Genomic DNA, 144,179 nt, shown 5'->3' with positions numbered 1-144,179 from the left:
ATGATAAGTTCCAAATAAAATATCTGCGTTCCTCTCCCCCACTTTCCAACACCATTCTTGTCATCTCTAACCACGTGCTGATGTAACCTAAGCACCAGGCCACTTTATCATGGAAGGAAGTCTTCCTAAAATTCAGTCTGCCAAAAATCAATGTAACTTCTCTGGCCAGGCTCTCCATTCAGGCTCCGAGATTATGGTCTATTAACTGATTACTTCAAGTTCAGGTCTGTTCTAATCCATTGAGATTTGAGAGTGGTTTCTTCAGCCATCCAGGTGAGATGAAGGAAGCAGAAAATTCTACTCATCTCTCATTAGCCAAACTAAGGCACGTGGAGAGTCTCAACCGCAAAGGAGTCAGGGAAAGCAAGATTTTCGGTGGAAGAAAGTCAAAGTAGAAGCAGACTAGAAGTAGTATTGAGTGAGCCCCTCCAGCGGATTTCAACATCAAGGTCCTACCTCCTCTTGTCTTATTCTCCTGACTGCGTTCCTTCTTAGCCAGATCAACAACTGAAGCCAAGAGCTGCTTCTGACTCAGTTGAAAAAAAAAGAGCCCTTTTGTTATTCTGCCCTCAAGGACATAACATCTAAAAAGTACTACTTCCTTCCCCTGTGAAGATTTACCACTTCCTTGAGTTTCTCCTGTTCTTTATCATGCTAAAAAAAAAAAAAAAAAAAAAAAAGTGACTGTTTTCTCTCTAGCCTGAAGCCACAAGCCACTTTCCATCTCTTTAGTTTCACAAATGTCAAACTCTGTAACAGGAAGAAACAGTGGGAAGTAGAATGACCCTTCCCATGCTTGGGTTTTCACATAATCATCCCAACAGATTTAACACTATAAACCTTAGTTCTTTAATCTTATCCTTCTGTAAGTACTGCTTTCTCCCCCATAAATGCTTTCCTTATTTGTGTTTCCTATTTTTATTACTGGCACTATTCAACCACCAGGCCCCAAGTCTCAGAGTCATCTTGACAATTTCTCCATCCACATCCTTCCCTCCAGCCAGCAGGCTCACAAGTTCAGCTGCTTCTTCTTTTCTAAAGTCACTTTTATCTGTTCTTTGATTCCCTTTGCTACCACTCAAATTCAGATTATTGAAATAAACTCCTTTCTGGTTTTCCTACCTTTCTTTCAACCCAATGCATTTGGATCACTTTCTAAAACATCAAAAAAGCCCCCATGCATCCAGAATAGACTGCACCCCAAACCAACTAGTTAGTGTGGAATAATTTTTAAAATACACATATACCACAATAGGAAAATTAATTAATTAAGGGTTGGAGTGTAGCTCAGTAGTAAGAGCACATGCCTAGCATGTGCAAGGCCTTGAGTTCCATACCCAGTACAACTAACTAACTAAATAAAAACACATATACCCACATATCTTTTTTAACTGTCAAAAATATAAAACATAAAACATTCATTTGACACACTTAAGAAGGTCCAAGACGACTTTTATTTTACTTTGTTTAGTGCTACTAGGGATGAACCCAGGGGCACTCCACCTCTGAGCTACAACCCACCCCTTATTATTTTTGTTTTGAGACAATGCTTCACTAAGTTGTCCATGCTGGACTTGAACTTGTGATCTTCCTGTCTTAGTTTCCCAAATTGCTGGGATTACAGGCATGTGCCACTGTGCCCAGCATAGTTTTCTGTATCTTCATCGTGGTAGTGGTTACGCTAATCTATGTGTGTGTTAAAATTCATAGAATTGAGCTGGGCATGGTGGCACACACCTGTAATCTCAGTGAGGCTGAAGCAGGAGTATCACAAGTTCAAAGCCAGCCTCAGCAACTAAATGAGACCCTAACTCAAAATTTTAAAAAAGGGCCAAGAATGTAATTCAGTGGTCAAATGCCCCTGGGCTTAATCCCAGTACAAAAAAAAAAAAAAAAATCATAGAATTGTATACCAGAAAGTTGATTTCAACACATAATTATTTAAAAAGACTGAAAAGAAAAAACCTACTTATAATAACAAGTGCTCTTAGCACAACAATTCAACTGATAGAAGTAGAAGACAGCTAGAAAATAGTGAACTAGCCATCAGCAATTTTCATGATTGCACACCATGGACCTGTCAGAATTTTTGTGAGAATGGAAAGGGCTGGATAGTCTTGAGATTTGGTTACAGGTCTGTTAGACAGCCTCTGCAAGTGTCCTTCCACAATTTCACTTAACTCCTTTCTTTAAAATGCACTCTAATTGAATTCTCTAGACTAAAAATCTCCACATAAATATCCTCCATTTCCCTTTTGACCACTGAAAATCAATAATGCTGTCAACACAGAACTCCCAGAAGTACTTCCCACAAGAGGTTTCAAATTCTTTCCTCGTTCACAGTTCTCAGTTCCTTCTCACTGCTGTCATTAAAGATGATGACCTCTGTCACCTTCCTGTGGCAGCCTAGCATGGATGGTATGCCTATGACCAAGGTCACTAAGGATCATGCTCTTCTCTACAAATAGGAAGCAGCCTGCCAACCCTGACCATCACTCTAAAGGCCTCACTGATTTCACAAGAGGAACAATTCAGGGTAGGGTAGAAGTAGCTCCATATGAATGTTTATATAGACTTGGAAAATAATTTTGAATGCAGGTTTTACTGAGGCCAGACAGTGAGAACATTTCTTTTGAGACAGTTTAGACTAAGAGATAACTCTTGTAGAAATTCTGCCTAATTCTCCATCTCAACTTTCCCTTTGTCTATCATCTTTTCTTTCTCTAAAAGAAAGAAATGTAGATCCTTCTTAAAGGTTAACAATCCTTCCATGTTTGAATTTCATTACCTTCTGGCAGTCAAAATCTCCTCTCTCAAATCTCCTTTAGGCCAATGAAAAACGTTTTCTTTTCTTTTTCTTTCTTTTTTTTTTCTTTTTCTTTTTCTTTTTCTTTCTTTCTTTCTTTTTTTTTTTTTTTTTTTTTTTTGGTACCAGGTATTGAACCCAGGAGAGTGCTTAACCATTAAGTCACATCCTCAGACCATTTTTTGTTTTGTTTTGTTTTGTTTTGAGACAGTTCTAGCTAAGTTGCATAGCCTTGCTAAGTTGCTGAGGCTGGCCTTGAACTTGCAATCCTCCAGCCTCATCCTCCTAAGCCCCTGGGATTACAAGTATACAATACCACACCCTGCTGAAACACATTTTCTTACGCTCCAAATCCATTTATCCTTGTATACTCATTTGTGTCAACATTCAGTTGATCTTACTAGGGGTGGAAAAGTAATGGGGACATATCTATGGGGTTGTTCATAGACATTTACTAACTCACTTTAGCTGTTTCTTTCTGAATAAAAATAATTTTACTTTTTCTAAATAAATTTATTTTCTATTCCATTATTATTATTATTATTGTTGGTTTGTTCAAAATCTTTCTAATTAATATAGAGAAAAATTCCATCTAGATTTATTATCTGTTAAGAGCGTTGTTGTCAGGCTAGGGATGTGGCTCAGTGGTTTAGTGTTTACCTGACATGTATGAGGCTGGGTTCAATCCCCAATGCACACGTACACACACACACACACACACACACACACACACACACAAATTACCTCTGTAACTGAATGAGACTGTGTCTCAAAATAAAAAATAAAAAGGGCTAGGGATCTAGTTCAGTCACAGAGCATCTGTAGGTTCAATCCCTAGTACTATAAAACAAAAACTGCCTCCATTTTGCATCTGTCTTCCTTGTTCTGAGTCACCTTGGATTCCAGTAACAACAGATCTTTCAGATAAAACCTTTCAATGAATAGACATTACTCTACAGGCAGCAGCATCTTTCTTGTAGCTGAGATAAGGTCCTCTTGACCAACCCTGGGATAATGATCAACAGGACCAGTATTTAGCGCCAAAGTGCTTGAATATGTCTACTTTTGGTTTCTTTGTCTATAATCTGGGAACTCAGACCCCAAAGACAGAACTCAGACCCATGATTTCACTCCTCTTCCCAACATGGCTGTATTGATTGCTTAAAGTTCCTTTCCTGCTTTTCACTGTGACGTTTTCCTTCTGGTTTTGGGGGCAAGTGGCTGGACCTGATTTGTGAGGGACCCTAGAGTCAGGCCTCTAGCCTAGGACTCTGGTAACATACGGGCACTTAAACAGCACAGGGTTGAGGAAAGATCACTTCTGTGATCATGACTGTGGCATTTTCTTTGGTTCCTCAAGAACTCTTAGAGATTGAGAGTTTCACATGAATGTGATGAGGCTGCAAAAACAAGTTTGGGGCTGGGGAAATTATCTCCATCTATCTGAAGCCTGAACTATTATTAATCAGTTAAGAGAGAAGGGACCTGTCTGGCCAGGAATAGGCACTATGAGGCCACTGGAAGCTGTTGCACCTATCATCTCCCACACTGGACACCCACTCATGAGCACTTCTTGGCCATCAGGGCTTTGAGCTCATGCAATTCAAGTCTAGGCTTATGTAGAAAATATACTAATACCCAGCATGGACTTTAGGTGAAAGAATGGGGATAAGAAGGAGAACTGATTTGAATGCTGTGGGCTACTTTATAAATTAAGCATTTTGCATGGAGACATTTGAAAGTCAGTACTAACTGTGACAGAGTAGCTTTCTCAAAAATGAAGAAGTAATTTCACTTTTGAATTGAGATCTTGATTATTTACTAGGTAGTATACCTTCCTACTCTCTTGAGAAGAAAAACAGTTCCTCAACCTTGTCTTCTTTATGTTTGCTTTTTTCTTTTGTGGTGCTAGGCCCTCAGGCATGCTGGATAAGTGCTCTGCCACTGAGCTACACCCTCAGCCCGCCAGATCCTTCCTTCATGAAGCTTACCCCAGAATAGTGTTTTTCTACCTTTTTTTTCTTTTTATTACTACCTTCTAAAAACATTTTTAGACATTTTTTCCCTAAATGCTTCTTGAAATTTTAGTATCACAGATAAAGTTTACCTTTTATGCACTGTGTCTTTATGCTTTACATAAAGAAAGATAAATTTTTTTCCTCCCAAGAACCAGTTTTCTTGTGTTGGAGATGATATCATCCTTGCTAAAAATGCATGCTATAAAGACAGATAATAAGCAAATAAATAAGAAAAATAACTATGATAACTAAATGAAAGAAATAAAAGGGGCTAAACATGGGGAGGTATTTAGAGAGTTATCAAGTTGTTTTCACTGACTTTAGGACAAACAAACAGTTAATCTGTAGCTTCTTCTTATCTCCACTTCTTTGGTATCTTGCTTGGCCTGTTTCATTACTCCTATGCAATGAAGCCTGAAGGTAAGCCCCTGGAAACAACGATGCCTAGAGCTTCCTGGTCCTGTTTTTCCTGGAGCCCCATCATGTAAATTCCATTCTGCCTCTGAGACCTGAAAAGAAAGTAAAAATGTAATCCATGGTGTACAGATAATTTCTCTCTTCCTGTTTTTCAAAGAAACTCATGTCAAGCCCTGCTCCTCCCTCAAATAAGCTCTATGTCCCTAACAACAGAGTTGCCAAAAGTTGGACATTTAAGGAATACAGTCTGGTTGGTCATTTATTTCTGTGCAACTTTGAATGGGTTATTGTTCCCTAGAAGGGTATGAGGCTATCAAAGATAAATTTAACTTGTTATGGTTGTGGTGGAACAAAGCATATATATTTGTATAAGGATTTATCCACATACGTGTGTGCCAGCAGAATAATGAAGCCAATATAATTGAATGCTGATAAGCAACACTATGGCATATAATGAACTGGTTAAGAACATAGGCTTTGGAGTCCAGACTACTTGCACAAGTGAGCAGGTTACTTAATCACTCCAAGACTCAACTTATCCTTATGTAAAAATAGGAATGATAATGCTCTCATATTAGACAATATAAAGAACAATGAAAGTGATAGAATAATAATTTGGATTAGAGTAAGCTCTATATAGTCATCGTTATAATTGTTACTATAGACCAATCATGTTTATTAATCTTTTCTAGTATTGCTAGTTTCTAGAGTAAAAATGTTAAAATTAAAGCAGGAACTCTGATATTTAATCATAAATGTCATTTTTGCCTACTATGTATTTTAATTTTATTTGCCCTTCAGTTATATTTGTTGATATTTTTCAAAATCAATCTGCTATTTTATTTTACCCACTCTGACCAATAAATTAAATTTTATAAGTGTAATTTTTACTACTCTTCATCCAGCACTATGAGACGGTGAATTAACACTTAAAGATCTGCTAACTTTTGTCCTTATAGAGGCCTACGTAATTTGAATCCCAGAATGTTCAGAAAGAATCTCTAGCTCTCCCTCAGGCCTGCGTCTGCTCTGAGATCTCTGTGCTGGTTATTGGCACCATCATCCTGGTAACTGTCCATGGTAATCCTCAAGGTCCTTTTTTCAGATATGATTCAGTTTTCCATGTCTACACAATATTTCTGTTATGTGTTCCTGCTTCTCCAATCCTTTTTTAACCTATCCAACTATGTTTCCTCAAGACCAGTGCTATTCCCAAATGTGAAACAGGTTGAAGCACAGTATAAGGGACATTCATCAAATTTAGGGACACCCAGCATGTTTAAACACCTTCCCTATGTTTGAGAAATCTCCATTCTGAGTGCTGGCTGGAGGTAGAAGTCAGGGCTGGCAGTCAGTTTACTCAGGGATTCAGCCAGGGGAGATCCTGCATTTGTGGGGCTTGAACCTCATTTCATACCACTGGGGGTCCTTTTTTATTAAAAAAAAAAAGAAGCAATAAAACTATTAATTCACAATTATGTTAAAAATACTCATTATGAATGAAAAACTAAAAATTACAAATTTAAAATCATAAACATCACAGATCCTGAAAAGCAATGTCATTTTTAAATTAATTTGCTTAATGTTTATCTTTAATTTTTTTTTAGAACTTGATTGCTTCTTCACTTGTAAATGTTTTGTTTTGTTTTGTTTTGTTTTGTGGTGCTGGTAATTAAACCCAGAGGCTCATATATGCTGGGCAAGTGCTCTACCAACTGAGCTACATCCCCAGGCACTGAATGTTGTCTTGCTTCTGGGTTGTTTTAATTTGTTTTGGTACCAGGGATTGAATTCAAGTGCACTTAACCGCTGAGCCATATCCCCAGTCCTTTTTGTTTTTCATTCAGAGACAGGATCTCTGTGTAGCTAAGTTGTTGAGGCTGGCCTTGAACTCATGATCCCCCTTGTCTCAGCTTCCCCTGCCCCTGGGATTACAGGAATACACCACCACTCCCAGCCCCTGAATATTTTTAATATATATATATATATATATATATATATATATATATATATTTTAAATTTAGTCTTCAGTATGATTGGTCAATTTTTTTATTATTATCAATCATTTAGAAAAGTTTCTTTAAGTCCACAAATCATGGTTGGTAATACTATATTATGTACATTTAGTAAGAGTAGGAAAGGCAGAGTTGCAATTAGAGTGTTTACTTTGATGTTGTTCTTTTAAGGTAGAGTCCCACTAAATTGGTCAGGCTGGCCTCAAACTTTCAATCCTCCTACTTCCTGAGTAGATGGAATTACAGGCTTGGACCACCACACCTGGTTCCCACGGAGTATCTTTATTTTGCAAATTTTACAAAATATATGACATATCTAGTGTTATTCCAGGACCTCGGAGGGATTCTGTGTAAGAGCCATTCCCTGAAGAATCATTAACTTCATAGTACACTGGGTGCTGCTTACTCTTAGTTCCACCAATCAGTTATAACCATAGATTTCCCTCCAGAAGCAAATCCTAATAGGAACCCTTCCAATCTAACATTTCACAAGAATGACAACAGAAGGCATTAGTCCTTCCACAACATCCTTGGTGGAATTTCTTGTGTTGAGTCTCCAGAGCCACTGGCAGGGGGCTGTGATGTCTGTGTCAAGCGGCTACCATAGGGTCCTCTCTCCTCAAGCAGCCCTCAGAGTACATGTGGGCATGGATCCTGGCTGAGGAGCCTCTGCACCTTACTTTCCAACCTTCTTGAAGATTTCAGGAGATATCAAGAATTCTTGTTAAATTAACATTATTTTTCTTCTTAAACTAGCTAAAGTAATTTCTGCCTGCAACCACAAATCCTGGCTGATTTCTGGTTGCAGGAGTGCATTCTACAGGGAGAAGGCTGGGGCTAAGGCAAATGCCATAATTTCATTCTTCTTTATGGCTGAGCAAAATTCCATTGTGCATATGTACCCTAATTTCTTAATTCATTCGTCTATCGATGGGCATCTGGGCTGATTCCATAATTTGGCTATTGTGAATTGTGCTATTATAAACATTAAAGTGGCTGTATTGTTATAGTAGACTGATTTTAATATTGTTGGATAAATAGGCAGGAGTGGGATAGTAGGGTCATATGAGGGCTCCATTTCTGGTTTTCTGAGAATTCTCCATACTGTTTTGCAGAGTGGTTGTACTAGTCTGCAGTCCCACCACCAATGTACACGTGTACCTTTTCCCCCACATCCTTGCCAGCATTTATTATTATTTGTATTCCTGATAACTGCCATTGTGACTGAGATGAATATGTGACATATCTAGGGTTCTTCCTAGATCTTGATGTAAATTTGATTTGCTTTTCCTGATTGCTAGAGATATTGAACATTTTTTCATATATTTGTTGGACATGTTTGTTTCTTCTTTTGAAAAATGTCTGTTTAATTCTTGTGCCCATTTATTGATTTAGTTATTTGTTTTCTTGGTGTTAAGCTTTTTGAATTCTTCATATATTCTGGATATTAATCCTCTGTCAGAGGAGGAGCTGATCATTGCCTTATTATTTATTTATTTATTGGTACTGGGGATTGAACCCAGGGGCACTTAATCACTGTCTCATCTTCAGCCCTTTTTATTTTTTATTTTTAACACAGGGTCTTGTTAAGTTGTCTGAAGCCTCGCTAAGTTGCTGAGGCTTGAACTTACAATCCTCCTGCTTCAGCCTCCTGAGTTGCTGGGATTGCAGGAGTGCTCCACAGCACCCCATATTGCTCTCTCTCTCTTTTTTTTTTCTGTTTGAAACTGATATTGTTTTTACTTTTTTAAAAAAAGTTATTCTAATTCATTACATATGACAGCAGAATGCATTACAATTCATATTACACATATAAAGCACAATTTTTCATAACTCTGGTTGCATACAAAGTATATTAACACCATTTGTGTCTTCATACATGTACTTAGGATAATGATATCCATCTCATTCCACCATCTTTTTTACTCCCTTGCCCCCTCCCTTTCCTTCCCTCCCCTCTCCTTTGTCCTATCTAGAGTTTGTCTAATCTCCCCATGCTTCCCCTCCCAACCCCACTATGAATCAACCTCTTTGTATCAGAGAAAATATTTGGCATTTGGTTTTTGAGACTGGCTAACTTCACTTAGCATTTTCTTCCCTAACTCCATTCATTTATCTGCAAATGCCATGATTTTATTCTCTTTTATTGCTGAGTAATATTTCATTGTGTATATATATCACATTTTCTTTATCCATTCATCTACTGAAAGGCATCTAGGTTGGTTCCATAATTTAGCTATTGTGAATTGTGCTGCTACAAACATTGATGTAGCTGTGTCCCTGTAGTATGCTGTTTTTAAGTCCTTTGGATATAGACTGAAGAGTGGGATAGCTGGGTCAAATGGTGGTTCCATTCCCAGTTTTCCAAGGAATCTCCATACTGTTTTCCATATTGGCTGCATCATTTTGCAGTCCCATCAGCAATGTATGAGTGTGCCTTTTCCCCCATATCCTCACCAACACTTATTGTTGTTTGTGTTCTTAATAGCTGCCATTCTGACTAGGATGAGATGAAATCTTAGAGTAGTTTTGATTTGCAGTTCTCTAATTGCTAGAGATATTGAACATTTTTTAAAAATTCATTGTGGCTCTGCATTGCCTATGCAACATTATAGAACTCATTAACCTGTCATTTCTGACTCTGTTGTCTAGGTCAAGCGAACTTATTTCTCATTTTCAACTTACTCATCATTAATCTTCTCATACTTTATGCCAGAGCTACACCAAGCTTCTTGGTATTTCCTAGACTTGCCTTTCATTTTCCCATGCGTGTACTACCTCTGCCTGGAATGACCTTCCTATCACTTCTCAGCACATCTGAATAGTTGTTTTCCAAAGCCCAGTTCAAATGTCTGCTTTCTCCCTCAGTGGCAATATTTCCTTCCCTGAAGCACATTTACTACTTCCCATGTTTCTTTTTGCTTTCCATTTTGCATTATACTTATTCAGGAATGTATTTTTATTTTATCTAAGAACGAGGAAGCTCACTTTGGTCAGAATTCTTGGCACAGTGCCTTGTATTCTATAGGTCTCCCAAATAGTGTTGAGCAAAGGATTGAATGAGGCAACTCACACCTAATTTCCTGTAGAATCTAAAGCAGGTGAAGTTGGCCAAAGGTGTGGCAGGAAAAGTGCAGATATGAGATTTGATAAGCAGGAGTTGGAGTCATAACTCTGTTACTGAATAATAACCTTTGGACATGCTGCCTAATCACACAGAGCCATAGAGATAACAATACATACAGCATAGGGTTATTTTCAGAATTAAGTAAAGTTCTAGAAGTTACCTTATATAATTCCTGACACAAAAGAGATAATAACTGAATGTTAGTGATTCTTTTCCTTCTTGGCTTTTCTTCTTGAGCCTTTGCATCTCCAGTTTCCTTCATGTTGTTTCTTAGTAGAGAATATTATGAAATATTGTGCATTGTGAGAATATGTCTCCTCATGAATATAATTTTGTTAACAATACCCCACATGTACCTGACTGGTTCACAGAACACTGAGAATATTACTTGATCCCATCTCTATAAAACACTTCCATTTTTGTAATATAACAGAGTCATTCAATACTTTGACTCATCTTGAGTTGGTGATTAACTAAAATATTCAGATTGTTTTAGACCAATCTACCTCTAGATCACGTGTCCATCTCATACTTGAACTTAAATACAAACAACTTCAGTTATCTCTGTTAAGTTTCAATTGATTTCCTGAAGCTCAGAATTTTACTTTACCAAAAATCAGTTTCAGCCTTGAGTTTAATAATCTTTAAAAAGTTATGGGGAAAGGATAGTGGGAGGGGCACTAGATAATAACTTAAGATATTCTCCTTACTCTTATTTAATTGCAAAACAAACACCTCCCACAGTGATCTGTCATGCAGGCCAGCATTTGTGTCAATATGAAAGAAAAATGATGGCTTCGACACTTTGTTTCTGCAAATTATAGCCACACAAGTAATTAAACTTCAACATACTTAGTAACTGAATAATAGAAATATATTTTTTAAAGATCACCTTAAGGGAAAATTAAAAAGTGGAAAATGATATTCCTAAAGGAATTTCATTTTCCAAACAGAATTCTCTTGTTTTAAATATTGCATTATCCCAACACTGCTGAAAACTTTATTTGTAACTGGTGCTCTTGCTTTGTTGAAAAAATTGAAGAAATTTAAGCTTAGAATTTTGCATGTTTGAAAACATTCAAAAAAGCAAGGGGTCTTCTGAAAAACTTCTTAATATTGGAGCCATAAATGATGTTTTTCTTGTTAGAAATTTGTAGAAATATTTTTGAGAGTCTCCTATTTTCCCTTATGAAAAAGACTGTATGTTTTCCCAAAAAATTTATATGTTGAAACATTAATCCCAGTGTGATGGTACTTGGAGGTGGGCCTCTGAGAGGTGATTAGTTCATAAAGGAACAGCCCTGACAAATGGGATTAGTGCTATTATAAGAAGAGGCCAGAAAGCTATGGCAGACCTCTCTGTCTACCATGCAAAGATACAGCAAGAAAGAATATGGTCCTCTGCAAACCAGGAAGATAGTACTCCTAAAGAACATGATCAAAACAGCACCCTGATCTTGGACTTCTAGCCTCCAGAACTGTGAGAAATAAATGTTTATTATTGATCCAGTTAATGTATAGCAGTCTTAACTAACACAAATTATCAATATAAAATCTACATATATAATGCAACTTTAAAGGGAGGAATATGAAGTAAACTTCTGAAACACAAAATTTCTTTTTTCTTTATTTCTTTTATTTATTTTTGGTACCAGGCATTCAACCCAGGAGTGCTTAATCACTGGACTACATCCCCAGCCCTTTTTATTTTGAGACAGGGTCTGTTAAGTTGCTGAGGGCCTCGCTATATTGCTGAGGCTGGCTTTGAACCTGCAATCCTCCTGCCTTAGCCTCCCAAGGCACTAGGATTACAAATATGCGACACTGTACCCAGCCTGAAACACAAAATTTCTGATAAAGACAATTTTAGTAGGATAAGGAAGAATTTCTCATTTAAAAATTACCTCTTTAAATCTCTTCCCATAAATTTAGGAGAAAGAAAATAAGACTAAAGCCTAAATAGAAAACAAGGAGTTTGTGAGATTTACCTAGTATGGGGCAAATTATTTTCTTCTATTAAGTCCTATAAGGGTCATTTAATAAATTTCTTGCCAAGAATTGTGGTAAATGTGTATAAACCAAGTTACTCGGCATTTGTTTTTTTTTTTTTGTTTTGTTTTGTTTTTTTTTTTAAGAGAGAGGAGGGGGGGAGAGAGAGAGAGAGAAAGAGATTATTTATTTATTTATTTATTTATTTTAGTTCTTGGCGGACACAACATCTTTGTTTGTATGTGGTGCTGAGGATCAAACCTGGCCGCATGCATGCCAGGCAAGTGCGCTACCACTTGAGCCACATCCCCAGCCCTCGGCATTTGGTTTTTGAAATTGGCTAACTTCACTTAGCATTAGGCAGCAGGATCTCAGTTTGAGGCCAGCTTGGCAACTTAGCGAGACCATGTCTCTCAAGACTATACTTTCAGGGATCATTTTATAGTTTGTTACTGGAGAAGTTTCTCTGATCAACTCAAAATAAAAAGTAAAAAGGACTGAAGATATAGCTCAGTGGTAGACTGTGTGCCTAGCATGTGCAAGGCCCTGGGTTCAATCTCCAGGCCTACAAAAAAGAAAAAAGAAAAAAAAAGAAAACACATGTTTCTTTAAAAAAAAAAAAAGAAAGAAATCTAACTTGAGGTTCAAACAAAACAAATAATCCTTCAAATAAGCTTTGGGATTCCAGTTCCCATAAAACATTTTTGTTTTTGTTTTTGATACCAGGGATTGAACCCAGAGACACTTAACCACCGAGCCACATCCCCAGCCCTTTTATTTTTTATTTTGCAACAGGCTCTTCCTTAGTTGCTTAGGGCCTTGATAAATTGTTGAGGCTGGTTTCGAATTTGCAGTCTTCTTGCCTCAGCCTCCTAGTCACTGGGATTATAGGCGTTTACCACCTCACCCAAATTAGTTCCTATAAAATTAGATGATAAGAATCATTGGGATTGGGAGAAAGATCATTTTGTTTACTAAATATTTATGTAAAATTCAGAAAATCTTATTGCTCATTTATAGTTGGAGATTTCCTTTGTACAAATAGGAAAAGTTATTAACTAACACTAAAAGACAAATGCCACATTTTTATTAGTTGTTTGAGTACTTTTGGATTTCTATATATTTCACTGATATAGAAAGTAGTCCAGGGGCTAGAATTGTAGCTCAGTGATAGAGCCCTTGCTTAGCACATGTGAGGCACTGGGTTCCATCCTCAGCACCACATAAAAATAAATAAATAAAGTGGAGACATTGTGTCCATATATAACTAAAAAAAAAAAAAAATAGTCTACGTGCCAGGTACAGTGATGCATGCCTGTAATCTCAGTGGTTTGGGAGGCTGAGGCAGGAGGATCTCAAGTTCAAAGCCAGCCTTTGCAATCTAGGGAGACTCTAAGCAACTCACGGAGCCTTGTCCCTAAATTCATTACAAAAATTGCTGGGGATATAGCTCAGTGGTTAAATGCCCTTGTGTTCAACCCCCAGTACAAAAAAGAAAACAGTCTATGTGAAATATAAATGAGCTTTTTCTGTATCAGTTAAGATTGCCATTGTCATAATTAATATCATATCATAAGTGAAGTCTATATGGGTCATGGTACTGTAAGTGAATTTATATTCTGAGATATCTTTTCTTTCATAAATCCTTTATATTTGCTGCATTGTTTTAGTGTTTTTGTTTGTTTGGTTTTGCATGGTGGGGATTAAAACTTTGTGTTAGAACATACTAGGTAAGTTCCCAGTTCTGCTACTTTGTGTTAGAACCAATACCCTTAAGGCCTATCAAGAAGTATCTTTAGATTGAATAATGAATTTGCCAATTTTTAATCATTTTAACCTATAAAACATCAATTCTTCCTGGTTAATCTGGCAATCAAAGAATGAGTTAAAAGCTAAAGAGCTGTTCTGTCAACTCTCTTGAGCAGTGCCAATAGACATAGAACACTTACCATATTCACTATGATGCATACAGAATGTACCTAGCCATCTTTCCTTTCCCCACATGAAGCCAATGACTTTTTCCTTCATTCAGCTAACTGGCGTTTAAGCTCTTGTCTCCAATGCCACTATGAAGAGATAATAGAGCTGTGCTTAATAGGATGTCATCCTGCCCTGCTGGCTTCTCTGGCAATATAACATTTTGATTGCCCATTTCTGGTCTTCCTATTGTTTTGTATTGAGTTACTTTTAGTACATTAAGAGAAAAATAAATGTGATTTATTTGGAACTTAAGCATTTTAGAGCTAGAAACCATCTTATCACTCACTTAGCCCAACTCTCATGTAGTGGACATTGTTGGTTGCTTATTCCGTCTGTCCGTCCAATTTTTACCCAGTCTTCCACTCTCCCCAATAGTGCCTATGGATTTGGGGGGATGAGTCTGACTTACTAGTGGGGATGATCTCATTAATTCAGGAATCTGGGACAAAACTAATCAACATAACTAGGTCTCTGTCATTAAAATGACATGGGCTGAATTGTATCCTTCCAAAATTCATATGTTGACACCCTAAACCCTAATTCCTCAGGGCATGACCTTATTTGGAGCAAGGATTTTTTTTTTAAAACTTTTTTGTTTGTTTTCTAAACATACATGACAGTAGAATGTATTTTGACATATTATACATACATGGAGTATAACTGCCCGTTGTTGTGGTTGTAAACGATGAGGAGTTACACTGGTTGTATATTCATATAGGAACATAGAAAATTTATGACTGATTTGTTCTACTTTCTTTCTTATTCCCATACCCCCTCCCTTCCCTTCATTCCTCTTTGTATAATCCAATGAACTTCAGAGAGAACATTCGGCCTTTGGTTTTTTGGGATTGGCTTATTTCACTTAGCATAGTAGTCTGCAGTTCTATCCATTTACCGGCAAATGACATAATTTCATTATTCTTTAGGGCCGAGTATATATACCACATTTTCTTTACCCATTCATCTGTTGAAGGGCACCTATGTTGGTTCCATAGCTTAGCTAGTGTGAATTGAGCTTGGAGCAAGGATCTTTAAAGAGGTAATTAAGTAAAAATGAGATAATTCAGATAGGCCCTAAATCCAATGTGACTGATGTCCTTATGAAAAGAGGAGTTTAGGGCACAGATACACATGGAGGGAGGCCATGTGAAGACATAGAGAAGAGAAGGTGCCATTTATAAGGAAGAAGAAGCTCAGAGGACAACCCTGTTCACACCCTGATCTCAGTCTTCCAGCGTCCAGAACTATGAGAAAATAAACATCCATTGTTTCAGCTACCTGTTTGTGACACTCCACTATGGCAGCCTTAGCAAACCAATTCCATAGAGTTAGGTCTTTGAATGAGACTTAATTTGGACCAAAAAGGAGGAAAGTTTTCCAAAAACCTCTAGGCAAGAATATACTACGTTTACTTTTTAAAATATCTATTTATTTATTTTAGTTTTCGGCGGACACGACATCTTTGTTTGTATGTGGTGCTGAGGATCGAACCCGGGCCGCACGCATGCCAGGAGAGCACGCTACCGCTTGAGCCACATCCCCAGCAATATACTATGTTTAAAAGCACCAAAAGAGCTACTCTTTTTTCTTGATTTTATAAGGCAAGATGCAAAGATTTTTAAGTTCTGAAGTCATTTGGTCATTAAGGCGGATGCCACACTGAAGATGAACAAATATGTAAAGGTGGGCATAATCAGGGGAATTATAAAAACAGGAGCTAGAATTATTTGAGTAAACCAGTCTCAAAATGCTCAATCTCAGGACTTCCAGTTATATGAGCCAATAATTCTCCTGAGTTGTTTAAGTCAACTGGAACCAAGTTATCTGTTATTCACAGTCTTATTGTCCTTGATGTGACCCACCCTCTCATTTCACAGAGACATGGTGAGCCCTCCTTTGAATGACTTGTCTGAACTATTAGAATATAGATTAAATAATTTGGAAAAACTCTCTTTTCTCAAAGATTGAGGGTGTGTACACGACTGGTAGGAACATTGAGAAGCATACAAGTAAAGCGGTTCATAATTAGGAAAGAGAAAACAAACAAAAAAAATCTTATCTGATCAGTCAGGAAGGTCAAAGTGACTAGTTTCAGAAGAATTGGTACAGGAGAAAGAAGATCTAAAAGTAGCTTTTAGTGTTAAGTCTGTTTTAGAATCCTGCCTTCTAGCCTGTCTTCAATCTCTTTAGCAGAGACCCTGCCCTATGCTACATTTATTCATTCTGTTTCTTTTCATTGCCTTCTTGCTTATGGATCTCAAGATTCCTGGGATGCTCCACATATTCTTGTACCTGGGAATGGCGTGTATGTACCTCTATTTCCTCTTTAAATGCCTCAGCTTTGATATTTAGTTTCTCTTCCATGGCAATTAATCTACAATTGCATTTTCAAAGCAGCTTCCACATTTTTAAAGTGCTTACAATACATGTTTTATGAGAACATAGACAGCATTGCTCCCATACTGAGAAAATTTGTATTCACCATTTGGGGAAGTGGGAATTTTACCATGATTGGCCACTTTAAATTTCTGGGCAGTTTCAAACCACAGATATCACATTTACATTAACATTTTTTTTGTTCTGGAAAATGGAAAAGGTCACTTTGGAAGATTCTTACCTTGTAGCTGTAGGGCCTGAATCTTTGAAAAACTAAATTATAAAAAAGGCCTTATCAATCAAGTTTAAATTCTGTTTTTAAAAAATATGCTATCACTATAAGGGGAGCAGAAAAACTCTCCCCAGAGATTTTTGCTTAGAATATAGTACACATCAAATTAAAATTCAATGAATATATGTTGAATGAACAATTTAGAATTTTGTGATATATTATTTATATGTTGTAAGTTGTTGAACACTCTTATTGAGTTTGGTTGATTTTTTTTTTTGGGGGGGGGTACTAGGGATTAAACCCAGGGGCACTAAACCCAGGGGCACTTAACTACTGAGTTGCATCCCCAGCCCTTTTTATTTTTTTATTTTGAGACAGTCTTGCTAAGTTTCTTTCTTTTTTTTTTTTAAAGAGAGAGTGAGGGGAGAGAGAGAGAGAGAGAGAGAGAGAGAGAGAGAGAGAGAGAATTTTTAATATTTATATTAAATACCTATAAAGACCTATAGAGTTTTATGCTAGAAAAAAAAAATCTAAGAACTTTTTTTTTACATAAATTAAACATAGTCATGTTCTTCTCAGGACTTGGTTCTTTCTGTTGCTGGAATGCTTTTTTTTTTTTTTTCCAGTGCTGGGGACTGAATATTATAGAGCCTGGTACACAGTAGGCAAGTCATCCCCAGACTGGTTTTATATTTTAATAGAACTTTATGTCTTCTTTCATTATGACACAAATAAAAGAACTTCTTCTCCTCCTCCTCCCCCTCCTCCTCCTCCTCCTCCTCCTCCTTCTTCCTCCTCCTTCTCCTCCTTCTTCTTCTTTCCTCTTCTTCTTCAAAAAAAAAAAAAAGTTGACTACGTGATCAAAACTGCAAAAAAAATATTGTCAAGTTCTCTTCAATGTCCATGCTTCACAGTCCCAGTTTATTCTTCTTTCTCTAATTGTATGTATCCAGTGCCACTTTTTCACAAAGATTTGAAGACAAACCTGATTGAAAAGGAATTTTTTTCTGTTTGTCAATTATAGCTAGCAATGATTAAAAAGTGTACCACTTGACAGCCAATCAATTATAACTTTTTTTCTTTACCTTTGTGTTCCCCTAACAAGGTAAATTTAATCTCACAGTTTTACTAACTGCAAATCTGGGAGACAAAGCTCTTTCTAATTTTTATATTCTAAGAACTTATTCACTGAACCATTTCCATATTAAATCAAGAGGTAAGCAAGGCATTTTAAGTTTTAGGCTCCTAAGGAGACTTAAACAAATGGCTACAGATTCCCATTATTTCCTTGGGGTAATGGGTTTCTGGTTAAACCCCTATTGTTACTTCCAACCATGGAGTTCTAAGAAGTTTAATGTGACCACCCAAAAAGAAGCCATTAGAAATCCTCAAAAGTGGGATTGAGGATAATTGATCTGAATAATTGATCTAACAATTTTGTTTTTGAAAGGGGAACAGAAGGGCTGGAGGTATATGGAGGTAAAGCACAGTAGTAGTAGAGTGCTTTCCTGGAATGCACAAGACCCTGGATTTAATCCCTACCACTATAAAAATAAATAAATAAATAAACAAACAAACAAATAAATAAATAAATAAAAATAAATTTAAAAAATAAAGAAAAAGAAAAAAAGGACAACACAAGAGATTTATTTTTTATTTTATAACTTTGTATACTGCTTTCATTTTTCTACATTTTTATTTTTTAAATGTAATTTGAAAAGCATTTATCCTCAGTGTGTCCCTTCCCAGTCACTCCACACTCATTAGTGTTATTGTTCTTCTAGGTATTCAAAATAGCCAGTATCAGAACAGAAATTAACCTATAGCTTTAAAAGGATTAAAATGGTATAATAAACACTTAAGATAAAAATGAATTTGAAAATATAGTTCTGCCAGTCTATGAATTTAGGCAAGTTTTATAACTTCTTTAGATAGTTAGATTCATAAATGTGAAATGGGGATTTTAATAATATACGTGTGTGTGTGTGTGTGTGTGTGTGTGTGTGTGTGTGTACGTGCATTCATGCATGCTAGGGATTGATTGCAGGGCCTCAAGTGTGCTATCCAAGGGTTCTACCACTGAGCTACCTCCCCATCCAATAATATACTCACTTATTGAGGTTGAGAGAAAATTAATTATATAATTGATGCAGTTTTTACATAGCAGGTATTCAATAATAACTTTTTAAATCATATATCCTAACCCCAACTTCCATCCTCCCAATAAGAGATCATTTACAGTACATCGAATTCATTCATTCATATTATCTTTTCATGAAAATCTGTGGTTCTTTCATTTACAAATGTGGAAATCATGAACCTTACCTGAATAGAGTATAACCAGACTGAACCCAAAGGCAAATGAGAGTTATTATACATAGTTCTTTCTAGTTAGCAAATGTTCCCTCATCTTTTTTGCTTGTTTTTCTTATCCACCTGCTATTTGGATACCTCTCTTTATTCATTGTGCTTGTTTATCTGTAACCACAGCTTTCATAGTGTCACAAAATCAAATAATGTTTCAGTGGGTGGCATGTTTTTAGGTAGGAGGCAGGTGGATTTGGAGTAATAATGAGTCTTTGTTGTTGTTAATCATACCTGCCAGGTACATACACGGTCCAGGGTCTAAAATGAAACAAGGAAACAGTTTATATTAACATGATATATGGCATATGTTTAGTACTTTATAATTTTCCCATGAACTTTGACTCATTGGAAAAAGTTCATAATGTCATTTTGCATTCTCCTTCCAACTTTGGAAAGGATCTGGATTTTATCATGGGCAGCTGTGGCATATGTACCTAGAAGCACCTTGAAGCTTTGTTTTTTTCAGAAAACTAGAGTCTCAGCTGTCCTCAACTGATAATTAGAATCTGTACTTTAACATTCCAGGTGGTTTGAGTGCCCTAGGTCAGAACCTATAACCTAGGCAACAGTTAAGTCTTAAACTCACTGGATGCCTGGGATTACTGTCTTTTTTCTTTTTCTTGTTTCAGTGTTGGGATTGGAACCCAGGGCCTTGTGCGTGACAGGCAAGCATTCTACCACTGAGCTACATCCCCAGTCTGTTTGAGATGCTTTTCATTTAATTGTGATTGTATTCAACTACCACATTCTGCATCTCCATGGTGCACAATGTTAACTACCTTTAGGTGATTTTGGAAACACGGCATTTACTGGAATGGTAGTAGACAGAGTATCATTTTTCTCCACACCATATTTCAAGATGTGTAGAAGGCTTTAATACTCTGAGAACCTCTCAATCCTATGCAGAACTATGTAAATTTCCCATCTGGTAATATGGGAGATCAATATGTTAAAGGGAGTAATGGGATCAGTTTTTGCTCCCATTTCTTTTTATTTTCCACATTTTTTATTGCTGCATTATAGTAGTTCATACTTATGGGATTTGTTGTTACATATTCATACATACACACAATAAATAATATAACAATATAATTTGGCCAATATCACTCCCCAGCACTTCCTCCCACCCTCCTCCCACCTCTGGTCCCTTTCCTCTACTTGCTCCCATTTCTTAAAAAGTTTATAGGACTGTGGTTAAAGGGGCTCAGATGAACTTCTTCATTATTCTCCCTCTAGGTTTATCACTCAGGTGAGACCTCCCAGCCACTGTATTCTATCATATAAAGATTGTATTATTTTTAAGTTCCTAAAACAGTTTAGGCAATCATATTATTGAGGGAAGAGTTGAAGGTCCAAAATTACCGGATATTTGGAATTTGGTAGAGTTCCTCCAATCTTCCAAATTCTCTTTCTTCTCAGATACCCAGGGTCTTCTTGCCATCTCCACTCTACTCCCTGATCCCACAAAATCTGCTGTTAAGGAATCTACTGAAAAATTGACACCTGAATAAGACTGAAGGATTTAATATTTTTTGACGTTTTGTTTTGTGGTATTGGAGATTGAAATCAAGGCCTTGTGCATGCTAAACAAGCACTGTTTAGCATTTTGAGACAGTGTCTTGGCAAGTTGCCCAGGCTGGTCTCAAATTTGCAATCCTCTTGCTTCAGCCCACCAAGTAACTGGGATTATAGTTGAGTGCCAGCCAGGTAGGCTCATCGTTTTTTTATCTGCTTTTTAAAATTAATGTTTTTATTTATATATAATAGCAGAAGGCATTACAATTCATATTACACATATAGAGCACAATTTTCATATCTCTGGTTGTATACAAAGTATATTCACACCAATTCATGTTTTCAAACATGTACTTTGGATATTAATGTCCATTACATTCCACCATCATTTCTAACCCCATGCCCTCTCCCTTTCCCTCCCTCCCACACCTCTGCCCTATCTAGAGTTCCTCTGTTCCTCCCATGCTCCCCCTCCCTACCCCACTATGAATCAGCCTCCTTGTATCAGAGAAAGCATTAGGCATTTGGTTTTGGGGGATTGGCTAACTTCACTTAGCATTATCTTCTCTAACTCCATCCATTTATCTGCAAATGTCATGATTTTATTCTCTTTTATAGCTGAGTAATATTCCATTGTGAATATATGCCACATTTTTAAAAAATCCATCATCTATTGAAGGGCATCTACGTTGGTTCCACAGTTCAGCTATTGTGAATTGTGCTGTTATAAACATTGATGTGGCTGTGTCCCTGTGGTATGCTGTTTTAAGTCTTTTGGGTATAGACTAAGGAGAGACAGCTGGGTCAAATGGTGGTTGCATTCCCAGTTTTCCAAGAAATCCCCATATTGCTTTCCATATCGGCTGCAATTTGCAGTCCCACCAGCAGTGTATGAGTGTACCTTTTCCCCCATATCCTCGCCAACACTTACTGTTGTTTATATTCATAATAGCTGCCATTCTGACTGGAGTAAGATGAAATCTTAGAGTAGTTTTGATTTGCATTTCTCTAATTGCTATCGATGATGAACATTTTTTCATATACATGTTGATTGACTGTATATCATCTTCTGAGCTGTATCTGTTCAGGTCCTTGGCCCATTTATTGATTGGGTTTTTTTTTTTTTTTGATGCTTAGCTTTTTGAGTTCTTTTTCTCTGATTTATGAGGGGTAAAGATTTGTTCCCAAGATGTAGGCTCTCTATTCACCTAACAGATTATTTCTTTTGCTGAGAAGAAACTTTTTAGTTTGAATCCATCCCATTTATTGATTCTTGATTTTAATTCTAGTGCCCCACAGGAGTCTCTCTAAGAAAGTTGGGGTCTAATCCCATATGATAGAAATTAGGGCCTCAGGTAGGCTCATTTTAAGGAGGAAAAACTTTAGATACTTTAAAAGTCTGAGTATTAGAATTGGAAATGCATTTTGGCAGGCTGGGAATATTTGATGCTTCCTTTGAAAAAAATCCATGTGTTTCACTTATTTGTAAATCCTTCTGGCTTCAAGTATTTCCAAATTGAGAAGATTCTTAAGCATAGTATCAATATCAGTATGGAAGGAGGTCATGTGATACAGAGCTCTTTGTCTTTGACCTTACTAGAAAAAAATTTCCGGACGACAGAGGGTGTTTTAGCTGAAGGTGTAAGTTGAATGGTAGTGAAATTGTAAAGCAAAGGAAAAGGATCACAACAGTTGTGTTTCACATTTAACAAAGACAAAGTAAATCACATTTGGAATCCCAAATTCCACCACACTACAGGAAAGGATGAGTGAAATGTAGTTACCAGGAGTGTTTGTTGCTGCTTCACTTAGATAGGGTATAGAGTAGAAGGTCTAGAATGGTGAGCAGCATCTCTTTCTTCTACATTGGATTGTGTATCTGATATATTTTAAAGGCTTATTGAGAAACCTGGAATGGTAAAGTTTCTTAAATCGTGTCAACTGGAAAGGGTTGAAGGACCTAAAGGCTTCAACCCTTAAGACTTAAAAAATATCAACTCATTTGATCCTCAAAAGACTACTTTAAATATACAATATTATTATGACCTTGTTTTAGGAAATCAAGGAACAGGGAGGTCAAGTAACTTGCCCAGTGTCACATAGGCAGTAAGTCACTCCCCATGGTCTCAATATCCTATGTTTTGGTGCTGATAACCCAAACCAGTTCTCAAATCCTCTCTGAGAAACTCCTTTATGACTTCCCTAACTTGCAGTGCCACATGCTTCAAAAGTAATTTTATTTTCCCTCTATTTAATTTAAGTTCATATTCTCTAGTGCATTTGTTTCAGCAGTTATTAGGAAAAATAGAAATTTGATATAAACTAATTCATACCAAGGGAGATTAACTCATAGATTCTGGCTCAACATATCTGGCTCAATCATTATTGCACAGGTTTTCATATTTTAAAGAACACTTTTTATTTTAAAGGAATTCATCTCAATTGTAATGGTTTTCAAGTATTAGGAGGGTCAACTTCCAGGTTACAGCAGGAGAGTTCTAGATTTCAAAAAGCTAGCTTCAAACATAAAAAATATCTCCTTTTAGGTCTGGTGGTGTGATTCAGTGAAGAACTTTTGCCTGGCACACACGAAGCCCTGGGTTCAATCCTCAATGCCACCAAAAAGCTCTGCATATAACTCAGCGGTAGAGCCTGTGCTTTGCACACAGGGTCCCCAGCACTGCAAGCAAATAAATAAATAAATAAAATAAAAAAGAAAAGCCCTCTTACTTTCCATGTGCAAATTGTGCCTATAATTTCATTTGGAAGATAGAGGCAATCCACTGTTAAAAGAAATAATAATAAATTGGACTACAGTCGTACTCTGTCAGACCTACTTAACTTCCTGACTCTTTCCTCTTCTGCTCAAAGTATTTCAAGAGAAAGTTCAGAAAGAAATTTGAGCAGATGCTTTGAAACCCATCAGCTGTGTGAAATCATACTACAGAGGAGAACAAAGTGACAGGATGATTCTGTGTGATTCTTGGTGCCATCAGCCTGTTTTCCTAGCATCTTGGCCTCAAAAAGGGACTTTAATGGCAAAGCAAAACATTCATACTGGGCACCACAGGAACAGGAAAATCACCAGCTACCAGCATTCCTCCAACCGCTCTTAGGAAAGACTGAGTCATTTGAAGGCCTGGACTTTCTGCCTCAGGCAGGTGGCCTTTCTGGTTCCAGCTGTTCTTCCCAGTAAAATGTGAACTGGTATCTGACAGTGTCTGCAACTTTGTTCTTCGCTTGAGTCAGGTTTCTGGTCATGGGTCAAATCACTACTGTGAAGTTGTTTCTTCCTCCACACCCAGTAAATTCTTCAGGGAACCATGAGGGCATACACAGATCTCTACAGGTAGTGTTGGTATCACTGAGAGCAGCTGATTGTCTTCCTGGTTTTAGTCAATGAATAACTTTTGCAGGTAACTCCTCCACAGAGAGAGTGTGTGTGTGTGTAAGACAGAGAGGATCAGTTTTCAATGTTTCCACATGATTACACAACCCTTTTCCTGATCACTCAATGGCCCAATCACAAAGCACTGTGATTATCATTGAGTCTGTAGTAAAGAATAAAATCCTACCCTCGCATGAAGTTTTCAATTGACATTTAAGAGAAAGCATCAGGTGCTGGGGATGTGGCTCAAGCGGTACCGCGCTCGCCTGGCATGCGTGCGGCCCGGGTTCGATCCTCAGCACCACATACAGACAAAGATGCTGTGTCCGCCAAATACTGAAAAAAATAAATATTAAAGTTCTCTCTCTCTCTCCCTCTTTCTCACTCTTTTTTTAAAAAAGAAAAAAAAGAAAGAAAAAAAAAAGAGAGAAAGCATCAGATGTTTGCCAAGATGCTGTGCTGTGGTCACCTAGGGCTGAATAAACTGTTTTTCACTTATTCATTTAGCCTAAGGGAGTCCAGAGAGCAATTCAGTGACATAGGCCCAGGGCTCAACAACCCAGTTGCAATAGAGCTGTATTTCAAACATTTCTCAGTGAGAAAGCCTCAGGTTACCATTTCTACTCATTTCCTACTGAGAGGTTTCACTTTTTACTACCAAGAGGGAAATATCAGTGTGCACTTTGGCCTGTGATGAAGCAGATTTAGTGAAATCCAAATAATAAAGGTTTTATATGTATTTGATGATTATTAAGTGTGCCCAGCAGCTTTACCCTTGCCCTGCCTCTTTAAATTTCAGTTCCTCATTTCAACTGAAGGCTCAGGCTTTGCTCTTTAAAAGACCTTTCCAACTATCAACCCAAACTGCATGAATCAACTCATTATCTTCCCCAGCCAAAAATGACTTCCTCTGAATTCCCCATTTCTGTACCCATTTCTTTAAATAAATCCTTTTCCTAGACTCTCTGACTCAGCACTATATTTAATTTACTATTATCCATAGTTCAATAGGTTTGATTTTGAAAGACTATCCTACAGAACTGGTCCTTTTTGGCATCATGCCTGCAACTCCGCAAGTGTCAGCAATAGAATTGTGGTTCCCCGCTATGAGAATTCAGTCCATGGGATTAACCTTATCCACGTGAGGGATAATTGGAGATGAGGATATATTTATAGAAGTCAGACATTTGTGTATGTATTACTTAACAAGTCATATCTAAATGTGAGGACAGTGACAAACAGAACAAAATGCAAGGTGAAGAAAATAAATCATAGTAAAGATTATTTTTAATACATAAATGATGACAACAGTAATAATAAAACCAAATTCTGATAGTAATCAATTACTACTTCCCTAATCATGATCTTCCTCAGACCAAATAGAAAGCACATTTATTTCAATGAATATTACCCACCCACCCCCCACCCCCCATGCTGGGGATTAAATCCTGGGGTGTTCTATTCTTGAACTACATTCCCTACTCTTTTCAGTTTTTATTTTGAGGCAGGGTCTCACTAAGTGTGCAGGCTGGTCTCAAACTTGCAATCTTCCTACCTCAACTTCTTAAGTAACTTGGATTATAAGCATGCACCAATATACTTTTTTGCCCTATACAATAAAAAATTCTTTAGTTATGCAAGTTACCAATTTCAATAATTACAAAAGATATATAGTGAAAATAAAGTATCCCCCCATCCTACCCTCTAACCTCTCAGTATCCCTCCCCAGATACATCTACTATAAAAGTTTCCCCAGAAACATACCATGTATACTATGTATATTTACAATGTATATTTTTAACAAATCTTGTTTCATTTGCTTAATACCCATTTCAATCTCCTTGTTCATTTAAAAGTAAAAATAAGAAATCATAACCAGAGTTTCTGATATGATTAACTCAGATGCACTTTTATGACAACTTGATATTGAAACTGGGCTAAACAAAGAGAGAAAGGGGCATCATCAGTCATCCGTTTTGCTAGTATTAACCACAGCAGAGGCTACATGGTTTAGCAGGATTGTACTCTATCTCTGATTTGTCAGAAACAGCTTTTTGATAGTGGTAGAAGTGATATGGTTTTTCCAGACAACAGTTCTACCCACAGAGTCCAGATTCCATGGACACCTGATTATGGTAGCAATGTCAACTCTCTGGTTGCTTAGTTCTGCACTCTGAAAGTTAGCTAAGTCTACTTAGTTATTCACTCAGTAGTTCTGAAAACATTAAAATATATTACTTTCTGCTTAACCTAGAACAGATTCTGTTTTCTATAACTAAATCTTGACTTATAAGAAGTATATAAATACATATGCTGTTTTAGGCTGAATAATGCCCTCTCCCCAAATATCCTAATTTCTGAAACCTGTGAATATGCTACATTACACAGCCAAAGGGAATTAGGATGGAATTAATGTTGCTAATTTACTGATTTTAAAATAGGGGAAGTGTCCTAGATTATTCAGGTGAGCCAGTATAATTATAAAGGTCTTTAAAAGAGGAAGGAAGAAGGCAGCCTAATGGAGTCAGAGGAAGATAGGACTACTGAGCATAATCAAAGAGATGCAAATTTGTTGGTTTTGAGAACAGAAAGAGGCAGTGAGCCAAGGAATGTGGATGGCCTGCAGAAGGTGGAAATTCAGTGAATTGTATCCAGATGAAAATAAATGTAGAGGAAGAGTCTGGGAAGAATTTTGTATCCCTTCTGTGCCAATAAAAGTGCACAGTGTTTATTTATTTTTGGCAATGCTGGGGATCAAACCCAGGGCCTTGCACTTGCTAGGCAAGTGTTCCACCACTGAGCTACAGCCCTGGCCTCATGAAGTTTTAAATAGCTATATAAGGAAGAAATGTAAAGATTGAGTTTTTTGTTTATTTGAATTTTTATGAAAGTGCTGGCAATGTTGACTTCACTAAGGAAAATAATGTTTATGAACTACATTGAATTTTTAGTTGTTTCTTTACAATGTAATAATGAATATATCAAGGTAAAGATGTTGTTTGGGAATTCTTTGTGTTATGTGATGACAAAGGAAAGGCAGGATATCAGTTCTACCATTTCAATATTTCATGTGAAGACAAGATTTGAAATCAGAAAAAATATCCATGTTAAATTATATTTATTAAGAGATTTTATAAAATCTTAGGATAAGTGGGGAAACGAGGAAAAGGTGAGAAGGGACGAACACATTTCCTCCTTAAAAAAAAAAAAAACAAAAACAATAAAACAAAACAAACAAATAAAACTCAAAATTTTAAAAAGTATTCCAGAAAGACAATTCTATATACTTTTGAATCTATGAGACATTTCCCTGGTCAGTTATCTCTGGAGAAAGAGGGATAGTTATACACTTGGTACTTGATGGCAATATTACTGACTAGTGTTAAAATGGGCATATATTTAGCATTATAAAGTATGCATACCAATGACCTCTGGAGCAATGGAGCAGGAAGAGAGCTGAGAAACTGTTCCTACTCTATAATGCTGAACTAAAAATACTGACTTCTAAAATTTTAAATAAGAAAATTGGAATAATAATTTTAATGACAAATTTACATTAATTCTTATATACCAGAGTTTCCATCTATGATAGTAATATTCAGCTATGATTATGAGTACTGATGAATATTGGTTTTAATATACAATCAGTTGGAATTTGGCCAAAATATAAGTTTGGTGTACTTTCAATAGTCAGCCAGGATTGGGAATCACTTATTTACTGAATGTTTACAAATGCCAGATCCTGGCTCAGCTGGCAGTCAAAAGGTAAACATCTGCACAGAGTTATACAGGACAATTTACTATCTCTATTACTTGGCCTGGAGATTGTTTTTGATTTTGGCTTGTTCTTTCTTTCAAGCGCAAGTCTCTTTTGTAATTCTAAACATTTAAAATAGTTTGTACTCTGAGCAATTGCAAGGAAGGGATGTTAAACAGAATTTTATTTTAAAATGTTACAAAATTGTGAAATACAAACAGGAATAGGTAAATCAGAGTCCAGAAACTAATCAATTCATGCAGATGTACATGATAAAGGTGGCATTTCAAGTAATAGCATAAAGGCAGATTATTTTTTTCAAATATTATAAATACCTAGTAATTGAGAGGAAAGTGTACTTGAATTACAATCTTACTTAATTCACCCTCAAGCAAAATACAGATATATCAAAATTTTACTCATAAAAAATCAGCCAGGGGTCGAGGTGCAATGACGTTTGTAATCCCAGCATCTCTAGAGGCTGAGACAGGAGGATTTCGAGTTCAAAGCCAGCCACTGAGCAACTCAGTGAAACCCTGTCTCTAAATAAAATACAAAATAGGGCTGGGGATGTGGTTCAGTGGCCAAGTGCCCCTGAATTCAATCCCTGAGAACAGTCCCCACCCCCCCACCCCCCAAAAAAATGAGCCAGGGTATAGTTTAGTGGTAGAGTGCTTCAATAAATAAAATGCTCAAGATTCTGGGTTCTATCCCTAGCACCTTAAAAAGAAAGAAAAAATACATAAAATATAAAAGCACAATATGACCAGAAGTTTCATAGTATGTGAAAATTCAGCAAGCTGTACATTTATGTATACTTTTGTCATTACATATTATAGAACTATAATTATAAAAATAAGTAAAATTTTTAAAATAAAAAAATTTAAAACTAGATAAAGTTATAGGCTGTTTATTTTTTATAATTTTGGAGCTGCAAAGGCCTTTCTTTTTTCTTTTTAAAGAGAGAGAAGAGAGAGAGAGAATTTTTTAATATTTATTTTTTAGTTTTCAGTGGACACAACATCTTTGTATGTGGTGCTGAGGATCGAACCCGGGCCGCACACATGCCAGGGAAAAATCATTAAAAAGATCTGGGGAAGTAGCTCAGTGATAGAAGCGCTGAAAATCCAAGAAAAGGCCATATAGTAAGTCCAATAGTAGGTAGCCTCTTCACCTCTACACTGGAAGAAAAAGAAAAATATGGTGTTCTCAGAGCCCAGGAGCCAGGGTCAGCTAGCTTAAGCCAACCTCACAGTCCCCTCTGATAGGAGTGGAAATCACAGGGGACATGCAGTGGATACCAGAGATGCAGCTTGAAGTAGGGGCTGGGGTGGGGAGGAATATCCTGGCTTCTCCTTTCTTCTAGTCCTCTGTATCAGTTTCCTATTGCTTCCACAATAAATTAAGTACCACATGCTGGGTGTTTTAAAAGAGCACAATTTTTTAATTTTACAAATTTCACAATTTTTTAATTTCTGGACACCAGAATTCTGATATAGGACTCATTGGGTTAGAAACAAGATGTTGACAGGGTTTCATTTCTTTCTGGAGGCTGTAGGGAGGTATCTGTTTCCTTGGGTTTTTGACCTTTTCCAGGTTGCCTTCTAAGGGTCATGGTTACTTCCTTTCTCTTCAAAGCCAGCAATGACCACTAGAGTCCTTAAAATTTGTCATCCTGAAACCAAGGGAAAGCCTGATTTAACGCTCTAGCTTCAACTTGCTCCTAGTTATTTGCTTTAATCACTGATTTTATTATTTTATTTTTTTGATACAAGGGATTGAACCCAGGGATGCTTAACCACTAAGTCACATCCCCAGCCCCCCCCCCTTTTTTAAAAGAGAGAGTGAGAGAGAGAGAGAGGGAGAGAGAGAGAATTTTAATATTTATTTTTTAGTTTTCGGCAGACACAACATCTTTGTTTTTTTGTATGTGGTGCTGAGGATCGAACCCTGGCCGCACGCATACCAGGAGAGCCCGCTACTGCTTGAGCCACATCCCCAGCCCTCCCCAGCCCTTTTTATTTTTTATTTTGAGACAGGATCTTCCTAAATTGCTTAGGGCCTCACTAAATTGCTGAGGTTGGCTTTGAACTTGCAATCCTCCTGCCTCAACCTCCAGAGCCGCTGCGAGTACAGGCGTGGGCCACCATGACCAGATCATCACTGATTTTAGAAGTCAGTTAATAATAAAACTTTAGACTTTACTAGCTTTGCTATAGATAATGCCTTTGAAGTGTGGGCACTATGGTAATAATTTTAACCTTAAATTATTTTTCAGGGTTATCTTATTTTAAGATGAGCTAATTTTTACAATCCAATTCGCATTAGCCATGTAATAGAATGTGTTCACTTGATGGGGGATTAGAAAGCAGGCATTTTAAGAGAAGCCATTATTCTGTCTTCCACACCCTCCAACCTTCCACCAGTGCCTCCCAATGTCCAGACTCAGCTGGAAGCCAACCTACTAGGAAAGCAGTCTGCAGGGGTCAACAATAAGTCCCCCTCGCTACCCCATACATACCCAGGAGAAAGAGGAATGGATCTAAGGGCAAATGGACATTTGGAAAAAATTGCTACCATCCCTAGAATAAAAGCATTCTTAGAAATCAATGATAAAATGGTAACAAAATACAAAAATTAGTCAAGGATCAGGGCTGGTAGGCTCAGCAATTGTTAAGCAAAAAATAAAATAAAAATAGCCAGTGTGTATATGTAAAGATTCTCAATCTCCCTCAATATACATTGAAACAGTGGAATATGATTTCTTTCCTACTCTATGGATGAAATTCAAGATTGTTAATATCCAGTTTTGGGGACAATGTAGTCTTTTGAAGAAGAGTAATTGGTGCAGTCTTTTTAGAAGGCAAAACCTAATTAAAATGTGAATGTATGCCTTTAGGTTTAGCGATTTCATTTTATTAAAAATCTCATAATCACAAGTGTGCAAAAAAATACATGTATAAACATATAGATGTTCACCAAGGAAGTGTTTATCATGCCAAAATAAATAACTAAATAAAATAACCTGGAAATATTTTAAATATTTATTTAATTAATCATTCATGGTTCAGTAAAACAATAAAATGCACCATTTCAAGAAATGACTGAAAATAGACCTAGATTGGACTGGAAATATGTGTATATTCTATAGACATAGAATGTACTAGAAAGGAGTGTATGTATATGTATGACTAAGTTGCAGAGCAATATGTATAGTATAATTACAAACTATTTACATGTTAGAACATGAATAAAAATTCTAGTAAATATAATCCAAACTGTTAATAGTGATCATTCGGAGATGTGAGATTCTTTGGGATTTTTATCTTATTTTGCCTGTACTGTTTGAATTTTGTTCAACAAACAATTTTTACATTATCAGAAAAAAGAATAAAATTATGGTCTTTAGTGTTGAAGCTGGAGCTCAGTGGTAAAGAACTTGCCTAGCATACTTGAACCCCTGGGTTTGATCCCTAGCATGGGAAAGCAAAATTGTGGACTGTAAATATTATGTGTGTGGAAGAGTAGGCCAGCTTTTGCTTATACTGGACAAAATTTATTTTAATTTATTACTTCATTTGAACAAAACAACCCTTCCATTAATGAACTAATGAATAAATAAATGTGATTTTCTCTATCACTAAATTTGTTTAAATTAGAGTTCCTCTTTTTCAAGGTTCTTCCCCTCCCCAAAATGAAACTGTCCCCTTGAGCTTTCAATTCCTATATCTTCAAAGTATCTGCCATAAAGTTCCTTTCCCTTTCATTTTGGTTTCAGAAATATCCACATAGACTTATTAACTAACAATTTCATTTGGGGGAGAGAGATCAGTAGGTGAGTTTTTATTAGAGGTGGTAGTTGTCTAAGGTTTTTTCTCTTGAAATAATGTGATTTTTCTGGGTGTTGGAAAACTGAAGATCTTTTAACAGAATTCTAAAGTGTAATGTTCATAATAGCTTCCCATTTTGTAAGTGTTTTAATTGGCTTCTGAAACATCCAGCATTATCTCTGAGCCGCAGGTTTTCCTTTTGTACCTGGTTTTAGATTTAGAAATTAGTCACTACCTACTGCACACAGGTAGGTAGTGACTAATTTCTAACAAACAGGTCATGACTCTTTAAGGTGTTTCTAGCACAACCTTATAGTGTTGTAATAGCCTGATTTCTTCATTCATTCCATACTCTTTTGGGGTAAGAGGTAAGGTTTGAAGAACAAGAGGGTGATTCCAGAGTGGAAGGAGAACTCATATATATGATATATATATATATATATATATATATATATATATATATATTATATATATATATGATATATATATATATATATATATAAGCATAAACACAAATATGTGCCTATGTGCAGAGAGGCCAGGCTTTATACTTGTAAATACAAGAATACAAGTAAAAAAGCCTGACTTCACCTGTCAGGGTGAAGTCAAATGCGTAGATAAGACTGTCTAGCATTTCTCTCATACTATTGGTATTTATTTCTTTTTTTTTTTTAAATATTTATTTTCTAGTTATTGGTGGACACAACATCTTTGTCTGTATGTGGTGCTGAGGATCGAGCCCCGGGCCACAAGCATGCCATGCAAGCGCGCTACCGCTTGAGCCACATCCCCAGCCCCAAGGTATTTATTTCTCTACCCCTTCTCAACCATAATTCTTAGAAAAACTTATGACCTTGTAACAACTAGAGCGTAACAGTTCTGAATACATTTCTTGAACTTTTTTGAGATGGTTCTTCGAATAGAATTCATAATGTAAAAATTAACTTGGAATTATCATTTAATTGTTTAGCAACGACTCTTACTAAAAAGATACTGGAATACTCAATTAAGCATGTGTCATAAGTATTCACATATTGGCCAATTATCTCCAGAAAGAGGTTGCTACCAAATGGAATATTATTCAATTTAAGAAGAGTGTCTTAGAATCACTTAAGTAAAATTCCTTTATTTGAAATCTTGGAGACACAGAGAACTAATTAGGCATTCTTCCTACTGTGGAATTTAGCATGTAATTTTTGGGTCAGGATGACATTGGGGATTGATCCTAGGGCTTGTGCATGCTCAAATTCTCTACCACTGAGCTACATCCATAGCCCCTTAGTGCATAATTACTGAGAACTTTCTGTGTCCAATAGCTGGCATGAATGTAAAAATGTGTGGGACAGTCTTCAGTCTTTGAGAATTTTATTCTTATAAAAGGAAACAAAAGTTGCATGAAAATAGCTATTTCACAGTAGAAAACGTACCAAATATCCTAGGAGAGGTAGAAATAACAAGTTTTATAAGGATGGAGAGAATAGATTCAAGAGAGGAGTCATGTCCAAGGGGCATGAGAGAAAAATCATACATGATTTATGCTGTGTTATCATGAAATTTGACTTCCCCTTTTAAAATCACGAGCTCCATGATCCTAAGAAGAACGTCTCCTTTATTCCTCTCTCTACCCATCTGCCCAAGAGGTCTTCAATGAAAGGGGGGAAAATAATTATTTCAGGCCATTTCATGGTTGATCTGTACAAAAAACAACTGGAGGAGGATTCCTTCAGTTTTCCCCTTCTCTTTCTCCTTCTTTTTAGGCAAAGGAAGAACTCCCAGTTCAAAGAGCAAGTGACCTAAGATAGGCTAGAGTCTCAGCTATGGAATTAGCCCTGAATGCAAGCATAGGCTCCGCCATTTCATACTTATGTGATCTCATACAAATTAAGTAACCATTTCAGTTTCCTACTCTTTGAAAGGGGGGTGACAGTACCACTATGCATTGCATTGTAATGGCAGTCATGTCTGATGAGGTATATGTGTTCAGGTCAGTGTCTGAGACTTAAATTGTCAGATGGTGTTAGTTGTTATTAATGTTGTTGAGAGTATTTTCAAACTAGAAATAGTCCTACTTTCTTTACTTCTGGATATTTAAGGAACACATTGAGATTGCATGTTGTTTTTTTTTTTTATTTTTTTTTAATATTTATTTCTTAGTTCTTGGCTGACACAACATTTTTGTTGGTATGTGGTGCTGAGAATCGAACCCGGGCCGCACGCATGCCAGACGAGCGCGCTACCGCCTGAGCCACATTCCCAGCCCTTGCATGTTGTTAATGTGTAGAAAGCTTTATTACCTTGTAATGGTCTTGGTAAGAATCAAGATTATTCTGTGAAAAAGTATTTGGTAGTGAGAGAGGTTTAGAAGATCAAAGAGGCTACCCACATAAGGTTTACTAAACCAGGCAAACTGGATCGATAATTAAGGACAGTGCTGAAGAGTTAGGAGAGATATGGTATAATATAGAGGAAAAGGGCAGGAAGGGAGGGAGAAAAAAAGAATGAGGAGGTAGCCTAGGAAATTGAAGAGGGAAAAAGAGAGTTCAAGTATAAATTAGGAGTCCAAATCAGAGACACAATTTTGATGGGGCAAAGGGAACAAGGTCCTTGTCAAAGAAGCAATTCTATAAAGAAGGTAGCACAGTATGCAGGGGGGCGGGCATTTAGAATGACTCATTTTCCCTGATTATAAAGGAAAGGTATTAACCTTGGGGACAAGGAAGTTAATAGTGTACTGTGCTGTACACAACATTAATTGAAGTATCCCTTCAATTAATAGATCTGAGAAAAGACAGATGCTGACTAAGAAAGTGTGGGCTGACAGGAGGTTGAGGAGAATTGCTTATGAGCCACATATAGAATGTGGTTTAGTCGTGGGAGTGGTGAGATGTGGCCTGGAAACTGGCAGAATGGAATGTGAATTCTCAGAAATAAGCAGAGAGCAATATCTTGGTTTATGAGCTTTTTTTTTTTTTTTTTTTTTTTTTTTAAGCTTTGGCAGGCATTTAACTCTGGGCATCAAAATAATGCCATTCAATCTCCAGCATTACAAAAGAAAAAAATTCTGAACAGTGAATTTAAAAGTTCCAACATTAGACAGGAAATAAATCTTATTATCATCTGTTAGTTAAGGGAGTTAAGTAGAGACCTGAAATAAAGTTCTTACTTCTTGTTTCGGAAACAGTTTATGGCTAGGTTGGCAGAACCATAGCAATGTAATAATTGGATGAATGCCATTTAGGGTCACGTGAGGCCTGATACACACAAATGCTTAGATGGTGTCTAAGAGATAATGATTATAGATGAAATCCTCTATTGAGAGTTCCCACGAGTTTCTACTTAAAAAAGAGAATTTGTCCTTTGTAATTTATAAAAGATCCTGAATAAATTAAATACAGATTACTAGTATTCCAGCTTTTTAAAAAGCTACCCTGTAGTAGTGTAACTTGTAATGTGTATAAAAATCACCTGATTGTTGAGCAACAGTCACTTGTATTTACTGTTTAAAATTTGCAGAGATTCAAATAGGAATATTGCAAATGCCTTACTAAGATGAAAATGTGTCCAGTTTATTTGTCTGAGATATGTCACTCTCAATGCAGTTTCTCTCCAATAGGGTGAATTTTTTTTTTTTTTTTTTTTTTTTTGGTACAGGGGATTAAACCCAGGGGTGCTTACTCACTGAGTTACATCCCCAGTCCTTTTTATTTATTTATAGTTTCTGAGACCGGACTTGAACTTGAGATCCTTCTGCCTCAGTCTCCCAAACTGCTGAGATATAGAAGTGCACCACCACACCTAGCTAATACAGTGAATTTTATTTAAATAACAGCAAGTTATTTAATATCAGTTAGCATTTCTTAGCCTTTTAAGCCAGAAATCACATTCCTTAAAGGGAGAGTGTGTATTGTATTACATCTCTCAGAGTTCCTCACATCTGTCATGCCCTATACATTACATTGGTTTAAATGTTATTTTATACTAGTAAAAATTTTTTTACTAGTTGATTAAGAGTAGTACATACTTAATCAATGCTTATTGAACCAAATTTTTGTACCTATTTTTTTGAGACATTAGCACTTTTTTCCCCTGTGATTGTAGATGTAGCTAAAAGAAAAATCAATTAACTACTTAACATCCTTCATTAACTTGTCTAGGATAACAGTGCAGATCATTCCCATGGCACAGAGGGCCTCCCTTGTTTGACTTTGATCCACTAAAGCCTGGCTCTCTAGGCTTTTGGCTGTCCACATGTCTTTGTCCTGGCTGGCTGATTACCCTTTCTCAACTTTGTCAGTCAACCCCAATGTTCCCCCAAGAGGATCCCCAATACTTCCTCTTTTAATGGCAGGGATCATATTTTCCAAGTAGCAGCTACTCATTTAAAATGAATGCTCAGTAAGTGTTGACTTGAATTAATGTGTTCATTACTTGAAATTCTTTATATAATATTATGTGCAAAATTTGGCTGATATTTGAAAAATGCAAATGCATTTGTCATTTGGGATTACTTAAAGTATCTGTCTCTTCATAAGGGGCCAGTTGTAACATTTTGGGAGAGTAATACTTTTTAAAAGAGACTCCTGTTGAGGACCTATGAAGCTCCTATGATTTCCCTATTATGATAGCCCAGTTCTTTGATATTGGCATATGATTATTAAAAAGGTCCTTGCAGTAGGCAAAGTGGTGATTCATTTTGATGGGGTCATCATATTTTTAGTTACACTTTTTCTGAAAATGCAATAATGATTTCTTTTTCTTTTTTCTTTGATGGTGAACCCAGGGCCTTGTGCATGCAAGGTAAGCACTCAACCAACTGAGCTATATCCCCAGCTCTGAAAATGCAATAATGAAAAGTGCTTATAGAGTTGTCTTATATGAGCATATCCCCCAAATTTCTAGTGAAATAATATTTTATCACAATCTGATGGGTCATCGGTTTGAGCAGGGAAATTTTCAACTTTTGTTTTGAGATGAGATCTCACTAAATTTCTGAAATTGGCTTTGAACTTGGAATCCTCTTACTTCAGCTTCCCAACTAGCTGGGATTATAGGCTGGTGGGCATCGTAGATTTTTAGCTTTAATGACCTCACAGTATAGGTATTGTAATTAAGATAATTAATTAAAGGAGCTCTATGAACAATTAATAACCAACATTTACATAGCACTTAAAGGTTTAGAAAATGTCTTTATGCACCATTTTGTAAGTTTAAAAATAAATTCCTGAATATAATTTTTTTGGTTTGGAAGATAGCACTAACTTTAGGATCATGGTTATTTATTTTTTTTCCAACTTACTCAACTCTTCTTATAGGTCCTATTCCCTCATCCTTCTAATTTTTGTATCCAACATTGGAACATTACCTCAGTGGGATAATGCCTTTTGAATTTGCTTATTTTAATTTTTAAACTCTAAACTACACTGCTTATTATGGGGATATTACAGATCCCGGGATTTCTAGGACAGAACTGATTGTAAATGTTTTGTCACACTGTCAAATCATGGAACCTGATCTCTGGTTAAGAAAATGTGGTCACCTTATCTATTTGATGAAGGTTAATATGAATTTTGTTACATATATTCTAAATATCTAGTTTTACATATTATATCCTATTATATATACACATATCCTGAAATAAGACTTTTTAATGTGACCTTATTGGCAAAACAATACTCCCCATTTGTTTTCCTTAACCTTTCTTCAGTTCTATTTATTGTCCTTTCTTCTTTAAATATCTAGGGTTCAAGAGACCTAGATATTTAGGTCTCTTCCAATGGATTTTTTTTTTTTCTGTCTCCTTCAATGAATTCTCTTCTGCCTCTCACCAGCCTCATTTTTCAAAATCTTAAAACTATCTACTAATTCTTTAAAAAGACAGGGTCTTGCTATTTTGCCCATGCTGGAAAAATAGCCTGGGCTCAAGTGATCCTCCTCCCTTGGTCTCTTGATGTACTACCTAGCCATGCTTGATCTACTTTCTTATGGGTTGCTTGAGCTGCACAGATTTTTCAAAAGCTCAGGAATATTCTGTTTGCACAACCACTTCCACTCTTTACTTCTAGGACATCTTCAGATGGAATTACTGCCTTCCTTCAAGCTTTAGTGCAATTCACACCTTCTCCCTATAGTTTGCCCTGCCTGTAGTAATTTATTTTCCTATAAAATCTCAAGCATTTGACTTTCACTACCTGTTTATTAGCCTCATGTATTCATGTCTCATGTCCTAGTTAGAATGCAGTCCTTGAGGATGAGGGCTGTATGTACTTCATCCTTTTTTTTTTTTTTTTTTTGATTTGTTCAGTAGGAGACAATGAACAAATATTACTCAACAAGTATTTGTTGATTAAAGAAAGCACAAGTTCCATGATTTCAATACCACACAGCCAACACCTTTTTAGGTATACATAGTAATTTTCTTTTCTTTTCTCCTTTTTGGCCTCTGCTTCTGAGTTTGACAATTCCTGTTTAGTATTACCGTAGGTAACTTTGGAAGCAATAAAAAAAATTAAAAGATGGTAAAAACAGGCATGTAAGAGATAGTGGGAACTGATATTTATAGTGTCGCTATTCTGTGTTTGACACCATAGTCTGCATTTTAAAGATTTCTTTCAACAAACTTAAAAACTGAAGTCCAGCCATGTTAATTTATCCAAAGCCGCCCACCCCCAATAAATGCCTGTGCTAAGTTTCAGAAACCAAGGTCTGCCTGATTTCAAAGGCAAGGCGGTTTTAGTGTTGTAAGACTTCGAGAATTAAATGGCATAATTTATTGAAAAAGCAGTAGGCACAATAGTTGGTGTTCAACAGATGTTTCTTCCACAATTTGCCCAGGAGTTGTGTCTACTTAAGCAGGAGAGGAGGAAAAAACAAAACAAAAAAAAACCTGGATGAATTAATTATACTTGTTTATAACTTTAAGAAAGTCCACATTTAATTATAATAATCCCATGCCCTCCTTCATATTGACTCTAGAAAAAAATGTCTGGCAATATTTCAAATCATGATGCCTATTTTTCTTCCATGGTTACGTAACAACTTATATTTTCAGAAGAGAACAGAAAGTTATCTTCGGCTGTCAAGAGACTAAAAGAATGTAATAAATTATTTCTGTGACACAGATTTATGTACTTAGTTTTTCATTTTTCTTTCTTCCCCCACGAATAGCAAATTACTCTGTTCTATAGGGACTTTGCAAGGTAAACTGCGGGGTTCCAACAGCTGCTGGGGTAACCCTCAACACCGAAATCAAGCGCGTCCTCAATTCTTCTCGCTGACTCCCATAAGCTGCTCCTCTGCAGAAAGTTTACCCCGCGTCGCCACCGCGGAAAGTGGGGCAACCCAAGCTTATTTTGCCTATCAGCAAAAACCTTTTGTATCCATTTCAGGCCACAGAACAGACAAAACGCCCTACCCAGCTGTTCTGAAGTTCTGCGGGGAGGAAGAAGCGTAGCTTCTTTATACTGCTCTCTCATCCGCTCAGGGTACCTGGACGCGGGTGGCGCGCGACCAGGGCCGTGACGTCCCCGCACCTGGCAACAGCCCTAGGACCCGTGCTGGGTAAAAACTCCAGCTCATCGGGGGCGGGGCCAAGAGAACGAGGACGTTCTCGCGAGATTTCCCTCATCCAGGCCCATTTCCCCGCACCTTCCCGGCTTCTGTCCGGCTCTTTACCTCAGTCTTTGGCGTCGCCTTGTAGGACGCCGGGCCCTGAGGGAGCAGCTAGGGGCGGGTTCTGAGGCTGGGCGGGCGCTCGGGGTTGGAGCTGGCGGCCTGAACGAACCAGCGGGTCCCAACTCCTGCGGAAGCGACAAGGGTGGGAGAGCCGCCGTCTGGGCGCGCGGGGGGAGGGCTCTCCCGCCGCCGTGGCTTCGGCGGAGGCCAGGCGTGAGGAGCTGCCATCGTCGCTGCCTCACGGGCCGCGCTGAACAGACTGGCCGGATACTGCCGCGGGCGGATGGAGGCGCCTGCACGCCCCACCTGAGCTTAGGAGGGGCCAGAGCCGAGCGCTGGGCCCGCCTCCTGTCTCAGGAGCGCCCGCGCGAGCCAGCGGAGGAGGAGAGCGGGTGCCGGGCTTCTTCCCGCAGGAGTCCCCAGCATGGGTAAGGTTGGGCGCTTCCCGCCGCCGGTCCAGGCCCTCTCGAGCCGGGGAGGCGGTTCCCTGGTCAGCCTCAGTGGGGACGCTACGGGGCTCAGCCCCCGCGCTGCAGCACCCTACTCCACCCTCGCTGGCGCCCCTCCTAGCCCTGCCTCCCACCTTGTTCTTCTCGCGGTGCTCTCGGGCGCTGTCCTCTCCGCCCCTTCTCCTGTTCACCTCAAGGTGTGGGAAGGGGGGCTGGGACGCCCGACCACCTCTCGGCGCCCACTGCCCTGCGCCGCCCTCTTCGGATGGGGGAGGGTGATCGGAAAAACTTGACAAAGTGGCACTTTGTCTTCTCTGAGGCTTTGTATAGATTGGACTTTTAGGGACATATAAGTACACATTTTGTCAAAGTTTTTTTTTTTTTTTTTTCCTTGCTGAAACTTGCAGCAAGAGATGACTCGAGAAAAGGAAATCTATAATATGTATTTTAGTCTGGATCTACCTAGGCAAATGTGCTGGTACTTAAACATTAAATCTCCTCCCCAACTGGGTTAGGGTTTGGTAGGATTCAGTATTGAACCCGGTGAGGAGTAGTTTCCTGTTTGGAGTTAGACTTCCTTGCTAGAGGAGAGAAAAGTACAAAGCCTTATACGTTGTTGCTGTGTGTTTTAAAAATTTTATTTGGAATTAGGGAATGTATTGCAGTTTGGTTTGGAAAGTTTTGTCAAGTGATGTAACGATTCTTTTGATTAAAAAGTTCAGTGTAGGCTAGGCACTAATTCCTATATTCTTTAAAATTTAAAAGCATTTTTTTTTAAAAGAATATTTTAAAAAATCAAATTTGGGCCACCATAAGGGAGAGAACGTTCTGTGAGAGTAAATCCAAGTTTAGTGGAGTAAATCAGGAGGACTCTATCACTGCTTCTAGTTGAGAGTTGGTGTCGCTTCATATCAACAAACCATTACCGAAATGAATAATTCATGAAACTAACAAATGATTTAGTAGCAGGACAAATAGAATACTGCTGATGTGGCACCCTCTGCCCACCCTTTGTTTTGTGCATGATGCTTTGAACAGTGCTTATAGGCACTTGCCTAGCTATTCTGTTTTCTTAGATTTTCTATTTTTATGTTCCCCTCACTTACCACCTGTTCTCAGGTACCTTTTATAAACAAAGTGCTCTTGAACTCAGAAACAGTAAAATAAAATATTTGCTATTTGGATCCTTCGAATGAATTCCTTTTTAATTGATTAGTTGAGCTTACAGGGTAATTGTGGGCTTATTCCTTTAAGCATCAAATTTTAAAATCACTAACTGCTTTGGATGAAAATTATACTAAAATTAAATGTATACCTCGATCTAAAATAGGATGTAGAATATAATTAAATTTATTTTGATGACGTAAAGTCATAATTTGTTACTTTTTTAGTTGCTGGTGTGCCTTGAGAATCTGTTGGATCATATATAGGACTTGATCCAAATGCTAAATAACATACTTCTTTGCATTTTTTCCATATTTTTTATTGGTGCATTATAGTTGATAGTGTTTGTTAACATTACTCCTTTCCATTTTGAAATTATTTAAATAGGTGCTTTCCCCTCTACTTTGCTTTTCTATGCTTGTAACTGTAATTAGTGTCCCCCTTCCTTCTCCGTTTTCTTTTTTTTGACTGTGTGGAAATCATGTGCAAATTTATGATTATACATGGGGGAAAACCAGTAGACCCTTACTGAACAGTGTGAGGTCCTCTGGTGGGAAAAGTGAATGAATACCAATACTTGGACATTATAATATCTATTTGGCCAGAGGTCTTTTTTTAGTGAGTTGTTATATTCTGGTTAAGTGAAGTTTGGTAAAGTTCCACGTTAGCATACTGTCAACTTGACTACTCAATTATGAACTTCTCTTAATTGGGGTATTTGTTGTTAAAATGAGAAATATTTGTGATACATTTTCATATGAATGTATACTTTAAATTTATTAGTCATGTAACCATATTAAAATCCTCAAGTTTATTTGAAGGAGTTTCCTCTTTAAGGTTCATTTGCTTGGTTTTTTCATCAGCGATCTTTTAAGATGTAGCCTAAAATATTTACATGGGATTTTATATAATTTGTCAAAAATGAAAGAAAAACTGAAAAAAAATTTTTTTTGAGAGATTAATGTGGATACCTACTGAGTGATGGTTTCTGCACTTTAGTGATACAGTTAAGAGAGTTAAGAGCAGGGGCCCTGGATAGGAATTTATTTCCTGAGGTCTCACCTATCTGAGTGACTGAGCAAATTACTTAACCTCTCTGTGCTTCAGTTTCTTGATCTAAAAATGGGATTCAAGTATGAATCTCATAGATGTTAGAATGCCTGAGTGAGTGAATACTTATAAAGTGCTTAGGAAGTTACCAGTGCTGCTGGATGTTTTCATTTTTAAATGATTTCCTTGATTCTTGTTGGGACCTTAAACAGAATACTGTCTTTCAAGGGCCAGTGAGAGGACATGAGTCTATACTAATGCAGAAATCAATAGAATTTTATGTAGTGTAATCTTTCAGAAATTATGTAGAAAGATACTATCTTTTTCAGTATTGGTTATACTCTGAGAAGCTCCATTATTAAAAATAAGCTTACTTAGAAAAAACTTTTAAGTGGGATGACTTATTACTAGAGACATTTGAATTTTCTATTAACCTGTTTTTATTTTTTATGTTTGTTAAATGTGGAAAATGTCTTTCAAGAAATATGAGGCTCTCATGTGAAATAATTAGGGAACATCTTTGGGAGATACAAAGCAATACTTTTAAAAAAATTTGTTCCAAAAATACATTTGTGCATTTTGAAGTGAAATATGAAAGTAAATGGCACAGTGTTGCTAAATTTGAATTTTTATTTTTGAAAGAGTAAGCATATTTTAAGGACTGAATTTTTGTTAATTTCAGATAGGGTTATGAACTTTTGAGTTTAAATTTATTCTAAAAACTTACATATAAAGCATGTCAGTCATGAAGTTTAAATGGAAACTTGCAGTGTGTTTAGATGATATATACCACACACACACACACACACACACACACTTCTATAATAGAATTTATTTATTTTACATTTACATTGTACTATTTAGAGAAAAACTTGATCCATACAGATACATTAGCTTACATACAATAGGGGATACTTGCTAATTCAGCCTCAGAATTGACTTCAGTTACACAGTCTAGAGCATAAAAAAGTAATAGGAAATTTTTCCCCCTCCCTGCCAATTTTTATACTTAATCCAAATCTGTGAAAACCCCTTTCTTTTAATGGAATATCTTTCCCTGTTGTTAAATGTGTTTTGAGTATGGTAAAAATGTTTCATTTTCTGATGTATATAAAGAAGTGGTATCATTGTGTCAAGGGCACAAAGATAGGCAGAGAAAGAGGTGTAATGATTCTTGATTTCACTGAGTATAGGGCAGACCTCTTTTCCTGGTAAATGGGTGAATAAGTTGTAGACCTCTTTTCTTGGTAAATGGATGAATAAGTTGTTAAAGATGTGAACATTTTCAGAATTTGTATTCAGAAAAGAAAGGGTGAATAAAACAATACTGAGTAATCGTTATAATGGAACTGTGACTTACTTGATTGTAGGAATTGATATCTACTATACAGATTTAACACCAGCAGGATTTAGGTGCTAAATAATAGTAGCAGCCAGGCTGTAAGTCTTTCTAGATGAGTTCCCAACACTAATTTGGGAAATCTGGATTGAAGTTCAGTTATAGTTATCGTCAGCATGTCAACATCAGGGATATGTGTAGCAAAATTTAGTGTGTAGACTGGTGGAGCCCGTCAGCTGGGTGTGGGAGTGAGATGCTGGTTGGTAGTAAGCCACCAGGTAGAGCTTCAGGATGGCATTGTGAAGGGAGAAGGGAGGAAACAGGGTCTGGAAATAGGCCTTGGAGACCTAGCTACAGGGAAATGAAACCAGACAGGGTCTAGATTTTTTTTTTTTTAATATTTATTTTAGTTGTAGTTGTACACAATTCCTTTAGTTTACTTATTTATTTATATGTGGTGCTGAGGATTGGCGAACACTCTACCGCTGAGCCACAACTCCAGCGCGCCCCCGCCACCGTCTAGTTTTTTTTTTAATCTTTTAAATTTTATTTTTACTTATTTTTTTTTTTTTTTTGAGAGAGAGAGAGAGAGAGAGAATTTTTCAATATTTATTCCTTAGTTATTGGCGGACACAATATCTTTGTTTGTATGTGGTGCTGAGGATCGAACCCAGGCGGCATGCATGCCAGGCAAGCTCGCTACCACTTGAGCCACATCCCCAGCCCCTAGTTTTTTTTTTTTTTTTTTTTTTAATGAGAAAAATACGAAATAGGTATTTGTTCTCCGGAATAAAAGTGAGTTTGGTTATTGGAACTGTTTAGGATAGTAATACTGATAAGATGTTGAGCTGCTCAGCTGTGGACCTGCTACTATATGTTATCTATCTTGAGACTATATCAGTAGTCAACATTAATAGCTGAATCTATAACTGAGATATAATTGGTTCCAAATAAATTTTAGATTCATGGCATCCTCTGCGTATCTAAAGGTTTGGGAATATTCATAGTCTGTAGCATCCCCTCTGTTTATTTGGTCCCAGGGATTTGATATGCCTGCTTTTTTCTTTGCTGTTTTTTTTTCACCTGTATTTTTTTCCTTTCAGATTGAAAGGAGAGCAGATCACAGAGTTGCAGCATGCTTTTATGTTTTAGAAACAAGTATGTAATTCCCAAGGATGTTAAATAGTTAAACTACAAACATAAGAATAAATGGGCAACTAAGGCATGAGAAATTTTAAAGTACTTTTAATTCGTGGTCTCTTGATTTCACTGAAGTGGTGTTAGGCTAGTTATTAGAAAGACCTTCGTTGTTTTCCTTTTGGATTGATTATTCCTTTCTAGTACTTCCTCATACTCCCCCTCAGCCTTCTTTTGGGTTTGTTTTAGATATTTAGACTATTTTACAGACTTTGTATCACTACAAAGCAGTTAGAATTCGATTCATAATCTTTCTAGGAATTCTCCCACCTGAGACCATTTTAGCACCAAGTGAGGTAGGCATTTTCTTTTGGGTATGTTATATATATATATTTTTTTTTTTTCTTTTTTTTGAGGGGGGTGTGTGGGGCGGGGGCGGTTCTTTTTTTTGTCTGGCTAAAGATGTTAATCTGGTATCAGACATGATAGTGTTATGGACTCTGTTTCCTAGAACCTAAATGTATCACATCAGTCCTTTCTAATAGCTCCAGTAGACTTATAATCTTCCAAATTTTGCGTACCCTAAACTTCCCATCATGATACTGTTCTTTTTTTATATTTATTTTTAAGTATTGTTTTAGTTTTAGGTGGATACAATATCTTTTATTTATGTGGTGCTGAGGATAGAATCCAGTGCCTCATGCATGCTAGGTGAGCACCCCACCACTGAGCCACAACCCCAGTGCCTACTGTTCTGTTTTTTTTTTAACTTACTTGCAAAACAGAGATAACTAACATGGGAATCTGAATCCAATATCTATTTTAATACTTCATCAGTATCACTTAGCTCAGGTTCTTTTTTTTTTTCTTTTGAGGAAAGAGTATCATCATGTTGCTCTGGCTGACCTTGAACTCCCGGGATCAAGTGATCTTCCTGCCTTATCCTCCAGATTAGCTGAGACTACAATCGTATACCACCACCACACTTTTGGTTTAGTTTAGGTTCTTTTTGATGATTGAATGTCTAGGTAATTCTAGGTTCCAAGGGAGTTACTATGTAACTTCTAATCACTAGGGGTTTCTAGTAGAACAGTACTTTTAAGTATTGTTATAGTAACAAACAGTTACTGTCAACATTAGATGAAAGCTGTTTGGGTTGATGATGCAGGTTAGTGGTAGAAGGCTTGCCTAGCATGCTTGAGGCCCTGAGTTTGATCTTTAGCAACACCCCCCCCTCAAAAAAAAAAAAAAAAGAAGTGTTAACAAAAAGGAGCTACAGATGAAAGATCAATCAAGAAGTATTTGTCTTAATTTCTTTAACTTCTCACAATATCTGGATTCTGATATTAATGATCTTGTCTCTTCCTCCTTCTGATTCTAAATCTATTAGAATGGTTTAGTAGTGTTGTGATAGGAATAAGGCTTAACATAATAGGAATAAAATTTAACATGTGACTTCATTAGGAGTCCAAACAAGAGAGGGAATGTAGTATTTTAACAGGAGATATTCCAGGATCAGAAATAATAAACTGTAATAGGAGAAGTGTAAAGAAGATCAGAATATGAATTCTTTGCATTGGAAGGCAAATAAGATTTAGTCATCTCTTAGTTTGATTAGTGATGATACATGAGTATCATCAGTTCTGTTGTGTTAGTGTTCTGGCATTGTGACAAAGTACCAGAGATAATCAACTTAAAAGGAGGAAAGATTTATTTTGGCTCACAGTTTTAGAACTTTTCGTTCACGGTCTCTTGGCTGGTCACAGAGTAGTATATCATGATGGAAGCACATGGCAGAGGAGTCCTATTCATTTGATGCCAGCTAGAAGCAAAACCAAACAAATAAATAAAATGGCAGGGGTCCCAATGTCCTTTAGAGTGTATACCTCCAGTGCCATAATTTCCTTCCAGTAGGCCCCACCTACTAAATATTCTACTACCTGCCAATAGCACCACAGGCTAGCCTTCAACACATAGGCCTTTGGGGGACATTCAAGATCCAAACTACAGCAGCAGTAGATAAAATATTTTTTCTTCTATTCCAGGTAATGAGTATTTACAGTGAAGCAAACTTTCTGAGGTGATCTCTATGATATACTTTTGTCCAAAATCCTGACTTCTCCCTTTTTTCTTTTTCTTTTTACTTATAGTGCTAGAGAGTAAACTCAGGTATATTTTACTATTGAGGTACCTGCCCAACTGTTTTTATTTTTTGAGACAGGACTTGATTAAATTGCCCAGGCTGTCCTCAAACTTGCAGTCCTGCCTCAGTCTCCTAAGTAGCTGGGATTACAGGTGTAATTGTTACTGTGATGGGTTACATATATATTCTTTTGAGCTATAATAAATAAAACAGAAAACCAAATAATGAAAATAAATAAATTGATAAATTATATAATTTTAAATTTTTTAGTAGTCATATTGCAAAAAAAGAATTGCTAACATTTTGACCATTTTTTCATTATGTTGGAGTAAAGAAAACACATTATTTCAACATAAATTAAGTATAAAAATGTTAATGAGGTAGTTGACTTATTTTTCTGTCTTTGAAATCTGATTTGTATTTTTACATTTATACAACATCTCAGTTGGACTAGCCCTGTGTTTTGTGCTCAGTCATTACCTGTGGCTTCTGGTTATCTACTGAATAGTACAGTTTTAGGATGTAAACCTTATAGGTTTGTTGAAAATCTAATAAGAATCTATCTGAAAATATTTTTTTTGTGATATTTTGCTATTTTGTTAGATATTTAATTAGTGATAACTTCTTATAATAACTTAACTATATTTTCTCATAGAAAAATGTTCATTTTAGTGAATTGTAATCACTAAAAGTGAACAAACAATTCTTTTATTAGAAGAATTTAATTTTACTTTTTGTATGTTTGTATTTTTCATGTATGCTTAGATACATGGAGAAACTCAAATGATTATTTCAAATATTTTTATGATTCTTAAGTGTGCCATTACAGGTTTTTCATTTGTCTTTGTAACTTATGTATTTCAAGTGTATTTTGAAATTAATTCTTCTATAGCAATTTCCCGTGTTTTGGTAAGTTTAAAATTTTCTTTTTAGCTGATACTTTGCTGAATATTAGTATTTAGAAAATGCTTATTATGCTAGGCATTGTATTGAGCATTTAATCCCCATAGGAGGTGTTATGACGTATATTATTGTTCCCATTTTTCAGAAACAGGGATCAAAGTTACAGAGATTGTTACTCTCCCAAGGTTGAATACAGGATATGGAGGTGGCAAGATCAGACTTGTGTTGGTTTGATTTTAAAGCATGTCATCTTAATTGTTTCTTAAAACATTTTGGGAAAGGGAAATAATGTAAGATAAGCAGAGCAAGTAATATGACTATCTTAGGGTGGTTTAAAAACAAATTAGCTGGGTGCAATGGTGAATGTACCTGCAGTCTTACTCACTCTGGAAGGTAAGGCTGGAAGATCACTTGTGCCTAGTAGTTTCAGACCAGCCTGGGCTATACACTGAGAATGATTCTCATCTCCTTCTCCCGCCCCCCAACAAACAAACAAACAAACAAACAAACAAAAATAACCCAAAGAAATTCAAATTTTATCACCTAAAAATTGTGGATTGGTATTAAACACTGTTCATGTGCTTGAGTAACTGTTTTGTCTTATGATATGTTAATAAATTTTAACTCTGTTGCACATTGGGTCTTTTTTATGTATCCAGTAGGTTTTCATAGCGTTTATTTAAGTGAGTTTTATAAAACTTCCAGATGAACATTCATATGGTACTTTTTGGTCTGACTTGCACCATGCTTAAAACTAATTTTTAGTGTTTTCTTCAAGTTAAGACTGGAAAATAAAATGAGGAATGAAGAATACTTAATTGAATACTCCAACTTGTTTGCTCTTCAAATGGATTTTTTATGTTTGTTATCTTAAGAATTTATTTTGGGAGGAGGCATTTATTACATGGGCATGGTAATTTCTTTTTTTTTAAGGAATTAGTTTTATGTCTTTAAATTTTTTTTTTTTTTTTTTTGTAGTTGCAAATGGGAAGTTTATTTTTACTTGGTGCTAAGGATTGAACCCAGTGCCCCATACATGCTAGGCACTCACTCTGCCACTGAGCTTCAGTCTCAGTTCAATTTCTTTGTTTTTAATCTTAAATTCTAAGTAATTTTGTGAGACTAAAATCACTATTATTTTTTTTTTTTTAATTTTTTTCTTTTCTTTCTTTTTTTTTTTTTTTTTTTTTTTTGTGATGCTGGGGATTGAACCCGGGGCCTCGTGTATGCTGGGCCTTGGGCCTCGTGTATGCGAACTGAGCTATATCCTCAGACCCGCTATTGTTTTTTAAACTTAGATTATGGTTATTTTTGCAGATGTTTTTCACTAATCTAATTTAGTTACATTTCCTTTATCAGATTTCCTTTTCTCTTGGATATGTGATGAGAGGATATGGTGCCATGCAAACTTTTACACACTATTTAAAATACAAAGGAGGGGGGCTGGGGTTGTGGTTCAGTGGCAGAACACTTTCCTAGCATGTGTGAGGCACTGGGTTGATTCTCAGCACTGCATATAAATAAAGAAAATAAAGGCCCATCAACAACTAAAAATAAATGAATAAATAAATAGAAAGTACAAAGGGGAGGGGAGGGGGTTGTGGTATTTGCTCTTGGTTTTAAGAATGCTAAATTTACTTATGTTGAAATCATATAAGAAATACTACTTATCAATTCTATATTTAACAAGCTTGAGAAAATAAATGGCAAGTTATAATATACCGATAAGAGCATTTTAGATGAAACTATTATATTACTACAATGACTTTAGGGATAATATTGTTCTTTTTTATTAGTATTTTGACTAATGAATCCAGTAGCAATAAAATTTAATGAAATGTTATGATGACATTAAGCAATGCTAATCAATTTTGTATTCTTCTACTTATATTAAATACTAAGTATTGAACTCTAGAAATTATTTAATAAATTAATAATTAAATAATTAAATAATTATTTAATTATTTGTTTTATGGTGAAAAGTAAATACTTAAGTTTTGGAAATTGAAAGTAAAAAAAATATATATTTAATAGGAAATAGTTGATAGAAATATTAAAGTATATGTATCATGGTATACTTCTTTGGCAGTAAAACTGATAATTGTTTAATTTTATGTAAAGCATAGTTTTGTGTATTTTTGTATAACTTTCTCTATTTTGTAGTTTGTAATAATAAAGATTAATGCTCAATAGTAAAACTGGTAATTTTACAGACCCAGACCCAAGTTGATGCTGTTGTAATATTTATCTCTATTGTGTTGACCAAAACTAAAAATAAATATTCCCTATTCAATGCCCATAAAATTTAAAACTGTTTAGAATTCTTGTGTAAATTGTCTATTTTTTATGAAGTGATTTTTTTTATTATAAAAAGTGCTTATTTGAGTAGAATAAAATCTCTTATAATATTGCCACTAGTATTTTTTTTTTTTTGGCATAGAAATTTCTGTTTATTTATTTATTAGTATTGGGATTAAACCCAGAGGCATTTTAACACTGAGCCATATCTCTAGCCCTTTTTATTTTTTATTTTGAGTTAGGGTCTCACTGAGTTGCTTAGGACCTTGCTAAAGTTGCTGAGGCTGGCTTTTGAGCTTGTGATCCACCTGTCTTTGTCTTCCAAGTTGCTAGATTATAAACATGTGCAACCTTGCTCAGCTCTGAAATTTTAAAAATTTCTAGACTTTTTTTTTTTCCTTCCTGGTGGTTGTTGTACTAGGGATCAAATCTAGGGCCTCATAAGTGCTAGGCAAGTGATCACCACTGAGTTACATTCCCAGCCCTTTTTATTTTTTGTTTTGATATGGGATCTCACCATGTGATTGCTGAGGCTGGCCTTGAATTTGGCAGTCCTCCTGCTTAAGCCTTCTGTGTAGCTGGCATTAGAAGTGTTCTCCATTGTATCCAGCAAGATTTTAAGATTTTAAGCTTTATTCCCAGACATTCTTTTTTTTTTTAATACTGTTGATTTAAAAAAAATCTGTTGAATAATTTTTTTTTTTTAAACAGAAAATTTCCACTCACTATTTAGGTTTGTAACTTTATAGTATGTCTAAGAACCAGCCTGGTCTAACTCTGTAGCATTTCTTCAGCATATTGTATTGACAAATTTCTTTGTGTAATCTCTTATGGCTCAGTTTATTTTTTATTGCTCATTCTGATAGGCTTTTTTGAGGTATTCAGTCTTTTGAGATGTTTGGAAGTGGGTTTCTTTGTTAAAATAAGGAGAATGAAATGTATAAAAGTCATTCTAATATTATTTTCCTGAAAGATGACAAAAATAAATTTGAAGAATAGTTTAACATAATTTTAAGTAGTTCGTTGTATTGAATTGACATTTTACTGCTGGAATATATATATATTTTTGCCATACCCCACATAACTCTATATAATCTTTTGAATAACATTACATATTATTTATATACATGAATATTATAAAGGATACTGGAGAACTTAATTCTCATTATCCGACGTAAATGTTATAATTTAAGTAGATTGCTAAGAATAAATAGCCCTATTAAATTGAGTATTCAGGAGTTTAATTACAGATAATATATCTAAGTCAGAATTTCTTGTTTTTTTATACTTATTGTATGGAATTTTTTTGTTTTTAAGATAGTAAAGTGATGTCAGAAGAGGGGGATAACTTTTTTTTTTTATTGAGTTTCGTATTAGTAATTCAATTACAAGAGAATTCCTAGAGAAGTTCTTAGAGAAGTGGGAAATAGTATTATAGCTTTTTTATGGTGTCTTCAGGGATGAAACAACCTATATTGCTCTTATTAGCTCTGCAGATGGGGAAAAAGTTCTATTGTATTTTTGGGACAGGGTATCTCAAACCTTTCGGTATCTCCTTAGAATGAAACCCTCATTGGAAGAGTGGCTAAAAAAGGAATACTGTTGCATAATTGGGCGTCTGCCATAGTAGCATTCTATAGGAACAGTACACATTTGGATATCTGTTTTTCTGATTATAAAACTATTCATCTTTGAAAGTTTAGAAAATACAGAAAAAAGGAAAAAATGAACTGACATACTCCCCAGAATGAACAGTTATTTTGATACATTGGTTGAAATCCTAAAATAAATAAATAAATAAACAAATAAATAAATAAACACATATATATATATATATTAATATTTTTCTAGTTGTTGAGAGACCTTTATTTTATTTATTTTTATGCAGTGCTTAGAATCAAACCCAGTGCCTCACAAATGCCAGGCAAGTGTGCTTCACGAAACCACAGCCCCAGCCCCCTAAAATATATTTTTACATATTTAGTTCATCCTTTATATTATTAATTTGGTCTCTTGCTTTATTTACTTGAAACTTTCTACATATATCCTTAAGTCATATTTGTTGCAATTAAGTTCTGTTCTTTTTTGTGGTTTAACCATTTTTAACTAGTTAAACTGTTTTTGAGATGTAGGTTGATTAATAATTTTGCATGTTAGTTTATTTATGATTAAATTTTGCTTTTGAAACTGCACATAATTTGTATTTTTTGGAGAAGAATAAGAAGAAATAAGGGCAATTGACAATCCCAGGTTTTATACTTACATGATTGGTTTGACAGAAGAGTAAGTCAGTAGAGAACCATTAGTGATAAATAAGTCTGTATATATCATGGATTGTTTTTTTTTTTTTTTTTTACCTTGTGAGGTGATTTTTTTTGGATGTATACATTTTTCTCCCCTTTTTTCTCTAGATGTTTTATTTAGTCAATGTTATTTGTTTACCTTAAGAAAACAATGAGTACAAACTTTGTTTAATCCATTAAACATAATGGTTATAGTGGAAAGGTTTTATTTAATTTTCCTAGGAGTTTACCAGTTTTCAATGAAATGATGAATTATGTGAGTTTCCCAAATATGGAGATTTCTGATTTTTGAAATGATAGCCTGCATGCTAGTTGTTCAGTAATGTAATTTCTACATACTGTCTGGTATGTATTAGTATTTTTAGTAACTTATTTTTATCTAATTAAGACTTAGTTATTGTAGAAAAATGCTGAGATGGGCGTTGTAGTTTTATAATACCGCCTATTACTTCTGACTCCAACGGTAGTTTGGTGGTTCCCCAAACAGCCTCCCTCATGTCAGATAATTTGCTAGAAGGACTCACAGAGCTCAGTGAATGCTTTTGGTTAGGGTTTATTAAAATGAAAGGATACGGATTAAAATCATCAAAGGAAAGAGAAGCATGGGACAGAGTCTCTGAAAGTTCCAAATGTGGAGCTTCTATCTAGTCATCCTCTCTGTGGAATTGTGGGAGTCTTAATTCCTCTCTGCAAAGATAGGTAGTACCACACGAAGAATATTGCTAACCAGGAAAGATCACCTGAGCCTTGGTGTTTAGAATTTTTGTTGATGAGATATGGTTGACTGCCTGTATGACTGACCTTTGGGTTTTAGCCCCTCTGAAGGTAGAACTGATAATGAATCCACCAAAGCTCCCAGCGTAATCACATTGGTAGACTCTTTGATATGATCTTTAGGTAAACAAAATTTCCCAGGGAACCATAAAGTTCCTAGTTAAAGGAGACATTCTTCCTAGCAAGCCCTCTCAGGAGATGAGGGTCTTTCCAGGTCTTTCTTTTGGGTAAGGTTAATTCTTTATTACACATAAAGTAAAAGTTGATAAAAAAAGCATCTCAAATTCTTCTATTAACATTTGACATGTAGCTCTTTAGACATTTTCCTGTGTATACTTCTATTTCTTTTACAAAAGTATGTTGTTACTATACATGTTTTGTAACCCTTTAAAACATTATAGGCCTAAATATATGTTTAAAAATTAGAATGTAACCTTATTGTATTATCTATATGGTATTTTTCCCTAAGAGAAATAAAATAGATTTTGATTTATTCAAATTCTTGTTATAATACATGAAATTATGTGTTATAAACACTTTTGCCATATTACTGAACAAGTCACTTTAGTATTTACTGTTTTTGTTTAGAAAAACCTTATCAAGAAAACATCTGTGTATAATTAATATCAAAAACATTCAAATGACTTATAATGAAAAATAGTAATTCCTTGATTCATTGATCTCTATTCTGCATTCTCCAAAGGGAAACAACTTTGAAATATATAAATTTTTTAGTATTTTGGCTCTCATATTCCTAATAAGTTTCTACTCTTAATTTTGATTTGATACTTTTACTTTTATAATAATCTTGTTAACATGATAGGTAAAGGTTTGGTTTACTTACCGTTTTAGTTAGCTTTTTTTTATCTATGTGAGCAAAAGACCTGACAAGAACAATATAGGGGAGGAAAGTTTATTTTGGCTCATGGTTTCAGAAGTTCAGTCTGTGGCTGGCCAACTTAATAGCTCTGGGCCCATTGTGAGGCAGAACATAAGGATGGAAGGGTATGACAAAGGAAAGCAGCTTAGGACAAGGCAATCAGGAAGCAAAGAGAGAGCTCCTCTCACCAGGAACAAAATATAAACCATAAAGGCACACCCCCAATGATCTACTTCTTCCAGCCACACCCTCCCTACCTACGTTTATTGCCCAGTTAACCCATATCAGTGTATCAATTCACTGACTAAGACTCTCAGTTATTTCACCTAAAGTATTCTTGCATTGTCTCACACATGAACTTTTAGAGGATGCCTCATTGTTAGACCCTAACGTTTATAGTCATATGTTTTCTCCTTGTATCTTATGACAGTTCCAGTTTCTTATTGGATACCTTACCAAAAGATACACTTTATTTCTTCTCCGGCAACTAATATATTTGTGGATTTAACACTTTTATTATGAAGATATTGATACCTCTATTCTTCTCTTTACCAACTTTGATCTTTCAGTCTCTTTAAAGGATTGTGTCCTTTTTAATATCTAGGATGTTAACATTTACATTTTTATCTGCAATTATAAGTTTATTTGTTTTGTTATAAAATAATTTGATTATCAACATTAAAATAATTAGTTTCTACATTATTAGGGCCATGTAGATATTTTTTACTCTGTAGCCAAGTAGTGTATGATGATTAATGTATTCAACATTGTATAACTTTTTGCCTTTCCAGAAAATTTCAGTAGGCTTTAGTGTTTATCTCCTATCTGACTTCTTTGTCTCTTTGAGTTTGTAAGATAGTACCGTTTCATAGTCTATCCTCCATTCCTCTTGACTTCCAGATTCTTCCTAGTACTTTCTGCCTTATTTCAGTCTAGGTGGATTTTTTTCTTAGTTTTGATGCACAGTTGCTGTTTAGCACTTATTTTCTTACTCTTTGGCTCCACTGTTTCTTGGATTTTGTGTCTTACTGTTTCTTTCATATTTTTATTTTCCTGGATAATATTTTGTAATTTCATATGTGGGAGTTAATTTTCTTTTTCTTTGCCTGTGTGAAAATGTTATATCCTATGCTTGCTTGCTAGTTTGGCAGAATAGGGAATGAATTTTTTTTTTCAGCACTTCAATTATTTTTTTCTAGAAATTTTTTATCTAGAAAACTTGCTAATGACGTTTTCCAACTTGATTCTCAGTTCTTTGTGGATGAACTTTTTATTTCCTCTTAGAGTTTTCTAGGATCTTTTTATTCTTATTGATTTTTACATACAGGCAAATCTTTATTTGTTCATTGTACTGAACTCTCACAGTCCTTTTTGAAGATTTGTTTCAGTTAGCTTTGTATTATTTTCTTATTTATTTTATGAATTCTCCAATTTCTTCTCTCCTTGAACTTTTAATTGGATGTTGGATTGATCACCTGAGTTTTTGTTTTCGTATTTTCTTTGTTTTTTGTTTTACCCTTTTGGGAATGTTTTTTTGGATTTGTCTCCTTTAAAATTTAATTTGAAAGATAATCAAATTAATAATTTAATTTGAAAGATAATTTTTATTGTTTTTTCATATAATTTTATTTCTTTTTTCATATCATTTCATTACTTTATATGCTTAAGTACATCAATTTAAAGATATAAATTAATTGCATATGTTTTGAATTTTTCAAATATTGAAATAATCACTGAGTTTTGGAAAAGTCAGATATATAGGATAAGGAGTTTTTTTTTCTGATATCTTTCACCTGAGTGCTTTACTGTGTATTCCTTACAAACCAGTACCTTCTTCCACATAATCACAACACAACCATAAGATTTAAGAAATTAAAGCTGGTCCGTGGTGGTACATGCTTGTAATTCCAACTACTCAGGAAGCTGAGACCAGGTGAATCACAAATTTAGGGTCAGCCTAGATAATTTAGTGACACCCTGTCTGGGGAAAAAAAAAAGAATAAAATGAAATAAAGTAAAATAAAAAGGTCTGGGGATATAGCTCAATGGTAGAGTACCCCTGGGTTGAATCCCCAGCACCATGAAAAAAAAATGTTGATTTATAATCTGTACAGGCTTATTTTATTGAGCAGGATGTATTCTGTTAATTTCATAATTTTGATGCTCAAACTGTTCTAATTTAAACAGGAGGCACCCTTTTGATATCACTTTTCTGTATCTGTGTGATAGCACTTCATTTGTTAGAGAACTTCCTTGCTTTTCTGGCACGACACAATGTTCCAGGCTTATCTTGTACTTTCCTGCCTACCTCTGGAATGGATCATTTTCCCCCAGATTCCTGATTGCTTTTTGTAGAAAGTGATATTTATTAAATCTTTGCATTAGGTTTGCTCATTGCCACTGGGGTGTCACTGATTTAAGGTCAATTTAATGGACAGAAGTAGTGTGTTTGTTCTGTGAAAGAATATGTGTGTGTATATGTGTATATATATGTATGTATGTGTGTGTGTGCATATATATATGTATAATATGTGTGTGTGTGTATATATATATATATATATATATAAACATACACATATATGCATATAGACGTTTATATCTGTGTATTGAAACTATAGATTCACACTGATAATTTCTTACAGTTCAATATCACAAGATTGAATCTGGCTTTTTCCTTTTATATGTTCATAACCCTCTTCTCTGTCTTAGAAAAGCTTGAAAAACATGGCTTCTACTGTCCTTACTGTGTTTATTCCATCAGTTTTCCTGGATATAACATAACACCCTCTTCATTTACTTTAGCTCTGACTCTTTATTCTAGGAGTTATTTTTTAGTTTTCATAGTCTTTCATGACAAACTATTGCCTGCTTATATTTGATAACAAATAACTAGTAAATAAAAAGCTATTGAGTCGTGTCCCTCCACCCTACTCCCCAAGTACTGTGACTTAGAGTATTATTTTGGAATTAGCAGGTCATAAACTGCCTGGTCCTGTGAGTAACTTATAAATTTCTCAGTAATTGTTCTACGAAACCAGCAATAATCTATAATACTGTTAGCTATATAAATTTCCTCAAACTGGTTTGTTTATTGTTTTGTAGTTTAGCTGTTAGGTTTTTGCTTCAAGAGAAAAATGCATAGCTTTTAAAACAGTTTGTCTTATTGAATTACTCTAGTTGATTATGGCTCTCAGCGCTTCTATATAGAGATTAATTCTCCTATTTTTAGCGCTGCATTATATATGAACCCTTTTGTAATCTGTTTTTGGTCTTTGGGGGTTATATAGAGCAATTTGATATCTTTCTTATGAAGGCTTCTGTCCTTATCAGCTATGCATCCATTTTCAGAAACTTGTTGAAATTCCTTCCTGGGTCCCTTACAGTATTAGGATGTTTTTAGCTGTAAATAGAAATTTTGTCTAAATTTTACTTAAAAGTTATGATAGAACTACTTCATGTAATAAATCCAAAGGTATGGTACCTTTACAACCTTATAGATCTAAATTTAGTTATTTAGGTATGGCTGATCTGCAGTTGAGCTAAATTTAGTAGTTTGAGAATTTAGCCATGATTTTCATCTTTGTTCACTTCCATCTGAATCATAACTGCTGTTTTTTTTTGTTTGTTTTTTTGTTCTGTTTTTTTCTCAAACAGCAGCTTAGGCACGACATATTAAAAGTTTAGTTAAGGAAGACATTCCTTCTTTTTCCTGGAATGAGAGTGGTGCTGGGAATTGAACCCAAGGCCTCACATTCTAATCACATCCTCTTAGTAGCTCTGCCACTGAGCTACACCTAGTCCTGTGTTTTTGTTTTAAAGATCAAATAAAACTTAGCAGGAAGGTAGGAATTCATTTATTCCATGTCTACTTGAAAACCGCTCACTGTGGGTATGTATGAATTGAAGTAACTGTAAATGGACCATCTCTAGACCTTTGCCTCTTTGAACAGCAGCATTAGATATTCCTGCCCTTACTTAATCAAAATCTACATTTAAACATGGTTCTCCAGATGACATGATTGTACTTCAGAGAAATGCTGGCTTAGGTTAGTTAAGATTTAACTTCCTGTGGCTTAGAGAAGTTTGACTTATAAAAGTACTGTGTTTCATAATATAAACGTAGTTTAGTTTCTGTGAGAACAAAAGGACAAAGGGACAGACAGTACAGGAATGATGGTCGGTTTGACAACTAATGTGTTTTTATACTTCCTTTCCTTAGTTTTTTGGTTATACCTGTATAAATATATATTATTGTTTTCTTATTTTTTTTAAAAATTTTTTTTATTGGTTCTTCAAAACATTACAAAGCTCATGATATATCATCTTTCATACATTTGACTCAATTGGGTTATGAACTCCCATTTTTACCCCAAATGCAAATTGCAGAATCACACCGGTTACACACTCACATTTTTACATAATGGCATATTAGTGACTGTTGTATTCTGTTACCTTTCCTATCCCCTATTATCCCCCCTGCCCCCCCCACCCATCATCCCTCTCTACCTCATCTGCTGTTGTTCAGTTCTCTCCCTTGTTCCCCCCCCTTCCCCTCACATCCTCTTCTATGTAATTTTGTGTAACATTGAGGGTCTCCTACCATTTCCATATGCTTTCCTTTCTCTCTCCCTTTCTCTCCCCCCACTCGTCTTTGTTTAATGTCAATCTTTTTCTCATGCTCTTCCTCCATGTTCTGTTCTTAGTTGCTCTCTTTATATCAAAGAAGACATTTGGTATTTGTTTTTTAAGGATTGGCTAGCTTCGCTTAGCATAATCTGCTCTAATGCCATCCATTTCCCTGCAAATTCTATGATTTTGTCATTTTTATTGCTGCGTAATACTCCATTGTGTATAGATGCCACATTTTTTTTATCCATTCATCTATTGAAGGGCATCTAGGTTGGATCCACAGTATAGCTATTGTGAATTGTGCCGCTATGATCATTGATGTGGCAGTATCTCTATAGTACGCTCTTTTAAGATCCTCAGGGAATAATCCGAGGAGGGCGATAGCTGGGTCAAATGGTGGATCCATTCCCAGCTTTCCCAGGTATCTCCATACTGCTTTCCAAATTGGCCAAAGTGTACCCTTTTCCCCATATCCTCGCCAACACTTATTGTTGTTTGACTTCATAATGGCTGCCAATCTTACTGGAGTGAGATGGTAGCTTAGGGTGGTTTTGATTTACATTTCTCTGACTGCTAGAGATGGTGAGCATTTTTTCATGTACTTGTTGATTAATTGTATGTCCTCCTCTGTGAACTGTCTGTTCAGGTCCTTGGCCCATTTGTTGATTGGGTTATTTGTTATCTTATTGTTTAATTCTTTGAGTTCTTTGTATATTCTGGATATTAGGGCTCTATCTGAAGTGTGAGGGGTAAAAATTTGTTCCCAGGATGTAGGCTTCCTATTCACCTCTCTTATTGTTTCTCTTGCTGAGAAAAAACGTTTTAGTTTGAGTAAGTCCCATTTATTTATTCTTGTTATTAACTCTTGGGCTGTGGGCGTCCTATTAAGGAATTTGGAGCCCGACCCCACAGTATGTAGATCGTAGCCAACTTTTTCTTCTATCAGACGCAGAGTCTCTGATTTGATACCTAGCTCCTTGATCCATTTTGAGTTAACTTTTGTGCATGGCGAGAGAAAGGGATTCAGTTTCATTTTGTTGCATATGGATTTCCAATTTTCCCAGCACCATTTGTTGAAGATGCTATCCTTCCTCCATTGCATGCTTTTAGCCCCTTTATCAAATATAAGAAAGTTGTAATTTTTTGGATTGGTTTCTGTGTCCTCTATTCTGTACCATTGGTCCACCTGCCTGTTTTGGTACCAGTACCACGCTGTTTTTGTTGCTATTGCTTTGTAGTACAGTTTGAAGTCTGGTATCACTATACCTCTAGATTCACACTTCCTGCTTAGAATTGCTTTTGCTATTCTGGGTCTTTTGTTTTTCCATATGAATTTCATGATTGCTTTATCTATTTCTACAAGAAATGCTGTTGGGATTTTAATTGGCATCGCATTAAACCTGTAGAGAACTTTGGGTAGTATCGCCATTTTGATGATGTTAGTTCTGCCTATCCATGAACAGGGTACGTTTTTCCATCTTCTAAGATCTTCTTCTATCTCTCTCTTTAGGGTTCTGTAGTTTTCATTGTATAAATCTTTCACCTCTTTTGTTAGGTTGATTCCCAAGTATTTTATTTTCTTTGAGGATATTGTGAATGGAGTGGTTTTCCTCATTTCCATTTCAGAAGTTTTGTTACTGATATACAGGAATGCCTTTGATTTATGCGTGTTGATTTATATCCTGCCACTTTGCTGAATTCCTTTATTAACTCTAGCAGTTTCTTTGTAGACCCTTTTGGGTCTGTTAAATATATTATCATGTCATCCGCAAATAGCGATAATTTAAGTTCTTCTTTTCCTATTTTTATGCCTTTAATTTCTTTTGTCTGTCTAATTGCTCTGGCTAGTGTTTCAAGAACTAAATTGAATAGAAGTGGTGATAGAGGGCATCCCTGTCTTGTACCAGATCTTAGAGGGAATGCCTTCAGTCATTTAGGATGATGCTAGCCTGAGGTTTAGCATATATAGCTTTTACAATGTTGAGGTAAGTTCCTGTTATCCCTGGTTTTTCTAGTGTTTTGAACAAAAAGGGATGCTGTACTTTGTCAAATGCTTTTTCTGCATCTATCGAGATGATCATATGGTTCTTGTCTTTAAGTCTATTGATGTGGTGAATAGTATTTATTGATTTCTGTATATTGAACCAGCCTTGCATCCCAGGGATGAATCCTACTTGATCATGGTGTACAATTTTTTTGATATGCTTTTGTATTCGATTCGCCAGGATTTTATTGAGAATCTTTGCATCCAAGTTCATTAGAGATATTGGTCTGTAGTTTTCTTTCTTTGAAGTGTCTTTGTCTGGTTTCGGGATCAGGGTGATGTTGGCCTCATAGAATGAATTTGGAAGAGCTCCTTCTTTTTCTATTTCTTGAAATAGCTTGAAAAGTATTGGTATTAATTCTTCTTTGAAGGTTTTGTAAAACTCTGCTGTATACCCATCCGGTCCAGTGCTTTTTTTGGTTGGTAGTCTTTTGATGGCTTCTTCAATTTCTTCTTTGTTATTGGCCAAAATTGTTTAAATTGTGTGTGTTTAAATTGTGTGTGTCTTCCTGACTCAATCTGGGCATATCGTATGACTTAAGAAATTTATTGATATCTTCACTATCTTCTATTTTATTGGAATATAGGGTTTCAAAATACTTTCTAATTATCTTCTGTATTTCTGTAGTGTCTGTTGTGATATTGCCTTTTTCATCCCGTATGTTAGTAATTTGAGTTCTCTCTCTTCTTCTCTTCGTTAGCATGGCTAAGGGCCTGTCGATCTTATTTATTTTTTCAAAGAACCAACTTTTAGTTTTTTCAATGTTTTTTTTTGTTTCAATTTCGTTGATTTCTGCTCTAATTTTAATTATTTCTTTTCTTCTACTACATTTGCTGTTGTTTTGCTCTTCCTTTTCTAGGTTTTTGAGGTGTAGTGTGAGTTCATTTATTTGTTGTTTTTTTTCTTTTTTTGAGGAAAGAACTCCAAGAAATGAGTTTCCCTCGTAAAACTGCTTTCATTGTGTCCCATAGATTCCAGTATATTGTGTCTGTATTGTCATTTGACTCTATGAATTTTTTTATCTCCTCCTTTATGTCTTCTGTAACCCATTGATCATTCAGTAACATATTCTTTATTTTCCATGTGATGTAGGATTTTTCCTTCCTTCTTTTATCATTGATTTCCAGTTTCATTCCATTATGATCAGATATGGTGCATGGTATTATCTCCACGCCTTTATATTTACTAAGAGTTGCCCTATGGCATAATATATGGTCTATCTTTGAGTAGGATCCATGTGCTGCTGAGAAGAACGTGTATCCACTTGATGATGGTTGATATATTCTATATATGTCGGTTAAGTCTAGGTTATTGATTGTGCTATTGAGTTCAATAGTTTCTTTATTCAGCTTTTGTCTAGAGGATCTGTCTAATGGTGAGAGCGGTGTGTTGAAGTCACCCATAATTATTGTGTTGTAGACTATTTGACTCTTGAACTTAAGGAGAGTTTGTTTTATGAATGTTGCAGCTCCATTGTTTGGTGCATACAAATTGATAATTATTATGTCTCGTTGGTGAATGTTTCCTTTTAACAGTATATAGTGTCCTTCTTCATCCCTTTTGATTAACTTAGGTTTGAAGTTGATTTTATTCGATATGAGTATGGCCACTCCTGCTTGCTTCCGAGGGCCATGTGAGTGATATGATTTTTCCAACTTTTACCTTCAGCCTGTGTATGTCTTTCCCTATCATATGAGTCTCCTGAAGGCAGCATATTGTTGGATTTGTTTTTTTGATCCAGGTTACTAGCCTATGTCTCTTGATTGGTGAGTTGAGGCCATTAACATTTAAGATTACAATTGAAATATGATTTGTACTTCGAGTCATGTTTATTTATTTATTTATTTTAGTTTGGCTAGTTTTTACTTTTTGGTTATTTTCCTCCCCCTTTACTGAGATACCTCCTGCTGTTAGTTTTGGGTACTATTTTTCAATTCCTCTTCTTGTAGTATTTTGCTCAAAATGCTTTGCAGTGCTGGTTTTCTGGCTGCGAATTCTTTTAACTTTTGTTTATTGTGAAAGATTTTAATTTCATTGTCAAATCTGAAGCTTAATTTTGCTGGATACAGTATTCTTGGTTGGAAACCATTATTTTTCAGCGTTTGAAATACATTGTTCTAGGATCTTCTCGCTTTTAAAGTCTGTGATGAAAAATCAGTTGTTAACCTAATTGGTTTATCCCTGAATGTAATCTGCCTCCTTTCTCTCGTAGCTTTTAATATTCTCTCCTTGTTGTGTATTTTGGCTATCTTCATAATTATATGTCTTGGAGTTGATCTATTACGATTTTGAATGTTTGGGGTTCTGTAGGCTTCCAGGATTTGGCAATCCATTCCATCTTTCATCTCTGGGAAGTTTTCTAGAATTATTTCATTTAATAGGTTGTCCATTCCTTTGGTTTGATTCTCTATGCCTTCTTCTATCCCGATGACTCTCAAATTTGGTTTTTTTATGACATCCCATATTTCTTGAATAGATTGTTCATGGGATTTAAGCATCTTTTCTGTGTTTACTATATTCTCTTCAAGTTGATAAACTTTGTCTTCATTATCTGATGTTCTGACTTCTACTTGATCTAGTCTATTTGTAATATTCTCATTTGAGTTCTTAATTTGGTTTATAGTTTCCTGCATTTCTAGGATTACTGTTTTTTTTTTTAAGATCTCTATCTCCTGGTAAAGCTCGTTCTTTGCCATTTGAATTTGTTGGTTTAATTCATTTTCAAAATATACTTTTATTGCTTGGACTTGCTGTCTCATGTCTTCTCTAATATTCCTTTCCTTCTGAGTTAGGTATGCCTTGAGTTCTTTCCCTATCCCTGTTTCTGATGCTTCTAGGTCCTCCTGTAGAATTAAGTTGTCCTGCATTGTTTGTACTCCTTTTTCCCTTGTTTTTTCATGATGTTCACGCTACTTTCCAGCTCTATTTGATTGCTGTGTTTCTGCTCTCTTCTATAAATTTGTTTTGGTTTTTTATATCTGTGTTGTCTCTCCTTTGTGTTGGTAGACTATGCTTGCTAAAGTGGATTCCTTTGGGAAGGAATTCCGAAGGTCGAGCTCCAGTGATGTCACCTCTCTGCTGTGGCGGGCCCCAGGCTCCTTACTGGGGTGTCCGAATGGAGCGGTGGGACTGGACTGTCTCTGGTTGGTTTCAGCTCCCGGACACCGGCGGCCGGGCGGTCTCCAGCTGCCCAGTTGTGCTGGCAGCCGGCAGGCGATTGGTCGCCTGCAGGCCTGCGGTCTCCAGCTGCCCAGTTGCAGCGGCAACGGGCTGCTGTCGCTGGTGGGTGGGCGATCTCTAGCCGCCTAGTCGTGCGGTTTGTCGCTGGCGGGCAGGCGGTCTCCAGCTGCCCAGTTGCATGGTCAGCCAGAGGGTGATCGGTCGCCCCAGGCATGTGGTCTCCAGCCGCTCAGTCCTAGGGGCAGTGGGCCGGCTGTCACTGGTGGGCAGGCGATCTCTAGCCGCCCAGTCGCAGGGGCAATGGCTGGCTGTTGCAGGCTGGCTTGCGGTCTCCAGCCACCCAGTCGCAGGGGCAATGGGCCGGCTGTTGCTGGTGGGTGGGCAATCTCTAGCTGCGGTAGGTCGCTGGCAGGGGGGGTGGACTCCAGCCGTGCAGTCGCAAGGAGTGGAGTTTCGCTGGTGGGCGTGCGTTCTCCAGCCGTGAGGGCCTGGCCTCTAGTCCCCTGGTTTCTCCTGCTAGACCAGATTTCCCCAGAGTTATGCCTCTTGGCAGTTCAAACTGTACTCTGGGCCTGGAGGGTAGCTATTGAGGACACCCCCCCCCCCCACACACACACACTCTATTGTTTTGATTTTTTCAGCTTGCCCCTCCCCAGGCGCTAGCAATACAGGTTTTGTTTTCCCCGCTGATGGGAGGGGGAGTTGAAGGTCCGGTGTCTTTATGCAGGCTTGCTCTGATAATCCCTCCCCCGAGAGCCTAGGAGAGATGTTATGCGAATTCCCCGCTGTATGGGAGATGAGCTGAGTAACACGCACCTGTTTTATTGTTGCAATCTGTGGAGAGTGGCGGTGGTTACTTCAGCTCTCCAAGATGGTGGCCGCTGGTTTCCTTGGTGGAGTTTCCGTTGTGGGGGATAGAACTGTCCCGTTTCCTTCCCCGTCTGAAATCCCGAACTCAGCCCGGGGCTCCGTGAGTGCTCAGGCGGCAGGATTCCACAGAATCTGCAGCAATCTCCCTGCTTGCTGGTTGCTTCTCGGCGGCTCCCCGCCGTCTGTTGGATCAATGCTTTTTCTTGAAGAACTTTTTGATGTTCCCACAATGACAAAATCACCTAATAATGCCTTCTTATTATTTTTGTAGGAAAAAATATTAATGGAGTATGGCTAATCTGCCATCTGGAATGGAAAATCTGTTATTCCCCTTTTAGAAAACATTGAGCTGTATAAAATATTAATGGTATATGTATATGATGTGTTATAATCCCAAATCTCATTCTTAAAGAATGAAAAATAGATAACTTATTAATCTTTGTTGTAGAGTATTTTCGTTTTCTTTTTTCTATAATGGTATCAGTACAAATTTAATAGTTCAGAACAATATATATTTATTGTTTCTGTGGTTTTTGAGTATGGGCTTGGTTAGTTGGACCTTTTATAAATCTGCACAGAAGGTATTGATTAGGGTTGGCTTCTCATCTGGGGCTCTAGTGGGGAAAGATCTGTTTCTAAGTTCATGTGATTGCTGACTTCCTCAGTTACTGTTCATTGTTGGACTGAGGGACTCAACCAGAGGCTTCCCCTCATTACTTGCTTGTGGCCTTCTCCATAGGCCAGTTTACAAACTGTAGCAGTGTATATTTTCAAAGCTAGAAGGGAAAGAGACCCCTAACAAGATGGGCATTACAATTTTTCTTAATCACATGTAGTCAGTCATTTTTGTCATATTCTATTGGATACAAGTCAGTCACAGGTCACATTCCCACTCAAGGAGAAGGAATTACAAAAATGATGTGAATATGGGATGGGGGTGGTAACCGGGGGACCACTGTAGAGTCTCTCTGCCACAAAGAGTATACATCTGATTTTAAGAATGTAATGGAATGAGTTACATGTTTTATTTCTTTTGAAGCTCTCACTTAAAAGCTGTATGTGTTCTGTACTAAGATAATAAATTTGTTGATATAGTAAGATATGGAAATCATTAAGACAGGTGATGATGATGTTTATGTTGTGTTAACCAGTATTGGTAATCAGACTTAAGTAGTTTTAATTTTTTAATATTATTTATAGTATTTTGTGAATTAGATTTTAGACATTTTTTTTTTCCCTCCCCTTTTTTTAGTTGACTATATTGTGGAGTATGATTATGATGCTGTGCATGATGATGAATTAACTATTCGAGTTGGGGAAATCATCAGAAATGTGAAAAAACTACAGGAGGAAGGATGGCTAGAAGGAGAACTAAATGGGAGAAGAGGAATGTTTCCTGATAATTTTGTTAAGGTAAGTATTTTCAGTTAAACTTCAAGCTGTTGCTTCATAGAATTTTATTTTCAATGTTAAATACTTAAAATAATACCTAAAATGAAAATGTTTTCAATCAATTTTTACTGTGGAATTTAAGAAAATAGAGGTTTAGATACTTCTATAATGGATTTTATTATTCCTTTAGTGACCTGCTGGATAATAACACTGTATATATGTTGTTTATGTGCTTCTATATGTTTGTAGGTTTGTGTATACCTGTGTTAGTCAGCTTTATTTCACTGTGACAAAATACCTGAGAAAATCAACTTAAAGGAGGAAAGATTTATTTTAGCTCATGGTTTGAGAGGTTTCAGTTTATGGTTGTTTGACTCCATTGCTTTTAGGTCTTTATTGAGGCAGAGCATCATGGTAGGCAGTATGCAGTGGAGCAAAGCTGCTCAGCTCATGGTGGCCAGGAAGCAGTCAGAAGAAGGAGTGGGGACAAACTATAACCCTTCAAGAGCATGCCCCCAATAACCTACTTTATTCAGCTAGTCCCCATCTCCTAAAGTTTCTGCCACCTCCCAATAGCCTATTAAAAAACTGTGAATTCATCAATGTATTAATTTATTGATGAGGTTAGAGTCTTTTTAATCTATTCATGTCCACAGGCCCCACCTGTGAACACTGCTGCATTGGGGAACCAAGCTTGGAGCACATGAGCTTTTGGAGAACATTTCAGATCCAAATTGTAACACTGTATTTTTAAAAAATAAATAATAATTTGTATCTGGGTGGCATTTTGTAATTTATTAAGTAGCTTTGCTATACACATTCTCATTTAGCCTATAATAATCTTGTGATGTAGGGAAGATAATAATCTCATTTTAAATATGGTTACATTCAGAATGAAAGTTAAATGATTTGTCTACTGTTGGATAGCTAATGACATCCAGCATCTTAACAACAGCAACAATACAACAACAACAACAACAAAATAAATAAGATTAAGGAGAAAGCTTTAAATTATAATTTACTACCCACTTTAAACTTTCCTAAATGCATGTGTTATTTTATAAATATATAATTGTGGAATGGACAGTAGAACTAGTCTCCCTATTATTATTTCAGGTAGTTTTACTGAAGAACAGTGATAGTCATATTTGGCTTAGAAGATGAATGGAAAGGTCAAATCATTTTTGTGGCCTATTGTGAAAAATTTTAAATACTATAAATTTGTTTTGTGCTGGGTGCAGTAGCATACAGCTGTAATCCCAGCAGCTTGGAGGGTAAGGCAGGAGGATCACAAGTACATAGCCAGCCTCAGCAATGGTGAAGTGCTGGGCAATTCAGTGAGACCCTGTCTCTAAATCAAATACAAAGTAGGGCTGGGGATGTGGCTCAGTTGTTTGAGTGCCCCTGAGTTCAATTCCCAGTACCCTTCATCCCCACCTCAAAATTTTGTTTTATGATGAACATGTCCAATTCACTGCCCTTTTGCAATGTTAGTTTTTCTTCTAATTTTAAAGGTATTTCACAATAAGTATAGGACAAGGATCCATGAACTTAATGTATGGAATATTATTATTTTTGTCATTTTTGCTTCAGTGTTACTTTGTAATAAAGAGAACATTACAGATAAAGTTGATTTCTCATTACTTTCCTCTTTAGAAACACCTGTATTCTGAAATTGTATTATATATCCATCCAGTTTATGGTTTTATACCTATTTGCCTGTGCACAAACAAGTAATATTTTATGTGATTTAGATATTTATGTAATTATTGTTGATGTGCAATTTTTTCTTAATATTTGTGGTTTTGATATGGATATGTAATGTAATTATTTCCGCTCCAATGGGTTTTATATCACTAGTTAGCTCATAGTGATTAGTAGAGCATGATAGGATAGGGAAAAGTGGCGTTAAAATAATTTCTAAGTAAGAAGAACAGTAATAAAGATTGTAGAATTCAGATTTTATCAAGAAAAGGCAAGATTCTCAGCTTGGGTGCTTGGAGTTCATTTAGCATAACCCACCCATCCAGTCTGTTTGTCTGCCTTTCTTATCATATCTTTGTAAGTGATCATTGTACCTGGGCATTTTCTTCAAAGTTACACAGACTTGGCATTGTGAAACTTTTAAATCTTGCCACTCACCTCTGTTCTTGTCTACATTGAGTGTTCACAAGCTAACCTTCCCACTTAATGGATTTTTATACATTTTTAATAGCTCCTGAATAATCCTTTATGTATGACTACTTGAGCAGTCTAAGTTATTGTCCATCTTCTGAGTTTCAATTATTGTTACTTATTACATTTTTAGTGCTGAGGTTCCAAAGTTCTATAATTTGCCCAAAGTCACACTGGTAAGGACTTAGTAGTAGTTAGCTTTATTATAGGCAAATGTCAGATTTTTTAAAAAATGAGAAATGTATTTTTGCTATTTGCTGGTTATTAGAGAAATATGATCAATTTGTAATATCCTTTATGCTTTTGCAGTTGTAAGGACAAAGTGATATGAAATTCTTCAGTAGCACCAATATAGTTGAAGAATATTAAAATTACAAAATTTAAATTTCTTTCAGAAAGGCACATGATGTAAGGAGATATCGAAGACTAAAGATGGAATAGAAATATGTGAAAAAAAGTCAAAATAATAATATAAGTAGAAAAAGAATCAGGGTTTGAACTGCATAGTTGTTTGTAGATAACTTTGCAGAATGTTTCATTTATGGCCTTCTACTATCCCCACTCCTAGAAATTCTCCTCAAAAACAAGTTTTTATTATACAAGTTGAGGAAATTAGAATCAGAATAGGTGAGTGTATATTGTGATACTAAAATTAGTACCACATGTGGAATAATAATATAAATGACAGTGGTGGAATAATAGAATTAGAGTATGATCTTTTCATGCTGTTTTTTATGATATAGCTAGCCAAAACTCTGGGCAGCTTTTCATGTGTTAGCACAACCTCCTGGAGCTACTTCAATCTTGTGGCAATTTCTTATCAAGTTGTACTTCTTTGATAAAGTAGGGCAAGATAGCATGAAGAATTAGATTCCAATTTTAAGTGCTTCCCTGTGGAAGTGGTATATTACTTTTCTTTGTATTTCATTGGCCGGAGCAATGGTATAGTCTTTGGTCTTGTGTTCCATCAAGAGGGGCAAGAAAATATGATCTTATTATGTGTCCAGAATGACAGTAGAATTAGAAACACTAGGTGAGCACTAGTAATGTCTACTGTACCAGATACATGCATTAATTGATATTCATGAAGTCTTCAACATTAGTGCTATGTTATGAAGTCGATGTTTTCTTTATTTTATTGCCTCAGGTTAAGAGAATATCTTAGAATGTTTAGAATAAGGTAGTGATATTGGAACAAAAAGTTTTTATATATAGAAAAGAGTGTTAATATAGAGAAGATACCAATACTCTGATTTAAAAAATAGACATTTCTCAAAAGAAGTCATAACAGATAGCCAGAGCTATTTGAAAAAAATGCTCAGTATCACTAATCAGCACAGATATACAAATCAAGGCTGTTATCAATAAGACCAAGATAACAAGTGATGGCAAGAATGTAGGTGGGAGTATAAATTTCTATAGCCAAACAATATGGAGATTACTCAAAAAGTTAAAAATAGAACTACTAGCAATCCCACCACTGTGTATGTATCCAGAAGAAGTAAAGTTAGTATGTTAAAGAGACATCCACATTCCCTTTCTCCCTCCCTCCCTCCCTCCCTCCCCCCCCCCCCTTTCTCTTTCTCTTTCTCTCTCTGTTCTTGAGATTGAATCCAGGGCCACTTAACTACTGAACCACATCCCTAGTTCTTTTTTATATAAAATTTTAGAGACAAGAGTCTCACTGAATTGCTTAGGTCCTCACTAAGATGCTGAGGATGACTTTGAACTTCTGCCTCATTCTCCTGAGCTGCTGAGGTTATAGGCCTGCGCCACTGTACCTGGCACATTCCCGTTTTCATTAGAGCATTTTTCAACATAGCCAAGAGATGGAGACAACCTTAGTATCCATCAACTGACAAATGAAGGAAGTGTGGTGTCTATGCTCAATGGATTATTATTTAGCCACAAAAAGGATGAAATGCTATCATTTGTGACAACATGGATAGAATTATAGATTACTATATAAATTGGAGTAAGCCAGGTACTTAATAAGTACTGTATGATCTCAGTCATATGTGAAATCTAAAAATGTTGATCTCATAGAAGTCGAGAATATAATAGCAGTTACCAGACGCAGGGAGATTAGAAAGTAGGGAGGAATGGGGAGGGTATCATCAGTGGATTTAAGTTTCAGTTAGGAACAGGAGATTTTGGTGTTCTATTATAGTAGACTATAGTTAATATGCATTTCAAAAAGCTGCCACGATTTTGAAAGTTTTTTCCATTAAACTTAATACATGTTTTAGGAGATATGTTTAATCTGATTTAAACATATAATGTATACACACATTGAAACATTACATATTACCTTGGTAATATGTCTAATTTTTATGTTTTTATGTATCTGCTAAAAGTTAATTTTTAAAGTTGGAAAACAGAATGGACAGTGAGGCTGTTTTTTCTTTTTCTTTTTAAAATTTTGTTATATATGATAGAATGCTTTACAATTCATATTACACATATAGAGCACAATTTTTTATATCTCTGGTTGTACATAAAATAGAGTCACACCATTCGTGTCTTCATACATGTACTTAAGGTAATGATATTCATCTCATTCCACTGTCTTTTCTACCCTCCATGCTCCCCTCCCTTCCCTTTCATCTAATCCTCCTATGCCCCCTCCCACCACCACATTATGAATCAACATTGTTAAATCAGAGAAAACATTCAGCATTTGTTTTTTTGTGATTGGCTAACTTAGCATTATTTTCTCCAACGCCATCCATTTACCTACAAATACTATGGTTTTATTTTCTTTTATTGCCAAATAATATTCTGTTTTGTATATATACCACATTTTCTTTATCTATTCGTCTACTGAAGGGCATCTAAGTTGGTGCCACAGTATAGCTATTGTGAATTGTGCTGCTATAAACATAGATGTGGCTGTGTTCCTGTAGTATGCTGTTTTGAATCCTTTGAGTATAGACCAAAAAGTAGGATAGCTGGGTTAAATGGTGGTTCCATTACCAGTTTTCCAAGGATTTTCCATACTGCTTTCCATATTGGCTGCACCAGTTTTGCAGTCCCTCCAGCAATGTAAGAGTGCGCCTTTCCCCCCTGACATCCTTGCCGACACTTATTGTTGTTTGTATTCTTAATAGTTGCCATTCTGACTGGAGTAAGATGAAATCTTAGAGTGGTTTTGATTTGCATTTCTCTAATTGCTAGCAATGTCAAACATTTTTTTTTTATATATATTTGTTGATTGACTGTATCTTCTTCTGAGAAGTATTTGTTCAGATCCTTGGCCCATTTATTGATTCGGTTGTTTCTTTGGTATTAACATTTTTGAGTTCCTTACATATCCTAGAGATTAGTGCTCTATCTGATATGCATGTTTCAAAAGTTTGTTCCCAAATTGTTGGCTCTCTATTATTTTTATGTGCAGACGAATTGAGATTTAAGGGGAAAGTCATGGACAATTAAGTGTTATTTCCCTGTGATTTTAAGTTTAGTACAGCACTTTGGTATGTTAATTCTGTTGTTTTTTTTTTTTTTTTTTGGTTTTGTTGTTTGTAGGGGGAAGGAGTTCCAGGGATTGAACCCAAGGGAGTTTAACCGAGACAGAACCCCAGCGTTTTTTTTTTTGTTTTGTTTTGTTTTTGTTTAATATTTTGAAATAGGGTCTTACTAAGTTGCTTAGGGCCTTGCTAAGTTGCTGAGGCTGACTTTGAACTTGCAGTCCTCCTGCCTTAGCCTCCCGAGCCACTGGGATTACAGGTGTGTGCCACTGCACCTGGATTTTACGGTGCCTTTTACATACATACAAATGGTCACCCTTGTGTTACAGTTGCCTAGAGTATTCAGTACAAACCTATACACAGAGAATAGTGGTTGATAACCTTGGATCTCAAAGGTTTATATTCCTAAAGGGGAAACTTGTGTTGAAAAAAAGTAAAATGAGTTGCCTCAAAGTTCAGTACCCAACTTTGTTTCTGTTGACAGTTATGTTGGACGACTCCTTACTTCTTCCAGGTGAGAAGCCTCCATTGCTTTGCCTGGCTAAAGGGACAGGTGTGCCATTATTTAATGTTTCTGGAGTGGCCACTACTGGTTGGGATGGATTGGAGGGCAGGAGAGAAGTTTTTTTTTTTTTTTTTTTTTCCTATCTTGTGTGCTGGAAAGTCCTGGCTGTCTATTTGGCCTTCTCTGACACCACCTTGGGGATATGGAGATATGGTGGTGGTCATGGTGTCTATTGCAGCCTGGTGAGGATGAAAGTCTACTCAATATTAGCTTGGGTAGGGATGGGGCTAGAATTTTGTTTTGTTTTTTCCCCTGTGCCATTTGACTGCAGTAGAATGGCTACTGTCTCAGAGCTTTCTGTCTTGCTAGGATACCTATTTTTCTGCTCCTTTGGCTAAGGTTAGCAATAGCAGAATTTTCTTGGAGCCATATTGTTATACCTCTTGGCATTTCCAGGTTGCTAACTTCTTTCATACCTGGTCTGCGGATATAGGCAAACTGTAAAATCAGTAAATTCACTTCTGTATTGTATAAAATCAGTAAATTCACTTCTGTATTGTTCCTCAAATTCTGGAACCTGGTTTTCTTGGCTATTCTACTTCCTATACTCTACATTTCAGAGTCTTTTCATATATTTATATTTTTAAGTTTTATATTTTTAATTTTAATTATTTTTAATGTCTAGAGTTTTTAACTATACTTAGTGGAAGGAATAGGGTAAAGTACATCTCTAGTTTTTCATAAGAGGAAATCTTTTTTCTTTTTTTGTACTAGGGAATGAACCTAGAGAATCTCATCTCCTTTTATTTTTCTATTTTGAGACAGGGTCTTACTAAGTTGCTGAGGCTGGCCTCCTGCCACTTGAGTTGCTAGGATTACAGGCAGGTGCCACCATGCCTGGCAACATAGAAGGTTTAATATAACCTAACCGAGCAATTGGCTGGTTGGAGGCATTTAATAAATGTTTGTGGATTCTGTTAACTGATGAGTTTCATAGAAAGGAGTACATAGTCATGTAAGGAGGTTGAGGAGGAACAATATTTTAAGGAGGTTGGGGAGGAACAATACTTTAGGAGGTGCATTTAGTAGTTACATTTACAATTATTGAAGCATAAAAATATATAGAGAAAGCAGAAAAATGTCAGTGAAATAAGATACTAAAAGAGAAGGTTAACAATATTTTTTTAAAAATAATTTTAGTTATACATGGACACAATAACTTTATTTTGTTTATTTATTTTATGTGGTGCTGAGGATTGAACCCAGTGTCACACATGTGCGAGGCAAGTGCTCTGCCACTGAGCCACAACCAATGGCAGCCCTAACAGAGTCATTATATACTTAAAGAATATTAAGAGAGTATTTGTGGATTTTTTTTTTTTTTGGTACCAGGGATTACAGGCATATGCCACTGTGCCCGGCAATATATGATTTTTTTTTTGCTTGGTTGGAAATTAATATATGACTTTTATATTTAAATTTTTTTATTTTATGAAAATAGTTCTTTTGAATACACATTAATTATATTTTTAAGTGTTAAAAGATGAGTGACTTTAATAGAACAATTCAGGAAAGTAGCTTCATAGCAGTTTAATTAGAGAACATTTGGCATTTATTTTACTTTTATTAATTGGTGACAGATTAATAGAGTAAAAACTCTGCAGATATCAGAGTATTAAATGGAAGATAACGTAGTATACTTACTAACTGGAAATTATAAAAAGCAGATATCAATTAGCTTGACTAAAGTAATCATTTCACTATGCATATATATATCAAAACATGTTGTATACTTTAAGTATAGTATATACAGTTCTTGTTTTAAAAGATGCTTGATTGCCATTCATGCAGAACATGTTACTTAAGTAGGAAACAAACATTTATTAAAAAAGCAAAAAATAAAATTGATAGATGGACTGCCAAAGTTGTATATAGTTATTTATGAAAAATCAGTTAAAGCATTAATTTTAATCACTGACTAAAAATAATTTGTTTCATGACTTAAGTTATTTTAGATGATATTCTAAATCCAAAATGAACTGTGTTCAGTGAATTAGAGAAATAATTTATACAGGTAATGCTTGAGAAAATGTATAAAGATTTAGATTTGGTAAGATCACACAATTAATACACGTTGAACCAAAATTTAAGTAAGCATAAAATTTTCCCAAGAAGTGCATTGCTTCTTCAAGACCCTCTACTAGCCTCCTTCCTCATTAGGAATTTGCATAGATCCCTATGCATGGTGGTACATTGTAATCCCAGTGACCTTGGTTGGAATTTGAGGCAGGAGGATTGCAAATTCAAGGACAGCTGAAGCAACTTAATAAAACCCTGTCTCAGAATTAAAAAGCAAAAAAATGGACTGGGTATATAGCTCTGTGGTAAAGTGAACTTTATTTCAGTCCCCAGTACCACAAAAAAGTGAAATGAAATTTGATAGCTAGCTTTAAAGACTGTTTTCTCTAGAAAATCTTTTAAAATCAATTATTTGTACCCTTCCTCTCCTTTACATACTATTTTTCCACACATTAAATAGAAATTCAACACATTTATGTATATAAGTCATGATAATGTTTGATTGGGATTTAATTTAGAAAGTTAAATTCAAACTTTTTCCCTTAAAAAGTTAGTAAATTTTGTTTCTGCTCAGTTATTTTAAATTGGTTACTATTGTATAATAATTTAACTAGGTTCCATCAGGAAAGCTTGAGTTTTAGAAGCTGGGCTTCTGAGATATCTCCTGCTCTTGCTTTTTGGACCAGCACTAATTGCCCACTTTTCACCGTTATGTATAATCTCAAGGAGAGTAGCATCTTTAAGAGAGGATCTATTGCAGTCTTGATGTCTTTTCAGTCAGAAGAAATTGTAAACACTCTCACCTTCATTCCCTGAAGTTCTTAGTAAAACCTCTTTATCCTAGGACTGAAATTGTGAATAACATTTTTTAAAATTAGCTAGTATGAAAAACGTGACTAGTGTAAAATAATGGAGTATTTTCAAACCATTGCAATCAGTGAAATATGCCTGAAAGAACATGGGTAGAAGAGTTCTTTATGTGTTTTTCCCTCTATATTTCATTTGGCTCTCATTAACATTCTTGAGATAGAAAAAGCGAAGGAGTAGGATGCCATTGACAATGAATTTATATAACTTTCTCCTCCCTCTTTCCCTACTTTTGCTTTTCCAAAAGGAGGAGGGGCAGTTTAAATAGGGAGTCCCTTTGTCCAAAGTGTAGAGACAACAATTATGCAGTAAAAAGCGTAGAGAAGTTTAGAAACTTTCAAAATAGCCCTTCCCTATTACATTTTCCATTGTTTTCCTTGCTGATTTATATGCAAGAAATCAATACATATAATATGAAGATACTTATGTTAAGGAACATCTTTTTCTGTTCATTTTATTTTGGACTTAAAGGATCCCCCCCCCCCTCCGTGTGTGACTATACTGTTTAATCATAGTAGGAAAATCAACTTTTGGATCATTCCTTAATATGTATAATCACTTACATGTCAAAACAACAACAAATGGTAATAATAACTTTAGGGATGGGGCAGACCATTTTGTTAAGCTAGAATCCTAAATCAGTCATTTCTAGACTAGTTTTTAAAAATGTATGCCTAAAGTTAATTCAGTCAAACTAAAACAGTAGGCATGCACCAAAAAACCATTTTTTTAAGAGAGAGAGAAAAAATTTTTTTTTAATATTTATTTTTTAGTTTTCGGTGGACACAACATCTTTATTTTTATATGGTGCTGAGGATTGAACCCAGCGCCCTGTGCATGACAGGTGAGCGTTTTACCACTTGAGCCACATCCCCAGCCCCCAAATAAACCTTTAATCCTACAATTTTTTCTTATTTCTTATTAAATTTTTCTTATTTAATATCATTTTTCATCTCTTCTAATTATGCTTCTGTAAAGTAGGAGGTACTAGTTCATATAACATTTCTGGAAATGCAAACTGTTAAGTTAAATGTAAGTATATTTTTAGATTTTTATTAGCTTAAGCAGAGCTATTACTCTGTTAGAAATGTGGTGATTAAATAACCTCTTTCATTTGAGAAATAAAAAGAAGTTCTTGTCTTTTCATCTAATTTTTAGTTTTTTGGGGGATTCTGTGGAATACAAGTTAATTTCTTTCTGTTTTCAAATCAAGATAATGTATTAGCCATGATCAGATAACCAAATTATTATGTAGATATATTATAATGTGAGTTTTGTTGACTATCTTTTTATCTGTTTTTGGTTAGTACAATCAAAGTTAAATATATTTGATTACCTTAATAGATGAAGAATAGCTGTATTGTACCTCCCTACCAATTTGCTTATATTTCTCATTCACCTCCAGGATGCTACTTCCTACTAGTCAACATAATACGTTTTTTTTTTTTTCTTTTTGATGGGGCTGAGGATTGAACCCAGGGCCTATGCATGCTAGGCAAGCACTTTACCAACTAATCTATATCTCCAGCCCAACATAATACTGCATAGAGATTATCTTTATCATATATTTTCTTGGCCACTTTTGTGTTGACATTACATGTTTTGCAGGAGGTTTTGGAGAATGAGATTCAGTGTTTTTCAGAATTTGTTTTGTCCATACATGATTGCTTTCTAAGAGAAGATACTTTTTTTTTTTTTTTTAAATTGGAATTTCTGGAACCATTTTTAAAGTTCAGAAAGAAAGTAAAGTTAGTAGCAAAAAAATACTTTATTGGTAGAATGTATTTTATGTATTGGCTGTTTAGATAAAAGGACAGAGGAAGCACAGTGGAAGTCTTTACTACTCTAGCACTTAGTAAAATTATTGTTGAAGATGATGGCCAGAGAGTCTGGGGATACTGCATGTCCATAAACTGGGGAGCAATGTAGGTTGGTAAGAATGTGTGTGTGTATATATATATATATATATATATATATATATATATATATATATATATATATATATCTAGCAGTGTAAAGAATGATATTGGGGAGGAGGCGTTCTGGAAGAGGAGGTGATGGACCCCAACACAAACCTTGCCCTGTTTATGATTTTGCTTAAAGTCTGAGGTCACTCGGTGCATATGATAGCATCTTAATTGGCATTATATATTTGCAAGGCTGTAAATCTGTTTTTTCTATTCAGTGTTCATTATATTATTAATTTGCTTCCCCCCTTGTCTTGTGTCTTTTGTCTTCAGAAGAATTATTATGTCTAGTATTCATGGATATGGTTGTCTCTGGAAATATTGAGGGTTCCTAGAATGGTTCTAGATCTTGAGCAAAGAATTAATATATTCACATGGTAAATTTTTATTAAAGATAACACAGATATCTAAGCTTATATAGCTAGTGAACAGAATAGAACCAAGATTTGTACCTAGGTTATCTGTCTTCAGAAACTATACTTTGTCTTGTTTGTTCAAAGTAGAGTTACTTTTCTAAAGGAAAAGAATTTGAACACCAAGCCAAGTGCTTCGTCTCCTGTACTGCAAAGCACCTATAGCTGTTAGAGATGTGACTTTATTAATTAAAATTTTAAAAAAATTTTCTTCCTTTTTTGCTGTACTGGGGATTGAACCCAGAGGTGCTTGGGTGCTTTATCATTGAGCAAAACCCCAGCTCCCTTTAAAAAAATACTTTGTTTTGAGACAAGGTCTCTCAGTGTTATTCAGGCTGGTCTTGAACTTAATCCTCCTGCCGTAGCTTCCTGAGAAGGTGGGATTATAGGCATCTGTCAACTTTATATTATTTTTAAAAATGTAGGTAGCTTATGAGACATATAGTAGAAGCCAAAATGAGCACTTTTTGGAATGTTGAGGTTCTAATTACCAGTCTTTATGTAGATTGTATGGTTTTTTTTTAGTTTGGAAAATACTTAGTGCAGTCTGAAAACCTTGAAGTTAACACATGTGATATATGACTTGCTTTTTTTGTTTTGTCTTACTTTGTTTTGTTTTGTTTTTCTGATACTGGGGATTGAACACAAGTCCTCACATGTTAACTGAACACTTTAAACTGTCATAAAGCCCTTTTTTTTTCAAAACCTTCACAGGTTTTGAACTTGGGATCCTCCTGCACCAGGAGGATCTTCCTGCACCAGCCTCCCATCTAGCTGGAATTACAGGCGAGTGCCACTGTGCCCAATTGTGTGTTACTCGCAAATCAGAGTACTTTTTCTTGAGTACACTACTAATCAGAATGTATCAGTGTACCTTGTGGAATACTGTGTGTATCTTCTATGGTTTGTACTTAGTTATTTTTTGCAATTCGCTATCCATTTAACTGTTAACTAAAAGAACTCTTTTTCTGATTAGAAAGTAATATGCATTATTTATAAGCATCAAACAGTTCTGAGCAATATAAAGTCAAAATCATTAGAAACCCTACAAGCTAGATAATGGAGAAATGTGTGAAACTGTACTACATTCATTGAAGAAATGTGCCGGTTTTTGCTGCTCATAGGCTGTTGGTATTCTGTCCTTACTTCCCATGGACAAGCAAAGTACAGGGTTGAGATAGGTATACAAAGAACTATACTAAATTTATTCAGTCTGAGAGACCAGAGGGCAAACATGAACATGTACAAACTTTTTTCTTTTGTCTTTATTCCCTAAGCAATAAAATACAACTACTTCCATGTCATATTGTTTTAGGTATTATAAATAATGTAGCACTCATTTAAAGTACATAGGAAGATGTGTGTAGGTTATGGGCAAATGTATCATTTTATGTAAGGGACTTGAGCATCTGCAGATTTCTGTGTGCTGGGAGGGGGCATGCTGGTTCTAGAACTAATCCTCCATAGATATCAAGGGATGATTGTATCATTAGTTTTTTTAAAGTAGTTTCCTATTAATAGCTCTTCAAGCTCTTAGTTTATTATAAACAATATGTTCTCAAACTCAATCCATATATACATATAATATTCATCTTAAGGTACTTGTCAGTTTATTTTTATAGGATCAATCCCTGGAAATAGATTTATTATTCCATACACATTACAGTTTTTGATTAGTTTTGCCTTTAAGCAGGTCTGACATTACTTTTAAAGTTTTTAATTTTGTAAAGATAAATACCATAAAAATTTTTATTATATTCTCAGTCTTCATTTATTTATTTCCATTTCCTTTTGGAATTATCTGTTCATGGAGTTTGCTCATAAAAAGATAATTTATTAATTTTATGGAGAATTTCTTGAAATAATAAACCCGTTGATACTTTTATATTGTGATTTTTTTCCAGCTTCTTTACTGTTTATCTTTGCCATCCAAATGTTTGATTCACCATTATGTCACTTAATGATGGTGACATTCTAAAACATTTGTCTTTTGGTTATTTTGTTGTTGTGAAAATATCATAAAAGTTTTACTCATATGAACCTTGATAGTATAGCTTATAACATATTAGGCTATATGGTATATGTTATTCCTAGGGCCATGACAAACAAAATAACATAATTAACATTTAATAATTAAGCATGAGAAAAAATGATGCTATTAGGTGACACTGTTTTGATGAGATGAGGTTGTTTCTTGTGTAACATGACATAGTTTTACAACAAATTTTTTTTGTCAGTAGGGGTACACAAAAATATTGATTAAAAACTAATGATAAAAGTATGATAAAATATAGTATGTTAAATGCATAATCAATTTACTAATGTAACCATTTATCATCATTATTGAGTATATGTACTATACTTAATTATGTACTATATATAATGTATACTGTATAGTGTATATATGTATACTGTATATAATTTTATGTGCTATACTTTTATAGGATTGGGAGTGCATTTGGTTTGTCACCACAAACACATGAGAAATGTGTTGTGATATCACGTTAACTGCAGTGTCACTAGGCAACAGAGATTTTTTAGCTCTGTTATATGGAAGCCATAATCTTATAGTGATCTTATGAAGACTACCATAATAGGTAGTCTGTCCTTGACAGAAATGTTATGCATCATTTATAACATGACATAGTTTTATAGCAAACTTTTTTTTACTTTCTAGTTAGAGCTGTCAAAATTTTCTTTCCTGTTTCTTGTTTTCTGTCATGCTTGTGAAGTCATAACATCAATTTTTTTGCTCCTAAGGTATGAAGAAATGGTCACTCATATTTTCTCTTAGTACTGTTATGTTATTTTTGTATAACTCTGTCTTTGGACTAGTTGGAATTTACTTTGGTATAAGAGATCCAGCTTAGTTTTTTCCATATATCTAGGTAGTGCTCCCAATATCATTTAATAAAGAATTTGTCTTTACTGATTTCAAATGGTTCCTTTATATAAAGAATTCTGTATTTGGTTGGGTCCATTTTTGAGTCAGTGTTATACAACTGTTCCATTGCTTTCTGATTTTACAATTTGTAAATAGTGGTTCATTTATTAACTCTTTCAGTGCTTATTAGAGACTTTATTCTAAGCACTGGAAATATAATAAAACAAAATCTCTTTTATCCTCGAACTCACATTTAGTGATGTATCTGTTGAATTTTTAACCACAAAAGGGGTCAGAAGTTTGGAGACAAAGTCTCTTAGAGACAGAAGTAAAGCTTGACTCCATTGGGTGTATGTGTGTGTGTGTTTGTGTGTGTGTTGACTGAAATAGATAATCAAGGAGGAAATATCACAGGAAATAGAAATAGAACAGGGATTCTTCATGTGCTTATGTGTAGATATGTGTCTATGAGGTTTACTGCCCATAATAGTATGTTCTGATAGAAACAAAATTAAAGCAAAAATTAAGTGTTTTGGTTTAAAATTTCTTGTTTTCTTCTTTCACATTTGTTCTACTTTCTTTTTGTATTCCTTTCCTTCTTTTTAATAGCCTCTATGTTTTAGGGTAGTTTTAGGTTACAGAAGAACTCAACAAAGAATTCTTATATGTTCCCTAACTCCACACATACGTGGGCCTCCCTAATTATTGCTTTTTTTTTTTTTTTTTTAACATACAGTAAAGCTACACTGACTCATTATTATCACCTGAAGTCCATAGTGGGGGTTCATTCTTCTTGTTATATTATAGTATAATGATATGTATCTACCATTGTAGAGTCATACAGAATAGTTTTCATTGCTCATAAAATCCCCTGTTCCTACTCATTCATTTCTGTTTCCCTCCAGTGGCAGCCATTGACTACACTTTTTAGAACATCAGATAGTTGGAATTTTACAGAATATGGTCTTCTCAGAATAGCTTCTTTCACATAGTAGTATGTGTTTAGGGTTTGTCCAAGTCTTTTCATGTCTGGGTAGCTCATTTCTTTATATCTCTGATTAATGTTCTATTGTCTGTATGTACCACTGTTTTTTTTTTTTTTTAAAGAGAGAGTGAGAGAGGGGGGAGAGAGAGAGAGAGAGAATTTTTAATATTTATTTTTTAGTTCTTGGCGGACACAACATCTTTGTTGGTATGTGGTGCTGAGGATCGAACCCGGGCCGCACGCATGCCAGGCGAGCGCACTACCGCATGAGCCACATCCCCAGCCCTGTACCACTGTTTTGTTTATTCATTCACTACTCAAGAACATCTTGTTTATTTCCAAATTTTGGCAGTTATGAACAAAGTTGCTAAAAACATCCTTAGTGTAGACCTGTTTTCAATTCATTTGGGTAAATAATGAAGAATGCAGTTGCTGTATTGCATAGTTAAGAGTATGTTTATTAGATGAGAAACTGTCAACTATCTTCCAAAGCAACTATACATTTTGATTTCCCAGCAGTGAATGAAAGTTTCTGTTACTTCCTATCCTTGCTGTCATTTGATGTCGTCAGTATATTGGATTTTGGCCATTCTTATAGGTGTGTATTGGCATCTCATTGTTTTGTTTGCAGTTTGCAAAAGGCATATGATGTTTAGCGTCTTTTCATATGCTTATTTATTTATTTATTTATTTATGTCTTTCATAGTTTTTTATGTCTTTTTATAGAGCCATTGGTTTGCATCTTGTATGCATTTTTTAATCAGGAATTTGTTGTTGAGTTGTTTGTATATTTTGGATAACAGTTCTTTATCAGATTTTTTTTTAAAGTGTTTTCTCTCAGTTTGTGGCTTATTTTTCTCATTTTCTTTTTTTTTTTATTTTAAAGAGAGAGTGAGAGAGGAGACAGAGAGAAAGAGAATTTTAATATTTATTTTTTAGTTATCGGTGGATACAACATCTTTGTTTTGTATGTGGTGCTGAGGATCGAACCCGGGCCGCACGCATGCCAGGCGAGCGTGCTACCACTTGAGCCACATCCCCAGCCCCTTTTCTCATTTTCTTGATACACTTTTTCTTAGTGAATGGTGACATATTTGAGCAGTTGCCCAAGTCAGGCACTGGGGTATCATCTTTTTTACTATTTTTCCATAGTTTACATCTGATTCATTTTGAAGATTATGCCTCTTGAATATGTTCTGAATCACGTTACTCAGCTTTTTGTCTGTGACAAAACCTCATAAGAACAATATGGAGGAGGAAAAGTTTATTCAGGTTCTTGGCATCAGAGGTATCAATCCATGGTCAGTTGATTCCATTTCTCAGGGTCTGAGGTGAGGCAGAACATCACAGAAGAAGTTCATGGCAGAGGGAAGCTGCTCAGCAAATGGCAATGCAAAGCTGGGGGTGGTGGGTGGTGGGGGTAAGAAGAAGAAAGGGAGCAGGAAGCAGAGAGCAAGAGGAACCAGGGATAAGATAGGAGCCAAGGCCACACCCTAATGACCTTCTTCCTCCATCCATGCCTTGCCTGCTTGCAGTTATCACCTGGTAATTCATTCAAATTATTGATCTATCAAATGGATTAATACACTGATGATGTTACAGTGCTCATAATCTTAATAATTTTATCACTGAACATTCCTGCATTGCCTAACACAAGAGCTTTTCAGGGGATACTTAATATCTAAACCATAACACAACTCTGGTAATACACACTTTTCACTTCTGAACCTTGATGTATTGCCTAACATGAACTCTCTGGGGAACTTTTAAAATCCAAACATGAATCTTTCAAATTTCTCTGTCACTGTCATAATTTGCTTCATATTCAGCTATCACCTGGTATAGTTGCTTTTAGAGTTGTCCCCGTGTAACTTATTCTTTCATGCTGCATAGAATAATCTTTTTTTTTTCCTTTTAAAATTCTGTGACAGTATTCCATCATTTTTATAGTTCCAGTTCCCTACCATGAGAGTCTTTATCTGTCTTCTTCTGGCTTTAGTATTCTTAACTTTTACATGCTTAATTTATTATAGCATGTGTACCTCCCTGAACTCTTGCCACCTTTCCCTTCCCTCCCCTCCCCTCCCCCTCCCCTCCCCCTCCCCTCCCCCTTCCCCTCCCCCTCCCCTCCCCCCCCTCCCCCTCCCCTTCCCCTTCCCCTTCCCCTTCCCCTCCCCCTCCCCTTCCCCTTCCCCTTCCCCTCCCCCTCCCCCTCCCCTCCCCTTCCCCTTCCCCTCCCCTTCCCCTCCTCTTCCCCTCCCCTTCCCCTTCCCCTTCCCCTTCCCCTTCCCCTCCCCCTCCCCTCCCCTTCCCCTTCCCCTCCCCTTCCCCTCCTCTTCCCCTCCCCTCCCTCTCCCCCTCCCTTCCCCTCCCCTTCCCCTCCTCTTCCCCTCCCCTCCCTCTCCCCCTCCCTTCCCCTCCCCCTCCCCCTCCCCCCTCCTCCTCCCCTTCCCCTCCCCCTCCCCCCTCCCCCTCCCCTCCCCTCCCCTTCCCCTTCCCCTTCCCCTTCCCCTCCCCTCCCCTCCCCTTCCCCTCCCCTCCCCTTCCCCTCCCCCTCCCCTCCCCTTGTTCAGCTGCTTGTACACTGTTCTTTCCTGTTAGGATACTCTTCCTTTCCTCTGCCCTCTGCCCGCTGCCCTATACCTTGTTCTCACTTATTCTTTCTGTCTCAGTAGAGATGTCAGCTTCTCTGTGAAGTAATCCTGATTTGTCTTAACCATCATTTGTAATAGTATGTCTGCTTTATGCCTCTACCACACTGTCTAATTTATTGTATCATAGCTTTGTTTTGTATTTTGGTTAAAAAGGATTCTCTAATTCTTTCCGGTATTTTGTTTATTATTGGCCTTTTGTTTTTGTGTTTAAATTTAGAGCCAGTTTATTAAATTGTTAAATATTTGATTATTTATTCGAGTTGCTTTGCATAGTTTTATCAATTTTAGGGGAGAATTGATGTCTTTTAAGATACTGAGCTTTTAGTCACTGAACATAGCATAACTTCTTTTTTTTTCTTTTTTGTTTTCTTTCATGTCTTCCAGTAAATTTTCATATTGCTTTCCATGACGGTTCACATATCTATATTGTACTTGTGACTTTAAACAGGAGCCATTAAAGTAAATCCCACAAGACAAAAATCTTCGTACCATCTGTTTTTATAAGGCCCATGATATAAGAATGCTAAGAATTTTATAATTGATTGGAAAAAATTAAAATGTATATGAAATGTAAAGAGTATATGAAAATTAATTTATGTGCATACATTTAGTTTTACTGGAATATTTCTGTGTTCATTTACCGCATTTGTAGTAATACATACAAAATTAATTATTCCCAGAGATTATATGACCTGCAAATCACAGGTGTTTTATAGAAAAAGATTGCTCATCCCTGACTTAGAGTTTTTGTTTGTCTTATTATTGATATATTTCAAGATTTCTTTCTGTTTTAGGATGAGGGTGGTGGTGGGTAGAGTTTTTTAGCTTCCTTTTCCTTTACTGGTATCTCTAATTTTGATAAGACAATTCACAATGAGTCTATTTTATAGTTTTTTTTTTTAATAGGTTTAATCGTACCTGAGCAGAGCAAAGGGTTGAAAACTATTGACATCTTCATTTATGTAGTGGTCGTTATAGATATGTTTTGCTATTTTTCTTTTGTGAGTTTAAATAAAATGTGTCTTAATTTCCTTTTTATGGATATCCCCTTTTGTAGGAAATTAAACGAGACACAGATTCCAAGGATGACAATTTACCCATCAAACGGGAAAGGCATGGAAATGTAGCAAGTCTTGTGCAACGAATAAGTACCTATGGACTTCCAGCCGGAGGAATTCAGCCACATCCACAAACCAAAAACATCAAGAAGAGTATGTAAATAATTCCTTTCTTGATTAATTACATCAAAAGAGGAGGATATTTCATAACCGTTGATAAATTCAGAAAAATTGGTTTAACCTTCTGCAGCCAACTAGAGTAACTTTTAACTTATTATCATGGATTTTTGTCCCTTTTTTTTTTTTCTTGGTATTGAAGATGGAACCCACGTGTACTTTACCACTGAGCTACATCCCTAGTCTTTTTTTATTGTTTATTTTGAGACAGGGTCTCCCTAAGTTGCTGAGATGCTAAGTTGCTAAGAGTCTCATTACCAAGTCTGACTTTGAACTTGTGATCCTCCTGCTTCACCTTCTGAGTCTCTGCGATTACATGTCTGCTGCAACCATACCTGGCAAAGTTTTTTCTTCTGGATGCTGATAATGATAATAAAGATTTTCTAAGATTCTAAGTGTCTAAATTAAGTAAAATATGTAGTATCTTCTTGAGCGGCTTTATTTATTTATTTATTTAGAGAGAGAGAAAGAATTTTAATATTTATTTTTTAGTTTTCGGCGGCCACAACATCTTTGTATGTGGTGCTGAGGATCGAACCCCGGCTGCACGCATGCCAGGCGAGGGCGCTACCGCTTGAGCCACATCCTCAGCCCCTCTTGAGCGGCTTTAAACTTTTATGGTCTAAGTATTTTAAAATTTTTATTCCAAAAGAAGCGAATTCTTGGGGCTGGGTTTGTGGCTCAGTGGTAGAGTGCTCGCCTAGCATGCATGAGGCACTGGGTTCGATCCTCAGCCCCACATAAATGTAAAATAAAGATAACGTGTCCACTTAAACCTAAAAAAAAAATAAAAAATAAAAATAAAAAAACAAATAAATAAACGTCTTTAAAAAAAAAAAGAGAATTCTTAAGGATTCAGCCATATGATAAGTGGCTGAATCACTGTTTCCTAATGTTTGATAATTTTCTTTGCTTACTGGAGAAGGAAATCTATTAAAAAGCTTTGACTGATTAAGTGAGTTTAAATGCTGGAATAAAACCTGAAGGTATATCTTCGAGGGCCGAATTGAACCAAAAAAGTGAGTCAGAAGTCCTTTTGCTCCTGTCTCTGAAGTTTTAGCATTCAGTCTTAGCTTCATTGTGGGATATGCTTTTTATTTTAGCATTTGATGGAAAGATTAAAAACAGTTTTCTTCAGTGAGATGTAGTTTCATAGTTGAAGACTTAATTATTTGAGTTATTAATATTTAGATATGTTTTAGAATTATTAATATTTAGGCCTGAAATACATAACCATTATTGATGCCATCTGTTTGAAAATTAAGGATTTTTTGTTTTTATAGAGAAAGAATAAAGAAAGTAAACATCCTTCAGAGTGAAGTTTCACACACTTGGTTTTTATTTATTTATTTTTAGTTATTGATGAACCTTTTTAAAATTTATTTTTATACATGTGGTGCTGAGAATTAAACCCAGTGCCTCACATGTGCTAGGCAAGCGCTGTTAACACTGAGCTACAACCCCAAACCCACACACATTTGGTTTTGTTTTTCAAAAATGACAAAAAACTTTTTAAAAAAGTATTATAAGAATTTTAAAAAGTGTTTTCTGAAACTTTTTGATTACTATGTACTATTCAGTACATAGTATGAATGCCTAAATATATGTGGGTATATTACCATGAGAAGTAGTGTTGTTCTAGGCAGTTAAATCTGCCAAATAAGGTGGGTATGGATCATGATTCAGAACTTAAAGTCTGTTAGGGGCAAACTTCAAGTTACTATAACATAGGGATGGTGGTAATAATTATCTCATAGAATTTTAATATTAACATGTTAAGTAATTATTATAAGTGCTTGGAATGTTTGTAATTATTGTTTTATGCTTTAAAGAACTATTAGAATTTTAGATTAGAATTTAACATGTAACATGCAGTGATCCATTGTTTGCTACATGCTGTAGTAGAAATAGAAATGGTTTAGAAGTGGGGATATCAGAAGTGAGTATTTTAGTTTTGCCTCATTTTAGCCCTATGGTGTTTGACAGATTATTTAACTTCTGAGTTTTTTTTTTTTTTTATTGGTTAAGTAATGAAAAGTTTTTATGTGTTGTTGTATGGGAGATGTTTTATGAAAGACTTTAAATAGTGCTGATACATACTATAAGGACATGAAATGTTTCTACCTTTGCTGTACCTCCTTTAACCTCATTTTAGTTAATATTAATAGCTTTACTTATAAAATATTGATTTAAAAATTCTTTTACCGGGCTGGGGGTGTGGCTCAAGCGGTAGCTCGCTCGCCTGGCATACGTGCGGCCCGGGTTCGATCCTCAGCACCACATACCAACAAAGATGTTGTGTCCGCCGAGAACTAAAAAAAATGAATAAATATTAAAAATTCTCTCTCTCTCTCTCTCTCTCTCTCTCTCTCTCTCTCTCTCTCTCTCTCTCCTCTCTGTGTCTTAAAAAAAAATACATATATAAAAAAATTCTTTTACCATTAATTTCTTTGTAGCTCTGAAAAGCTGTATGGATGTTTTTATGATAAGAAAATGGTTATTTTAAAAATTTGACTTAAGTTCATTCATCTTTTTTGACAATTTGCTTTTGTATTTGTTTTTTTCCCCTTTTGTGTTTATCACAGGTTCTGATCCATTTTAAAATTAATAATTGATCAATATATATGGGTAGACACTGTGCAATTTATAATCTGAAAAATCCAAAATTCCTTTAATTATCTGCCAATTAAATCAATGGTTGAATTCAGTATGCTGGCAACTCAAGAGTGAACCCATAATGCAAATATGAAATTATGTGAAAAAAACTTTAAACCGCTCACATTTAATAGTAATAATAGGAGCTATGTAGGTGTTTACTATTCATTGTGACATGTTTTCTTTGAAAAATGAAAAATTCCTTTGCAAATTATTCTATAAGCTAATCTAAAACTCATACCTAGTATGGAAGGAAAAATACAAGTCTTGTTTAAAATATGACTAGGTTCCAAGTTAATTGACACTCCTGGGGTTAATTTTTTTAGGAAGAAGGAAAAACTTGTGGAGTTTTAATTATTTAGAGACTCAATTCATTCTAGTTGATTGTCATGTCTGTTTTACATACGGTTGATTGTATGTAATGTTTCTTTTGAGGTGGGGGTTTGGTTAGACTTTTTTTTTTCCTTCTTGATAAATAATTTCATAGATCTATAGAATGTAAGAGAATGAAATAACTCTAATGGTTATCCAGTTCATCTCTCTTGTTCTCGTACCCTCTCTCCCTTTCTGTCTTTAAATGGGTTAGGAAACTGATTCTAAAGAATTTAGGTGAATTAAAAATATTATGTCAACTTTATCTTCTGATTTTCAAACCAATGATATTCTGTTGTAGGGTCACAGCCCCACCCCTCTCGCTCTCTATGTTTGTAGTACTGTGAATTGAATCCAGTGCCTTGTGCTTGCTGGACAAGCGCTCTATCATTTGAAATACATCCCAGCCACTCCTACCCCTCCCACCTCGCTTCTTTTTTTGAGACTGGGTCTCACTAATTTGCCCAGGCTAGTTTCCAACTTGTGATTTCTCTGCTTTAGACTCTTCCATATTTTCTCCAGGTCAGACCTGTTCATTCCTTTAGTTTTTGGAATTTTTTTTTTTTTAAAGAGAGAGAAGAGAGAGAGAGAGAGAATTTTTTAATATTTCTTTTTCAGTTTTCGGTGGACATAACATCTTTATTTTATTTTTATGTGGTGCTGAGGATCGAACCCAGTGCCCCCCACATGCCAGGCGAGCACATTACCGCTTGAGCCACATCCCCAGCCCAGGAATATTTGTTGTTTGCACTAAATATTTTACCATTTGCAAGTACATCACTAATTGTTGAGGTCTTTAAGTGTATATTTAAATTGTTAAGATAAATATTGTCAGAATTGTGGGTGATAGATTGCTGATGGAATGTAGTCACTTGGAATATTATTTATTTATTTATTTATTTATTTATTTTTAGTTGTAGTTGGACACAATACCTTTATTTCACTTACTTATTTTTATGTGGTGCTGAGGATCGAACCCAGGACCCTGCATGTGCGAGGCGAGCACTCTACTGCTGAGCTACAACCCCAGCCCCTAACACTTGGAATATTATTAATTGGCACTGATACCATATGGTTAGGTGCTTGTTGATTAATTCATTCAAAAAGATTTATTGGATACTACTCTGGGTTGAATGATAGTCCCCTCCAAAATTCAGGTTGAAACTTAATTTCTATTGTTGTGATTTTAAGAGGTGGGCCTTTTGGAAAATGATTAATTCATAAGGGGTCTGCCTTCATGAATTAATTAATGCTTTATAAAAGGTCCAGAGGGAAGTAGTTTTGGTCCTTTTATTGCCTTTCCATTTTTTGCAAAGTTGAGGATTGTGTAACAAGAGGGCCCTCATCAGACATGAAACTTTCTGGCACTTTGATTTTGGACTTCTGAGCCTCTAGAATTGTGAGAAAAAATTTCTACCCTTTATTTCACTGTTCTTAGGTATTTTGTAATAGTTATATTGTTAGGAGATGTCCATTACTAACAATGCCCATTACTCTTATTTAGCCTCTAGAGTAGAGGAGGATACTCAAAAGAAATAAGTTCAGTGTGATAGCCTGAAAAGAAAAAAGGTGAATTTTCAATCACAGGTAGGTTGCAGAATCCAATAGGATAAAGTACATGAAACTACAGAAGTGCAAAGAAGAGTACATAATTCATAAAGATGGGTGGAGGTTAGTGTTTCATAGCTGAGAACTGAAGATGAAGACAGAGTGAGGTTTATGGATGAAAATAATTGGTTCTTGGCAAGAAAAGTATTTAAATATTAGAAGGAATATGATATGCCATTTTCCAGAAATTAAGGATGAGCATGTTGGTCAGCTTTCTTGTTTCTGTGACCAAAAGACCAAACAAGAACAACTTAGAGGAGTAAAGATTTCTTTTGGCTCCTGGGTTCAGAGCTCTGGGCCTGAGATGAGGCATAGCATCAAGGCATGATAGAGGAAAGCTGCTCAGTTTATGGCATCCTCCAAAGAGAAAAAAAAAAAAAAGGAACATGGAACAAAATTAAGTTTCAAGGACATGATTTTAGTGACCTAATTCCTCCAATCATGCACCATTGATATTATTATCCATTAAATGGATTAATCCACTAAATGAATCTATTAAATGGATTAGCCCAGTAATGAGATTAGAGCATCATGATCTAATCATTTCCTTTAAAGCCTCAACTCTGGACATTGCTGCATTACCTTCATTACATGAGCTTTTAGAGAGGACATTTCAGATCTGTGTTGAAACAGTCAGGATAACTGGATCACTGAGTGGAAGACTAAGTGACTCAGTTAAAGTACTTATTTGAATTTATTCTTCTAGGGTTGCCATAACAAAATACCACAAACTAGCTGACTTGAATAGTAGAAATTTTGTAACATTTTTGAAGATTTGAAAGTCTTAAGATCAGAGTACCCCTGGGGTTGGTTTTTGGTGATTGTCTCTCCACCTGGCGTGTAGAGGTCACCTTCTTACTGTTTTTTCACATGAGTCCCTTTCTGCTGAGGGGTGGGCTGATGTCTGTTCTTCTTTTAAAAGAATACAAGTCCTTTCTGATACCAGTCCTTCCCAATTAGGGCTCCATCTGTATGGCTTATCTTAACCTTAATTACCTCTCAAAAGACCGTGTTCACCAAATGCACGTTGGGAGCTAGGACATCAATATATAAATTTTAAGGGAGACACAATTCAGTCCATAACATACGGCTCTGGAGTAGGTAATAACTATTGCTGATCTGAGGAACATATTTTGGATAGCAAGAATAATCACTTAATCAGTTACACCTGGTTGTCTACCCATACCTGCTTAACGATTCACTTTTTTAAAAAATTATTCTTAAGTTTTAAGTGGATACAAAATCTTTATTTTATATTTATGTGGTGCTGAGGATCGAACCCAGTGCCTCATGTATGCTAGGCAACCACTGTACCACTTAGCCAAACCCCAGCGCCACAATTCACCTTTAAAGATGAGAGTGAGTCTGAGTTTTCAATTCTTGGAGCTTGAAAGAAGCATATAAGTCTGGAACATTATAAATGATCATGTTTTGAATAAATGAAACTTGTAGAATTATTTTTGTCTTCACTTATGTGTTTAATTTTTATTTGTCAGAAAATAAGAGATATTGAAAAAGCTAAAACATTCTAGGTTTGTACATTTTGCCTCTTTTTACTGAAGACACTCTTCAAAGTAGCATATTTTAAATATTATTAGGCTTTGATCAGGAAGTAGTTTGAAAATCACTGGCCTGGAGGACTTATGATAAAATTTTTGGGTCAAAATGTCATTGTTTGTTTTTGTTGTCTTAAAATTAGATAATGGATGTTTTGCTTTTGTGTAATTAGTGGGATCAGATAATATAAATTAACACCATTGATGGCAACTTTGTACCTTATATATAGTTGAATCTATTTGGGAATGAATACATTATGTCATGGGGGCAGAGTTAAAAATGTCAACTAGGGCTGTTTTTGGTTAGCTTCTTAGAATACTCATATATTCTGTCTGATTCATCCTTATAGGTCCTCTGATGATAAACATTTAAACAAAGATACTGTTTTTAGAACTCATCTTTCTTAAACTAATTTTTTATTGTTACTTCCTGTAGAGACCAAGAAAAGGCAGTGTAAAGTTCTTTTTGAGTACATTCCACAAAATGAGGATGAACTGGAGCTGAAAGTGGGAGATATTATTGATATTAATGAAGAAGTAAGTATAACATATGTTAGCACCCTTAGCAGAATCTAAACATTTAAAACAATTATGAACCTGGCATGGTGGTACATGCCTATAATCCTAGCAACTTGGGGGGGTTGAGGCAAGAGAATCACAGGTTCAAAGCCAGCCTCAGTAACTTAATGAGACCCTGTCTCCAAAACAACAACAACAACAACAATAATGTATATGAAATATTTTATTAAATGGTTTTGTGGAAATTGAGTAACCTTGTTAACTACTGAGTGTAAATATTTTTCTAAAGAATTTGATTTATAAAGATTTCAGTTTGGAGGGGGTGTTTAGTAGGGTGATTATGAATATTTAAAAGTAAGTGATTATCATACTTTATGGTTAAGAATCATTGTTCAAGTATAGGGTTAGTATTTTTTTTGTTAGTAATCAAACTTTTTCTAAGTTAAAATTTTTCTAAATATCTTAAATAATGTATGTCATAATTATACACCAAGGCCCAGTAATTTTTAAAAGAATGACATTCTAAAAGAGACCTATGTACTTATTGCTATTGATACATAATACTTGATTATCTGATATTTTCATAAAAAATAATTTACTTCATAGGTTGTGATTGATTACATATTTGCATTGTAAATATTTTAAAGGACAATATTAGTTCCATATATCCATTTAGATTTAATATATTTTCCCCCTTTTATCTTAAAGGCTGTATTTTGTTTCATTAACTTTGTTCTTGTGTTTCGTAGCTTAGGTTTTCATAGGCTAAAAAGGTTTTTACTTAAAAGAAATTTTTATCATTTTTAAGTTGTGGACTCTTTCAGGTAGAAGAAGGTTGGTGGAGTGGAACCCTGAACAATAAGTTGGGACTGTTTCCCTCAAACTTTGTGAAAGAATTTGAAGTGACAGATGATGGTGAAACTCATGAAACTCAAGAGGATTCAGGTAGACTCTTTTTTAAAAAAATTGAATGAATTATTTATTTTGTAATTTTTCATCTGTATTCTGACTAATTTTTGAACTCTGAGTTAGATGTAGGTAATCTGCTTTTAATGAGAATAAAGGTGAACTAAATAGCTTACATCAAATAATTTTAATATTTAATTTCGTCTTTGATCTCTACTTCATGCCTTTGTTATACTAATGAAAAATGCTATTTATGTTATCTGTTCTTTCTACTTAAGATTTATTTATGTAAACTTTTAAACTGCTGAGTTTGGAAATGGCCTGTGTAATACTTGAGGTAATTTGGAAATTAAAAAATCTTACTTTCATTGTTTTCCATATTCACAAGATAGATTTTGTTTTTCTTGTGCAGTCAATTGTCATTTTATTATTATTTTTTAAATTTTTGTCATTTAGAGATGGATGCACACAGATTGAGAAAATTTTACTCCAAGCTAGATTTAAATTTTGTGATCTATAAAAGTGGTAATTCAGGAATATGTAGATCTTTTTCTTGATGTGGAAAGTTCATGTAGTGAGAATTATCAGGGATTTATGGTTGTACTAACTAGTGTTATGTGGCAATTTTATGATTACATAGATTCATAGATAGTAAGGGGTAGGCTACAGCCTTAAGGTTGTCAGGATCACTGATTCTTTTCAGAGCCAGTGTAATACCAAGGTATAAAAAGTACATATTAAAAACAATGAGATGATATGGTAAGATTGCTTAGACTTATGTAATGCACCTGACACTTTACATTGTATCGCATCAATACACTAGTATTATAAATCTCTGTATAGATCTACTAAGTTTTTGGGCTTCCATGATGGCACCTATTTCTTAGTTATCTTTGCTTAATTGAAATGTCTTTGTTTGCAAGACAGAAGTAACAGTTTTTTCCTGAAAGAGTTATTGTGTGGATTGACAAGATACTTTCCAAACATAATACTTTCTTTTGTCAGGACAACTTTCAATGTTTTATAAGTAGATGAGCAAACATTTTGAGATTAAGTAAGAAAATTTTATAGGGTTGTTTTTATAGAAAATGGATTTATAAATCTCAGTGGCAAGGGAATAAATTTTAGAGAAAAGAAACCCAAATCATAAGTTTACATTTAATAGATGATAGCATTAAACATAATTGATAAAAGGGATCTACAATTAATGGTTAAGATTACTTCAAAAATTAATAAATTAATGTGTTCTGTTTGTGTTCAGCCATTTTAGATCTTTTTTTGTTTTTGTTTTTTTTGGCAGTGATGGGGATTGAACTCAAGGCCTCACACATGCTAGGCAAGTGCTCTAGCTCTGAACTACACCCAGTTCTTTTTATTTTGAGACAGGTTCTCTCTCAGTTGCCAAGCCTGACCTCAAACTTGTAAACCTCTTCCCTCAGCCACCAGAATAGTTGGTATTACAGATGTGTACCACTGAGCCAGTATTTCAGCATGGTTTTATTGATGTTTTTTCTCCCTGATTGTTGAACAGTACCACACAGTTTATTTTTCATGTTTCTTTAACTAGACTAATTTCTTAGTTTTTTTCTGTTTTTCTTGACAGATTTTAGAGTTAAGGCAATTTATTTTGTAGAATGACTCCTACTTGGGATTTTCTTCTAATGCATCATTAGATTTAGATAGTATTTTATTGGCAGAACTACAGAGTTATGTTTCTTGACATTATATTGGAAGACAGTGATGTCTGACTTTTATAATTGATGGTGTTAAATTTTATTAAAATTTAATTGTGAATTTAGTTAAAACAGTGCTGCCAGTATAAATAAGTTTACTGTTTTTCTCCATATATTTAAGTGTTTTGTAGGAAAACACTTTGAATCTATACAACACTGTTTCTCATTAGACTTTTATCCAAAGTTACAGCATTATAAATAAATTTTGCCTGAATCAGTTATTATTCTCATGGTTATGACTCTGTCATCCCTTTGATTTTATTCTCTAGAGTTACTTTTCTTTGTCTTCAGCTTACTTATTTATCACTGTGGACTATTTAGTGAGTTCCATTTATTCACTCACCATCAATCTATAACTAGTATTTATTTTTTATATAGGGGATTGTACCACTGACCTATATTCCCAGGCCCCCTTTAAAGTTTTTTATTTTGAGACAGGGTCTTACTAAGTTGCTTAGTTCCTGAGGCTGGTCTTGAATTTGTTACTCTCCTGTTTTAGTCTCCAAAGTTGCTGGAATTATAGATAGGTATATGCCACTGTGCCTAGCCAGCAATATTTATTTTGACATCCCTCATATATGGCCATTGTGACCTTTTAACTTTCTTGGAGGTATAATTTACATAGAATATGTTTGTCCCTTTAAAATATACAGGTTGATGAGTTTGACAGATGTGAGATGTGTACATGCATAGAAAGCACCACCCCACAAAATAAATATACAGAACATTCTGTCACCTCCAAAATATCCCCCTGCTTCTTTGCAGTCTGTCTTTTTCTCTCCTTGTCTCTAGGCAATGATGGATCTGCTCTTTTTTGTTGTTGGTGTTATTGTAGTCATTTTAGTTTGCATTGCTATGTCCTTTTGACATTTCTCAATTATTTTTTGAAGATGTCCTTACTTTGCAATACGGGATCTTCCATACTAAGTTTGAACTTTACTTTTCCAATCCTTGAATCAATGATTTATCAAGGCAACCTTGGTTTCTTTTAGAGAGGAAGATCCAGGACAAGATCTAGGAGGTGGTGTGCTCATTTCTACTTGGAGTGATGTTACTTTGAGGCCATCTTAGTGGACTAAGCTGGGGAATGCCTACACACACAGACTTCTACCTCTCTATCTCTGTTAAATAAACAATTTAATAGCATATATTATGTTCTGATTTCTCTATAGATGTGTGAAATGAGTAATTGAGTTTGCTTTACTTTTAAAGGAATTTAGTTTTTCTTATGAGTTTTAGTTATCAATACTTTGCAAGTCACAATTATATTGCCTATGTCTGTTTACTTTTTGGCTTAAAGCTGTCATATATTAGGCTTGAAAGGATAAATGTTTAAAAGGCAATATTTTAATTTTTCTGTTATTTGATGTGTACAAAAAAACCAACATGAATTAATGTTATTGATTAGATATTATGTTCCCTAAAAGATCATACATGAGACAACACAAGGACATTTCAGAGGTGAAATGATAAGATTATGAGAGCCTTATTCCAGTCAGTGAATTAATTCCTGATGGGGATTAACTGATAACTGAAGGCAGGTAGGGTGTGGCTAGAGGAGATGGGCACAGGAGTGTGCCTTTGGGGTACATATTTTATATCTGGTAAGTATAGTCACTCTCTGTTTCCTAATGTGATATCTTGAGCTCCTTTCCTCCACTACAGTTTTCTTCCATGATGTTCAGCCTTACCTCAAGTCCCAAGTAATGGAGCTGGTTTTCTATGGACTGAGACCTCTGAAACTGTAAGCTCCCACATAAACTTCTCCTCTAAAATTTTTCTTGTCAAGTCTTTTAGTCATAGCAGTGGAAAAGTTGACTAAAACAATTCATTTTCTAAAATATTTAGAAGAGACCTCTTAGCATTTTAGAAAATGACAAAGAAAAAATGTTACTTAGTACTTTCATAAAATACTGTTGATTTGTTCTAGGAAATAGACAGTAAATAATAGATATTATAATAATAAAGAGTTAGGAATAATGGGCGTGGTGGCTCATGCCTGTAATCCCAATGGCCTGGGAGGCTGAGGCAGGATGACTTCGAGTTCAAAGCCAGCCTCAGTAACTTAGTGAGGCTCTAAGCAACTCAGTGACACTGTGCCTCTAAATAAAATACAAAAAAGAGCTGGAGATGTGCCCCAGGGGTTAAAAACCCCTTGGTTCAATTCCTGGTACCCCCTGCCCCCCCCCAAAAGAGGAATAATGAATGAGATCTTGAGAAAAAAATTGCCATTAAATTATAAATAATACCTGCTTTTCAGGAAAGGAGTTAATTGTAGTAATAATGAATAAGTAATAAAGTTAACATGTAAATTAGTTTGAATAGTTTTAAATACTGTGTTTTTTAGAATAGCACATATAACCTAAGAAAGAAGTGGAGGACATTTTAATCACGTGAATATTTCTTAAGCCTTTTGCAATCTAAGTTCTATGCTGGTTTTGTGAAGGGACAAATCTCTCTGTGATCCAGAGGTTTAAGCTCTACATTTCTGGTGGATAAGACTAATAGCAACTAAATAAACTTAGATAATAGGGTAAAATGATTTAATTTACCCTAAATAGGCATAGGGAATTTGTGGGGCAGATCTAAAAACTGTCAGTTTATTTTGCTTAATTTGCAGATTTTTTTTTTCATCTTAGAAATATCCCAGGAAACATTAGAAATCTAATCAATAGTGCTCACTCCAGCTATTTAAGCTTAGAGGTTATTTTCCAAAATCTTGTTTTTTCCCTCTTCTAATTGTTCTTTTCTTTATTTCTCTTATTATCCTCTGTGCAATCAGTCCCCCAAACCATTTCTAATCGTGATAAACAACAAAAATTTGTCATCTTAACAGTTTTTAAGTGTCAGTTCTAGCAATGTTAGGTATATTCACATTGTTTGCAACAGATCTAGAAATTTTCATTTTACAAAACTGTAAATTTATACATCAAGGAAAGGTAACTCACCATTTTTCCCTGTCCTGGACCTTATTAATCATCATTCTACTTTCTGTTTCTATGAAATTGATTACTTCAGATTTGTCATACAAGGAAATAATACAGTTTTTGTCTTTTTATTTCATGTAGTCTGATATTTTTCAGATAATCCATGTCGGAGTATTTGACAAGATTTCCTGTTTTTAAAAGGTTGAACAATATTCTGTTGTATATCCGTGTTACATTTAAATATATTCACTCATCTTTCAGTGGTATTTGAGTTGCTTCCTCCTCTTGGCAGTTATGAATAATGCTGAATGAACATGGGTGTGCAGAAGTCCTTTGAGACCCTGCTTTCAAGTGGAATATACCTAAAAGTGGGATTATTGGATTATTTGGTAGTTTGTGGTGTTAGACCAGGACGCAAGAAAAGACCACTGACTCCAATTAAAATCAAATTAAAGCAAGCTTATTATTTCGACCGGCCGGGCTGCCTCTCCCTCCCAAAACGGCGGGAACAAGACAGCCCTGAGGCTTCTTTGTGGCCCAGTTTTATAGCCCAAAAGTTACACAAAGGGGGGGTTACAGATAACAACACTCTGAGGAGCATAACACAAGTTTACATTTTTGCTGGCCCCGGCATCAGAATTTATGGAGATCTTAGAGACTCAGAGAGGGTCATTGTCCAGCCAGGGAAGGCCAGAATTTATGAGGCGTCACTAAGGTTTAGGAAAGGGTTGTTATCTGGTCAGGGAAAGCCGGACCTGGGTGAGTTCAGGGCACGGGCAGGCATTCCAAGTAGGTTCAGAATTTGCAGTAATTTATAGTAAAGCCGAAATTATCTTTTCATGGTTTTATGGCAAGATGCCCAATTTTAAGAAAGGTTGGGTCTATCAGTGGAACACCATGCTGTTATTCATACAAGTTGTATCGTGTATGTAGACCCACTTACAGTACATAAGGTTCTCCTTGCCTGCCAATACTTTTTTTTTTCTTCTGTATTACCCATTCTAGTATATTGGTGTAAAATGATACTTAATTGTGATTTTTTTTTGCATTTCTGTAATGATTAGTGTTTGAGTATGTTTTTACATGCCTGCTGGCCATTCGTATATTATTATCTTTGAAAAAAGTACTTAAATGCCGCAGTCTGGCTGGGCACAAATAACTGAGCCGCCACAAAGCCTTGTAGGTTCAAACAGCAACTCTTTATTCCCGAATTCTCACCAGCACTCTACACACACTTCCTAGGAACACACTCCCTCCACTGGGCTCCATTCGCCATTTCCTTTGGAACCCTGAGAGAACTCAAAAGTAGCAGGTGCCTGAGGCAGCCGCCCTATTCCCAGCAGGATCTACCCTAATCCCTGATTGGCCCTATTCTCCAGCAGGGTCACCTTTCAACCATTCCCTCTGGAAAAATGCCAAGCATCATTCGGACTAAACTGTGTCTCTCAACACTTAAAGTTTCTGCTATTTTTGAAGCAGGTATTTTTTTAAAATTGTTGTAGTTCTTTTTGTATTCTGGTTATTAACCACCTTATTAGATATATAATTTGCAAATATTTTCTTCTGCTGTGTCCTTTGGATAGAAGTTTTCCAAGTTTGATGTAGCCCCACAGGTTTATTTTTGCTTTTTTTTTTTTGTACCTTTAGTGTCATATCCTAGAAATCATTGCCAAATCCAATATCATGAACATTTTCTGCATGTTTTCTTCTAGAAATTCTTTAGTTTGGGGTATTATTATATTTAGGTATTTAACCCATTTTGAGTTAATTTTTAAATACAGTGTCAGATAAGGATCTACCTTTTTTCTTTTATGTAGGATATCCAGTTTTCTCTTGTAGAGACTGTCCTTTCCCCTTAAATGCTCTTGATGTTGTTGTTGAAGATGTTTTGACCACTCTTTGTAGGATTTTATTATGGCACTACACCTTTTTATATAGTCATATATCTTTCCCCTTCAGTGGAGTTGAAGCTAAATTTATGAGCAGCCTGTTCCTTACTTTGTTTTTCCAGTGTTTAGTATAAATCATAATTTGCTTCTTTTGTATCTCATAGTTTTATATATTTTCTTGTGTCATTTACATTATTTTTGATACTGCTGACACTTTGAGGGAAGAATATTATCAATAAAACTTCAAAATTTATGTATAGAACAAGTAGCTCCTAACTCCAGTTGTTTGTGTTGTGTCTTAGAGCACAAGACAGTATTACTCTTGATTCATAGAAGAAATAGATGAACTGTTAGCTTACTTGCATAAAGCACACCACTATGAGAGCCAAATCAATGTCTTGGTCACTTAATATTTGTGGGTGGTTATTATATTCCAAATCTGACATGTCATCTTAATTATATAGAGTATGAGAATATTGTTTTCTTAATTTTTCTTGCTTCATAAACACCTTTGAGAAGTAGATTAAAGCTCTGCATCTTTGGGAACTACATATAGGAATCAATTTAATGCCTCCCCCCATGTATGTCCTTTTATTCTGTACATCTCAAACTTAGAACATTAAAACACGTGCTTATGTATTAGAAGGATGGAGAAAGAGAAGCTGGAGCTGTGGAAGATTTAAAGTTTTGGAATGAGGGCCTCCAAATTTTATTTATCAATTAATGTGGTTCATAGTTCTTTTTTATATACTTGAGTTTCTTTTAATTAAATAGTATATCTTACAGTTTTTTAAAAATCAAAGGATATCACAATATTATCTCTATGCAAACCATTGCTTTCTCTTCTATAAGAAAGCATTTGTACTTTCTTGATCCCTCTACAGTGGTGTGTCTGTGTGTGTGTATGTATGTTTGTGTGTGTATATATATATTGTTTTTTAAACACAAAACATATGTAGGTTTCCCCTTGATTTGCAGGGGATTTCCAGGACACCCATGGGGATACCAGAATCCATGGATACTCAAGGGTTCCTTAAGTTTACCATTGGTATTCATGGCTTCTGTATCCTCAGGTGTGGAGAGTTGATTATATTTTCCCTTTCTTAAAAGTTAGTGTACTATGTTGTTTAAGTATGATCCAATTAAAATAACCGGGTGGCTTGCAACAGAATAATAGAGTCACTTAGAGATTTACGTTTATAAGGGTCCTTTTGGACATGTGTTTACAAAAGCAGGAAAAAAGGAGCATGGCTCCAATATCCATTGAATTAGGCAGTCAGAGCCATACCAAAGTGCAACAAGCTGGGGATATAGCTGACAAAGTAAAGCATGGTAGATAATAGTTCTTTTCCTACCACACGATGCCATCCTGACTCCTTTGCTGCTTTCTTTCCTTTAACTTCCATGCTTTTTATTTATAGTTAAGAACAATATTTTAAAAGTTCCCGTTAAACAGTAAATTTCAATATTTCTAAGTAGAGTAGGGTGGGGTAGGGGAATGCTGGATTTCAATTTGCTTTAATGCAGATGCTGATTCAGTTGAAAGGTACAAAAATTATTTGAGTTAGAAATAGAAGGAATCAAATCAATGAGATAGGAAAAAGTAGAGAAGTGATGATAAGTAATGATAGGTATCTTTTTACTATTTTATGTTACATTTGACAATATATAGTATCAGTTTTGAAGGCAGAACTAATGTTTAAGGATATATAAAAATCTCTAGAGAACAAATGTAAGTACCAAAAACATAGTGCTTTACTTAATACTTAGTAAGTATTAAGTTTGTTGGGTTACTTCTAATACAAAGTGATATTTCTTATGGTTCACAAGTATTGGATCTCCTGGTAATTATTTTTTACATTAAAATTTGGTATAAATTAAAGCTTATTAGTGAAGTTATCTTTATAATGCTATGTGAACTATGTAAAATTATGAATACTTTGAGCATTTTCTGACACTCTTCAGCTCTATTTGAATTTTAGTAACCTTGCAGAATTATATCTTTTTGCTTAACCCAGTTATAATAGCAGTACTGTCTAAGTGTAGAACTTTGTGATTATAGGGTAAGGAAGTCAGTTGTTGAAGTACACTATAATTTTTTTTCTAACTAATTTTTATGTAGGAAATTTTCACATATTGAAGTAATTGCCAGGAAATTAGAACTTTATAAGGAGTGATCACTTAGAATTTTAGTGATGGAAGTACATAGTTTTTTTTAAATTTTAAGTTAAGAGTTTGATCTTATATATTATGACCTGTACACTTTAAATAATTCTAGAGAGCTCATGATACCTAATACAGTGTGAATGCTATATAGTTTCATTGTTACACTGTATTAATCCTTTGTCCTAATGAAGTCTAATAGTCTCTGTCTGTAACTGGTTTTTGACAATCTTTGCAGTCAGTAAAATTATTATGTTTTCTGTAGGAAAAATAGTGAATTGTCTATTTTGTTACTTAGTGATTTTTTTTGTATGAAATTCTAAGATAATTTTTAATATTTAATCTAAGGAAAAGCATCACTTCTCTAGGAAGAGTTTCAATTTATTTCTTTACTTGGTATTGGGAATTGAATCCAGGGTAGCTTTGTCACTGAGCTACCTCAGTCCTTTTCTATTTTTTACTTTTGAGAGTGGGTTTTGCTAAGTTGCATACTCTACCCTTGAATTTATAATCTTCCTGCTTCAGTCTCTTTATTCACTGGGATTACAGTCATGTACCACTGAGACCAGCTTATTTCAGTGTTTGTAATGAAATGTGGTTTTATTTTGTCAAATATACTTAGTCTTTCTATAGTACCTTGTCAATGTTCAAATTCTACCAACTTGCTAAATAGAACTTTACTTTTAATTATTCCTCTTATTCTATAAAGCCAGTCACTATATCTACTTGTTTTCATTCTTTTATAAAAGTCCTCTCCTCATAATAGTCATATTTCAAAATCTCCATTTAGATTTCTAATAAGTGCCGCAGTCTGGCTGGGCACAAAATCACGAGCCACTCAAACAGGAACAAACTTTATTTTTGAAACTGCTGCCAATGCCCTGTACGCTCCCAGGAAATATGCCGACCTTGAACAGGAAGTCACTCCTCCGGAATTCCCTCCTACCACACTTCCCCAACCAATGGGAACTCTCCAGGAGTCCCATAGCAGGCCGAGGTGGACAGCAGAGGTCTAATATCCATATGAATGCAGATCTTAACATAATCATGTCATCTCAATGGCTTGCTGGCATCACCGTCACCTTTCAACCAAAAATGCCATGCATCATACTACTTGGCTATGGCTCTTAGCAAATAAGCATTTTTTTTTTTTTTTTTGAGTCAAGGTCTCATTATGTTGTTCAGGCTGGCTTTGAACTTGAGATCCTTCTGTCTCTGCCTCCTGAGTAGCTGGGATGATATGTGTATGCCACTGTGCTCATCTCTTAATAGTCATCTTACACTTTAAGTTGTTATCCATTACCTTGTTACTGAACGTTATTAAACAGGAGAAGAAGTCAGAGAGGTGATGGAAGGGACTTTGGGATGCCATTTTAAAAAACTTTAGCTTTTATTATTAAGTGAAATATGTAACTACAGGAGGGGGATTATTACTTGCTTGGCAGGAATTGAAAGAGTATTTCCCCACCCTTAAGAAGTCACAGATTGAGTTCTTCAAATAAGTAGGAAATTTTAAGCAAATTTGAAGTCGAGTGAAGAAAATGCATTGCATTTTCAGTGTCCTGGAAGACTTTCAATTCAGAGGGATAATAAAGTGTATAGTTGAATGTGGTATATGTTGATAGTGGAGAAATTATTGTGTCGGGCTTAAGAAGTCATTATAGAAAATGTTAATTCACAGAGAAGTATTAGAATGGAATGAAACATTCATTGTTTCTAAGATAGATTGGAGAAGAGTGATACTTGGATGGTAGGACCAGTTAAGAATGTTTTGGTAATTTAGGTAGAAATAGTATTTGCTTAAGGAGTTTTGCATTAAGGGAACTACATCAAAATTAGTAGGCTTAGTGGCAGGAGGAATGATAACATCTGATTTTTTTTCTATATAAAGTGTTAGATGTTAAGAATGAGGTGCAAAGTGGACAATTTTGAGGAAACTGAAAAGGTCCAAGCAGGAACCTAAATTCTTTGTGTCACTTATCCCTCTAGGTGTTACCGGGTAACTAAAAGGATACATGGCATAAAACATTTTTAAAGAGCTCCTGATAGTTTGTTTTTAGGAGTTTTTAGTCCTGTATGGGTAGAGAATTCCTTTTCTTAGAGGAGGAGTAGCTTAAGTTTTGATTATTACACACTAGAGAACAAGAAAGTGATAGTGCTAGTATAACATAAGATCCTGGAGAATGCTTATATATACTGGCTTTTCTAACCTGGTGGATAGAAATGTTGTGGTTTTCAGTCTTAGTCTGTAGGAGGTAAGGTTGTATATGATTTATTTTGGCATCTATAAAACCCACATTAGCATTCATACTGAACTTGTGGTAAGCAGCTTTGCAAGGTTTGCTTATAGTATGTTGTGAGTTTTTGTAAAATTGCTGTTATAACCAGACACCTTTTTAAGGATCCTTTGTAAGGAATTGGATTGATTTTTAGTTCAGGTGAATACCCACTCACTCACCCCCACACTTTTTCTTAGCAAGTGTACAGTCATCTTTAAAAAATCTTAGAATGATGTTGAACAATTACTTTAATGGTAAACATGGATTTCTTCCATTAAATGCTTTGTGGTTTTTGTTAGATTTTTATTCTTTTTTGTTTTTTTTCAACAAGTGATTATATTTTGAGCTTACTTTAAGTCACTTTATAAGGAGATACAAACCATCAAATAGAGATTCAATGAAGAGGGAGGGAAAGAGGAAGAATTTTAGATTATATAATGTTTTATGACTGACAGTGACATACATAAAATGCAGATATTTTCTGTCAGCTCTGCAATTCAGAGGCAATATGATGGAAAAAGCACTTAAATATTAAAAAATTAGATATACTGTAAAATATTACTGTTTTGCCTCATGAGTCCCTTTGGCTTCCCTTTCTCCTCCTCCTTCCTTCTCTTTCCTTGTTTCTTCTGTATTTTTTCTCTTGTGGTGGCTAAGAATCCCCCACCCCTTTTTATGTTTTCTCAGCTCTATCTGATCAGTAATCTCTTTTACTTGAATATTTCTCAATAATACATTATTTAAAAATACTAGCTACTGAATCAGAAATAAATTAACCATAATAGGAGTCTTAGGAAGTATCTCATTGTATAGGTGAAAACACTGGGAGCATAAAGTGGAGGAGCTGAATGTTAAATCAGGAGAGTTTGCTTCTAGAGTTCATATGCTTTACCACTAAAGTGGTGCCCTGTAACCACTGATTTAATAGTGAAATTTGATAATTTATCTATTAGTAGATTGGCTAACTTCACTTAGCATTATTTTCTCCAACACCATCCATTTACCAGCAAATGCCATGATTTTATTCTCTTTTATTGCTGAGTAATATTCCATTGTGTATATATGACACATTTTTTTAATCCATCTACTGAGGTGAATCAAGGTTGGTTCCACAATTTAGCTATTGTGAATTGTGCTGCCATAAACACTGATGTGGCTGTGTCCCTATAGTATGCTGTTTTTAAGTCCTTTGGGTATAGACCGAGGAGAGGGATAGCTGGGTCAAATGGTGGTTGCATTCCCAGTTTTCCAAGGATTCTCCGTATTGGTTTCTATATTGGCTGCACCAATTTGCAGTCCCATCAGCAATGTATGAGTGTGCCTTTTCCCCCCACATCCTTGCCAACACTTATTGTTGTTTGTCTTCATAATAGCCACTATTCTGACTGGAGTGAAATGATATCTTAGAGTAGTTTTGATTTGCAGTTCTCTAATTGCTAGAGATGATGAACATTTTTTCATATATTTGTTAATTGATTGTATATCCTTTTCTGAGAAGTGTTGGTTCAGGTCCTTGGCCCATTTATTGATTGGGTTATTTGTTTTTTTGGTGCTTAGCTTTTTGAGTTCTTTTATATACCATACAGATTAGTGCTGTATCTGATGTGTGAGGGGTAAAAATTGAAAGGGAGGGGGCAAGGGGTTAGCAATGATAGTGGAATGTGATAGACATCATTATCCAAAGTACATGTATGAAGACATGAATTGATGTGAACATACTTTATATACAGAGATATGAAAAATTGTGCTCTATATGTGTAATAAGAATTGTAATGCATTCCACTGTCATGTATTTAAAAAATTAAATCAATTAAATATTTAAAAAAAGAAAGAAAATATGTGCACACAATTTTCAGGGGCAGGGAGACAGTTTTTTCATGGACTCATTTGACCTATATGTAAGAACTCTTGTTACTGAGCAAACAAGTAAAATCTTTCTTAAACATATACTTTTAAGCTTTATTTAAAACTTTTTGTTTATTATAATTTTAAAGTTGGTGTTGGAATTTGCTTTAAAATAAGACTTAAGTTAATTCATCTGAGTTAAAATAACAGTTTTTGAATGAATTTCTGACTTCTCTATTCTTTTTTTTTTACTTTTTAAAATAAACACTCTTTTTTAAAAAATTAACACTCTTTTGACATTCCCATTTTTTATATTCAACAATCACCCTAACTTTAGTTCGATTTAGTCATGTTAACTTTTAAAAATGGTTATACTTTCCCATTTTAACGTTTCAGTCTTATGTTATATTTGGCCAAAACCTGTAAATTTGACATAATCTTGTTTCAATTTGTGTTTCTATAACAAAGTAGTTGAGACTAAAGCACTTTATAAAAAAAAAAAAAGTCACTTATTTAATACACAGTTCTGGAAGTTCAAGAGACTAGGGAGGGGTCAGGCTACTTCTGCTGGACCAGCCTGAATCTCTTTATGGGGACGGTCATGACCCAATCACCTCTCAGTATGTTTTACCTCTTAAAAGTCCTACAATCTATCAATACTATTTACATTGGGAAACAAACTTTAATCATAGAAATCTTTGGGGGGGGGGGTAAAGAGGGAAACACATGAAAATCATAGCATTTGGTTGAGGTCCTTTTGTGGTATGATTTCCTGAATTTCTTAATTAGTATTTTACTAGTTAAATTTGCCTAAAATTGTTATTGTTTTATACAACAAAAAATCCATATAAATAATTCATACTCTTGGATATTTTAGTACTTATATCATGAATTTTATTGTGTGTTTTCTGCCATTTTTTAAAAATTAGGTGGAGGTATAGCATATAGACATTATGAAAAGAGATTTGAAGTTTCTCCTGATTGTAGGTGTCATTCTTTGAAAATATTTTTTCAGAAACTGTTTTGCCTGGGCCTACCTCACCCTTACCCTCTCCAGGGAATGGGAATGAAACTGCATCTGGATCAATTGCTCAGCCAAAGAAAATTCGAGGAATTGGATTTGGAGATATTTTTAAAGAAGGCTCCGTGAAACTTAGGACAAGAATATCCAGTAGTGAAACAGAAGAGAAAAAAACAGAAAAGGTGGTAATGATGTATTTATTTTAGATTAACTTCACTCATTCTCACATTAAGCTTTTTTTTTTTTTTTTAATATAAAGAGCAGTTTGTAACTGTGCTATATTTTCCTTCTTTGAGATTGCTAATAATTTGGTTCTGAATGAGAAGTTCCTGAGAAACTTTTGTTTCCAAATTTGCATGGATTAATATTGTTTGAATCCTATAAAATTAGAATGCTATTTCAATGTTTAATGTTAAGTTAATGTTATTAATTTAACATTAACTTATTCTAAGTGGAAGTTTTAGGTTTTGTAGTTAGGTTTAGTATAAATCCAAAGGTGAACATTTTTTTCTGTATCATTTTAATTTTATACACACTAAAATGGGCTATTTTAAAATGAATTTAGAATGAGATATTAAATTAATCAGATACAATTTAATTTTTACTTTGGATTGTTAATAATGGTTAAATTTAATGATCTGCCCTCTGAGTTTTATTTTTCATTGGCATCATACTGGCATTTTCAAAAGAAATAAATAAAGTAAGTGAACTATTTTGGGAGAAAAATTGCTGGTCTTTAGAGTATTTTTAAAACATTTTTGTTCCTATTGTCAATATTTTTGAGAGTCAGAGTGAATACTTCAGGTAAGAGGCATTTCCTCTGACTTTTAGGGGCATGTTTTCCCTGTAGTTCTCAATTGGATCTCTTTATCTAACATTTAAGAGTTTAAATATTTTAATATTTATTTGCTAATTTTAACTACATATCATTTATTAAATTGTACTTGGTTAGTGAAAAACAGTTCTGTAATTTTCTCCCAGGGTGATTTGTCTCTACCCTTTTTTTCACTCTGAATTTTTCCATGTAATAGTGAGTTGAGTATAAGAAGACAACCTACCCTCCCTCCCCTCCCTCCTTCCCTTCCTCCGTCCTTCCTTTCTTCCTTTCTATTTTAGAACTTTAACTTTCTACAATGTTATTGTGTGGCATTAATATTATGGAGTCTAATTGGTGAAATTTTCAGTTTTTAAAATCATAATCTATTTTTTTAATTTTCGAAAAATCGTAATCTACAGTCATACAACAGAATATTGGGGAAGCAATTCTTGTGTTATAAGGGACATTACACTAGATGATCTGGGGTCCCTTGCAATTCTACAAGCTTATGATTATATTGAATAACCATTTGATTAATGATTATATTAGTAATCTTTCAGTCACCATTAACAAGTTCCACTACTCAGATGTTCATGAGAATAGACTCTTGAGTTACCACACAATTTGATAAATAGGGAGTACATTTGCTATGTTAGTAAGGGGACACCAGATTGGAAGATATGGTGGTTAGAATTGGGAGAAATTAAAATGAGTGTTTTGGAAGATAAATAGAAAACAAAGAGTGACAGCTAAGTGTGTTCAGATTTTTAACTAATGGAAACCCAAGGTCAAATGTACTGTTATTTCTAGAGAGAATTCTTTGAAGGACTTTACTAGTTACAATGGAAAAATGTCTAAGTGGACTATCTAAGAGTTATAACACTTACAAAATATTTTCAGATAGTAATAAATAAATTATAAAAAGTTTTATTTATTTTTTAAAATCTGCTTTGTTATTTTAAGGTTTAGTACTATTAAGAGTGGACTTTCTGGGGGCTGGGGTTGAGGGTCAGTGGTAGTGTGCTCCCTCACATGTGGGAGGTGCTGGGTTCAATCCTCAGCACCCCATAAAAATAAATAAATAAAATTAAGGTATTAAAAAAACTGTGTATTTTCTGGAGTCAGACTTTATAGATTCCGATCTGGGCTCTACTTCTAAATATCTGTTATTGTGGAGAGATTATTTAACTGCTTCTTAATGTAAAAAAAGGAGGAATAATATTTATATAGATAGAAGAATAAATTATGATATGCATAAATGCCTGTGTTCTCATTTTAGAACTCTGAGAATGTTTATCATCCTCAAGGAGTTTTAAAAATTAGCAGTTATGAGCTACCATTTGAGGAATGTTCAAGATCTCTATCTTTCATTGCTGAATTTTCAGTCTCATTATTAACCTGACTACAAAAACTACAGGGAAAGCTGGGTGATTGTAAATGGAAATTTTGTTCAGCAATAGTATCTTTATTCTAACTTAAGTTAGTTGATATCATCCTTTTCTGTTTTAGCCCTTAACCATACAGTCAATAGGATCCAAAACGAGTGTGGAGATAACAAAACCAGAAACTGAAGGTAAAATTAAAGGTAAGTTTTTTAATAAAACCTTCATAGTAGAAACATACTTAAATATATTGGACTTTTTGAAGGCATATGATGCATGCCACTACTTATCAAAGTATTAATTCCTACTAGATGTAAGCCCCATAAAGTTAAGGATTTGGGCATGCTGTGTTCATTGATGCATCCCCCTGCAATTAGAATTGTGCCTGATATATAGCAGACATTTAGTAATTACTTGAAGAATGATTAGCAAAATTGTTTTTTTAACATACAGTATTGGCTATAGTTTTTAATTTTAAAATTTAAAGATGAACTAGGGCTGGGGATGTGGCTCAAGCGGTAGCGCGCTCGCCTGGCATGCGTGCGACCCGGGTTCGATCCTCAGCACCACATACCAACAAAGATGTTGTGTCCGCCGAGAACTGAAAAATAAATATTAAAAATTCTCTCTCTCTCTCCTCTCTCACTCTCTTAAAAAAAAAAAATTTAAAGATGAACTATAAAGTTTATTATTAATAGCTTCTTATATATATTTCTTTTCATGAGTAGAGGCATAATAAGTATTTGCTGAATCAATTTGCATCAGCCACTATTTATATTTTTTATTTCAGCTAAAGAATACTGTAGAACATTATTTGCCTATGAAGGTACCAATGAAGACGAACTTTCTTTTAAAGAAGGGGAAATAATCCATTTGATAAGTAAGGTAAGTTGGTTTTCAGTGAGTCATTTAACTTATCCATAGGCATATATTGCTGAATTCTTATATTGCCCCTAGAATGTAAGCTCCAGAAGAGCCTTTGTCTTATTTGTTTCTGAGTCCTCAGAGCCTTACATATAATTAGCACTCAGAATGTTATTTTATTTGAGCCATCTTTTTTGTCTGTTAGATCACATTGCTTTTTTTTTCTTTATTAATTTGAGCTTCCCAGATTTCTATACTTAATTCTTTTCCACTCCCCCCTCCCCACCACCATGTGTTGTTTGGAATTGTTGCAAAGAATGAATTGATTTTATAAGTTGGAAAAAATTCTGCAGAAAATAAAGGGAAAACCTTGTAGTATTTGATGTGGACAGAATCCTATCTTAAGTACTTAGAAAAAATGATAAATATTTCATTTTTATTATAACATTGCAGATAACTTTTGAAATTTCTCCCATTGGTTTAGACTTTGTTATCAGATGACTTTGTATGTAATTTTTAAAATAAATTTTATTTTGTATTTTTAATGTATGTACCCTAGTGAAGCAAATTTTTTAAAAGAATTTTTATTTTTTTATACCTTTATTTTGTTTGTTTATTTTTCTGTGGTGCTGAGGATAGAACCCAGTGTCTCACACGTGCAAGGCAAATGCTCTACTGCTGAGCCACAACCCCAGCCCCAGTGAAGCAAATTTATTATATTCATGATCTCACATAGTTACCCTTGTGATAAAGCAGCTAAAATCTACTCATTTAGCACAAATCCCACAAATGTATGTAATTTAATATCCATATAGTTTGAACTCATGGTACCTAATTTTTCATTCAAGCTTTTAAGATCTTGTTAATGTCTAAAGTTGCCAAACAAGTAATTTTTAGTTTATTAAGTGTTACGGATAATATAAGAAAGATAGTTTTGAAAGTCTTACTTTCCCTTTCTCTCTTTACTTTCTTCTCTTTCTTAATTCCTTTCCTTTTATCTCTTGCCTCTCTCCTAAGATCCTTTTAACTTTATAGATAGAATCTTAAAGTTATTTTCAAAAATTAAACCCAGCTGTAACTCCTGATAAGTGTAACATGTGAGGTATACTCTGTTTTAGGAGGACCTTATGATCTGTTTAAGTTGGCTTTTTCTTGTAATGATATTAGAATTTATTATTTTCTTTTTGTTGAAAACCTTTTCCTTATGTAAAGATAACTTATTATTTTAATTATTTTTTGCTATGCTTTTCAGGAGACTGGAGAAGCTGGGTGGTGGAAGGGTGAACTTAATGGTAAAGAAGGAGTATTTCCAGACAATTTTGCTGTTCAGATAAGTGAACTGGATAAGGACTTTCCAGTAAGCTTTTGTTTTTCAATGATGATACTACTTTAACATTTTGCCAATATTTTTTTCAAAACAGGGTTTTTTGCCTTATTATTGAATAACTTTCATGAAACAGTCCTAAAATATGTATTGAATTACAGTAAAATAATATTATAATGTTTCAGTTCTATGCTTTATTCCAACCTCTCCCAGCCCTCACTGACATGTCTACCGAAATGTAATCTTAAGACTTCTTTTTAATTTTTTTATTGTACCAGGGACTGAACCCGTGGGTACTTAACTACTGAGCCACATCCCCAGCTCTGTTTGTTTTTTATACCGAAATGTAATTTTAAGACTTTTTAAAAATTTTTTTTTGTACCAGGGACTGAACCCATGGGTACTTAACTACTGAGCCACATCCCCAGCTCTTTTTGTTTTTTATTTTGAGATAAGGTTTTACTTAGTTTCTTAGAGCCTTGTTAAATTGCTGAGGCTGGCTTTGAACTTCCAATCTTCTTGCCTAAGCCTTTGAGCCACTGGGATCACAGGCATGTTCCACCATGCCCTGCTTAGATTTGTTTACTTTGTATTTTAAAAATTAAAAAAAAGCTTGGGTGTATTATTTGGATTAATTAGTACTCTCCTGGAAGAAACTTTTTTAAAAAAATTTGAGCCAGTGTTCTTGGTGTTTTGCCCTGGAACTCAAAATCCTCCTGACTCAGCCTCTCAATTAGCTGAGATTATATACTTGTGCCATAACACCTGGCTGAAGGAAACTATTTACACTGAATGTTTTTGAGAAGCTTAATGTTACTTAAAAGTACAGTAAAGCACAGTTTTTGCCTCCTTACAAGACCTAATGTTTCTCTGTCAATTCTCAGAATAAAGTAAGGCTGAGCCATGCATCAATGACTAAGGTAAAACTAAGTTCATATTTAGAACTGTGTCTCAATTTTTTAAAGGTATTTAGTCGTAAAAATGAACGAATGCTTGTAAAAGAAAAAGAGGCCATTGTCTAACTTTCCCTTTAAGTTCAAAAGAATAAAGAGTGAAAGCTAGATCTATTTATAATTGATCTTATTAATTTTTCTCAACAAGATCTCTCTTCCTCTTGTCCTGCTACACTGCCTTACTGCCTTGAACTGAGAAATATAGGTAAAATGGTATTTAGCAATCTTAAAGGTAATGGAGATAAGAGGGAACACTTTGCTTATTAAGATTTTGGGGTTTATTGAATACATTGATAGTTTTTGAAATATTTAACTGGATTTTGATCAAGGAGGTTATTTGTTCTAATGGAATAAATGTTTTTCAGTGATGTTTTTTAGGAGTTTAGCGTTTTATCATTTTTGGCAACAATGAGATGAGAGATATTTGTATAATTTAGATTATTAACTATCAGTATTTATTTTAACTATAAATATTTAATAAGTAACTAGCTAACCACTTTTGCCATTATTATTTTAACAGAAACCAAAGAAACCACCACCTCCTGCTAAGGGTCCAGGTATGTAAGAAACATAATGTTTAGTTTTCTGTTTCAAGTTCTAAAATGGTAAGATTGTGCTTAATGTAAACCACTAATTTTATTAGTCAAATCAAGAATAATATATATAAGTTTTTCCAGAACTATATAAAAATTTAATGTTCCCATTCATCATTATTATTTTAAAAAGTAAAAATGGTATAAAATAGGTATATCTGGAAGATAATTTAGCTATTTAGTTATATGAAATACCTAATTAATAAAATTGATGGGATTTAGACCTATTTTAGAGAACTGTGTATTGACTTGGCCAATTATTTATTCTACCTATTTATTTAGGTATTGGGGATTGAACCTAGGGGTTTGTAATCAGTCAGCTCCTTCCTAACCCTTACCTTTTTATTTATTTTTGAATTACAAAATTCTTTGTACAACATATTTTTTAATATAATAATGATTTTGAAAATGAAAAAATGAAGTCATATGTATATAATTATATTCATAAGTATGTGAAATCAAAAGCCATACAATTATAAACATTAATGGGGCAAATCCAAGTAGAAATGAAGACATTCCCATACTTCACCAAGCATTATGTACAACCAATCTTTTAGTCGTTTTCTTTTGCATTTGCTCTGTAACCACATTCCATGTATCTGATTTGATCTCTGAATTTCATTTTATGTTTTATGGCTTTGTCCATGAAATAATATCATGGCTATTGATCTAGGGGGTTGAATGTTTAATTTTAGTACTTATGGAGCATGGAGAAACTTTTTACTCCACAATTCCAAATAGAACCTTCTGCCTTTTTAAGTAAAACCTGTTACTATATGAAAAAAAAATTAATATTTATGTGCTCTTATTTCAAAGATGATGCTAAGAGTAAAGCAAGGTAGATGAAGTTTTTGAATTTTTTAAACAGTTGAATAAATATGATACACTAAAAGTGTCAAGTAAAAGTCTTATTAGAGTTTATTTCCATGAGTTCTATTCCTAGATATCTGATTTAATGCAAGTGTAGTAAAACTTATATTTCCTTGAAAGATATACTGTTTTTATAAACATGCAAGCCCTTCCCTACTCTTTGGTTTTAGCTTTATATTTGCTGATCTAATTCTAGAAAAAGCATAAATTTAAAGTAATTTTTATGGAAGTTTGTGTTGGAGGCTTACTTGAAAGCTGTACAATTCAATGTGGTAGTGACTAGCCACATGGTGCTTTTAAAATTAATTAAATAAGATAAAAAATTTAGTTTTTTATTCACAAAAACAGCATTTCATGTACTCATTAGTCAAATATAAAACAACACAAAGTAGAACATTTTTACCAGCACAGAACATTCTACTGGACTAGGTGTAGCAGAGGTTATGAACTCTGATTTGACAAAGAAGGAAATAAAACTAGAGTTTAGGATAATGTTGGCAGGTTCAGGATTAGAAATTGTGCGAGATGATTCTTTGTTCTTTTTGTTAAATCATGTATGGTGTCATCTATTTTTATTTTAAAACTACTATTTAGTTAAATATCTCTATGCTATAAAATTATTTTTAAATAAGCATTCATTTTGTCCCTCCACTACCACCGTCCACCAGCTCCAAAGCCTGATCTCTTAGCTACAGAGAAGAAGTTTTTTCCTGTGAAGCCCGAAGAAAAAGGTGAGACTGATTTTTCTACTTTCAAAACAAAAACATCTTTTATTCATTTCATTTTATACAAATATTGGTCTCCACAGTGGATCATTTATACTGACTTTTAACATGTGTTCATATTTACTTGGCCATGTTTAGAGTTTTCTGGGAGGCAGAAATTTATCAAGACTCACAGGAAATAAAACTTTCATTCATAAATTAATCCTTTAAAAAAATTAAACCATGTCTTCAGGAGGATATAGTATTTAAACATAGTTTTTTTTTTCCAAATAATATTTAAGACAGCTAAAGATTAAAAACTGACATAGTATTTATAGTATTTTAGTTAAAATTTTAAAAATTCCTTAAAAGGTGTAAAGAAAGTTTCTTCTAAAATATGGAAATAATCCTCCGGATCCACTGGGATTACAGGCACGTGCCACCAGCTCATAGATTTCTAGTGTTTTTTTAAAGTCACTCCCTCCCCACCCTAAACATTATCAAGTGACTAAGTAATAACATTCCTATAACTCTGCTATTAAAGTGGATATATGACAGGAAATAAAGACATATTCATCTTTAGACATAAGTTAAAATTTAAAAGAAAATTATTTTAAAATATGGAATATGCTATAAAAAATTTTTTCTTTTTTTTTTTTTTAAATACCAGGGATTAAACCCAGGGGTGCTTAACCACTGAGCCACATCACCAGCTGGTTTTTTTTTTTTTTTTTTTTTTTAGACAGGGTTTTGCTAAGTTACTTAGGACTTCACTGGGTTGCTAAGGCTGTCTTGGAACTTTCGATTCTCTTGCCATGGCCTCCTGAGTTGCTGGGATTACAGGCATGTGCCTAGCTAACCATATATTCTTAAATAATTAGTCTGTATTACATAGGGATTAGAAATGAAGGTTAATTTTTTTTTTTAAGTTTGTCGTGTGTTCTGGAAACCTTGGTATAATAAAGCATACTTTATTGTGAAATTAAAATCAAGATCAACATGTGAGAGGAAATATTATAGCTTTGAGTGCCTGTAAAAGAGAATCAGAAAGATCCCAAATAAGCAATCTAATGGTGTATCTCAAGGCCCTTGAAAAAGAATAGACCAATTTCAAAACCAGTAAAAGGAAGGAAATTAGATCAGCGCCTAAATAAATGAAATTTAGAATGAAAAGTAATACAAAATATCGATCAAACAGAGAGTTGGTTTTTTGAAAAGATCAATAGATTGATAAGCCCTCAGCCAAAAGAAAAAGAAAGAAAACCCAAATTAACAAAATGAAAGATGAAAAAAGAGAAATTTCCACAGACTTTGCAGAAATCCAGCGGATTATTGGGGCTCTTTTGAAAAGTTATACTCCAATAAGTTGGAAAATCTAGAAGAAATGGCTATATTTCTAGACAAATATGACTGGCTAAAACTGAATCAAAAGGACATGGAAAGTTAAAAATCCCATAACTAGCAATGCAATAGAAGTAAGTAATAAAAAACCTTCCAACAAAGAAAAGCCCAGGACTAGAATGATTCTCAGCTGAATTCTACCAAACTTTTAAAGAGGAACTAATGCCAATATTCCTCTATTATTTCCATGAAATAGAAAGGGATGGAACAGTTCCAAATGTGCTCTGTGAAGCCAGTATCACACTTAGGTGTAAAATAGTTAATAAAATATTAGCAAATCATATTAAACAATATGTTAAGAAGATTGTACACCACGACCAAGTTGGTTTTATTTCAGAGATGCAAGAATGGTTTAATATATGTAAATCAATGAATGAAATTTATCACAAAAATAGAATTAAAGACAGAACTCACTTAGTCATCTCAATAGATGCAGAGAAGGCCTTTGACAAAATTCAGCACCCATTCATGATAAAAAATACTGAAGAAACTAGGGATAGGAGGAACCTACTTCAACATCATAAAGGCTATATATGAAAACCCAAAGTCAACCTCATGGTAAGTGGGGAAAAACTGAAAGCATTTTCTTTAAAATCTGCTACTAGGATGTTCATGTTCACCACTCCTATTTAATAATAGTACGAGAAATTGTAGCCAGAGCAATTAGGCAAGAGAAAGAAGTAAAAGGGATAAAAATAGGAAAGGAAGAGGTCAAATTATCACTGTTTGTAAATAATATGATCATATACCTAAAGAATTCCACCAAAATACTAATAGAGCTAATAAATTTGGCAAAGTAGCAGGTACAAAATCAATATACAAAAATTAATAGCTTTCCTATATACCAACAATATATCCTGTTGAGAAAAAATCAGGAAAACGATTTCATTCACAATAGCTTAAAAAAAAAAAAAGCAAAAACAAGGTACTTAGGAATTAATCTAACCAATGAGGTGAAAGACCTTTATAATGAAAACTATAAAACATTGAAGAAAGAAATTGAAGAAAAATTGAGAAGATGGAAACACCTTTCATGTTCCTGGATAAGCAGAATTAATATTGTTAAAATGACCATATTACCAAAAGCAATACATGGATTCAATGCAATCCCCATCAAAATACCAATGATATTCTTCACAGAACTAGAAAAAGTTGTCCTAAAATTCATTTGGAAGAATAAAAGATCCAAAATAGCCAAAGAAATAAACCAAAAAAGCAATGCTCGAGGCGTTACAGTGTGTGACTTTGAATTATAAACACAGAGCTATTCTACCAAAAACTCCGTGGTACTGGCATAAAAGCAAACACATACACCAGTAGTAGAGAATAGAAGACACAGAGACAAACCCACATATCAATAGTCATCTCATCTTCAACAAAGGTGCCAAAACATAAACGTATATTGTCAAAAAGGGCAGCCTTTTTAACAAATGGTTCTAGAAAAGCTGATTATCCTTCTGTAAAAGGATTAAGCTAGACCCTTAATTCTCACTCTGCATAAAAAGCAACTCAAATGGATCTAGTATCCATGAATTAGAAAAGAAACTAGGAAAAAATATAGGGTCAACATTTCAGCATATAGGCATTGGCAATGACTTTCTCAGTAGGACCTCTAAAACTTAGTAAATAATGCAAAGTGTTAATAAATGGAAACACTTTTATATTGTTGTTGTTGAATAAAAGCTCCATGTGTATATATCACATTTTCTTTATTCGTTTATTCATTAATGGACACCTAGCCTGGTTCCATAGTTTGGCTAATGTGAACTGTGCTGCACATGGGTATGCATGTATCACTATAGCAAGATGACTTTAATTTTTTAGGAATGGTATAGCTGGGTCATATGGTAATTCCATGCCTAGCCTTTTGAGAAACCTTCAATATAAAAGTGTTTCCATTCACTATTCTAGGCATGGAAACTCTGTGCCTCTTTTCACATACCTTGCCCTGTAACATTATCTCATCTATCTAGCTGTTTCTGAATTGTACCCTTTATAATAAATTGGTAAATATGAAATAAAGTGCCTTCCAGAGTTAGGTGAGCCATTCTAGCAAATATCAAACTTGAGGAGGAGGTCATAGGAACCTCTAATTTATATCCATTTAGTTGGGAGCACAAAAGGGTTGGACTAGCAGTTGCCATCTGAAATGGAGGTAGTGCTAGAGGACTGAGTCCTTGGTTTGTGGGATCTGTTCCAGGTGGGATTTTAGGATGCTAGCTGGTATTGGTTGGTTTGGGAATAAATTCTACATATTTGATGTCAGAGCATTATTAACAGAAATAGTTTGTACTTTATACAATCTGACACCTAAAGCACATTCAACAAATAAAAATTAACTTGGACTTTATCAAAATTAAAAGTTTTGTGCATCAAAGGCCATTATTAAAATTGGAAAGACAACCTCTAGAATGAAAAAGTATTTGCAAATCATATCTGACAAAGATTTATATGTGGAATATATAAAGAAATATTACAATTCAACAACAGAAAAACATTGAAAGTGAGAAAAACACTGAAATAATTATTTTCCTAAAGGAGATATAAAAACAGCCGAAAAGCACATGGCCAAGATATTTATCATCTTCAGGGAAATGTAAATCAAAACCACAATGAGGACTGGGGATGTGGTTCAACTGGTAGCGCGCTCGCCTGGAGTGCGTGCAGCCCGGGTTCTATCCTCAGCACCACATACCAACAAAGATGTTGTGTCCGCCGAGAACTAAAAAATAAATATTAAAAATAAAATTAAAAGAAAACCCCACAATGAACGAGCTGCCACTTTATGCCCACTAGGATGACTATAATTAAAAAAAAAAAAAGGAAAATAATGTGTTGGCAAGGACATGGAGTAATGAGTATACATTGCTGATGCTAATATAAAATGTTTTTTGTGGTTGTGAGCAAAGTTTGATAATTCTTCAAAAAGTTAAGTGTAGGATTACTATATGACCCGACAAAAGAATTGAAAATAGGTATACTTATACTTGTACCTGAATGTTAATAGAAACAATCAAAATGTCCTTCAAGGTATATCAGATTGTGTTATATACATATAATGGACTATTATTCATTCACAAAAAGGAATGAAATACTGATAAATGCTTCAATAAGGATGAACCTCGAAAATATTATGTTAAATTTGAACAAAAGGTTATATGTTGTATGATTTCATAAGTCAGAAATAATTCAGAATTGGTAAATTCATAGAGTTTGAAGGCAAATAACTGATTGTTAGGAATTAAATGGAGGGGTGAATGGTGAGTAATAGATTAACAGAAACTGTTCTTTTGGAGTAATAGAAGTGTTTTAAAACTCTGTAAAGTTGCATATCATTGTAAATATATGAAATGGTACTGAATTGTTCATTTTAAAATTATTGATTTTTTTGTTATGTTAATGTCCTCAACAACAGCAAAAATAACATAAGTACTCAAGTACATTGCCATTGTATTATTAGTAATATAGTCTTGGACATACCAGGAATAATTAATCTTTTTCTTTGTTTTGATTTCTATGAATATTAAGTGTGGTTGTTTTTTTGGGGGGGGCGTTGTTTTGGAATTATACACAAAACTATTTTCAAGTTATTTGTAAATCTGTTAAAATTAGTGAACTCTGTTTAGCCTTTGACATTTTTTCTTTGATATTTTTTCTTTATCCCTTCACCCTTTCCTCTCTCCCCCACCATTAGGATCCTGTGCTTGCCAGAAAACCCTCCCTCATTGAGCTATACCTCATCCCTTTCCTGGTTATTTTTTATAAAATGTTTTTCTTATATTTTCTAAAATATCAAGGAAAGCTCTATTTGATTAGGGTCAGAATTAGGTATAATTTTTTATGCATTGTTATGTCTTGAGGTCATATAAAAATAGATATTTGTACTAAATGATAATCAGTTTCAATGGACTCATATTTTTCGCAAGAGCTAAGGGAGTTATTAAGTAAATGGTAAGACTGAGGCAATAGTATTTTGTATTTTTTTGTTGTGAGGTGAAACTTATAATTTTAAAGGAGGAGTTTTTACCATGCCCTGTGGTGTTTCTTCAGGTTTCATGATCACCAATTTCTAACTGATAGGAAATTTCATAAAATTGTTTGTGGTCCTCTGATAGTCTTTTCAAAGACCAAATAAACTTCAGAGAAGAGGTAGAATCATTCAGTTTTGCACTAAATAGTTTCTTATTTTTGGAAATGTATCTTATGATACGTTCTAACTGTTGTATCATGAATCTGAATTATATGTGAACATATGTGAGTTTTTAATACTTATTCTTAGTACCTAAAAAAGTATATGTAGCACCAAAGAGTGTTCAATGCCTTTTTGGTGATAAAATTTTTATTAACAAGGCATGAAATTATTCTTAATATTCTTTATTCAGGATATTCTTATTTGTCAGATGGAATTATTACATGAAACAGGGCTAATAAAATTCCTAGTACAAGCCTGTATTCCTTCATGTGGCTAATTGGCCTAGTGTCACTTTTTCTTAGCATTTGATCTTTTTTTTTTCTTTGCCATCATTATGATTTTTAAATCAGAATTTTATATGTGCTACGGTTCTTTTTTATTTTTAGTTCCTTATACTTCCATTTCAGAAAATAATCCGGCTCAAGTCTAGATAATTTTCTGCTTGTAGTTAAATTATATGTGGTATATTTGAGAAAGAATATCACCCCCTAAAAGCAGAGGATTCTGGGAACATAATTAAAAGCAGGCATTATTTGTTAATCAGAAGGTTATTAATGATTTCTGTCCCAACTAAAGGAAACTTTTTTAGTTACATGATGCTTAATAAAGTGTAACTTTAAAACAAATGAAATAATGCACTTACATATGGTTATAGACAATGAGTTCATGCCTATGGCTGCCTTACAGTAGTTGCAATAAATAGAGAAACCTAAATAGTTTTGATTGTTAATAACTTGTTAAATATTTTTAAATCTTCAGATGAAAAAACACTGGAACAGAAACCTTCTAAACCAGCTGCTCCACAGGTCCCACCCAAGAAGCCTACTCCACCCACCAAAGCCAATAATTTATTAAGATCTCCTGGAACAGTTTACCCAAAGCGACCTGAAAAACCAGTTCCCCCACCACCTCCTATAGCCAAGTAAGTTTTACCTAATTTTAAATTACTTATTGATTTACCTGCCTTTGACCTAACTGAACTCTATTGCCTTTCTAAATCTCAAAAGTAATTTTTAAAGTATTGTTTATATTTCCTCAAAAGACTATAATAGTGTTCTTAATTGTTATACTCACAGTAGGTGAATACACTCAAACTATATTTACATTTCTTATTTTATTGTGAACATTACTGTAGTAGAGGTTTACTTTTATGGAAATAGTGTTATAGAATAGAAAGCAATCTGTCTTATGTTTATACAGTCTTTAATGTCACCAAATCCTTTTTTTTTTTGTTACTGGAGATTGAACACAGGGGTGCTTAACCACTGAGCCACATCCTCAACTTGTTTTTGTATTTTATTTAGAGACAGAGTCTTGCTGAGTTGCTTAAGGCCTCACTAAGTTGCTAAGGCTGGCTTTGAATTCACAGTCCTTCTCCCTCAGCCTTACAAGTCACTGGGATTATAGGTGCCCAGCACCAAATCACAGTTTTTTTTAAAAGTTGTTTTTCAGTTCAAGTGATTTTGTATGTTTGTTTTTCTCATTTCAGGATCAATGGAGAAGTTTCTACTGTTTCATCAAAATTTGAAACTGAGCCAATATCCAAACCAAAGCCTGAATCTGAACAGTTGCCACCTAGACCAAAATCAGTGGACCTTGATTCATTTATAGCAAGAAGTTCTAAAGAAACAGGTAAGTCATCATGGAAGTAGGTAGTACATTAAAAGAAGTAATCAAAGGAATCTCAGTTTTTAGGAACTAAGCAGTGTATATGCAATTTTTGTGTAGATAGTTATAGTGGATATTCATTGAAATTTTCTTAAATGTATTAACCAAAGTATAAAAATAAAGAAGATAAATGGGCAAATCTTAATGGTTCTTATTGATCAGGAGTTTCCTACTGATGATAATACAGAATTAATAAGTTTTCATAGTGTTCAAAAGACTGAAATCCATGTTAAAAGCTCATTCATCTTTTATTTCTTTCCTTTATAATAGAATGACCATATTACCTAAATCAGGCACCTATAAATGCAGTTTAGTTTTAATAGTTAAAAAATAAGATGACACAGGCTCTCAGTGCCGAACTAGCTTATATTTAATAAGACTTTTTAGATATTTCCTCTTAATCTGGAGATACTTTTTTTTCCAATATAGGAAGTCATGTCACTTTTTTTGCTAAATATTATTTTGTAAGCTTTAGGACTGACTAAGAAACATGTTCCTTGTTTTTTATACTGTATTAATTGAAAAATTAAAAACTTGAAACAGGCGTCTTGATAAAGGTGTCTCTATTAAAAACTTTATATAATCATAATCATTTGTGGTAATGGCTATTATTTTGTATAGTGCTTGCAAAATTAGTTTTTAGTTTTTTATATTTTTCAAAACACTTTTTTCATGTTTTTATTTTATCTTTACAACATAAACTCTAGGAAACAGATGCTGTTTTTCTCCGTTTAACATTTAAACAGTAAGCTATAGACATATCAACTAGGTACAATTACATAAATCAAAAGAGAACTCTTTAAATTCCTTTTCTATAAAGTGCTCTGTAATATTCTTTTTACAAAATCTTAATGTCTTTGTTTTTGCTCCCATGTTAACATTTTATGAACTTCAAGTTCAGTTACGTTTAGATTTTTTTCCCACTATATTATATTTACATTTCAAACTTTTTTCCAGGTGATCTTATTTTTCTTCTGTCTTTTCAGTTTGCCAATGCAAAGCCTCTGTCTTAAGTGTTACCTCCTTTCAGTCTTTTGAATACTTTATAATCCATTTATTTGGATATTAACTGCCCTTTATGATGCTGTATTCATTACTCATTTCTGGTAATTGAGGTGTTGATTATAGGTTTGAGAAAGTCTTGAAATATACTTAGTATTTCTTATCTGGTAAAAATTAACTTATTTACTATTTTAATAAAAATGAAAAAAGTATTTTTTAAAAATCTTTATCTTTTTATTATGGAGCTTAGTAGTTAAAAATGGATTCTTGTCAGCTCATATTTTTCCATTTGATTTAAAATATAGCCAGAAAAGTGTTTTCTAAAAATAATCCTTAAAGAAAAAAAAAGGTTGTTTACACAATTTTAACTTTCAAAATAAGTTAAAAAAAACTATTAGTATTATCTTTGAATTTTCATAATTTTCTACATTCTTGATCAGAAAATACTTAAATTTTGGTGGAGTCTTTTGGGGATTAAAGTAATGACATTTAGAATCTGTATTTTTTTTTTGTTATTTGTATCAATTTTTGCTATATTTAGTTAATTTCAAAGTAGTGAGAAAATCTCTTAAAATTTAGATAAAACTAATTTTCACATTTTTCCAAGACTTTTTGTAAATATATTCAACAACAAACGTACTTTGTTTTTTGCATTTCTGTTGGAAATAATATATATAAAATTATTTCAAACTGTTGGTGATTGGAAAGTTTTAGTTTTTAACTTTGTTTTTGTTCCATTTTTTGCCTCATTGACATAGTGATTATTTATTCTTTAAAGAAAGAGGCTTTGTGGAATAGAGTTTGAATATTTCTAATTTCTGTTTTTAAATTTTTTTTAATAAATAAGGAAATAATGTAAAGATGCTAAGACTTACACAAATCAGAAAATTAGCAGCTAATTTCCAAGCAACTGTCTTCTATTTTGCTCACAAAACTAATTTTGGCATAAAACACTGTTATCCTGCAAAGTTTAGAAATTATAAATTTGGGGAATTTGAGTTTATATTAAGTAGCAAATGTTTACTAAGCAATTGCTTTATTCCCAGAAAATATTTTTAGATACTGGTAGTATGCTAAGATAAAAGAGTTGCTGGTTGGTCATGGTGCTGAAGGCCTTATAATACCAGTGGCTTTGGAATCTGAGGCGGGCTATCACTGAGTTCAGAGTTGGCCTCAACAATTTAGCAAGGCCCTAAGCAACTCAACTCAGTGAAATCTTGTCTCTAAATAAATATATACATAAAAGGGCTGTGATGTGGCTCAGTGGTTATGGGCCTCTGGGTTTGATATCTCATACAAAAAAAAAAAAAGACATAGTTGTAGGTAGCAAACAGCTTATGTCCTAAACATTAATTCTTTCCTTGTATACTATTTTCCCCCATTAGAATGTCATATGTTCCTAGTATAGGTTAAGTATCCCTTATCCAGAATGTTTGGAACAAGAAATGCCTTAAGAGTTTATTTATTTATTTTGACATGGCAGGGGGATGGCGGACTAGTGGGATATTTACATATACATAATCCCTTATCCAAAATGTCTGGAACTAGAAATATTTTGAATTTCATTTTGGAGGGGTGTATTTAGAATATTTACATGTATATAATGAGATAGATATCTTGGGGATGGGAACCAAAGCAAATTATAAGATTCTTTTATGTTTCAAATATTTGGTATACATGTAGCTTTGAAGTAATTTTGTACAGTATTATCAATAAATCCATGTTTTGGCTGTGACCCATTACATGAAGTCTCCTGCAGAAATTTCTGCTTGTAAGTGGCATCATGTTGATGCTCATTAAAAAGTTGATTTTTTTTTTTTAGCATATTTGATTTTGGGGTTTTGGATTAGGAATATTATATCTGTGCTTGAAATATAAAAGTATTGTTCTAACTCTTTGAGTTATTAACACTTCTTAAAAATTGTTTTAGTTCAAGTACAGCTTTAAATTTGGCATTAGGTTTATGTAAATTTCATATTTTCTACTTAGTTTGAAGATATACCTTTTAAGAATAATGCATAAAACTAATTCATAAGTTACAGAAAATGTAAAACATGAAACCAGCTTATTGACATTTTCAGTTAAAGTAATAATTTGAGGTAAAAGATATAGTAGAAATGATATAGTATAAAGTATACTGACTTTGCTATTTTAAAAAAGTGGGTTTTATTATTGATAAGTTTCTCCTCAAAATCTGTTTTCTTACTTAGCTAACATTTTATGATTCAGTATATCTACTAATACACATTGGAACACCTGGTATGGAAATCTGTTTCATCTTTAATTTATAAAAGGCATATGGCCCTCATTTTATTATCACATAAAATTGTCCTGTTTATATAAAACTACATATAAACATTTATGTCTTTATGTATAATACTAATTATATATAGATATACACACAGATTCTGACTTTTGTACATGTAAGAAAGTCACTCCTAGAATAATATTTTCTTTTCTCCTTTTTAATGGCATGCTATAACTGAGTTCCCCCTTGTATGTTCTCATATATTATATAGCACTACAAATTACAGGGCTACTAGGAACTATATTTTAGTGGGGATTTTTTTTTCATTTTTTTCAAACACTATATTAAAAATTAGTTTAAGGAAAATCTTACTGACACTGCTAGTCATTTATAAAGTTCACAATGTCCACATATTTTTAAAATAATGAATTTTTCTAAAATACTTCTACAATAATAAATTTTCTGAGAAGTAAATTATTTTAAAATACTAGACTTTAGTACTAACATAGCTATTACAGCTGATGAGTTACCCTTACAGTGTAGTATTTTATCTTTTTTGATTTTTTTTGATAAGTTCTTCCAGGATTAAAATGAAATGTTATAGAAGGGAGACCAGTGTAGTAGAGGAAGGCAATCAGGGGAAGGTAGGAGGAGAGGGAAGAGCAGGTACTGGAGAAGGAAATTGATCAAATTTTATTATGTGGATATATGAATATGTCACAATGAACCCCATGATTATGTATAATTCACTAATAAAAATACATTTTAAAAAATGAAATTTTAGAAAACATAAGTTCTTCATTCCCAAAGCAGTCATTATGGAATAAGGAAGCATTCTCTCCTTTCCATTTTATTTTATACTTGATCTCTTTTTGTGTGAATTACTTTCCAAATATTAACTGATTTCTTGCTTTCAGAAAGAATTTATGGTGGGATTTTTATAATAAGGTTCTTATTGAGTAGAGGATGCTATCAAAAGTGAGTCTCTTATCTAAACAAGGATTAAAAATATTAGTTTCTAATAATAGTTTCCTCGATTATATTATAGAAAGTATCACTGGTTAAGGCCTTGGTAAATTTTTATTTATGTATGAAGATATTTTAAAGGTTGTATTGAATTTTTATAGTGAGATATCTTTAAGATAATATTTGTCATTTTTATTTTATAATATCATAGGATTAAAGTTGCCTCCTTTATTGTAATTTCTGTATACACCAAAGACTAGAATTGACTGACTGAAAGGTGGTTTAATTTTAGTTACAATTATTTTATGAGATGTTAATATTGATTTATAAAACTGGCCTCTTAAAATATTGTGCCATCCTTTTAAAAACTATATTTTTTAGTGAGTAATAAAACAAGGCATCTTTCTAGTTTAATGTGTATTGATATTAATACTAATCTTAACTTTTTCTTTTGAATGACCCAGAAATCTAAAAATCTAATACATATCTTGTGTAAGTTTACATAACCTGCAGTAGCTATATGCTAAACATTGAAATGCTTCTATTCATTCTACAAGTGTTCCTTTTTCCTGCTTTGTGAAATAATTTTTTTGGTTTAGTCTTTTTTCTAGACATTCCTATCCTTGACTTTTCTTTCCAGATTTTGTTTCCTAGCCTGTTTGCCATGTTTCCCTTCTTACGTGTCAGGAAATTATCCTACCCTTCTCCATTTTGGTAAGATAACAACTTATAAAAGAAATCAAAATACTACATTCAGTATAAATAGGTGGTGCACATTGATTTTTTTTCTTTATAATTTTACTGAAAGTGTACATGTCTGTCTGTCTATTTATTCTAACCCTTTTGGTTTTCCATTTTAAAATAAAATGAAGTTCATTTTGAAAAATTTTTCTTGATTACAGCCTAAAATATTCCTGTAACAAAAGATTTTTTAAAAATTTCAAACCTTGGCAACCATAAAAATCAGGTTATTTGCTCCTAAAATTAGAGATTTCACTTGGCTTTTTAAAAACGTTCCATATCTTCCTACCAACATTCAAAAGCATAAGTAGTTGTCAGAGTGACGAGGTGTAATTACAAGAGTTAAGTTATGGTTATGCCTTTTGTGCCATTTGTGTAGTGTAAATCCATTGTTATCACTTTTAAGTAAACTTAAAATCATTTAGATATATTATGAGTCAAAATGTGCACTGTTCTGTATTACTAACATAATGGCATAAATGGAGAACCTGAGAGAGTTTTAGAATGGTGAAATTGTCTTGGTGTTGTAGCCCCCAAACTGGACATTTGGAAGGCCTATTATATAAGCATGGTGTATTTTGTAAATCTACGTTTATTTACCCTTCGTTTTCATTTCTTTTAATTTCTTCCATGTTTTTCTGTTTTCTTTCTACAAGTTGCTTAAATATGCATTTGAAAATAATCTTTATAGGCCAAAATGATTGATTTTTATTTTTCAAAGTGTTTTGTGGGCTATCAGTGTACATTTGTCAGTGTAAAAAGAAATTTTTAACCAACCGTATCCTATTCTTAACATACTTTTTAAAAAATACTGATTTTTTTTTCAAGATATTTACAAATATATAGACAGCATCCACCTGTAATCCCAGCTACTTGGGTGGCTGAGGCATAAGGATTTCAACTTTGAGGACAGTCTACCAATTTAGTGAAATCTTGTCTCAAAATAAAAATGGCTAGGTAGTAGTGCCGTGGTAGGGTACCCTTAGGTTCAATCCCCAGTACCATCAAAGCAAAACAAAACAATTATTTACAGATAGAATGACCTTTATATAAGTATATATTTAAATTCCACCTTTTTTAGATCATATAATGCATTTTCCACTGCAGTCTTTATTTCTTGCTATGACTTGTTATATAGTTACAGTCACCAAGAGACTAAAAAATTAACCTTAATATATTGCAGTGTCTGTTGTGATACATTATCTTAGTGACTTGATCAAAGAGAGAACACACAATGTAATCTATAGAAAAACATTAGCAGTAGTCAACCATTGTTTCCAATTTTAAAACACATATTGCCAAACAGTGATGCCTCTTTTTTGCCTTACATTTGTGTCACTTATTCCTTAAAACAAAATTTTAAAAATTATTTTTATATGAAATTTGATGAATTAAACATTGAGGGTGATGATGAATATTTTAAGCAATAACAAATCACTGTTGCAACATCGTAGTATCTAACAAAGTATTATAACCATCCAGGCAAATGCTAAAAGGGAGAAAAAAAATCCAGGCCTGGAAAATTAGGATATCTGCTGCCATTTGGCTGTGGTTAATATCCCTGGCTTGGAATCTGGGTTAAACCAGTAACAAGTAACAATGGAAGTATCAGGAATTACTGGTAGGGTTCTTTTATTATATATAGATAACCTGGGCTTCAGAGTTACAACTACTTCTTTAGCATGATTTTATGGATTATCTAGGAAAAGGCAAGGTAATGCATACCATTCTTTCAGAGGTATGACTTACCTAGATTCTTCTTTAAACCCAAATTTTTGGGTTAAAGATCATTCAGCCTTTGATGGTAGAGAAGCAGATTGATCTTTATAGCATTTTCCCTTGGTATTTGATTTGCCTTAGATTTATAACTATCTTATGATTTCTACAAATGGTAATGTCTAAGCATAGATGCTAAAACAGTTTTAGTTCTAACTGTAACATCCCATATGAAGACATGTTAAATCATACTTTTGGCCTGTAATCTCAGCAGCTTGGGAGGCTGAGGCAGGAGGATTGCAAGTTCAAAGCCAGCCTCAGGAACTTAGTGAGACCCTGTCTCAAAAAAATAGATAGTGCTGGAGATGTTGCTCAGTGGTTAAGCATGCTTGGGTTCAGTCCCTGGTACCAAAAATAAATAAATCAGTAAAAATCATACTTTCGCTTTACACTGAGAAATGCAAATGGAGAACAGCAAGGTGCCAGATACAGTTGAATCCTTAAAATTTGAATATCAGTCCACTACGTTAAGTTTAAAACAAATTTTATGATGTTGTAATTAATTAGAAGTTTTAAGTAGATCATTTTTTTTTTTAATAAGCAAGAACTTCAGATGATAGTTTCTGTGTTACTACAGTTTATGGTACAGATTTATCTTTCAATAAAAACTTTTTGTTGAAGTCTAAATATCTATTGAAAACATAACCCTTATTGTTTATAAAGTCTTGTACTATAAAATGTATCAAGTAAAAAGAATGTGTGATTCTATCTTAAGGGTGTTGTTTTCCAAATGCATATGAAAAGCACAGGTCAACTTGTTAGTCCTTCAAAGTAGTGGTACTCTTTTTGTTCAAAAGCCAGAAGCATTACTTTTTACCCCTTAAAAGGTACAATTATATCTCAGTAGACAATATTTATTTTTATTCTCTAGATGTTGTAAATTTTGATGACATAGCTTCCTCAGAAAACTTGTTACATCTCACTGCAAATAGACCGAAGATGCCTGGAAGAAGACTGCCTGGTCGCTTCAATGGTGGACATTCTGTGAGTTACACTTACTATAGGAAAACTCAGAAGATTTAGCAAATACAAAGTCCATTTGAAGATGAGAAAATTAGAGGTTTTATAGCTACATCTAATAAATCAGGAGAGGTACCTCTTACAGTCAAATGGCAAATGCTGATGTATAAGAAAATAACAAGGAAAGAGATATGTTCTTCAGTATGGTCTGGAATAGATTATTTGTTATGAGACCATAGCCACACAGCCCAGGGTCAAATGAGGACAGGGAACCTGTTCTATCTACTAATCTAACAATAGTGATCAAGATTGAAAAGTGGAAGATAACTCATTTTAGGGTAAAATGAGAAACTTTTTTCTTCGGAAATATTAAGGATTTTTTTGTAGTACATTTCCCATTATCTAAGTAACTTGTTATTATGCTTTCTGTTTTTTGCCTGGAATACAGGTTGTACTTTAATGATAGTATATTAACTTGTATTTACTATGATGTTTTTATCCTACTTAAGTGGAAAAATTTTTTTTTGCTGTGAGATGAGTTATTCTTGCCCTCAAGATATGCAAATGTATTATTCAGCTTGAAGTTACATAATATCTTTTTAAGAGTAATGGAATAACAAGAATAGTAGCAAGTGAAGTAGTATAAGTAATTTTCTTTATTATCCAAATGCCTACTACAGTTTCCTTCTTTGATTTGTTCTGTTTCTTGATTTCTAAAAAAATCATCTAGCCAACTCAAAGCCCAGAAAAAACTTTGAAGTTATCAAAAGAAGAAGATAGTGCCAATCTAAAGCCATCTGAATTTAAAAAAGATACATGCTACGTTCCAAAGGTGAGTCACATCGTGCTATAACATTTGTATGGTTTTCAGGATTCTTTGTGAACATCAGAATTATAGAATTTAGTATATTTTCTAAAAATTATTTCTTCTGCCAAGAAATAAAATAATTTTTTTGAGGAATTGAGTTGTTAATCTTTTTTTATTATTATTCTTTTTTTTATTGGTTATTCAAAACATTACAAAGATTGCAGAATCACATCAGTTACACATCCACATTTTTACATAATGCCATAATAGTAACTGTTGTATTCTGCTACCTTTCCTATCCTCTACTATCCCCCCTCCTCTCCCCTCCCATCTTCTCTCTCTACCCATCTACTGTAATTCATTTTTCTCCTTATTTTTTTTCCCATTCCCCTCACAACCTCTTATATGTAATTTTGTATAACAATGAGGGTCTCCTTCCATTTCCATGCAATTTCCCTTTTCTCTCCCTTGAGTTGTTAATCTTAAGTCAGATATTTTTAGAAGAGCTTATATTGTTTTTAAAATTAATAATGTTACTTATTTCATATTTTTAAGGCATAGATTTATATATCTGTTTCATTTTCTTATTAAACATATACTCTGAAATTGTCTAGTCCACATACTTTTAAAAGAGCGATAACATTTAATTAGATCAGAAACCATTATTTCTTTACTCTTTACCTAGCTTGGTTGTTGGCACCATAATTAAACACTCAGTATATACTGGAATGAATGGCAAAATACATGGATCCTTCTATCTGTTACACGGTCTTAGGTATCTTTTCTAAACTTGTGCTATTTTTATTTAAAATATTTTTACCACAACTGACACATATACTTAAAAAGGTCACATCTCCTCCTAAGTTTTTCCTTAGTTTTATTACAGGGCATTTGGATACATTTGCAATTTATTAAATACAAATAAATCTCATTCTCTAAGCAGTTGACAATCCATTGAAATTTTACTAAAATGGCTTTGTTGTTTTATTTTGCTACAAAAACGATTCCAGTATGTGGATTCATCTTAATGCTGCTTCCATGATCATTCTAAATTTTTTCATAATTACTTTTAAGTCAGCCTTTTTAGATAGTCTAAATGATATGTGTTTAATATGGAAGATCAAGTAACACCTTATTAATACTTATATATTCTTGCTTTTAGATTCTCCAGTAGGCACAGCATCCATAAGATAAATTTGATGGATTTTTTTTTTGTTTCTCCTTTTTAAAAACAAAGCCATTGCCATTTATTTCTTCCACAAAATCCACTAGTTGTTGCAAATTAATTCTTTAATTGTCTGTTGTTTTTTTCCAGTCAGGAACATCAAACTGTTTCTTGAATTTTCAAATTTACCATTATCTTGGAGTACAGGTTACCAAAATGCTAGGGACCAGAAGTGTTTCAGATTTCCAGTTCTTTTGTATTTTGTAATATTTGCAAATATACAATGAGATATCTTGAGAATGGGACCCAAGATGAAGTACAAAATTTATTTGTTTTATGTACTTCTTATACACAAAGCCTGAAGGTAATTTTATACAGTGTTTTTAGTATGCCTACATTTTGACTTAACCCATTATATAAAATCAGGTATAGAATTATTCACTTGTGGAAAGTTGCTACTCAAAGATTTGAACTTTTGAGTATCTTGAATTTCCAGTTTTCAGGTCGGGATGTTCAGTCTGCATTGTTATTTTAAAACATCTTTTGCTCTGAGTATCTTTTGTGCTTAAATGTAATATACATTTATATATACAAATAAGATCAGAAGAAACTTTTATTATATTTTCAGCCATCTGTCTACCTTTCAACACCTTCAAATACTTATAAAGCAAATACATCTGCTTTCCTAACTCCATTAGAAATAAAATCTAAAGTAGAAACAGATGATGGCAAAAAAAATTCCCTAGATGAACTACGCGCCCAGATTATTGAATTGCTGTGTAGTGTAGAAGCACTGAAAAAGGATCATGGGTAAGTAACCTTTGTTTTCTTCTGTGAGTACTACCTAGTACATATGCAAATAATTCTTTCAAAGTGTATCAAATAAAGATCTGTTCTGCCTGTTTCTGGTATAAGCAAGTATGTTTTCAAAGAAAATTTTCATTAAAGGTGCTTTTGATAAAAACTTGAATTGGAAAACTTGTTCCAGTATGTTAGTCCTGGAATAGATACATGTTAACCTCTAAGTTGGACTAGAAATCTTCTGGTCAGACATAGGAGTTAAATGGTCTTGAAAAACATGAGGAAAATCATATTGTATTTTAGGGTCAGTTATATATGTATAGTTGAATTTCTGAGAGGGTTAGGATAGGTGATCTCTAAAGCCTTTCTCTTAACTCTGAAAGTTTTTGATATAGTGTACAGTTGGACATCCCTAATTGAATATGAGAGACCTTGTAGAGCTTAAGTACATGTAAAAGATCACTTACTGTAGCCCTCTCCATTTTTTAAAATGAAGAAATAAAAGTTCAGAGAAGTCAAGCTATTTACTTATTATAAAAGACAGAACTAAAACAACCCTCAAGTCCTCTATTATTTTAGAGATCTTTTCTATTAAAACTAGTATTTGAATTCTAAAACTTGGTATTTTAAACATAATACTGCAAAATATCAAGGTAAAACAAATAAATGAGTCACTAATCTATTTGAACTTAGAACGATGGTGCTCATCCCCTTACATCAACATCCTTTCTAAAAGAATTTGTATTTTTAGAATATAAAATTCACAGCCAGAGGCCATGTTACCCAGGACCTAATTTTAAACCATTTCTTGTTCAATTCTCAGGTGGCCTAGTATTCTTTATAAAGAAAATGTAGTGAGATTAATAACATGAGGTATTTGTAGTTCATAGAACATTTATTATCTCTTAGAAACAAAAATGTATCTTGAATAACTACTTAAAATATGTGTGCATGTATATATTTATATATATTATATATTTTATGTACATAATATATAGTTTGTCATTTGATGATACATTAACCCAAATTGGCTTTTGCATTACTATTATATCTTTATAGCTTACATAAGTAATATTTATGCATCCAATATTAAAATCTAAAGTGCATGCAACAAGTAACTAAAAAATACAGCTTGACATATAAAGATTGAAATATGTCAGTCATCTAAGTATTCATTAGAGAAGTTGCAGAATAATACTTACCGTTTGATCCTGGACTTGTAAAAAGAAAACAGTGGTATATGAAAACTATACATTTGTCAATATATTTTTAAAAGAAGAATAAAAATGTGAGAAGTACTAAATTATTAGATCAGAAAGCAAATAATGTTAACACTATATAGGTAAATAGAATGGGATAAATAATGCAGAATTAGTCTTAAATATAGATTTAATGTACAGTGAAATCAGAATATTGAATAATCACAATAGAAAATATATAAACTAGGATAATATTGTAGAAATATGAATTTAGCTTAGGTGTATACCTCTTATCACTATAAAATAAGCTCTAGATTAATTTGAGTTGAATATTATTATTTCAAAAATTATGGTCAAGTAGAAAATAGAAAATTTGCCTCTTAGAGGCATGGTTTTCTAATTATTAAAGGCCTAGAAGAAATTAGTTTTAAAATGTTAATTTAAATAATATAAATAATTTTAAAAGTTCCCTTGTTTTAGTTAATAAATTTTTAAACAGTTTCTCAAACTGTTTTTCTATACTCTTCTTTTTGGTGGGGGCTGTGCTGGGAATTAAACCCAGGCCCTTGCACATATTAGGCAAGTGCTCTAACACTGAGCTATATTTCTAATTCTTTTTTATATTTTTTAATTTTTCATTTTTGAGAAAGGATCTCATTAAGTTGCCCAGGATGGCCTTGAACATGGAATCATTTTGCCTAAACCTCTTGGGTAGCTGGGATTAGAGGCATGCACCATCATACTGGACTATTTTTTGACAGTACTCATGAAGGGAATTTTTCTAATGTATGTTAAAAGGCAGAAAATATGCACAAACAAACAACAACAACAACAAAACCCAGCTTTTAGCCCTCTCTCCCAACCGTGAATGAGAAGTAAGCGTGAAGCTCACTGAAAGCTGTCGGTATCAGCCACCTCAGGACCTCAGGCAGCATGGCCTCATCCAGCTTCACCAAGTGGTACTCCAGGTTCCTGTAGTTTGTGGAAGCCCTCCAACAACACAGCTGGCTGATTCCCCCCATTTATACAGACAAGGATTGGATTGAGGCTATCCATGACCTATGGCTTCAAGGAACTTTCATGGATTTCAACGCCAAGGAAATTTGCATCTTTAGCACCCTGGCCTTTATGGCTATAATTCTCTTGTCCCCCCAACCTGACCATTCCTCCCTTCCTTCAAATTCGTTGTCCCTCTCCAACAGGAAGTAGCCAGAAGATTTCAACGCCCTGAGTCCAAACAAAAAGAAGAAGGGAGGAATGTTGGGTTTTCAAGAGACCTTGGCATTAGGTTTTATTTGCCCCATTGGGTCTCTCCCCACTGAAGTTTCTATCTCTACAGAAGAATATTACACAATCCCTTACCCCTCCACCTCTTGTCTCAAGGGCGCCAAAGTCAAAATTTTTCTCCAAAAATTCCCTCAAGACACATTTTCTAATCACCCCTTTCTAACAAAAACCCTGCCAGTCACCACCATTCCTGAGTCACCCTGCAAATCAGCAACTGCCACATGGCCTAATCAACACTTCTAAAGCCAAAACTGGCTCAGGGGGCTGCTCTCTTCCTCTCCTTTTCTTCTCTTTCGTGCAGGCCCCAATAAAATCTCTTAGTTCAATTAAAAAAAATCAAAAACAGATATTTGAATACTAAATAGCATAAATATGAAAGTTTAAGCAGAGTGAAAATGTTTTCAAATAATTTCTGAAAAGACACAATATGGAATATATACTTATAGAATCTTTATTGAAAAAATAGTTGAATATGGAAAAATAAAAATACGAGTTAAGAAAGATTGGTTATAATAATTTTGCTGTTTGGTTTGAATTTTAATATAATATTTAATTTTAAAAAGGGAAAGTATCGGTGAAATTATCAGATAAATTGTAATTTGCCTTTATTGTGACTTGTTGATATTATTTTGTAAATTGTTTTGGCTCTGAAGTATCTAGCCAAAATAAAATATATACTAGATGAATGTGGAAAATTGCTTTTAAAAGCCATGTATTATTTCCTTTTTTGTTTTTTTCATAAGCTGTTCTGAATTTACTTAATTTATCTTAGATAAGTTTGCCGGGGTTTTGCTGCATTTTTTTTTTTTACTATTAACATCGAATTGTTGAAACTAGAACATCTGAAAATTTTATCAGTCAACATAGCTAGTTTCCCTCATATACCTGGGAGGTTAGGCAGAAGAGATTCTGTTAATTTGTCTATTTGCCTCGTCTATATTGTTTAATTGGAAGTAATAAATATTTTGTTTTTTAGGAAAGAACTGGAAAAACTGAGAAAAGATTTGGAAGAAGAGAAGGCCTTGAGAAGTAATCTAGAGGTAATTTGTTTCTCCCAGCATTGAGATTTTAGACAGTATAAACTATACTTTTTTTTTTTTTTTTTTAATCCCAACTATGTGATTGGTTTTACAAATTACGCCATTCTGTTCCACTTGGACATTCCCTACTGCATGGTAGCAATTTTGTAAATATCTTGTTGATACTCTGTCATATTTCATTCATTCAAACGGAAAAACATCTTTGAACATTAAACTCTCTTAGGCAGTGTGTGAACCTGAAGGTATATATTTGTGAATAAAATAAATATTGTTCTTTCTTCTTACGTCACCAGTTTATTTTTTCCCTGTGTCAGGACTGGTGGTGTTATTGCTTTCCAGTTCTCACTAGAAGTTTACCTTTATTCTTTGCTGATAGCTGGCAATTTTATTTAATTCCTTTTTCTTCCTTAACTTTCTTTCTCTGCTCATGCATTTTTGTCTTCATTTGTATTCTTCTTCCTACATATGTAAGAGAAAATTGTATCTTGCTTCCCCCCCCCCCCGAGGCTCTTCTTATTCTCTATTGAAGTATTTCATATTCTCTCTACATTTTACCTTACCTCATTACTTAGCCTGTTTCTTTTGTCAGCATCATAGGTCAAGATAGAACATGGGACTGTGGTTATAGAACTTGAGCTCCTATTCTGAATTATAGTCTTGACTACCCTAAATTATATCATTTAGGCTTAGCTCTTTCTGTTCATTATCTCATTCGATACATATAAAGACTTGTAAGGATTATTGTTTTTATTTAGAAGGGTGAGAAAACTGGAGATTAGAACGGTGAAGTAAGAGCAGTGGAACTGAAAATTTTTAGCAGAAGTAACCAGACTTTAAAATGTCTACTCTTAGAAATTATCATACTGGGTAAATTTGGGTGAGTCACTTAACTTTCTTTAACTTTAGTTGTTGAAATAATATATTTAAAGATACAACTTACAAAGTATTATGAAAACTTCATTTTTACTCTTATATCTGGCAAATTCTTTTTTTTTTTTTTTTGATGCTTTTGTTTCTTTGTATGGAAATATTCAATTTCCCCCCTTCAAACCAAAGCCTTCTTCCGGGTCTTACTGCCCTTTTGATCTACTGTACATGTTTTCTCTTTTTATTTGAGGTTCATTTCCTACAAAACAAAAATAACTATCATTCTACCCTCTCACAAAAAGCCTATATTTGCAGTGTCTGAGTCTTTACCTTCATTTCATTCTTTAACCCCTTGCATTTTATTAGGTTTACTGATGCCACACCCAATTTCTCTTTTTCAATTTCTGCACATTTCAAATTTTTACTGTTTTCTCTTTGTCAGAGGTTTGTTGTAGAAAGGTGATACTTGTTCCTTGTCTAACTTCTCTTTCCTTTTTGTTTCTTGAACCTTAAATGTAAATATTCCTTAACTACTATCCTTTGCTCTTTTTTTCTATGCATTCACTGTTTGAATTCATTTGCAACAGTGAATCTAGTGATTAGCTTTAATGCATCTCCCTCTAAATCTAATTCTTGTATTCCCAGTTTCTTTTAGTCTCCCTGGATGTTACATGGTGAACTTACCATATCTCCAGGGAAATATTTTATTTTCTTCTTTTGTTTTTTTGACTTCCTGTTTCTGTTACCCTTCTGGTCACACATACATGGTACTTACCCTCTCTTCTAATTCTATTACTTTCAGTTCTATTTGCTTTACTTTCTAACTTTTATGTCAACACTTTCTTGTTCTGATGTGCTTTATTTTCTATTGAGTTTGCTCAAGTTTCTCTAATTTTATTGCAGATTAATCTTTCATTGCTCAGGTACTTCCAAAAGTTTTCTGTTACTTGTTGAATGAAGTTCAAAATTCTCAACTTGGTGTATGAGGTCTTCTATTATTCTAGTCCTAGTTTATCTTTCTTTCTTAATTTCTGATCCTCCATTGTGCCTTAATAAGTTGATACATCTGAATTTTCACTCTTCCTAAATTGTCTTCTTGCCTTATCTTCTAATGCTCATTCTATAGATTCTTAAAGACCTGCTCAAAGAATCATATTTATTAAGTTGGTAGTAGTCTTCCTTTGACTAGAAGTTTTAATTTTCATCCAAATTTACATTTCCTCTAGTTTTTAAAGACATGTATAAATCATAATTTTCAATCCTATTACTGTACTATTTGTTTTGTTCCGTTCCTTATTATAAGACTGTTTAGAGTGAGATCCATGTCTGTTTCATCTTTGTCCATCACTCCTAACAGTGCTACACACTTACTAGATACCTAATAAATTATTGTTGTATTAATGAATGTTAGAGGAAACATGTTTAAAATGCACCTTAAATTCACAGCATGTAAATTGGTAGAAATTGAGAAATTTAAAAAAAAAGTTTCTTGACTTTGTTTTATACATACATGCTAATATTCATATATGAAAATAAGATAAGCAAGAGGAATGTTTGTGTCATAAAAATTATGAAAGGAATCAAATGAATTCTTTTTTGAAGAATTTAATTTTTCCAACGTGGTCAGATGTTACCCTCCTATTGAACTGTATTTTTTCCCCCTAATGGGCAAAGTTTGACCTCTGTATTTGTAAAAGCACATTTAAGTCATTAAAGTTTTAGGATCATATAGTTAAAGAAATGTTTGCAGAAAGATTAGATGTAGTATTTTGAAATACTATAATGTTAGTACTATATAATACTAAATTATACTTGGGGGTGATAAAAAAGGAACAATGAGGAGGGTAGATAGCAATATAAGATTTTGCTTGATAACTAAAATTTATGTCAGAAATCACTGTTTGTATGGAGTAGTACTGACTTTGAGTGAAGGATTATTCCTCCCACTTTTTATTCCCTCTTTTGCCAACTTATTTCTTACTGCTTTCTGTGCATTCTTGCCTATTTTCACTTATCTTTGGAAACAAGACAGTAATAGTACATAAAGAGGATGATTTAAAAATATTTTATCTCAATTGAGACTGTAAATTGAGACTTGTTCTCATTCAATACTGCCAAAACATTTAGTGCATAATTATATTATTAAAAGAAAATTTAAGAATGATATCAGGAGAGATCCTGAAGTTAATAAACCATATTTGGATGGTTGGCATTACTTAGGAGATTGTGACCACATCAAAATTATACTTTACGACTAAGTCAGAGGTTAACTGATGCACGCATTGCTTATGTGCATTGTTAAAAAAGAGGCAATATTATCAGGAAAAAGCAAGGAAGTGAAAGGTAAAGAAAACATTGGTGAATTGGGAAGAAAGTCAGTACAAAAACTGGACAATATAGACATAGACTTTACTAATACAAATCCTATGCCACCAGTTACTGATGTAGAAATATTGACTTACTATTTAATGTCTTTTAGCCTCAATTTAGTCATTTGTAGTATGTGAAAATAAAGTATCTCTTTGTAGCCAGTATGATCATTTTTTTTCCTTTCTCTTAAGTGAAGGGGCCCTTCTCCTAAAGGTGGAAATATTTCTAACACATTGTCTGAATCTTGGATATATTTCTGGGCTTTAGAGACAATTTAGTACCTTCTGTTTATAGGTGGGGAATTTGAAAGGAAGTAATGTTAAGCAATTTACCAGTAATACACAGATAGTGAAAATCATGGAATATAAACTGGTCCTTTATTTTTTATACTATTCTACACTGCCCCCTTTGTTTAAATGTACATTTTTAAATTTGATTTCCAGAGTTCTTTTGTTCTTTATAGAATAATTTTTTAAAAATTCTTTAAAATTTCACATTACTTAATATTGTTCTGGCTGTAAGAATTACAGTTGATATTTTTCTTGTTGTTCAGTGCTTCTTTGAAACTTGTACTGTGACATTTTTCTTCTGTTGAGCATTTACTCAATATTTATTACACCATGGGAAACTGGATTTTAGATCTGGAAATTAAAATCTACTGGCTTAAAAAGTATGATCAAATGTTAATGACATATGTCAAAATAATTTGCACTAATGTGTATTTTATCTGTTTCCCAATTTATATTTATTTTAGATGGAAATAGAGAAACTGAAAAAAGCTGTCCTGTCTTCTTGAAGTGTTCCAGGGATTCAGATACAACAATATGAACTTCCATTGACTTGTTACTTAAAAATAACAAACGCTGATGTTGTGATAATGAAATATGAGTATATGAACTATATTATCTATTGAAAGTTAGGGGGTGGGTGTTTTTTTTTAATATATATATATATATATATTTAGTTTTGCCAATATGAAAAAAAAGAGGCCTTATTTCTTACTGTGCTGGGATTGCAAACATTATTTTTGTTTGTTTGCTTGAAAATACTACTGAATCTGTATAAAAAGGAAAGAAAGTTCATAATTTTTTATTGAAACTTGTAGTATTATTTTTAAAGAGATCTATACTATAAATATGGTGATATCTTTACAAGTAATCTGTAAGATAAACTATTTGAGAGCGACAAATTAGCTTTATAGTAACTGTAGTCACTACTTTTCCCATGATACATTAAGGGAAATAAACTTTGTAAATATATACATATTTTTACTTTTAGCTTCTTACCCAAGATTACACTGTTTTGCCTGTTTGTCTGCAGTGCTGTTTTTAATTTGGGTGATGAAATAGGAGTTTCCTAGCTATAAATCAGATTACTCACCCATGCATACAGTAATAACTAATGAAATAATAAAAACAGTTTCAACTTTGAGTGTTTTATATTGCTTGCACTATAGGATTCATAAAAGGAATTTAGTTAAAATGTAATGGATTGTTAAACATGAGCTTTATTATAAGTTCATTAATTCTAAGGAATCTAAAAACATCAATTTAATCCTTTACTTGTGCCTAGAAACTACAGCACATATGAAATAGTAAACACCAGCCTTATTGCTGTACTTTCCTGCTTGTTTTGCAGTCTCAAATATTTCATTATCTTTAGTTCTTCATACTCTTCCCTCTGACTTTTAATAATGTAATATTAGGAAAACAAAATCCAAATCTTTTCAGAACCTCATGTAAGGCTTCATACTGGGACAAGTTGTCATTATGTAAATACTCAGGTTTTACAGTGTATAATTTCCATAATAGGCCAAACTAACTCCTGGAGATATTTTGGAATGTTATTTAGGTTAAAAGTTTAGAAAGGGTGTTAGTATATCATAAAATATAACATTACAGCTTATTTAAACCAAATATAGTTGATCATATTGAAAACCACATTTTCACAGAGTGGGTGAATCAGCAATTTCTTCAGAGTCATTTATGAACAGTTGAACATTTCAGAATGTTATATTCTATACGTAATATGTCTAAAAACTTATAGGTTTATTTAAAATTTTGAAATTTTTCATTTGAAAAATAAAAAGGCTTCCAGCTGTACTATAGGAAATGATTTTGAGTACCAAGTTATCATGCTTCCTTTTTTTTTTTGTTTTTGTTTTAAACCACCCAATGTTTTTTCTTTACATTTTTTAAATCTCAAAAGTATGGAAATCTTGTGTAAATGAAATTCTTACTGTTTAAAAAAGATATAAAAAGAACTGAAGTAGAAAATAATAGAAATGCCAGTACACAATTACTTAATATTTAAGTCACAATGTTTGGGCTTTGGGGGAAAGCTAATTTTGCTTTTTGAGTGTGTACATTTTAACTATTTAATGTCTTTGGGCTCTTCTAATGAGATCACTACTGAACAAAATTGTTCCTTTTTGTTTTTAAATGATTAGTCAAATGAATGATTGCCTTGTTAAATAAATTATATTATCAATTAATGACAGTCCTTAGGTAAAAATAAAAATACTGCATCCTAGATACCATATCTTCCAGCTTTCTCATTGGAAGATGTACTAAGTTATCCCTACCTACCATAACAATGGGGTGAGAGAAGGTTCCAGCAGATTTCAGGTTATTCATGAAGGTTTTTGGTCATTTTTCTGTAGTATATTTGACTTTCCTACTTCTCAGAATATAAAACTCATTGAAGTTCTCTCTGCTTTTCTACCCTTGACAAAATGTAAGGAAAACCAAGCAAGCTTGAAATTAAGGGGAAAATGATTCCTTTATCATAGTTTACCAGTATTTGCTCTTGATATGAAGACTTTCCTAAATTTCATGTCACAAAATGGTATGTAATAGTAATAGCTTTTATTGGAGGTGAAACATTAGTTCCCACACTCCACTCCCTATTTGTGAGTATAAATGACAGAAAAGATGAGTCTGTTGTTGCCAAATTATTAGTGAATATATAGTTCAGGTTTGCTATGCTTTGAAACACATAATACTAATTTTCTAATTGTATTCAATGTTACTTTTTTGTGTTGTGACCACTAAGCTTCTGTCTTATAAAGCTGTTACCTCTACAGAATTTTATAGAACTTTACTGAAGAGTCTAAAAATGCAGAGAGAGAATGGGTCTTGTGGAACAGAGGATCCTTTTTTTTTTTTCTTTTTAAAATTAGCTCCTTACTGTGATTACAGGGGGAAAAAAAATTCAAGTGCTCTGTAAGTTTTTTGGTAAATTTTTTATGCTTGCATTTAAACTTGAAATGTATGAGCAGAATGAGACAATCAGTTAAAATCCAAAACGAGAAGTGTTATAATTGAATGGCCTTGTTTTGCTGTAGCAATAAAATGACCAAGTGCAATGACTTAATAAAATCATCTTTTTAAAAGTTGCTGCTATGAATATTTTTAGCTATAAAATTTTATCCTTGTTTTAGCCTGACTTGCCTTTAATAACTATTATACAATGTGGTTGCTGTTGTAATCTAACATTCCAACACACACACACACACACACACATACACACAAACATACACGAGGAATTTCAGAATAGTATATTTACTGACTTGTTTACAAGTGTTGTAAAAAAAAAGGATGCTTTTTCCTCAAAATAAAACTCAATAATAAAAGAATCGTATCGCTATTTTTGTCAGTTTTTGTTATTATTAACTTTAGCATATGTTTATTTTAGAGTGATGAATATTTATAATTTGAATTTTCCAAATAAAAGAAACAAATAGAAAATGAAAGTATTAAAGCTTCTAGGCCTGTGTGACTTTTCTTGTATCTTTCGAAATATGTCATTTCATCTGAAACTGTAAGACATTTCCTACCTTCCAGGATTATGGGGATAATTTGAAGTGATTTATATAAAGTGCTTTGTGAAGTGCTTGGGATACAGTTGGTTCAGAAAAAAATGAAGTTTCAAAAAAGCATTTTACAGTGTTGGATGTGATATAATGAGATGGATAAGATTAAGAGAGAGGAGGTATATTATTTTCACTCCCTTTGATTTTGAGTACAGTATCACATTATATGGGGAGATACTACATTCATCTATCTGTATTATATTTTTTGAATGGTAGCTGCTATCATCTTAGTTTCTACCTTCCAATAATTGCTCTCAGTAGGTAGAGTACTTAGCTCAAATTGAGTTTTAAAGTTAATCAGAGAGCAAGATTTTGGAATTTGGAAACAAAAAGCTAGTGTCAGCCTGAAAACTCTCCTTACTTATATTTTTTCTGTTATGGAAAAGCTAATTGGAAAGAACAAAATTTAGTAAAGCATTGAGATGGAAACAGAATCGTAAAAGGATTTTGAAACTGATTATAGTCATTCTGGAACCTCAGTTACCTGTTGCTTGGTCCCTGAAGCACAAATTTGCTCATAAGCTTGTTGGGTTTCTGGCTCACAACTGAAAAAGTCCTGACAGATATAGAAAAGATGGAATCAATAAAAAAGAAAAGAAAAGAAAAGATTGAATCAAGATAGATAGCAAGGCACCAAGGATCTCACTTAGTGGTAGAAAGCACTTGCCTATCATTGTAAAGCTCTGGGTTCATTCACCAGTACAAAAACAAATCAAAAAACCTAAACATGCCCCATGTATTCATGCTGGAAATATGCCACATACAAAGCTCAGACTTTCTAAAAATTACTATGAAGTAACTATGAAGCAATATGGATATAAGTATGTCAAATCATTTAAGTAAAAAAAAAAATCTAAAAATTTTGAGTTGCTTTTTATTGGCCTGCATAAACATTAGACAAAAATTAAGCCTTGCAGGCACATGGTGATAACTTGACTATAGAATTTTAGTGTTTGAGGAGATATTAGAAATTGTCCAATTCAAACCTTATGATGTTTTATGTGAGGATAAAGTCTTCAAATTTAGTTCTATTCTAAGAAGTAAAAGCAGATGACAGTTTAACTCAGATTTATTAGGTTCTATTACTTTCAAGATTCTATCACTAAGATTCAAGAGAGACTGAGTCTGGGAATTACAATGTTTTCTGAACCTCCATATTAATGCATCATGAAATTGTGAGAAAAACTATATTGAACAGAATAGGACAAAGCAAGGCATTTCCTTATTATGGGTGTGTGATGATAACAGTTGAGCACCAATTGCATGCTGAGACAGCAATTCTACCCACCATTGCATTTACACCATCAGTATAGATTTCAACACACACACACACACACACACAAAACCAGCTGACATTGTGGGCTGGCCTAAGATAACCTAGCATATAGTTCACAATCAGTAATTTGGGGGTTAGGGGGTTGGGGACTGAATCCAAGGATGCTTAACCACTGAGCCACATCCTCAGCCCTTTTAGTTTGTTTAGATGCAGGGTCTCACTAGGTTGCTTATAATCTCCTTAAGTTGCTGAGGCTGGCTTCAAATTTTTAATCCTCCTG

At 34.2% G+C, this 144,179-nt stretch overlaps 1 protein-coding gene across 2 annotated transcripts; it reads left to right on the top strand.

Annotated features, from left to right (window-relative positions):
• Positions 1-38,971: 38,971 nt before the first annotated feature.
• On the top strand, positions 38,972-142,389 carry Cd2ap (CD2 associated protein). Of its 2 annotated transcripts, XM_026394462.2 has the most exons (19): positions 38,972-39,916; positions 65,905-66,065; positions 85,101-85,254; positions 91,906-92,006; positions 92,813-92,933; positions 106,746-106,933; positions 109,078-109,153; positions 109,741-109,835; positions 111,067-111,171; positions 112,023-112,058; positions 112,612-112,648; positions 114,223-114,285; positions 120,611-120,773; positions 121,341-121,483; positions 129,124-129,236; positions 129,943-130,044; positions 131,814-131,995; positions 135,449-135,512; positions 139,504-142,389. In XM_026394462.2, the coding sequence occupies exons 1-19, from the start codon at positions 39,913-39,915 to the stop codon at positions 139,543-139,545; spliced, it is 1,950 nt and encodes a 649-aa protein (XP_026250247.1). In that variant the 5' UTR covers positions 38,972-39,912; the 3' UTR covers positions 139,546-142,389. The 2 variants fall into 2 exon arrangements, with proteins under 2 accessions (XP_026250247.1, XP_026250248.1); XM_026394463.2 differs by lacking the exon at positions 112,023-112,058.
• The last annotated feature ends 1,790 nt before the right edge of the window (positions 142,390-144,179 follow it).

This window comes from Urocitellus parryii, chromosome 8 (genome assembly GCF_045843805.1).
Source record: "Urocitellus parryii isolate mUroPar1 chromosome 8, mUroPar1.hap1, whole genome shotgun sequence".
NCBI classification, from domain to species: Eukaryota; Metazoa; Chordata; class Mammalia; order Rodentia; family Sciuridae; genus Urocitellus; species Urocitellus parryii.
This window is presented reverse-complemented; position numbering and strand designations above follow the sequence as displayed.

Excerpts from the sequence above, each read along its gene's own strand:
- Cd2ap (XM_026394462.2), top strand. Across the intron at positions 92,007-92,812 it reads TTATTGATATTAATGAAGAA|GTAGAAGAAGGTTGGTGGAG; the intron begins GTAAGTATAACA and ends GGACTCTTTCAG. Across the intron at positions 109,836-111,066 it reads TAATCCATTTGATAAGTAAG|GAGACTGGAGAAGCTGGGTG; the intron begins GTAAGTTGGTTT and ends TATGCTTTTCAG.